The sequence below is a fragment of the Manis javanica genome, chromosome 6, assembly GCF_040802235.1.
Source record: "Manis javanica isolate MJ-LG chromosome 6, MJ_LKY, whole genome shotgun sequence".
Lineage (NCBI taxonomy): Eukaryota > Metazoa > Chordata > Mammalia > Pholidota > Manidae > Manis > Manis javanica.
The window spans coordinates 98,249,704-98,393,882 of NC_133161.1; the positions used below are offsets into that span (position 1 = coordinate 98,249,704).

General features: G+C 41.1%; 1 long non-coding RNA gene across 1 annotated transcript; it reads right to left on the minus strand.

Moving 5' to 3' along the window:
• Positions 1-35,587: 35,587 nt before the first annotated feature.
• Positions 35,588-74,879, minus strand: LOC140850104 (uncharacterized). Its single transcript, XR_012132858.1, has 5 exons — positions 74,783-74,879; positions 72,449-72,509; positions 50,891-51,000; positions 38,767-38,829; positions 35,588-35,982 (listed from the first exon to the last, which is right to left on the minus strand). It is a non-coding gene; the product is annotated as an uncharacterized lncRNA (long non-coding RNA).
• Positions 74,880-144,179: the final 69,300 nt, after the last annotated feature.

The window sequence follows — 144,179 nt, forward strand, 5'->3', positions numbered from 1 at the left end:
TTATTGTGCACCAAATAAGATCATGGCAGGAAATTTCAAGGCAGCAAATTATGTAGTTGAGCTCTTTGCAACAACACTTTTCAGATTTAGAATATCTGCAGTTCTGATAGTGGAAAAACCACTGGCATGCTGGTGCTATTGTGTTCTTCTTTGGTCTACATTTTAGAAGGAATCAAATACTAAAGTTCAGTCAGAAGTTAGATTAATGATGTAATTTCTCCTCATACGATCTCAGAGACCAAAAATCCACCATCCAAAGAAGTTCGATCCATAGGGGCTGGCCCAGCAGCCCCCCCGACACACATTTGGAAGGGCTCAGGCTTAAGGTGAAGAAGGTCACAGATCCTCTCCATTCTCATCTTGGCTGAACCAGTGCTCCTTCCTCAGGTTGGAACGGAGTAAAATATCGGAAGGACACAGGGAAGAGGAGAAGCAGGGGTATTAAAATAGCTTCCCAAGCATGTGTCCTATTTTAAGTTTGAACCAACTGCAGGATGATAAAAGGGAGAGAAATCCATTTAGAAGATTTTTCTCAGAGACGCTTGCAGATGAAAAGGAAAGAACACATAAGGAAAGCTCGCTGGGAGGTTATTGATTAGGAAAGGCACAGAACACACCCAGGTCCTATTCCAGGAACCCCACAGCAGGTGGGGAGGGCAAATCCACCTCCTGGAAGGGGTCAGCTTATCACAGTGGACCAGCCAATTGCTTGGGCACTGACTGGGAATGCCACTCACTGGAAAGGGGTGCCTGCTGCGTCGTGAGCAGAGTCTGGGATGATTTTCTTTCTCAGGGAGTTAGAGAGAAGCAGAGGGAATGTGGTTAACTAACCAGGGAAGGTGGACCCGGGTCACGAGGCAGAGAGCTGTGGGCTGCGGTAGCCGGGCTCCTCTGCCAATTGGGTCCAGATGGAGTCTGATACCAGATGACTGTACGGTGCCTGGTACAGGTGTAGTTCCAAAATATCACAGGCCATGCTGCTCACTGGATTGCCTATCCCACAAGGCACCCACCATTGTGGAGCCAGTATGGAGCCCAGCGTCTGGTCCACAGGAGACAGGCCATGGTTGTTTGGCAAGGCCTGGAGGTCAGAGGGAAACCTGAAGTGCTGCTTCCCATTGCATACCCTCTCCCAACACTGCAGGCCCTCCATCCTCACGCACACCCTGCATTTCCAAGAATTGGGCAGATGTGTTACTGAGTTGAGCTTTCTTCTTATCTATAGTAAGAATAGACAAAGTATTCAGTAATGATGAGACAATAATAGGAATGAGGTGCCATCATACATATCTCACCTTAATATATGTTTTTACACAAATAGCCTATCATTTAATATCTTAGCACCACTATTCTAGTGAAAGCCAAGGGAAATTTCCATGAAATGTCTGCAGCCTGTAAACTCCCCATGTTTGACATCTGTGTCATGAGTCTGCATTATGTTTAGAATTTTTTGTTATTTCAGGATTCACTTCTCTACTTTGACCTGGCTTTCCAGTGGTTGGCTGTCTTGCCAGTGGGTTTCAGCCCCAGGCAAGTTCACTATGGATTCAGTGTGACCAAAGAAAATGACAGCAAAATGTTCTTGGGGGTGAGAGGGTTATACCCAACTTTATTTCCAGGTGGCAGGTCAGTCACTAGAATCCCATTCACTCAGAGCGAGTCTGTATGCAGCAAGCCAGTCTCTGCCTCTGGGCCCCTCTGCCCTCACAGCTGTCCTCTGGGCCTCTGCACAGTTGTCCCGCACAGCCATCCTCTGGGCCTCTGTCCTCAGCACTGCCCCCACTCCAGCCTCTGCTCTGCTCTCCTGCAGCTTTGCAGCTCTGCCATCATATTGTGCCCAGAGCACTGGGTAGAGCTCTTTTTATAGATTCAACAGCCATGTATTGCCCACAGGTGTGCAGTGAGCTAGTCAACCAGGGCCAGGTGAGAATCCTGGCCACGGGAACTCTCATTTTATCCACATAGGCTGTGTTCTCTGTCCCCAAGGCACCATTATTGGCTGCTCATCTCCCCAGGTTTGGGGCATCATGGCCCACCTGCCATTTGGGGTTCTGAACTGCCCAAGGAGGTACAGTAGTGACCATCTTTCCCTAGCACCCCTGCATTTACTCTACCTGGTGGAAGTCCACACTGTCTTCTGGATAAAGTTTTTATTGCTGTGACAATTCCTGGCTTGTGGACAAGAGGGGCCAGAGGAGGTAAGATGGGAGCTGGAGAAAGGGGTCTAGATGTGTGCAGGTCCACGGGCCATCCCTCTCTAGGTTGCACCTGAAAGTCCCTCTTATCCCCTGATTTTCTCCATGATTCCTGGAGATACAGCTGAAAACCATCTCCTGCCCTCCTTACCCCAAACGACTTTCCTCTGAAGAAGGTACCTTTCTCAACGTGAAGGCCGGGAGGCACAGCTAAGGGGCTGAGGGCTTAGCCCTGCTCATTCCCATCCCTCGTGGGCTATCTGTACCTGCTCCAGCCCACATGGTGTGGAGGGTCCCATGCTGCCCGGCGTTCTCAGAGGCATCGCTGGAGGCAGAGGGTCCTTGTCTAGGTTAGCTGCTTCCCGATGAAGCTTGGTACACCTAGGCAGGTGGGGTCCAGCCAGTGCTGCCTCCAAGAGGCCTCACTGGCCAGTGGGTAGTGACTGATTTCAGAGCACCATCCACAAAATGAAGTCTTCGGAGTAAGTTTTATTCAGAGTGCTATGGGAACCACCCCTCCTGTCTGCACCATCAACCTCCAGTCACACCCCAGAATTTGGGGGCTCCTATTAGAGTTTATTTAAAGAAAAACTTTTACAAATTTAAATAAAAAACAATCAACAAAAGATTGGAAACTATTAAAGTACACAATTTTTAAGGGACATTTTATCTCCGTTATCCAATTTTAAGTACTCATGAGTATTCAAATTCTCTTGAAAAATATTATGGTATTCTAATCAAATCAACAGATATCTTTTCCTCCCTTCTTTCCTTCCCTCCTTCCTCTTTCCTGCCTTCCTTTCCTCCTCCTTTCTTTAAATTTGGAGGATTCCAATTTTTTTTTGCACATCAATACTTTTTAATTCCATACATTATTAAATACTTGCTTTCAGAAGTAGTTTCAGAAGTGGGCTCAGGAATAGTGCAAATATATAGAAAAGGGGCAAGAGTGGAATCTCCAGCAGAAACAATATTTGAAATAGAGTTTACCTGGCATTTTGGTATTTTTCATCTGACCATCCATATCAAATGTTCCCATTCAATTATTACCCAGCATTATGGTTTATGATAAAACCTCTGGTCCTTATGTCTAGTGGGACTTTGAATCTTTTATGCCATCTTATTGCAGCAGAATTGGGAGGATTTTATGGGAAACTGGGATAGCTTCCCTGACTACAGATAAATAAAGGACAAGCAACTTGCCTTGTGAGTTTTGAAAAGGTTATTACATCTTAATTTTTTTTCCTGTGCAAGGACTTTGTGGCAATGTTACTGTTGAAAAGCAGCACCCAAATGCTTTAAGTAGATTCACATTAGCAACATAACTTACAGGTTGTTCAGACTTAGCACAAGTTTCTAAGTCAGCCTCCAGTTGTATTTCATCTCCTTCCGCTGCACCTTGCTTGGTGTTTGTCTGAAGAAAGGAAAGAAGATAGCAAATATGAATTGCACTCTTTGTACCAAGTCTTTGGAATTTATCAGTAAATGTATTAAAGGGTAAGATATTGGAAAAACAAAACTTTTGTTCTTAGGCAGGAGGTCCAAGAGATTTATACATTTGACTTATGGATGACGGTTTGTTTACTCTTTGAAATGACCGGCTTTGAAAACAAACGAAGGGCCCTCTCCCCCAGAAAGTGCTCAGATGCGGCGTGTTCAGACCATCCTGCAGGACGGCTGCTGGAGCAGTGGGCCACCCTGCTGTTCCAGAGCTTGGCTGGTCAGTTCTGTGGACACCAAAATGAATGCAAACAAGTATGTGATTCCATAGACATACCTAGTTAATTCCAACTAATGGGACTAGAAAATGTGTAGATGGATGGTTTGATGTTACTGCAAATAAAAAAAGGGTCTGGGGAAAAAAAATTGAGCTTACTGTTTCTTTCTGGAGTAGAGAAGCTCAATTGAGGCAGGATGTCAATGGAAACATGTTGTGAACATGTACACCTTCAGAAATAGCCTGAGCTCGTCCCTAGAGACAGGAGTTTTAGGGAAGAGAGCCACCTATGGGCTGTTAGGAGATGGGTGTCCTGGCATAGAGGTCAAGGTCCAGAGCTAGCCTTGCCAGGGTTCAATCTGCCTCAAAGACTTGTCCTCTGGGTTTTGGCCTTCTCATCTATAAAACAAGAATAGTAATGGTGTCTACAGGATTGTTTCAGAGCCTTGGTTTTCCCATCTCTGAAATGGGCCTTTTAGGATGACAAACATAACATTCATGGAACAGGGCCTGAATATTGATTAATAAGGGCCACTTGTTAGTCTTATTTTTCCTACCAGATGGCTGTTGAGCAAATCACTTCACTGCTCTGAACTTCAGTCTCACCTTTTGTCACATGTGATAATCATATAGCTCCTGCTTCATATGTCAAATAATTAAGTCCAGGGAGATGTTGGTATGTGTGACGCTGGACAATGCAGTGGTCTGGGTCTTAGCACTGAAGTTAACTGATCACAGAATCCTGCAATGTGAAGACACTTCAGCCACATGACAAGTGAATTTTCTATTCTTTGTGTTTTCTCTTCTACAAGGCTCTGCAAGGTCAGCACTAAGACCCACAGGACAACTAATAGGCAAGCACATCCATGAGTTGAGAAGTTAAATGATTGCAAAGTTTGTTATTTTATTAATCTATAAAACTTTATACATTTTATTCTTAATTCATAAAATTAATCTATAAATTATTAATGTATACAAATAAATATAAATATCAAATTCATATTTTTTATTAATGTATAAATTTCTCTCTCACTGTCTAACTATCCGCCTTAGCTCTGCTCTATGGAACTGTGCCCTATTTCTCTGTTGAAGTTTCAAATATTAGGGGCAAGGTTTCATGTGCTCTGACTCGAAACCCTTCCTTTAAGTCTCAAGTGCCTTCACATTCCATCATATGACAAACCAAAATATGACTTCATTGCTTCTCTCCCATCCTGCTGCTGTGTGTGTGTGTGTATGTGTGTGTGTGTGTGTGTGTGTGTGTGTGTGCGTGTGTGAACACAGTGAAGTACCTTTGTGAAACTTCCTTTTAGACTGAGGTTTTAAGATGCTATGTGAGAATGTTATATTGAGGTAAATTTCTTATGAAGTCATAGGCTAAGGTTTTTTTTTTTAATTATTGGAACTAGAGTAAAGCATTTGAACTGAGAAATATATAATAGGATCCTTGTTAAACCAGGAATAAATAAATCATCTGGAGGGAGTAAATTACTTGAACCCAATCTGTACCTTTTTGTAATCTTCTGAAAATGTTTGTGTAACTGTTCTCATTGTGTTCTTAATAATTAACAGTCCTCGGTCTTCTGGGTTCGGGTCAGAATATGAAGCAGATGTGCCAAGATACCAAAAAGAGTGATTTTCATGATTCTCCAGTTCAAATAAAAAGAAGACATGGTGTAATGAAACTGACCTCCCCTCCTCTGTTCCCCATATGCAGTCCAAAACTCCAGAGATAGAAGATTTAATTTTCCCTCTTTAAGGCACATGATCTTATGTTTATTTCTTTAACATAAATAACTTGCAGATATTCAAAAAGATCAGCTGTGGTTTCCACTAAGATATATGTGCAATACGGTTAAAACAACAACCAAAAACAAAAACCTTGGAGAAGGAAGTCAGAAATCCATCAGTTACTTTGAAACCTTGCTATGATAACTAGATATTAAATTGACCACTTCTGGACATCTTTACCACTAAGACAAAGAGGAAAACATTATCACGCAAATACTTCTCATTGTCTTATTAAAAAGAAAAATGAATCCAGTCTTTGATTGATCAACTAGTCCTAGCATTAAATTTTTAAAGGAATGCGTTTTGTTTGTATACTTTGAAGGGTCATTATATGTAACACAGCACATGATAGCTCTCAGAAAGTTTTCTAAGAAGTAAATATATAAGCCATGGGCATGACATGCTTGAAGGAGCAATACTGAAAACGCCCAGCAATCTGTGTTTTTGGTGAGCAGATTTACTAGAAAGAGATGTGCTCTCCCTGATCAACTACCTGATTAAGGCAATTTTATCTGGAAACCCACTGTCATGACCATCATCACTGTGTAAGCCGGCCTGTGATGACACCCTGAGCTGCCTCTCAGTTTTAAATCTAGAAGCTCCCATTGAATGAACTGCTCTTAGATGCACAATAAGCTCTTCTATGTACTATTTATTGATTTGGTGGCTTTAATTTTGCTATTTCTGGATTTTTGACATTACCATTACTATTTTGGCACATAACCTCTCAAACTTGGGGTATTTTTCTTTATATTTATTTTCTTTGGGTTGGTTATGCAGAACTATTGAATAGATGATGTTTTGTACCACAAATTGTGGTTGTGCAACCCTGTGTGAGGCTGCTCAGCTTCCAGTGCCTGGGGCCTGATGGTCACCATCCCTCACCTGTGTGAGGGTGCTCACACCTGCTCAACTTGCTCAGTGCCAGGCTGCAGTCGAGTTGCTCCCCACCAACTACTTCACTTGCTCCCCATATGGTCCAAGGGGTAATTGAAAGCCCCTTGTGAGGGTGGAGTAAACTAAGGCACTGGTTCCTACACAGCAACTGGCAGGCCCACTGAAGCTTCTCCAATCCCCCTTGAATGACAGCTTTCCCAGTCACAAAGTTCCACAAGCCCTTAGCTAGCTCCTGACAGTAATTGTAAACACTGAGTAGCTCTATTCAGGTAAATCTCTAAGGTTTTGTAAACATATTTTCTGGAAAATTTGTCTAGTTTTCATTTCTACAATCAGTACAGCAAAATGCCCATCTTTGCTTCCATGGAAATGGTGAGGGCCACCTAGACACAGACCCAGCGCACTCAGCCTGTGGATGGCAAAGAGTGCCCACTTCATGTATTCACATTGTGACTCTTTTATTACTCGAGACTTGACATCTTTCCTTTTTTCTTTTTTTTTCTGGTTGACCTTTTTCTCTTTCTCCTTGGATGATTTGCCAATTCTTAACCTCTGTTCAGTTACCTCTGAGAATATATATATTTTTAAGTTTTTTTATTAAAGTATTATTGATATACACTCTTATGAAGGTTTCACATGAATAAACCATGTGGTTACTACATTTACCCATATTATCAAGTCCCCACCCATACCCCAATGCAGTCACTGTCCATCAGTGTAGTAAGATGCCACAGATTCACTGTTTGCCTTCTCTGTGCTACACTGTTCTCCCCATGATCCCTCACACCATGTGTGCTAAACATAATACCCCTCAATCCCCATCTCCCTCCCTCCCAACCCGCCCTCCCACACCCCTCCCCTTTGGTAACCACTAGTTCCTTCCTGGAGTCTCCGAGTCTGCTGCTATTTTGTTCCTTCAGTTTTGCTTCATTGTTATACTCCACAAATGAGGGAAATCATTTGGCACTTGTCTTTCTCTGCCTGGCTTATTTCACTGAGCATAATACCCTCCAGCTCCATCCATGTTGTTGCAAATGGTAGGATTTGTTTCTTTCTTATGGCTGAATAGTATTCCATTGTGTATATGTACCACATCTTTATCCATTCATCTACTGATGGACACTTAGGTTGCTTCCGTATCTTGGCTATTGTAAATAGTGCTGCAATAAACATAAGGGTGCATGTGTCTTTTTGAATCTGAAAAATTATATTCTTTGGGTAAATTCCAAGGAGTGGGATTCCCAAGTCAAATGGTATTTCTATTTAAGTTTTTTGAGGAAACTCCATACTGCTTTCCACAATGGTTGAACTAGCTTACATTCCCACCAGCAGTGTAGGAGGGTTCTCATTTCTCTGCATCCTCATCAGCATTTGTTGTTAGTCTTTTTGATGCTGGTCATCCTTACTGGTGTGAGGTGATATCTCATTGTGGTTTTAATTTGCATTTCCCTGAAAATTAGCGACATGGAACATATTTTCATGTGCTTGTTGGCCATCTGAATTTCTTCTTTGGAAAATTGTCTCTTCTTATCCTCTGCTCATTTTTTAATAGGGTTATTTGTTTTTTGGGTGTTGAGGTGTATAAGTTCTTTATATATTTTGGATGTTAACCCCTTGTCGGATATGTCATTTACAAATATATTCTCCCATACTGTAGGATGCCTTTTTGTTCTGTTGATGGTGTCCTTTGCCATACAGAAACTTTTTAGTTTGATGTAGTCCCATGAGTTCACTTTTGCTTTTGTTTCCCTTCCTCAAGCAGATGCGTTCAGGAAGAAGTTGCTCATGCTTATATTCAGGAGATTTTTGCCTATGTTGTCTTCTAAGAGTTTTATGGTTTCATGACTTACATAAAAATGATCCATTTTGAGTTTACTTTTGTATATGGGATTAAACAATAATCCAGTTTCATTCTCTTGCATGTAGCTGTCCAGTTTTGCCAACACCAGCTGTTGAAGAGGCTGTCATTTCCGCATTGTATGTTGATGGCTCTTTTATCGTTTATTAATTGACCATATATGGTTGGGTTTATATCAGAGTTCTCTAGTCTGTTACATTGGTCTATGGGTCTGTTCTTGTGCCAGTACCAAACTGTCTTGATTACTGTGGCTTTGTAGTAGAGCTTGAAGCTGGGGAGCATAATCCCCCCAGCTTCATTCTTCCTACTCAGGATTGCTTTGGCTATTTGGGGTCTTTTGTGGTTCCATATGAATTTTAGAGCAATTTGATCTAGTTCATTGAAGAATGTTCTTGGTATTTTGATAGGAATTGCATTGAATCTGTAGACTGCTTTTGGCAGGATGGCCATTTTGACAATATTAATTCTTCCTATCCATGAGCACGGGATGTGTTTCCGTTTATTGGTATCTTCTTTAATTTCTCTTAAGAGTGTCTTGTAATTTTCAGAGTATAGGTCTTTCACTTCCTTGGTTAGGTTTATTCCTATGTATTTTATTCTTTTTGATACAATTGTGAATGGAATTGTTTTCCTGATTTCTCTCTCTGCTAGTTCATTGTTAGTGTATAGGAATGCCACAGATTTCTGCGTATTGATTTTGTATCTGGCAACTTTGCTGAATTCAGATATTAGATCTAGTAGTTTTGGAGTGGATTCTTTAGGGTTTTTTTAAGTAAAATATCATGTCATCTGCGAACAGGGACAGTTTAACTTCATCCTTGCCAATCAGGATGCCTTTAATTTCTCTGTGTTGTCCTGCTATATTGAATAAAAGCAGGGAGAGTGGGCATCCTTGTCTTGTTCTGATCTTAAAGGAAAAGCTTTCAACTTGATGCTGTTAAGTATAAGGTTGGCTGTGGGTTTGTCATATATGGCCTTTATTATGTTGAGGTACTTGCCCTCTATACCCATTTTGTTGAGAGCTTTGATCATGAATGGATGTTGAATTCTGTCAAATGCTTTTTCAGCATATATGAAGATGATCATGTGGTTTTTGTCCTTCTTTTTGTTGATGTGTAGGATGATATTGATGGATTTTCAAATGTTGTACTATCCTTGCATCCCTGGAATAAATCTTACTTGATCGTGATGGATGATCTTTTTCAAGTATGTTTGAATTCAGTTTGCTAACATTTTGTTGGGTATTTTTGCATCTATGTTCATCAGGGATATATTGGTCTGGAATTTTCTTTTTTTTGTGGGATCTTTGCCTGGTTTTGGTATTAGAGTTACACTGGCCTTATAGAATGAGATTGGAAGTATTCCCTCCTCTTCTACTCTTTGGAAAACTTTAAGGAGGATGGGTATTATGTCTTCACTAAAGGTCTGATAAAATTCAGCAGTGAAGCCATCTGGTCCAGGCGTTTTGTTCTTAGGTAGGTTTTTGATTACCAGTTCAATTTCGTTGCTGGTAATTGGTCTGTTCAGATTTTCTGTTTCTTCCTTGGTCAGTCTTGGAAGGTTATATTTTTCTACAAAGTTGTCCATTTCTCCTAGGTTACCCAGTTTGTTAACATATACATTTTTGTAGTATTCTCTAAAAATTCTTTGTATTTCTGTGGTGTCTGTAGTGATTTTTCCTTTCTCATTTCTGATTCTGTTTATGTGAGTAGACTCTCTTTTTTTCTTGATAAGTCTGGCTAGGGGTTTACCTATTTTGTTTCTTTTCTCAAAGAACCAACTCTTGCTTTCACTGATTCTTTCTATTGTTTCATTCTTCTAGATTTTATTTATTTCTGCTCTAATCTTTATTATGTCCATCCTTCTACTGACTTTGGTTCTTATTTGTTTTTCTTTTTCTGGTTTCATTAATTGTGAGTTCAGACTGCTCATATGGGATTTTTCTTCTTTCCTGAGGTAGGGCTGTATTGTAATACACTTTCCTCTTAGCATGGCATTCGCTGCCTCCCACAGATTTTGCGGTGTTGAATTATTGTTGTCATTTGTCTCTACATATTGCTTGATCTCTGTTTTTATTTGATCATTGATCCATTGGTTATTTAAGAGCATGTTGTGAGGCCTCCATGTGTGTGTGGGATTTTTCATTTTCTTTGCGTAATGTATTTCTAGTTTCATACCTTTGTGATCTGAGAAGCTGGTTGATACAATTTCAATCTTTTTGAAGTTACTGAGGCTATTTTGTGGCCTAGTATATTATGTATTCTTAAAAATGTTCCATGTGCACTTGAGAAGAATTTGTATTTTGCTGCTTTTGGGTATAGAGTTTTGTAGATGTCTGTAGGGTCCATCTGTTCTAGTGTGTTTTTCAGTGCCTAGGTCTCCTGACTTATTTTCTGTCTGGTTGATCTGTCCTTCAGAGTGAGTGGAGTGTTGAAGTCTCCTAAAATGAATGCATTGCATTCTATTTCTTCCTTTAGTTCTGTTAGTATTTGTTTCACATATGTAAATGCTCCTGTGTTGGGTGCATATATATTTATAATGGTCATATATATTCTTGTTGGATTGACCCTTTTATCATTATGTAATGTTCTTCTTTGTCTCTTGTGACTTTCTTTGTTTTGAAGTCTATTTTGTCTGATAAAAGTACTGCAACTCCTGCTTTTTCTCCCTATTAGTTGCATGAAATATCTTTTTCCATCCCTTCACTTTTAATCTGTGTATGACCTTGGGTTTAAAGTGAGTTTCATGTAAGCAGCATATAGATGGGTCTTGTTTGTTTATCCATTCAGTGACTCTGTGTCTTTTGATTGGTGTATTCAGTCCATTTACATTTAGGGTGATTATCAATAGGTATGTACTTATTGACATTGGTGACTTTAGTTTTGTGGTTGCCAAAGATTCAAGGTTAACTTCCTTATTATCTAAGCATCTAACTTAATGCACTTAATATGCTATTACAAACACAACCTAAAGGTTCTTCTTTTTTCTCCTCCTTTTTCTTTCTCCTCCATTCTTTATATATTAGGTGTCATATTCTGTACTCTTTGTCTATCCCATGATTGACTTTGGGGATAGTCAATTTAATTTTGCATTTGCTTAGTAATCAGCTCTTCTACTTTCTTTACTGTGGTTTTATTTCCTCTGGTGACAGCTATTAAATGTTAGTAACACTTCCATATATAGCAGTTCCACCAAAATACACTGTAGATATGGTTTGTGGAAGATAAATTCTTTCAGACTTTGCTTATCTGGAAATTGTTTAATCCCTCCTTCAATTTTAAATGATAAGCTTGCCAGATAAAGTAACCTCTCTTTGGGCCTTTCTGTTTCATTGCATTAAATACATCATGCCACTCCCTTCTGGTCTTTAAGGTTTGTGCTGAGAAGTCAAATGATAGTCTGATGGACTTTCCTTTGTATGTGATCTTATTTCTCTCTCTGGCTGCTTTTAATAGTCTGTCCTTATCCTTGATCTTTGCCATTTAATCACTATATGTCTTGGTGTTGTCTTCCTTGGGTCTCTTGTGTTGGGAGATCTGTTGGTATCCATGGCCTGAGATCTATCTCCTTCTCCAGATTGGGGAAGTTTTCAGCAATTACCTCCTCAAAGTCACTTTCTTTCCCTTTTTTTCCCTCTCTTTTTCTTCTGGTACCCCTATAATGTGAATATTGTTCCATTTGGATTTGTCACACAGTTCTCTCAATATTCTTTCATTCTTAGAGATCATTTTGTATTCCTTTTCTCTAGTGCTATTTCATTTATCATCTCTTCCACCCTATCTAATCTGCTTTTAATACCCTCCATTGTGCTCTTCAACAATTGGATATCTGACCAGAATTCATTCCTGAGTTCTTGAATATCTTTCCATACCTCCATGAGCATATTAATAATTTTTATTTTAAACTCCCTTTCAGGAAGATTCATGGGGTTGATGTCATTTAAATCTTTCTCAGGAGTTGTATTAATAATTTTACTTTCAACCAGGTTCCTTTGGCATATGGCACCCTCTAGTGTCCAGAAACTCTACTCTCTCATGCTGCTCAGCCCCTGAAGCAATGTTGGGGGTCACAGGGGAGTGGTATTGGTGCCTGGGGGGAGGGAAAGGCTGTTTCCTGCTTCCCGGCTGCTATGCCTGTCTCCACTGCCTGAACCAGTGGGCCAAACACACAGGTATAAGCTGCGATGCTTTGTTTTTGTAGTTGCTGTAGACATATCTTCCCTCTGGCTGACCTAATGCAAGGGTAGGGTTTGCCGGTTTGCAAGCCAGGAGGGGCTGGCTTGGAGAAAGGCGTGGTAGGCTGTGTCCTTGGAGCTGTGTAGCCAGCCAGGGAGCTGAAGCCCCTGAAGATCGTGAAAGCTCCCAACATGCTGGGCAGAATGCACCTGGCTAATTTTTTCTACCTGTCCTTTCTCCTGAGCAATAAGCTCCTGCAATCCATGCCCCTTTAGCAGTCCTCTTGCTAAGGGCTTCCTTGTTAGGAAGTCTCTCAGACTGCCTGTTTTTCTTTTGTCCCAGAGCAGCCAGATATAGATCCTTGCTTTCCACAAGTGGCTGGAATCTCAGTCTCTCCAGGAATTCTGCCTTTCTTAGCTTTCCAAGCCCCTAATCATGAGAGTACCATGCAACCACCATGAAATGCAGGTTTGTGCTCCAGGGGAGATCTCCGGAGTTAGGCATTCAGCAGTCCCAGGTCTCCACTCCCTCCCTGCTCCATTTCTCTTCCTCCTGGTGGTGAGCTGGGGTAGGGGAATGGCTTGGGTCCTATTAGGCCACAACTTTGGTACATTACCCTGTTTCATGAGGTCTGCTCTTTTCTCCAGGTGTATGCAGACTGACTCAGTCCTCTTTCCTGTTGCCTTTTCAGGATTAGTTGTATTAATTATATTTTCATATTCTATTCAATTTTAGGAGGAAACCTCTGTCTCACCTCTCATGCTGCCATCTTTAATCTTCTACCTCTGAAAATATGTTTTAATTACCAGTTTGGAATTGCTGTTTCTTTAAGGATATTAATATGTTTAGACCACCTGAACTTTCATAGCCTTTCAATAGTAGCATATCATTTGTTATTTTACTTTATTATAATAGTTGTAGCTTTTCTCAGCCTGGTCTTTTCTGCCTTAAAATATGACTATTTTCTTTAAATAAAAGTATCTGTTTCAGATCTCCAAAATTTTAATTAAAAGTTAAAGAAATTTTTTAGTAAATGGTAAGATAATTAGCTTACCAGTAGTCTAATAGTCTACCTTTCCTTCTATATTTGTAATAATGCCTTAATCTTATATTAATGCATATTTTTAAACAAGCACTAGTTTTTTTCCTCAAAGTCACTTCTTTTTTCATCCATCTTCCTCTTCTGCACTGTGTCTATGCCTGCCTTTTAATTATTATAATGTTATAATTCATTTCATTATCTAAAATGATGAAGTTCATCATTGATTTTAGTTCTAATATTTTCAGGAATAGTTTTATATTTTTTCTCCCAGATGAATTTTATAATAATATTATATACATATAATAATCAGATTATACATGGAATATATATATATATTCTGCATTCCATTGGAATTCCATTGTTAATTATATATGGATAATTTGGGTAACATTAAAATATTTCTAATGAAAAAAGCATGGTTTATCCTCATTTACCCACATGGCCTTTATTTCTTTTTAATTCTTCTACACATTTATCCTGATTGATCCAATTTTTGTCTGTATTATAACTGAGCTCACATCCTCCCCTACATACCAGCATCTTATATATACATTTTACAGCAGCATATAAAAACCTGTGAATCCACTATTTACCTTAAAAACTGAGAGTATCTCTGTACCATCCTTTTTTCCCTCTCAGAAATAATGACCATCTGCATTTTGTAGTCTTCTGTTCTTCTCTTCTCCCAGTTTGAAAACACATAGTGTTGTATAGTATGTTACCTATAATAACTTACTTTTTCATTTTTAATTTAATGTTTTAGTTATGAGCTGCATTAGTGCAGAGTACAGCTATAGCTCATTCATTTCCATGGTACATAATAGCATGAGTACACTACAATTTCATTTAGCACTTTTGCTTTGATGGATGAGTAGATATTTAGTGGTTTCCATTACTTTTGTGACTAACAATGAAGCTCTTAATCACAGGATGTCTGGGATATACTTAAAACAATAGCCAAAAAAAAAGGCAGTAGGAGCAATTCAGTGAAACACACATGGCCAAATGTTGAGAAAAGTTGAAGCTGATGGAAGGTTTCCTATGTTATTCTTTGCATTTTGAGGTTATTTTAAAACTACAAAATTTGCAATTTGGAAGAAATAAGAATTAAATAATACTACCATGAAATTCCTTACAATGCATTTCTCTACCATGTAGATTCAAGAATAGAATTGTTGAGTCACAAGGCATATGTGAATGCTAATCTAGACAAATTGTGCCAGTTGTTTTCCACTCATATGTAAGTGGATACTTGTGTTAGATCCACATGTGCCCAACACTTAGTATTATCTAACTTTATACTTTGTTGAATTTGTATTTCTTTCATATGTTTCTGCGCCATTTATATTTCTTCTGCAAAATTATGTTCGTGTATTTTGCAAATTTAAAATACAAAGTTGTTTGTTTTCTTTCTGATTAGGAGTTTTGTTCAATATACCAAATTTCTTTGTTTTTTATTTTATTCTCCTTTTACTTGCTTTGTGGGGTTTTTTTTTGATGAACAAATGTTCTTAATTTTAATGTAGTTGAATCAATCTTTTATTTTATACTTATAAAATTTTGTGTATTATTTTAGAAATCTTGCCATGATTTGTGTCTATAAAGATATTCTCCAATATATCCATCTAAATGTATTGAAGTTTTACATTTCACATTTACATCATTAGTCCAGCCAGATTTGAATGTCAATATTTTTTTGGTAGGAATTCACTTCAATTTTGTTCCATGTTTGAAAACAAACTTAGAAAACTTAAAAAAAGAAAACAGTTGCCAGCTTTCCTCCTTCCAGTCTGCAAAGTTCACATGGTATTTTGAGTGTCTGTGTTGGACCATCAGGTAGGCTAGGAAGTCCTGTCATGAAGAAAGCATCATAAGAATAGAAGGTGCCTGTATTGTTGAAGAACATAGAGACTCTTTTGGAGCTATCGACTGTTTACTTCCAGACTTACTCTGCTGGAGAGAAAAACTTAAATTTATTCACCAGCCTCTAATGAAATAATACTTAACAATTAAATATGAACTTTAAAATATAATTTCATGTTTATTTATGCCTCCCTCACTTATTCTTGAGTCAATTTTGCACTTTTGTAGGGAGTTAGATTTGATTCACTAATGTGTGGTATTGATACTGGTAGTGGTTTTCATCAAATGCATTTTTACATTCATAGACAAGAGTGATGCAGTAAATGTATAGGACACTTGTTTGGCAATTTCAGAATCTCCTACTCCTCTGGTTGACATTATTACAGAAGTATCTTCATTACACTGAGTTATTGTGACTGATGCTCTCTCCACAACTTCCAGGGAATGAGCTCTGTTTAAGGGCTTAAAAATAATGAAGCAGAAACTGATCGATATACATTACTTTTAATCCTCCAATGCACATTCACCAAGAGAGACCATACCCTGGTCATTAAAAATAACAACAAATTAAAATATTTGAAAACATTCAAAGTGTGTTCTCTCACCATAGTGGAATCAAGCTCTAGAAATCAACAGAAAGGCCAGTACAATATCCATACACTTGGAAATTATGTACATACTTTTAACTAACCTGTGAGTCAAAGAAGAATTATCAAAGAGAAGGAAATACATAGAACTGAATGTAAATTTGAACATACATCAAAACTTGGGGATGGGGGAATCCCAGTTCAGACAAGATAGCAGAGACTCTTTCCCCTGCACCTCCTGTTATGCACTACTAGAAACCCTAGAAATGGCAGAAAGATGACCAAAGGAGAACTCTGGAAGGTGGTAGGATGGAAGCAAGCTTGTTTGGGACTCCAAGACTGAAGGAAGAGTTTACTAGCATGCTGTCTATGTTCTTTCACCCAAAAGAGAAGACCACTTCCACTCAGCATTTTCTGGACCCCAACATAGTAGCAAAAGACAGCCCAGAAAGTCTCATTCTTCATGGATGGAATTCACATCCTTATGCCATGTCAGGCCAGAATAACACCTTGTTAAAGGGACTGATTGGAAGTCCTACCAGAAATAAGGGGCTAGAAGAGGCACTCTCCTTCCCCACCGGGCCTGACATTCCCCTTTTGGTCCAAGAGATACTGAAGTGGGCAAATATAGTGGCAGGTGAGACCCACCTAGAGTGAATACATAGTTCTGGAAATCTTGTTGTCTCCACAGATCTGAGGTCCCTTTTCCAAGGCAGAATACCAGTTGGGCAGGTGGAACCCACAACACGGTGACTGCCACAATAGACAGAAAAGCCTGGAAGGCCTTTTTCCTGTCACTCTCGACTCTTCAGCCCCACCCAAAGACAACTCTCCCAGGCCTCCCCAGCTGAAAGACACCTAGAACTCAGCCAAGGGAAATTCCTTCTGCTTCTGTAAACAAACTAATGGAAATGAGTATGAGCCCCAACATCACTAATTAAGTATATTAGAGCAAAATGACACAGGAACTCTCAAAACTAAACCAATCACAACCCACAAATGCAGACCAAACACCCTATACAAAATCTAAGATGGTGACTTCCTGGTAAAATGTTAACTAGAACCTGGACTCTCCTAACATTGTAGACAAACTAACTATGTTACAGTAGAAAATCATCCATCTTACCAAGAACCAAGAAAATCACACTTTGAATGAAAAAGACACTCAACTGATGCCAACACCAAGATAAATCATATGTTGGAATTACCTGAAAAGGTTTTAAAAACAGAACTCATTAAAAGAAAGATTCAATAATCAATTACAAATGACAGAACAAATGTAAAACAGAAAATCTCAGCAAAGAAACAGAACTCAGAGAGCCAAATGAAACTGTTGAACTGAAAAATACAATAATAAAACAAGTAAGTGTACTAGATAGGCTCAATAGCAGAATGGAGATGACAGAGGACAGCATAGGTAACCTGTGAGGATGGATCAATAGAATTCACACAATCTGAACACAAAGAAACAGGAGACTGAAAAGTAAGTGAACAGAAATTCAAGAATCTGTGGGACAAGAATCAAAGATCTAACATTTGCACTTTGGAGTCCCATACAAACAGTATAAAGAGAGTGAGGCTGAAAGAGTTTTTGAAGAAATAATGCCTGACAACTTCCCAGTTTAAAAAAAAGGCATAAGCCTACATATCCAAGAAGTTGAGCAGACCCTAACAGAATGAATCACAAGAAAATCATGCAAAGGTACATCATTAAAATTCTGAAAATTAAAAGCAAAGAAAAAATCTTAAAAGCTATAGGAATAAAACAGCAAATTACATTTAGGGGAACACCAATCCAAATGACAGTATATACTTCATCTGAAACCATGAAGGTAGAAGGAAGAGGCAAAATAGTTTTCAGATGCTAGAAGGAAAGAGCTCAACCATATATTTGAAAGAAAAGTCAACCATCTATTTGATAACTGGCAAAATTGTCCTTAAGGAATGTAAAATACAGATACAGACTTCAACACATCCTTCTCAGCAGCTGACAGAAATACTAGACAGAAAATTTATAGGTTTAGGGGAGATATGCATTTCTGACCACAATGGTATGAGAATAGAAATCACTTATAAGGAAAAAATGGAAAAAACACAAACACACGGAGGGTAAACAACAAATGGGGTAGCAAAGAAATCAAAGAGAGCATTAAAAAACACGTGGAGAAAATGAAAACAAACACAGCAGTTTAAAATCTTCAGGACACAGCAAAAGAAGGTCCAAGAAGGAAGTTCATAGCAATACAGGCCTACCTCAAGGAAAAGAAAGATCTCAAATAAACTGCCTGACCACACTCCTAAAGGAACTAGAAAAAGCAGAAATTAATAAAACAAATGCATCAAAAAGAATAAAATGCAGAGGAATAAATTTAACCAAACTATAAAACACTGATGAAAGAAATTGAAGGAAATGTGAATAATGGAAAGATTCACCATGTTTATGGATTGGAAGAGTTAATATTCCTAAAATTGCCAGACAACCCAAAGCAATCTATAGATTTAATGCAATCTCCATCAAAATACCAATGGCATTTGTCACAGAACTAGAACCAATAATCCTATAATTTGTATGGAACCACAAAAGACCCCAAAAATAAAAAGAAATCTTGAGAAAGAAGAACAATGTTGGAGTTATTACACTCCCTGTTTTCAAACTATTTGACAAAGCTATAATAATCAAAACAGTATGGTATTGGCACAAAATAGATACATAGAGCAGTGGAACAAAATACAGAGTCCAGAAACAAACCCATGCTTATATGGTTAATTAATTTACAACAAAGGAGGGAAGAATGCACAATGGAAAAAAGGTGATCCCTTCAATAAATGGTGTTGGGGAAACTGGACAGCTATGTGCGAAACAATGAAACTGGACCACTTGCTTATACCATGCACAAAAGTAAATTCAAACTGATTAAAGGCCTAAATGTAAGACCTGAAACCTGAAACTACTAAAAGGAAACATAGGCAGTAAGCTTTTGGATATCAGTCCCAGCAATATTTTTCTAGATATGTCTCCCCAGGCAAGGGAAATGAAAGCAAAAGTATACAAACTATAGCAAACTAAAAAGATTCTACACAGAGAAGGAAACCAAAAACAAAACAAAAAGGCAACTTCCTAAATAGGAGAATATATTGCCAATGATATACCTGATAAGAGATTAATATCCAAAATGTATAAATAATTCATATAACTCAACACCAAAAAAACAAACAAACAAATAACCTGATTAAAAATGGGCAGAAGATGTGACTAGACATTTTTTTGAAGAGGACATACAGATGGACAACACACACATGAAAGGATTCTCAACCTCACTAATCATCAGGGAAATGTAATTCAAAACTACAGTGAGAAATCTCTGACACCAGTCAGAATGGCTAGTCTCCAAGAGACAAGACATAGTAATTGTTGTTGAGGATAAAGAGAAATGGAACCCTCATACATTGTTGGTGGGAATGTAACTTGGTATATCCAGTAAAGCAAACAGCATGGAGGTTTGTCCAATAATTCAAAATAGAAATACCATACCATCCAATAAATCCACTTCTGAGCAAAGAAAACAAAACACTAATTTGAAAAGACATATGCATCCCTGTGTTTATTACAGCACCATTTAAATAGTCAAGATATAGAAGCAATCTAAGTGTCCATCAATAGATGGATGGCTAAAGATGTGGTACATATATATAATGGAATATTCACAGCCATAAAAGAATGAAATTATGCCATTTGTGACAACATAGATGGGCCTAAAGGATATTATGCCAGGTGAAATCAGTCAGACAGAGAAAGACAAATACCATATGTTCCACTTACATGTGGAATCTTAAAAACAAAACTAAAGAACAGACAAATACCCAGAAACAGACTCATACACACAGAGAACAGGCTGGTGATTGTCGGAAAGGAGAGGGACGGAGGGTATAGGTCAAGTAGGTGAAGGCAATCAAGAGGTACAAACTTCAGTTACAGAATAAATAAATCATATGGTTAAAAAGTACAGCAGAAAGAATATAGCCAATAATGTTAAAATAACTTTGTATGATGACAGGTGGTAACTGTACTTATCACGGTGCATTTCCTAATGCGTATAATTTTCAAATCAGTATGTTGTATACCTGAAATGAACATCATATTATGTCAATTATGCTTCAGTTGAAAAAAGAAGAATATAGAAGATATGGACACAGGATCTATTTGACCTATTTAGAGTACTCTACTCAACAATGGTAGGATATGCTTCTTTTTTCCAAATGCCCCATGAAACAATGTCTAAGCAGACCATATCCTTGCTATGTAAGAAACCCCAATAAATTTAAAATAATTGAAAGACAGGTCCATTCTCCAGCCACAATGGATTTAAATTAGAAATCAGTAAAGGAAAGAAGATAGAAAAAATGTCCAATACCCTGTAAACTAAACAACATTCTTCTAAACAACCTATGTATCAAAGAAAATTTTAAAAATACTTAGAACTGAATAAAAATGAAAATATGATATAGAAAACATTTGTGACACAAGCAGTATTGAAAGGCACCTTAATCTTATTAATGCTTACATTAAAAATGAGAAAAGGATCCAAGTCAGTAACTCAAGTTTCTATCTTAAGAAACTAGAAAGAGAAGAGCAAAACATCTAACTGAGCAGAAAGGAGGAAATAATAATAGAAATCAGCAAAATTAGAAAACAATAGAGAAAAATCATTGAAAGAAAAAACTGACTTTTCAAAAAAAATCAGTAATATTGATAAATCTCTACCAAAACTGAAAATAATAAAACAGGAAAAGATGCAAATCACCAATTAGCAGGAATGGAACAGGGGGCATCACTACAGATTCTGGAGCAACTCAAAGGATTATATAGGAATTCTACAAACAGCACTACACTGATTAACTACAACTTCAAAAGAAATGGACCAATTCGTTGCAAAGGACAAACAACCAAACATCTGGAAAACATTTTGGCAGTTGTTTCTAAAACTAGACATGCAGCTACTATACAAGCCAGCAGTTGAAATCTTGGGCATTTGTCCCAGAAAAAATGTGAACTTATGTGCTCACAAAAACCAATATGCAAATATTCTCAGCAGCATCATTCATCAGAACTCAAAGTGGACACAACCTGATGCTTTCAACAAGAGTGGTTAAAGATAGTGTGGTGGCCCACCCACACCCATGCCATGGTATACTGCTCATCAAAGAGACTGCATGCTGCAACTTGGATGGAGGTTGGTGGGGTGCACTTTGATACTGCACTGTAGATGTGCAAGATGATGCCCTTGTTAGAAACTGGATGAGGGGAACACAAGACCTCCTTGTGCACATTTTTCTTGAGAACTGATAATTGATTCAAAATAAAAATTTTAAAATAAGCAATGTGATTATACTCCACATATGAGTGAAATCATTTGGTACTTGTCTTTCTCCACCTGGTTTATTTCACTGAGCATATGTGGAGTATAAGAACAAAGGAAAACTGAAGGAACAAAAGAGCAGCAGAAGCACAGAACCCAAGAATGGACTAATAGTTACCAAAGGGAAAGGGACTGGGGAGGATGGGTGGGAAGGGAGGGATAAGGGCAGGGAAAAAGAAAGAGGGCATTATGATGAGCATGTATAGTGTGTGGGGTGCATGGGGAGGGCTGTGCAACACAGAAGATAAGTAGTGATTTTACAGCATCTTACTACGCTGATGGACAGTGACTGTGAAGGGGTATGTGGGGGGGACTTGGTGGAGGAGGGAGCCTAGTAAACATAATGTTCTTCATGTAATTGTAGATTAATGATACCAAGAAGTAATAATAATAATAAACAATGTGAGTGCAAAGCACCATCACTATGTCCCTGTACTTAAGATATTAATGAAGAGCTCTCACTGCCATGTGTGTGCTGCTCATTAGATCCCCTGGTTTGAGCTTGATGTGAACCAAGATCTACATAAATGTGCCTCTGGGACACTGAACCTCTGTCAAATTCCACAACTGGATGATGTCACAACTCGTCATTTTCTTAGTAAAAATCCCTCTTGCTACTTCTCAGACTCTGTCTCTTTTTTTTATCAATATTAAAAATATCCTGGAATCCTTGCTCAAGAATAAAGAATTAATCTGACCATTCTGAAAGCTAAAGTCATTGAAAGGGAAAGTAACACTGGCCACAGATTTCCCCAGGTATGTTCACTTTGGGAAATGGGGAACAATGCTTAGAAAGTACTCTGGATTTTGACTAATTTTGAATGTGAAAGAATTTAGGGAATATTGAACTCCTGAATCCTTCTTGAAAGAAATGCAAGAGAATAAGTTCAGTCTCCCAAATAATGAAAGTGGAAAAACACAGAAAAGATTGGGAAGAGAGCACTGTGTGTATTTTACTGCAGCACTAGAACTAAAACAAACAGAAGTATGGCTGAAACACAGAAAAGAAGTGCCAGGAGAAGTAAATGCATAGAAATGTTACGTTTAATTAAAATTTGGGACTGTTAAATGCATGAGAAGAAGTAAAATAGTTTGTTCTTTTATAATAGGTAGTTCATATTTGTCACTTAAAACAGGTATCAAATCACAGTATCATACACAGACTTCAAAGTATAAAGTTTAATCAAAATTTGGGTGGTGAAGAGACAGAATGCAGGATACAGAGGAAATGTCCTTTTTCTGTCATTGCTGATACAGACAAGTCCATCCTTGCTGTATAAGGAACTACATAAAGCATATCCAAAACTACCAGCTAGAAAAACATGCAGGCCTTTCAAGTTATCATTAAAGCACATACAGTTAAAACATCAATAATGACACTAAGAGCAAAGCTAGTGCCATGCAGTGAAGGATGATCACACAGGAGGGAATGTATTCACCCAGTGAGAACAAGCCTCTTGATCATATCAATAAAGGACTGAACATATATGTGACATGCTAAGATCGCAAAGCAAAACCCAACATTCCCCTCATAAAATGTGAGAAAACAAACCACTGAAAACAATTGTGACATGAGCACAAAGGATTGGTTGGCTGTGATCATGGGTGAGGGCCAGGGCTCACACCCAAGATAAACTTAAATTCAGCCCAAGAGTAAGTAGATGGAAGAAAGGAAGATGCTGATTTCTATCTGTGTATATTAAAACAGACTTTAAAAAGTTTTCAGAGAAAATGGGGGTTTGTCAACCAAGTGATTCTGGGTCCCTTCCACATCTGTGGTTCCAGGTCCTTTCCTGCCAAGGAATCACCCAGGGCTCACCTCTCACATGAGTTCCAGGCCCAGTGGACATAGTCACACAGGCCCTCAGCTGACGTCAAGAGTCAGACCTGCACAGCACAAACCCCTTAGGCCACCGTGGCTGGCCAGTCCTGGAAATGCCATATGTGTTCAAGAGACTCCAACCTCACCTGAATAAATGTACTCTAACTGCCTCCTAACTTCAAATAGAACTTAAAGGAAAGCTACAAGAAACTCGGCAACCAATCTCATCTTGAAGAGATGGAACCATGAATATCAGTGGAGATTCATAAGATTTTTAAACAAGAATATCTTTCTTTCTGGTTTAATCATTGCAAATAGAAGAGAGACAAGTTTATTTTCTCCTCCTGAGGGAGAAAAAAGGGTCTGTAATTCTTTATATAACTTATGTGACTAAGTTGATATAATCAAACTGAGCTCCCAAGGTTCAGGAGACTGCGGTTGTGGCTTTCATAGAAAAGTCGTGTGAAACTAACAAGTTCCTGATATTTCTACTAATAATATTAAGCAATTTCAATTCAAGGAAAGAGATGCTGCTCAGTTACTGTAAGTTAACTTGCAAAATATGTAGCTGTTCCTCTGTTTGCTAAGACTGCCTTCTGTGATTCGTGAACCTAGGGAACTGGTCTAGGGGCCTGAGAATCCAGGCCTACAGCTCCCATCCACTCTCTGAGTCTTGCCTGCATCATCTGTTAGGAAGCCTGCATAGTGGGATTTTGGGATTGGACCTGATGCATGTAAAAGTCCAGCAAAGTCCCCCATACATGGTGTTTGCTGCCCAGTGAAGTTATTTTTCACAGACTTTTTAGACGAGCCTTGAGCCAAGAGGAGTATCACCCCTGTATGTCTAAACCGAAGACCAATTGTCAGTATTTCCTCTGTTTTAGTCTGTTTTAGCTGAACCCTTGGGCTCACAGATACAAAGGACACACCCCTCCCGAAAGAACGTGCAGTGGACAGCTCTCTCACCAGCACGCGGCCCGTGGATTAAACGCTGTTTATCTTTAACAAAGTTGTTTGCTTCTCCGGAGACCAAGTCTCGAGACTGTTAGACGCTTGCTTCTCTACTATCTTACATGGAAGGAATTTTGGTTACAAAAAAGGAAGGGGACAGAAAGCCAGCATTTTTCTGTTGTTTTTTTGACAGAGTGAAATCAAATGAAGGATTAGGCATGTAATCTACATGACAATACTAGCTTTATAACCACCCTACATTTTGGTAAAATGAATACTAGGATTCAACAGCAAAATATCGATGCCATGCCAGACAGCCTCAGAAAGTATTGACAGCCTGGGTACAGGGGTGGGGAGTGGGGAGTGCCTGCTCGGAAACTAAGTAGGTACCATTTCCACAATTTTACTTGTTGAAAGAAACTTTAGAGAATATTTGGCTCAATTCTTTTGTTGGTAGTATGTTCAGAGTTGTGAGACTACCACCACTATCAATGTTAGAAAATTTTCATCACCCCAAAAAGATACCTCGTGTCCTTAAGCAGTCACCACCTATTTCCCCACCACCCACCCCACACCCAGCCCTAGTCTACTTTCTTTCTGTCTCTATAGATTGGCTCATTCTGGACTTCTTATATAAATGGAACCTTATGTGGTCTTTTGTGACTGGCTTCTTTGCTTTAGCATAATGATTTCAAGCCTCATCCATGATGTAGCATCCATCAGCACTACATTCTTGCTTGTTGTCCAATAATATGCCATTGCATGGATGTAACACTTTTGTTTATCTATTCATGAGGTGATGGGCATTTGGGTTATTTCCACTTTGGCATTGTTATGAATATGCTGCAGTGAACATTCATGCACAAGTTTCTGAGTGGACACAGGTTTTCACTTCTCTTGCTGTACGTATCGAGGAGAGAAATTGCTTGTTTAACCCTTTAAGAAACTGCCAGATGGTTTTCCAAAATGGCTGCACTATCTTACATTCCAGCAGTGTATTAGAGTTTTAATTTCTCCGTATCATTAACATGTTCTGTTATCCTTTTTTGCGTTGTAGCCATTCTAGTGAGAAAGAAGTAGTATCTCATTGCTGTCTTGACTAAATTATGTTAAACAGTCTTTTCTTGTGCTTATTGGCCTTTCGTATGTTTCTTCAGAAAAATCATCTATTCAGATCTTTTGCCTATTTTTAAATTAGATTTTCTTTTCATTATTGAATTGTGTGAGGTTTTATATATTCTAGATACAAGTCCCTTATCAAGTGTGTAATTTGCAAATATTTCCTCCAATTCCCTGGATTGTCTTTTAGCTTTCTTGGCATCCTTTGAAGCACAAAAGTTTTTAATTTTGATGAAATCCAATTTACCTATTTTTTCTTTTGTTGCTTGTGTTTTTGAAGTTATATCTAAGAATCTTTTGCCAAAAATCACAATTTTGAAGATTTACTCCTATGTGTTCTTCTAAGAGTTTTATGGTGTTAGTTCTTACACACAAGTATTTGATCCATTTTGAGCTAATTTTTGTATATGGTTTGAGGTAAAGGTCCTACCTCCCTCTTTTGCATATGGATATCCAGTTTTCCCAACATCATTTGTTGAAAAGATTATCCTTTGGTCTTGTCATTTTTGATGAAAATGACAAGTTGACCATGGATGTATGGGTTCATTTCTGGACTCTCAATTCTGGTACATTAATCTGTAACTCTTTGTGCCAATACCACATAGTCATGATCACTATTGCTTTTTAGTAAGTTTTAATATCTGGAAATCTAAGGTATTTTCCTTCATTCTTTTTCTGGGTTGGTTTGACGATTATGGGTCCCTTAAAATTCCACTTGAATTTTATAATCAGCCTGTTAGTTTCTACGGAGAAATTACTTGGAATTCTGATTGGGATGGCATTAAATGTTTAGATCAGTTTGGAGAACACTGCCATGACCACAATATGAGGTCTTCCAATCCATGGACCAATATTTTTGTATATAGGTAAGTTTTCATTACTAAGTATTAATAAGTGGGATGTTCTTCCACTTATTTAGATCTTCTTTAATTTCTTTCAGTAATATTTTATAGTTTCCAGAGTATAAATTTAGCACATGTCTTATTAAACTTATTCCTGTATTTTTAATTTTTTGATGCTATGGATGGAATTGTTTTCCTAATCTCTTTCTTGAATTTTTCATTACAAGTACACAGGAATACAATTGATTTTGTGTACTGATCTGTATCCTGCAAACTTGATGAACTCATTTATTAATTATATGTCACTTCGTGCATTCCTTAGGATGTTCTATATACAAGATCATGTCATTTCAAAATAATGATTATTTTACTTCTTCCTTTCCAATAAGGATACATTTTATTTTCTTGTCTTGCATAATTGCCCTGGCTGAAAGCTCCAATATAATGTTAAATAGAAGCACTGAGTGAACAGTTGTTTTTTTTTCTTGTTCCAGGTATTATGGGGAAACATTCAGTTTTTCACTATAAGTATGATGTCAGCTATGAGTTTTCCATTATGCCTTTTATCAGAATAAGCAGGTTTCTTTCTGTCTGCAACTCATTAAGTTGTTTTATCATAAAAGGATGTTGAATTTTGTCAAATGCTCTTTGTATTTTTTTAAAATATATTGAGATAATCATGTGGTTTCTGTCCTTTACTCCATAGATATTACATTTAACCTTAATTCATTTTGAGATATTAAACCAACATTGCTCCTGAAATAAATGCCACTTTATCATGCTGTATGATCCTTTTATATATTGCTGGATTTAGTTTGCTGGTATTTTGTTGAGGATTTTTCTGTGTATGTTCATACATATATATTGCCTTGCAATTTGCTCTTTTTGTGCCATCTTTCTTTGGTTTGATTCTAGGGTAATGGGGTTATAGTGAAATAGGAGGTTTTTCCTCATCTATTTTTGAAAAGGCTTTGGAAGAACAGGTATTAATATTCTTTAAATGTTTAGTAAAATTCACCAGTGAATCCATCTGGACCAATGTTTTTGTATATAGGTAAGTTTTTATTACTAATTTAATCAGTTTTTTGTATTCAGATTTTCTATGTCTTCTTGATTCCATTTCAGTGAACTGCATATTTCTAGGAGTTTTCCCATTTCATCTAATTTGTCAAATCTATTGGCATGAAGTTGTTCATGCTATTACGTTGCCACCCTTTTTATTTCAGGAAGGTCAGTAGTAATGTCCTTTCTTTCATTCCTACTTGTAATAATTTGTGTTCCCTAAGGAACCATTGTACATGTTTTCCTAATACTTGCTCCCCAAAATTTTAATACCACTGATACCCTGTATGCCTCTTCTCATACGCTATGTATCTATGTGATTTATATATAAAAACAGAAGATGTTTTAACACTTAAGAACTGATTTTTCTCCATTGGAAGCATTGAAACCCCATTGAGAATGCATGTCCTAGTCCAATTTCCCAGAAATCACGTGAGAAGAAGTCTGACAAAGCATTTGAAAGTGGAAGAAAAAGGGGCAGTGAGACCAGGAGGCCCCCAACCAGGAGTGTGTTTTCTGCATTATTCTAAGTAAGATAAAGAAAATTTAGATGAGAACAGTGGATATGAGAATAGATAGAAGACAAATGTGAGAATATACTTTAGAATGCGAGTCATCACAAACCATTTGATTTCTGAAATACCATTAGTATCAAAAAGAATAGTTAATTTATAAAAGCTTTTTCTGGGATAAAAAAAACACTGCCTCATTAAATATAAATATTGGTTCTAAGAATCAAACCAGTTCAGAAATTTCAAATGTGAAAACCTAAATAATGGAAAATAGGGGTCAAGGAGTTGTAGAGTGTTGGAGTGTTTCTACATTGAGGACTGGATGCATGGTTATGGAATTAGTCACCAGAGCAGAGAAATGGAATGGGATGATGATATAGAGTCAAATCCCACCATCATGCAGTAATGCATTTTTTAATCAAAATTTTCAACTTTATAGGTTACAAGTTCTTATTATAATATTAAATGAAAAGTGGAGTCAGGACTATGTACTTAGCCAGGTGGGAATTTCAGGGGTCCACCTACATGGTACAAATCCAAATGCAAATTGACTGGAGTTGTATTCCTGCCATGATTTAAGTAGTGATAGAAATGACTCTACAGTTCAGGATTGAGCACTGATTCCAGGGGTCTCCCAGATGGTATATCCTTCATCTACTCCATCTGCAAGATTAGCTCTGGGGGGTCCCTGCCCTTGTCTTCTCTAGGACTTGAGGTGAACTGCCTGCCCATTGCCCCATCCAAAACCCTGCAAAGAGATGCGCACAGTCAGACCTAGAGAATGTCAGTCTACATGGCCCCTAGGTCACAGAACATGGCATCTGTATTGTTTATTGCTGTAACTGGCACCATTTCTGCCACAAGTTCAAGTGCAATGGTTATCTAATTACATGTTAGAGGGTGGGCAGTGAAGCCATCACATTCTCATCAACAGAGCTTGAAGAGGTCTGAAACAGTGATTTTGTTCTCAATTTATTGTCAAATGTGGGGTCTTATGGCTTGGTGATTATTTTATAGGAACAGTGTAATGTCCTTCACCCCCAGCTCATAAAAATTGCAGTGACATGTGATAGAGTTGGACCATACTTAAGTGCAGAGTCTAAAGTGATGTGTCTTACCTGGGAGGATATATGAAAAGACAGGTGTTGTCTACCCCATATCCCCATGCCCTTCCTCCTCCAGGCACCAGTGAGAGGGACGTCAGGATCCTCACCTCCTTCTGAGCTCCTTGTCAGTGAATGCAGTGATCACAGCATAGAACAAAATGCAATTAATATGCTTGTGTGTGTGTTCCTATGTGGGTGTATGTGTGTGATGTGTGCAATGATGTGTGTATTGTGCATTTCTATGTTTGTGATGTGTGTGTACGTGTATGTGTACATGTGTGTGGTGTGTGTGTACATGTACATCTTTATGTGCATAATGTATGTTTTAATGTGTATGTGCCTGCTGCATGTTTGTGGTACATATGCATGTGTGCACATGTATATGTGTGCACAAGTGTGCATGTGCAGTGATACATGAGTCTCCTGTGGCTCACTGGAGCAACACATTAAAGGTGACAGAGCTGGTCCCTGGGATTCCCAGAGAAGCCACACAAAAATGGGTCTTGGAGGACTCCCCCTCCAAGTGAAGGGACAGGAGGCTCATGCACCCACCCAAGGAGGCCCCTAGCCCACAGGAGGACTGACTCCAACTTCAGTGGGCTTCTAGGTGCTCTGCCAGGTACAGATTGGGGGCTTGCAGAGGCTCCTTCCTGCACAGGTTTTGCTTGTTTTTTTCCTGGAGGTCACAGTCAAGGTGATTCAGGGCTACCACCTGTGCCTTTCTGGAATCTCAGCGTCCCAAAGCAACTATCATCTTAAAGAAATGGTTCCCAAAAAGTTCTCAACCTCACTGTTAACTCACACACCCAGCAAAAACCGGAAACATTTCCAAGGTTTCCCTTAAGCCAGTAACCCACACTCCTCTTATCTTTTTCTTGTAAATATTGCTTGGTTCTTCCCAAATTTGTCCAGTAGAGTTTATTATGAAGACCACTCATTTGGACTAGAGCATTTGTGTGCAATTTTGTATAGTTCCCATGGAAAAAGTGAATAGAAATGTTTTAGATTACTGTGGTTTTGAGGATTAAATGTCAAATCTACCCTTGTGAATTTGCATGGAAAATTTATGCCTGTATGACATTCTCTTTTATTACAGGAAGCTTTGATTTCTCACAAATAGTATGGGACCTGGAAAGCCAATATCCACCTGGCTGATCCCCAAGAAACTGCTGCATTCACATTTACCCTGCTGATTTTATATGATAAGAGATGGTTGAAAATAAAATGTGCTCAAATCCAGTCAAAAGGACATGCACGGCCTCCCAATTATACTGTCTTCTTCACATAGAAACTTGCAGGCCCCACTTGCACAGGCCCCACTTGCACTATGATCCTATCTGTGGCGGCCTCCTCCCCGGACCTGGCTCTCTGCTGTGGGTGGGCTGCCTCCCTGCACTAGTTCCCTGCCTCAGGGTCCTGCCATTCTCTTCCTCTGAACCTCTTTGGCCCAGAAGGTGTACTTCCTTTTCTCAGATGTCCGTCCAAGTGTCAGCTTAGAAATAAAGACATCTCTGACCATGAACAGCCACCGTAGCCCAGATCCCACACTCCCTAACCCCTTAACCTGCTCTTCTTTTCTCCAGAGCTTTTATTTTAAAAATGTATTTACCACCCCTCTTTGTTTATTGTAGTATCTCTATCCACAAGAGTTCCTGGCACACCGCAGGCATTTAGAATAAACGTCTTTTGAGTGACTAAGGGAGGGAATGCAATGAAGTCTCAAGTACCCTGAGACATAGACTGAGATTTACTTTAATCCCAATTCGAGCAAGAAGTTTAGAAGCAGCATAAGGGCTGCCTTGATAATGTGAATTAATCACAAGGACTTTCTGTCTTTGAGGGTTGCTGCTATCATACTCCTTGATTCTAAATTTATCTGCCTCACTAGGTAGGCACTGTGGGATTCAGCAATCAGTCACTATCTGGGAAAAAGACACTTTAAGGCTGATTCTCCATGACCATCCCAAGTTGAAATTGGAGTTTTTACCACATCAAGTCACTAGATGATAGCTCCCTACACTGCCTGCCTTTGGAGACTAAAGAAGGCAGTCGAGGCAGGAACTATCAGAGGGCCTCCCACCCCAATGTCTGACAGGCCCCCAGTGTTCAGGAAAGGCTTCTTTTCATGTGATTTGCAAGAGGTTTTAGGTGGGGTGATGCATGCTAACAAGCGCTGATTGACAGCTGAGTAGTCAATGTCTCCTTACTGGTTAGAGACACCTGGAGTCATCCCACCCCTCCTCCTGCTAATGTCTAACAGAACCTGCCCAGCAGAACCATTTACTGCCCCCAACTGCTGAGAAAGGGCCCCTTTCTTTAATCAAGTTACAAGGTTTCTTCTGGGTCATATGTCCCTTTCCAAACCAATGGTGCAGTAAATGATCTTCAAAATCTTTGCCATTTCCACAAAGCACAGCAAGTGATCTTCCTAAAATGCAAGCCTGGTGTCGGCTCTTCCTGCATCACTGAGAACTCTTCCTGTGACTTCCTGTGCTCTTCCCACATGGCCCCAGATGATCTTCACCATCCACACGCTCACCTGCACACAACAGGCTGCTGTGGAAACACGCAGACATGGAAGCATGCCAGTGGAAACTGGGGCAGTTTTCATAAAGCAATGCTGACAAACTTACAATTTTCAAAGTTCTTGGCCATTTGATCTTGCAGTCCATTTTATTCTTGATCGCATCCTCTTTATGTTAAATCTTGTTATGGCCCATTAACCTCTTTTTATGGCTCATAACACAAGCAAAGGAAACGCTGATCCACAGGGCAAAGCACAGACCACTTAACATGCAGCCTACACTGTTTCATAGGCTGATCGAGCTGTCTTTCCTCCACACAAGCTCCCCGTCCACTCAGAGCTGTCGCCCCCCAGCACGCCAAGCCCTGGGCCCTCTGCCCTGACAGCCAGCTGACAGTGGTTGGCATGCATCCCCACACTTCCTCCTGCCTCAGGATCCAACCAAGGGCTCACACCTGGGCCACTGAGTCCTTGTTTTCTCACAGGATGAATGCAACTCTCATTTGTGTTCCCTGTGGACTACTTTCATGACCACATAGCACCTGCCAGGGACCAGTGCCCAGGACCATCATTTTGTCTCTAACACCAGCATCTGACACAATAGCCAGCATAGAACTAGGAACTTGCTCAAGGCAGCTAGTGTGACTGTTGGGAAGGCAGTGAGTGTAAGGTGACAGGGCAGGGATCTGGGAGCAACACTGTGGCCACCAGTATTTCATCCAGTGTGTGTTGGCCTTGGCCGAGCTGTTGCCGGTGGTCTGGGGACATGCGGGAGCAAGCACTTCCTTATGCTTAACTAGCCAGGGAAAAATGGTTTCAGGGAACTGTCTCCTCTTTTCAGGGTGTTTCTGTTTCCTTAGAGGACAAGCACTTGGCTGAGGGACCGACTTGGCAAAAGTGAGGTGTGAGGGGGCTCCAGTGCCCCCAGGGTTTGGGTTTATCCTTGTAATGATGGTCATGGTGGCAGGTGGGGGGCACAAATTTATTATTCCAGGAAAATCTTATTCGGGATGATTAATGTTATAAATAACATTGTCCATCCTGTGAGCTGCCTAAATGATCTGTCTCCTGTAAAGGAATTTGATCTCATCAACTCTACCATTTCCTGTCCCCTGGAGTAACAATCAGGGATACTCAAAGAAGGGGTCTGGCAATAACAGCAAAACTGATAGAGCCAAGGTGCACTGGAGGAGCAAAAACAGGCGCCTATGTGGCAAAGTCAAGACGCGCTCATAGGCAGGCAAGAGAGAGGCCTCAGACCACCATACTTCACCATTTTTGCCTTTTCTGATGCAGGTGGTTTGTCCAGAGGGAGGACTACAGGAACTGCGTGAGAGCTGTGTGACCATCATCACGGAGCTGAGCACAAAGCCTTCCGTGGATCTAGGGAGATGTGGCCAAGTAGCCAGGGCCACCGGAAAGAATCCAGGGCCAGAATAGGGAGCCCTTAGTATAAAAAAGCACATCCCTTGTTCCTGCTAAGTGAAAACTCAACAGATAGCTTGCTTTTTCATTTTTTCACTGCAAATGCATTTGAGTAGCTATTTTCTCTCCTGAATGTTGCATTGGTTTCTGGGGACACTTAATTGTCCAAAGCAGGGCCTGTGCCCTTTGGGGCCTCCTGGACTGTCCAGAGATGCAAGGAATGTACGTGAAAAAAATGTGGTTTGACTCTCTTGGTGTCTGCTTTTGGTCCCTATTATATTACACAACCTTAGGTTGTAGGTGTAATGAACACTACTTGCAGATTAGAATTTCAGTCCCAGAAATATAACAGAAGTTACCAATGTCACTCAGCTGTCAGTTGAAGAGGTGACTTCCATATTTTCCTGGGCCGGGTGTGTCTGCCCTTTCCTCAGAGGGAAAGGTCTCCCTTCCTCGAAGAAGTGAAACCACAAGATTGTAGAACCACAGGTCCCCAGGGCAAGGCGGGTCATGTGCCTCAGGCCCTGGCTTCTAGGCTTAGAGGAAGCCATGGAGGCTGAGGGTCACCACCTGCAGTAGACTTGGTAGCAGGAAATGTCACTCAAAACAGGGGACCTGACTGATAATAGGAACCACAGAGAGGGTGAAAATTCACTCCTGTGATGTGAAATGCTAATGAGGTTGGTCATAATTCATGAAATAATTTTGAGAGCATTACCCAGAATCATTGAGATCAGGTTGGAATGGGGGAAGTACATGGAGAAGTAATTGGTCAAAGGCCAAGGCTTGAGGAAGGCCATTTGGATTCCGTGTTAGCAGCTCACTTTGAGGTAGTGCTGGCTGTGTGGCCCCTGGTCCAAGTAATGTCTTAAACTACTCTGTACACAGGCCAACCCACAGAATGCATCTGCAGAACGTCTGAAACACACATCACCAGCATCTCTACGGAAATGTTCAGAGCTGAAAAACTCACTTGATCCAAGGTCGCTCATTCCATATTCTTACAAATAATAATCATGATGATGACATTTTAATTACATGTATTGGAGACCAAGAAAGGTAAACAGAAAGATGTGTATTAAGGTCTAATAAATTCCCAAGTATGTTGTCTCTAGATTCAGGATTGAGTAACTTAGAATTTTATATGCTTTTAAAATGTACTGAAACCTCTTAATAATTTCCAGTTTTTCCAATTAGAGGCATGGTGCCAGGAATAAGTCAGCAATATCTCAATGTTCTAGCTCTGTATCCTACCCAGCACACAGAAATAGACTTTGGAAGTCAAGGAGAGCCAGGTAAAAGGCAGGCACGTTCTGTAGGCCTCTGGGTCACTGCTCCATCTCTGCAGGACCTGAGGGAGGAGTGACACAGTGATTTATAGTCTAAGTGGATGAAGTGTCTGCACAGAAAGAAACACACAAATGAATAGCTATAAAGAGGAAATGCACACTTTCTATACTTCAAATCTTTTTTTCCTCTTCTTTTATCTACTATTTCATCATGCCTAACAATGACTGAACAGGATGAAATCATTGTTTCTTTTTCAGAAAAATTACATGGGTAATGTTTGGATGAAGAAAGATCCGGTATCTCATCTCTTATGGGTGGAAAACTCAAGTTACAACAGTGCTTTCATGTATGTTTTTAACTTCCAGCTCTAGGTAATCCTGCAGAATTTGTATTCTTGTCCCAGCTTTACAAATTAGGAAAATGAGCCTCATGTTGGCTTATACACATATGGCAAGAAAATGATTAATAATGAAAGAGGGCAGCAGATGCTACTGTAGTTTCTAAAAACTTCTCCAGGTTAGATGCTTCAGGGATAAAGACACAAGACCAGTTAAGTGCATTTTCTTGTAGTTAGCACATAAGGTTCTGAAATCAGACAGTCTGGGTGCAAAATCTCATTCTGCTGCATGACCGACTCTCTTTATGGCCCAGTTTCGTCCTCTGAAAAGTGGGGATTATTATAACACTTACTGCACAGTGTGTTTTAAGATTTAAATATGACAAAGCACTAATGCAATGGGAAGGATGGTCTGAGGATACAGCACAGGTAACATAAAAAGTTATTCCAAGAGACTGTATCTGGTGTTTCATACTCATCCATTACAAAGTGTGATATTGCTGAGATTCTTTAATTTCCCTCTTTTTAAGAGTGGTATTAGAGACCCACCAAAGCAACCAAGAAATGTACTGTCCAAGGCAAGATTAGAGAGCCCATGGTGAGGTGCAGCCACAAAGCACACCGACAGAGAAGAGGGCTGACCAGATGTCAGCATCTAGGTGCCCATAGAGAGCCGTGGAAATGCAGGTGCTCACAGGCACAAACACACCTGGACCAGGAATCACTGCCTTCCTCCAGCACCCACCCTTCCAAGTCGGGACAGTCCCATGGTGGGCCACCCACCCGATGTCTATGATGCATGTCTATCTCCCCAGTTCAGATGAGAAAGAAATTCAGGAAGGAGCTTGGAAGATAAGGCAGTGGATCATTAGGGAGCAAGGAGACTAAGGAAACAAAAAAAAAAAGACTAAGGGTTCAAATGGATACTAATCCCCTACGAAACTGATGAAACCTAAATAAATCAAGGGAATGGGTAGATTGGGAGAAACCATTTTTATTGCTCACAGCTTGCTGGAATTTCGCCAGGTAGGCCCGGCCCCATCCGTCTGCTCCAGCTGCCCTCTCTCGCTCTGTAGTGTTGCAGAGGCTCTACTTCCTGCCCACCCTTTCTGGGAGGAATGCCATTGGTGGGTCCTTGGTGACTAGCAGACGCCAGACCAATTATGTAGCAGGAAAGGTGGGGAAGGAGAGAATAGCTGTTTCCCTCCACTCCTTGCCCCAGGTCACAGGGAGGCTCTGCAGTGGTAAATGCCTATTTATATGTAAATTAACTAAGGGTAAGCGGGAGATTGTGGAAATTCTGCAATTTACCCTACACAGGGCATGTGAGGCGGAGCTCCACTGGGTCTCCTCTAGTGGGACTCAAACAGGAAACATGGCATTAGGAGAGAAAGACACAGGAAACGCCCCTCTCTTCCTCCTTCCCTCGTGGACCAGTCAATGGAAATTTCTGTCAAAAGACAAAAAGGAATTACAAAGCTATTCCGCTTCCAATGCTTGGTCTTTCCTGCTTCCTTTGGGAGCACTGCTCTGTGTCTGGATGTCAGTTCATTGCAAGGCCATGGGAGAACTTGGAGCCACTCACATGGCATTGTCGTTCTGGCTCCAATAAATGCTATTTTTGAAACAATGGACCTCAGTTTTATCACCAATTAAAAGGGATTATGATACATTTCTTAGTCTAGGTTACTGGGAGGGATAAATTAAACACTTATGCTGAGTCTGGTTTTCATAGATGACAGATTCTGTTCGTTATTATAGCTTAAGCCATCACCAAGCATTACAATTAATGATAAGCAGAGGCTCAATCAGCCTTCCTTGGGTAAAAGAGGAAACAAAAGAAAAATTAATATGTAAAATACATAAATATACCAATTTGGATTTAGAGACACAACCTAAGGATGAGATTGCTGGGTAAAGACAGCACCCTTGAATAAGACAAAATGCCAGGAGCATCTGTACTGGGAGGATGGAAAGTCCACCACAAGGTCAGATGTGCAGGTCTGCTTGGGCTGCCATGACAACACCACCAATTGTGGCTCCTACAACAGAGTCTACTTCTCGTGGCCCTGGGGGCTGGTTGCTGGTGAGGGCTCTCTGCCGGCTTGCAGACAGCACTGTCTCACTGTCCTCACAGGGTGCAGAGAGAGAGCTCTCTGGTGTCTTTTCTTATGAGGACACCAATTCCATCAGATTTGTCCAAATCTTTGGACCCAAATGACTCATCTAGCCTCTACTACCTCCCAAAGGCCTCATCTCCAGACACAGGTGCACTGGCTAGGGCTTCCACACGTGAATGAGGGTGTAATTCAGCCCAGAGCGCCCAAGCCAGGCAAAGTGTACCAGGTAAAACAGTTCTGTGAACACCATCCCATCCTCAAAAAGCAGGGTTCCCAGGAATGTTTGAGGCCAGGCTGAGCCACAGGAGGAACATAGGTAAAAAGGAAGACATCAGATTTGGGAAGGCTTGTCTAGTTAAAAAGTAATACACTCGATTTTTAAAAAAGGATTCAAAATTCCAACTTGAAAGGAGGCAAGATTTATAATGCTGTTGCTTTTACTCTGTCCAAAGACACCAACTGGGCGGAAGGACTCCCCTACGCAGGGCAAAACCCAGCCCAGACTCACCACAGGGGCCTCCCTGGCTCCTCCTGGGGGGATGTCTGGGGGAGGCCAGAGCCAGCCCACCTTTCTCTGAATCTCTCATTTTCAGAAAATCTATTGTTTGGGATATAATCATCAAACACTAATGGAAAAAAAAAATTAGTTTCTAGTTTAAGGGAAAAGAAAAGGACATCTGAATTAATTTTGACTGTGAGACAGTGACCTCATGGACAACACAGGAAACATGGAACAAAGTCTTGCAGATACTTCACATCAGAGACTGAGGGCTGAGGACAGATATTTTTAACATTTTTTAAACTATTACTTAAACCAGAAGGGCTCTTTGAGGACCAGGCTTTTTTTCTACCCATATTTCTGATTTGTACTGATTTATTTCCTTCTTAGAAGAAAACAGGCTGGAAAGTAAAAAAGATTGGGCTTTCGAATCAGATAAGCCCAAGTCAGGTCTTGATTTCTCATGAAGGCCAGCTGGGGTGGTGTTAGGAAAAGTAACTCAAATTGTGTTATTTTTGAGTCCTGAGTTTTGGTTGCCAGATAAAATACAGGACTCCCAGGTAGACTTAGATTCCAAATAATGGTGTAGTATAAGTGTGTCCCCAGCACAGCATGGGGCATTCTTGTATTAAAATGATCTGTTATTTCTCTGAAATTCAAGTTTAACTTGGCACTGTGTATTTCTATTTGCACATCTGGCCCGAGGCCTTCCTTTCCAACATCTGGACACAAACCTTGAGCAGCATGGTTGTACAGGATTGGTGGCAACAGAGACAATGCACTTAGCGTGGAGTCTAGCACTTAGGAAATACTCCAAACAGTAACTATTATTATTTTTTTGTTTTGATATCATCAAGAATGAGGATCATGTGTTATATATATATATGGATTTTCCCTTTGCTTTGCGGCCTTTATTTGGATGCAATTCTGTTGAAATATGAAGCGAGATCAGTGACAATTCTAATAAGCAAACTTACTGAAAAGCACTTAAGTATTAATAAATAAAAATATATATTACATATACTTACTACATACTGCATGTTTTTGCCCTACTCTATCGACACACCTCAATGGTTCATTAGGATCGTTAAGGCATCCTCCACTCTGGCCTTGTTATGAAAATGTGCACGTGTGCATGTGTGTGCCATTGATCATTCATGTAAGGAAATGCAGGGTTGAAAGTGTAGACAGATGACGCCCGGGTATGTGCTTCCTCCAGCATATGACCAGAGGCTGTGCTCAGAAATGTTTTCCTCAGAGAGCCCTTATTTCATGATGTCATTTCAACAGAATAAAGCTTGAACAGCTCAAAAGCACTTAATTTAGGACAGAAAGCCCCGTTGATGACGTCTCCTGACCTGGGCTCCTGGGATGCAGAGGGGATGGCTTGGGGAGGGGTTTGTTTCTGTTTGTGATCCTCAGGCAAGTCAGACACCTGGGAGCAGACGGTTGTGCTAAGGGCTGCCTTCCAGAAGCCCAGGAATCCCAAAAGAGCATCACAAGCTGAGTTTTCCTCTGTATGTGCTGCTTAAGTTCTCCAAACAGCGAGAGACAAAAAGGATGGGAAAGAAGAGGGGACATCAGGTGGCATCATAAATCATGTACACCAACATACGTCATGGTGCCGGCCCACAACCCAGTGGATCTTGCATCCTCATGGTTGGCAGGTCACTATTTGCTGTAAAAAAGGAAGACAGACAGGTGCACATTAAGATCCAGTTCTTGAAATTCACATCATTTGAACTCTTGGTCTGTGAATGTTATGGACTAACAGCACAGTCATCTACCCATGGGAACTGACCAGGTGGGGTGGTCTGAGCCAGGGCGCTGGCTCTCCCTACTCCCAGACCTGGGCTCTTTCCTCTACCTGGGTTCTCCCCACACATCCCACCTGCCCCGAGACCCCCACAGGAGGGAGCCCTGAGTGCGCATGAATGAAAGCTGCTTGGGTACGTCAGCCAGGGGGCAGGGCTCCCAAGGTGTGATGGCATCGGCTTCTGTGCACCCCTACGGCAACTTTTCTCTTTCTCAAAATTGCAAGAGATGAGGTGTTGTGCTGGCCTCTAACTGTCAGCATATAACTATTGTTCGAAATATTCTTTCTAGAAAATTGATTATACTGATTATTATGAAGTTCACAGACAGTTGGCTCATAATATGAGGGCCGTGTGTAACATCATATGACAATGACCAGTATGTGTGATTTTGACAGGAGGATTTTTCAAGACATTCTATGTGATGGAAGCTGTCAGCGGGTGACATGCTAAAGCTGTTAGGCTTCCTGGATGGTGGGGGCACTTGACCCCAAAGCAGGGGCCCTTGTCCTGCCTGTACCTGGTCACCATGGGAAAGTTCCCCAGCAGGCCACCCAATTGCTCCAAGTGTTTCTAAAAGCAGAAAAAATTAATTCTACCTACTTTTTCAGATTTTGATGAGAATGAAATAATGAGCAGAAAAACATTTCATCTAAAATGCTATTTGTAAGTCATGTGAATATCATATCAATAACATGACTGAGAATTTGGTGGGAGACAGAGTTTGTGAAGGTATCATGTCTTGCATTTATTAAATGGCCCATTTGAAAACAAAGGTTGCAAAATGACAGCCCTGAAGTCCCCTTGGGCTATGGCATGAATGTTTTCCTGGATGCCACCAGCTTTTCATGAGACAATGTAAAGTGTCCCTCCACACGCACAGACACAGATTCAGAGCTCACACTTGTGAGTCTCCTGCATGCTGCCATCTGTCTGCATTCATGCACAGACATCAATATCCAGAGGCACAGATTAACCCCCTTCATGTTTTCCTTCCTGTTCAGAAGTCTACAAATTGGACTCTTCGTGATCTCTTTTTTGGTATGAAACTTCATGTTCAAAATATTTCATTTTCTCTTCTCCAGTAAATGTACCTGATTACAGTTTAAAACCTAACATTAAATTCATTTATCAATGGTTTAATTTCCCTTTATTTTTTACCAATCATGAGTCTGAAGGTGTGTGGGGCATAGGGATGGGACCTCCATGTGCCTTTCTGTGGTCAGTCTTTACAGGCCTGCTGGGCACATTGGGCAGCTTGACCTTTACATGCCAGGCATTTGCAAAAGGCGCAGGAGGGAGATGGGAGGAAAGGAAATCAGATCTTGTAGTCTGTGCCCCAAAGGGTGAGACTGATGGACTGTCAAGACTGCATGGCGCCTCCCTCAGGACACACATGTGACACTCAGTGTGCCTGCAGGTCCTATCAACTATGACGTTCGGTGACCATCTACACCCCCTACCATGACAATTAGCCCCACATTTAACTAGGGTCCTGGCCCTTCTGCTGGGATCCAAATGCACAAATCCAAGTGCCTAATGGAAATATACCCAAGATGCATGAATCTCCATCAAGGGCAGCATTCCAGAACTGAATGCATCCTTTCGCTCTTCTGCATTTCCAACCTGCCTATCACCAGCTCACCAAAACACGAGACCATTAAGTGGGCAGGAATCTGGGAGACAGAACCTTCACCATAAGGAAAACTTTTCCACTCAGGGGCCTCCACACACAGTCCCTGGGAGCCATACCTCCCCTGCATGGCATGGCGCTGGTCCCAGGGAGGCAAGGGTCCCATGATGGACAGCAGTGCAGGGACATGAGGAGCCTACTGCCCTCTTACTATTGGACACCAAACTGTTCTCTGTCATGGGGCAGATGGGTGTGTGGATTTTCCCCAAGGTGTCCCTCTTACAGACAACACCATGTGATATCAGTTCTGCTGTGAGCAAGACTCACCAGAGGGTATGTCCTTCAGCAGAAGTGCCCAGTTGGGGGACCTCCTAGGCCTTCCTAAATGCTGCCTTAAGGTATACCAGTTTATGGGATCTCAGGCAAGCAGAATATCTGCCCACATCTGTGGCATTTGGTATTTCCACATCCCTGTATTTCTCCCAATCTGATTTCTGTGGAGAGGTTTCTCAGTGCTGGTGGAGTTCTATGTCCCTAGTCACTAGTGAAACAGGATCTTTTAGGTGTTTGTGAGTCACTCAGAATTCCTCTCATGTGAACTTCTTGTTCATATTTTGAGAATTTTTCTATGAGATGGCTTGTTTTCCAATTAATTTCCATGAGTTATTTTAATATTCTGGATACTGATCAGCATATTATACATGTTGTAAACATCTTTTCCCAAACTGCTACATGCTACTTATTTTCTAACTTTTCTTACAGCGTGTTTTTTAAAAAGAGGCCTTCACGTTTGATCTTGTCTAATTTTTCTCTTTGTCTATGAGTGTTTTACATTTCTTTTCTTAATTTTTTTATTAAATTATTATTGATATACACTCTTATGAAGGTTTCACATGAAAAAACAATGTGGTTACTACATTTACCCATATTATCAAGTCCCCACCCATATACCCCAGTGCAGTCAATGTCCATCAGTGTAGTAAGGTGCCACAGATTCAATATTTGTCTTCTCTGTGCTACACTGTTTTCCCCATGACCCCTCACACCATGTGTACTAAACATAATACCCCTCAATCCCCATCTCCCTCCCTCCTGACCAGCCCTCCCATGCCCCTCCCCTTTGGTAACTGCTAGTCCCTTCTTGGAGTCTGTAAGTCTGCTGCTGTTTTGTTCCTTTAGTTTTGTTTCAGTTATACCCAATAAATGAGGGAAATCATTTGGCACTTGTCTTTCTCTGCCTGGCTTATTTCACTGAGCATAATATCCTCCAGCTCCAACCATGTTGTTGCAAATGGTAGGATTTGTTTCTTTCTTAGGGCTGAATAGTATTCCATTGTGCATATGTACCACCTGTTCTTTATTCATCTACAGATGGATACTTAGTTGCTTCCATATCTTGGCTATTGTAAAAAGTGCTGCGATAAACACAGGGGTGTATATGTCTTTTTGAATCTGAGAATTTATATTATTTGGGTAAATTCCAAGGAGTGGGATTCCCAGGTCAAGTGGTATTTCTATCACTAGTTTTTTGAGCAACCTCCATATTGAACGAACTTACATTACCACCAGCATTGTAGGAGGGTTTCCCTTTCTCCACATCCTCACCAGCATTTGTTCTTAGTCTTTTCGATGCTGGCCATCCTTACTGGTGTGAGGTGATATCTCATTGTGGTTTTAATTTCCATTTCACTGATGATTAGTGATGTGGAGCATCTTTTCATGTGTCCATTGGTCATCTGAATTTCTTCTTTGGATAATTGTCTCTTCATATTCTCTGCCCATTATTTAATCAGGTTATTTAGGTTATTTGCTTTTTGGACATTGAGGCATATGAGCTCTTTATATATCTGGAATGTTAACACCTTGTCAGATATGTCATTTACAAATATATTCTCCCATACTGTAGGATGCCTTTTTGTTCTGTTGATGGTGTCCTTTGCCATACAGAAAGTTTTTTGTTTGATGTCGTCCCATGTGTTCATTTTTGCTTTTGTTTCCCTTGCTCGAAGAGGTGCTTTCAGGATATTTTTGCCTATGTTGTCTTCTAAGAGTTTTATGGTTTCATGACTTATATTCAGGTCTTTGATCTATTTCAAGTTTACTTTTATGTATGGGGTTAAACAAAAATCCAATTTCATTCTCTTGCACATAGCTGTCCATTTTTGCCAACATCAGTTGTTGAAGAGGCTGTCATTTTCCCATTGTATAACTATGGCTCCTTTTATCGTATATTAATGGACCATATATGTTTGGGTTTATATTTGGGCTCTATAGTCTGTTCCATTGGTCTATGGGTCTGTTCTTGTGCCAGTACCAAATTGTCTTGATTACTGTGGCTTTGTAGAAGAGTTTGAAGTTGGGAAGTGAGATCCCTCCAGCTTTATTCTTCCTTCTCAGGATTGCTTTGGCTATTTGGGGTCTTTTGGTGTTGCATATGAATTTTAAAACTGTTTGCTCTAGTTCATTGAAGAATGCTGTTGGAATTTTGATAGGAATTACACTGAATCTGTAGATTGCTTTTGGCAGGATGGCCATTTTGACAATATTAATTCTTCCTATCCATGAGCATGGGATGTGTTTCCATTTATTGGTACATTCTTCAATTTCTCTAACGAGTTTCTTGCAGTTTTCAGAGTATAGATCTTTTACCTCCTTGGTTAGGTTCATTATTAGGTATTTTATTCTTTTTGATGCAACTGTGAATGGAATTGTTTTCCTGATTTCTCTCTCTGCTAGTTCATTGTTAGTATATAGGAATGCAGCAGATTTCTGTGGTATTAATTTTGTATTCTGCAACTATGCTGAATTCAGATATTAGATCTAGTAGTTCTGGAGTGGATTCTTTAGGGTTTTGTAGGTAAAATATCATGTCATCTACATGTTTAATTTCTTCCTTGCCAATCTGGATGCCTTTTATTTCTTTGTGTTTTCTGATTGCCGTGGCTAGGACCTCCAGAACTATACTGAATAAAAGCAGGGAGAGTGGTCAACATTGCCTTGTTCCTGATCTTAAAGGAAAAGCTTTCAGCTTCTCGCTGTTAAGTATGATGTTGGCTGTGGGTTTGTCATACATGGCCTTTATTATGTTGAGGTACTTGCCTTTATACCCTTTTTTTGAGAGTTTTTATCATGAATGGATCTTGAATTTTGTCAGATGCTTTTTCAGCATCTATGGAGATGATCATGTGGTTTTTGTCCTTCTTTTTGTTGATGTAGTGTATGATGTGAATGGATTTTCGAATGTTGTACATTCCTTGCATCCCTGGAATAAATTCTACTTGACATTGATGGATGATCTTTTTGATGTATTTTTGAATTTGGTTTGCTAATATTTTGTTGAGTATTTTTGCATCTATGTTTATCAGAGTTATTGGTCTGTAATTTTCTTTTTTTGTGGGGTCTTTGCCTGGTTTTGGTATTAGAGTGATGCTGGCCTCATACAATGAGTTTGGAAGTATTCCCTCCTCTTCTACTCTTTGGAAAACTTTGAGGAGGATGGGTATTAGGTCTTCACTAAATGTTTGATAAAATTCAGTGGTGAAACCTTCTGGTCCAGGCGTTTTGTTGTTAGGTAGTTTCTTGATTACCAATTCAATTTCTTTGCTGGTAATTGCTCTGTTCAGATTTTCTGTTTCTTCCTGGGTCAGCCTTGGAAGGTTGTATTTTTCTAGAAAGTTGTCCATTTCTTCTATGTTTTCCAGCTTGTTAGCATATAGGTTTTCACAGTATTCTCTAATAATTCTTTGTATTTCTGTGGTGTCTGTAGTGATTTTTCCTTTCTCATTTCTGTTTCTGTTTATGTGTATAGACTCTCTTTTTTCTTGATAAGTCTGGCTGGGGGCTTATCTATTTTGTTTATTTTTTCAAAGAACCAGCTCTTGCTTTCATTGATTCTTTCTACTGTGTTATTCTTCTTGATTTTATTTATTTCTGCTCCAATCATTACTATGTCCACCCTTCTACTGACTTTGGGACTCATTTGTTCTTCTTTTTCTAGTTTCATTAATTGTGAGTTTAGACTGCTTATATGGGAATGCTTTTCTTTCCTGAGGTAGGCCTGTATTGCAATATACTTTCCTTTCAGAATGGCCTTGGCTGTGCCCTACAGATTTTGCAGTGTCAAATTATTGTTGTCATTTGTCTACATATATTGCTTGATCTCTGTTTTTATTTGCTCATTGATCCATTGGTTATTTAGGAGCATGTTGTGAAGCCTCCATGTGTGTGGGGGATTTTTCATTTTCTTTGCATAATATATTTCTAATTTCATTCCTTTGTGGTCAGAGAAGCTGGTTGATACAATTTCAGTCTTTTTGAATTTACTGAGGCTCTTTTTGTGGCCTAGTAAATGATCTATTCTTGAAAATGTTCCATGTGCACTAGAAAATAATGTGTATTCTGCTTCTTTTGGGTGTAGAGTTCTGTAGATGTCTGTAGGGTCCATCTGTTCTAATGTGTTGTTCAGTGCCTCTGTCTCCTTACTTATTTTCTGTCTGGTTGATCTGTCCTTCAGAGTGAGTGTAGTGTTAAAGTCTGCTAAAATGAGTGCATTGCATTCTATTTCCCCTTTTAATTCTGTTAGTATTTGTTTCTCATATGTAGGTACTCCTGTGTTGGGTGCATAGATATTTATAATGGTTATATCTTCTTGTTGGATTGACTCCTTAATCATTATGTAATGTCTTTCTTTGTCTCTTGTGACTTTCTTTGTTTTGAAGTCTATTTTCTCTGATACAAGTACTGCAACTCCTGCTCTTTTCTCCCTATTAGTTGCATGAAATATCTTTTTCCATCCTTTCACTTTTAATCTGCGTATATCTTTGGGTTTAAAGTGAGTCTCTTGTAGACAGCACATAGATAGGTCTTGGTTTTTTGTCCATTCAGTAACTCTATGTCTTTTGATTGATGCTTTCAGACTATTTACATTTAGGGTGATTATCAATAGGTATGTACTTATTGACATTGCAGGCTTTAGATTCATGGTTACCAAAGGTTCAAGGTTAACTTCCTTACTCTCTAAGAGTCTAAGTTAACTCACTTAGTATGCTATTACAAACACAATCTAAAGGATCTTTTTTTCTCCTCCTTTTCCTTCCTCCTCCATTCTTTGTCTATTAGGTATCATAATTTGTACTCTTTGTCTATCCCTTGATTGACTTTGAGGATAATTGATTTAATTTTGCATTTGCTTAGTAATTAACTGTTCTACTTCCTTTACTGTGGTTTTATTACCTCTGGTGACAGCTATTAAACCTTAGGAACACTTCCATCTATAGCAATCCCTCCAAACTACACTGTAGAGACAGCTTGTGGAAGGTAAATTCTCTCAGCTTTTGCTTATCTGGAAATTGTTTAATCCCTTCTTCAAATTTAAATGATAATCTTGCCAGATAAAGTGTTCTTGACTCCAGGCCCTTCTGCTTCATTGCATTAAATACATCATGCCACTCCCTTCTGGCCTGTAAAGTTTCTTCTGAGAAGTCTGATGATAGCCTGATGGGCTTTCCTTTGTATGTGATCTTATTTCTCTCTAGCTCCTTTTAATAGTCAGTCTTTATCCTTGATCTTTGCCATTTTAATTACTATGTGTCTTGGTGTTGTCTTCCTTGGGTCCCTTGTGTTGGGAGAGCTGTTGATCTCCATGGCCTAAGAGACTATCTCCTTCCCAGATTGGGAAAGTTTTCAGCAATTTCCTCCTCAAAGACATTTTCTATCCCTTTCTCTCTCTTCTTCTACTTCTGGTACCCCTATAATGCAAATATTGTTTCATTTGGATTGGATACACAGTTCTCTCAATGTTCTTTCTTTCTTAGAGATCCTTTTTTCTCTCTGTGCCTCAGCTTCTTTGTATTCCTCTTCTCTAGTTTTTATTTCATTTATCGTTCCTACAGCATATCTAATCTGCTTTTATCCTACACCATATTTAATCTGCCAGAACCAGTGGGACCGGCACACAGGCATAAGCCTCTATGCTTTGCGTTTGTAGCTGCTGTAGGTGGGGCTTCTGTCTGGCTGACCTAATGCCAGGGTAGCTTTCACCAGTTTGTGAGCCAAGTGTGTCTGGCCAGGAGGAAGGTGCTGCAGGCTGCGTATCATGGAAGGGGGTCTTGGAGCTGCGTAGCTAGCCAGTGGGCTGGAGCACCTGAAGATCATGAAAGCTCCCAACCTGCTGGAAGAGTGCACCTGGACAATTTTGTCTACCTGTCCTTTCTCCTGAGCTGTAAGCTATATGCAAACCTTGCCCCTTTAGCAGCCCTCTCATTGTTAGGAAGTCTCTCAGACTGCCTGCCTTTCTTTTGTCCCAGAAGAGCTGGATATGGTTCCCTGCTTTCCACAAGCAGCTAGAATCTCAGTCTGTCCAGGTATTCTGCCTGTATTAGCTTTCTAACCCTGCTAATCAAGAGAGCACCATGAAATGCAGGGTTGTGCTCCCAGAAGAGATTTCCAGAGCTAGGTGTTTAGCAGTCCCAGGCCTCCACTCCCTCCTCACTCCATTTCTCTTCCTCCTGCCAGTAAGCTGGGGTGGGGGAGGGGCTTGGGTCCTGCTGGACCACAGCTTTGGTACGTTACCCTGTTCCATGAAGTTTATTCTTTTCTCCAGGTGTATGTAGTGTGGCACAGCCCTCTTTCCTGTTGCTCTTTCAGGATTAGTTTTATTAATTACATTTCATATTATATGCTGTTTTAGGAGGAAGCCTCTGTCTCACCTCTCATGCCACCATCTTTAATCCAGTCCTACAGTTTTTTACATTTTTTAATGAGTTTTTTATATTTAGTCTAATATATCCTTTCCTTTAAAGGAGATCATGCAGCATATATTTCTATATGGTACTGTGAAAAATTTTAGTGTTTTATATATATATATATATAGAGAGAGAGAGAGAGAGAGAGAGAGAGACATTTATTTACAGATTTATTATATATATTTACCTATATACACAAAATCTTTCATTTCATTCACTGTTTCATCAGTACATCTGCCCCTCTCTAAGTTAATCTTATTATAGCTTCAAAATAATCTTGATCTATCAGGTTAAGTATACCTTCATTCTTCATCTTTTCCATAAACTTCTCATCACTTCTTGGAGTTTTCCTGTGCTAAGTGTGTTCTAGAATATACATTCACCAATTCCTATTGTTTGCTGTAAGTGTTTTGGACCATAGACTGAATTGGCCAACAGTAACTGCTTTGTGACTTCCGCTTTTCCTATTGTTGAATGTGGACTATCTCCCTATTAACTAAGATATTCCTTAATAGCTTCAGTAACATTTTATAAGTATTCCCTGTAGTGCTTTTGTGCTTAGTTACCTCAATTCTGGTTTTTATGAGTTTTTTATATTTAGTCTAATATATCCATTATAAATGGTGCCTTTCTGGCTGATACATTTTCTTACATTGATCCTATATCAAGCAACATGATGAACTTTCTTTCAAATTTTAAGGGTTTCTAAGTTAATATACCTATCTGAGCATTTGTTTAGTTTCTTCTACACCTTAGATTTATACTAAATGCAAACTGCAAAAATATATATAAAGTCATGATGCTTGGCATATAAGTATATGTGATGAGTATTAATTCATTTCTCTTCATTGTTTTTTCCAGGTGATGAAGATAGTAACAAATCAATCGCTTTTTTAATAATAACTCTTATTTACACATTCTCTTCTTGCCTGGAATTCACTTGTTATGAAAGCAGATTGTCTCTTTTATCTCCTGAGGCATCCCAAGGCCTTGAAAAGGGTCTGACACAGAGCAGGCATTCAATTAATAAAGGTGGAATAAAGGAATTAATGGACTAAAACATGTATTAATAGAGAAGGTCTTTTCTCCCCAAGCAGTGACCAACAGAATATGCTGTTTTGACTGATTTATTTTAATCCAGTATCCTTAGGCCCTATTAGGTTTTGCCAAGCTGACTTGAGACATATTTTCTCAGTCATAAATCTAGGCCACCACTGGCCTTTTCTTGTGAAGATCTTTCTATCCACACTACTGTCTCTGTAGGGACCTCCTGTGGCCCCAGTGTGCCTGGCCTGTGACTGTTCCTTGCTGCTATGTGTTTACACACAAGCTTCCCCAACTAGGCCATCAGCCCTCAAGGTGTGTCTTCCACATTTCTCCAGGATCTCTGGGCCCTCCAAGCCTATAATGATTTCTAACTATCACACCTGACGCTGATCTCCTGATATCTGTTGACATGTAACCCCATGAGCAAAGGCTTCCTATGTTCTGCTCTACGCTGATCTTTTCACAGTGTGTCTGTCTACTCAGGATTAAGCTTCTGGTGACTCCCGCCATTCTTGGCCCTGACACCTGCCTTTGAGGTCTCAAGCACACGTGCTGTGTTTATTGTCTTTAATACCTGTTCAGCTACTACAGACCCTGGCAAATTATAGATGATCTAGAAGTATTAAATTCAGTGCCTCTCTAAGATAACAGATTTTAAAAGAACTTCAGAAGCAGTTCTAAGAATGGAGTGCAGAGATTGGTCCTTTCAGGAGGTGTTTTGGAAGATACTGGACAGAGCACATGACAGATGAAGCAAATTGACATGGCCACTCTGCAGAAAACCAGTTGAGGCCTAAGTGCACATCTGGGGGCAATTTGACACATAAGAAAAAGCCAGGAATTCAGCATCTATTTTCTTTTCCATGGGTTTTATATGTATTATGAATGTACACATTTTTGTAGGAGAAAAAAAAGTTAAGACCTCTAAACAATATTAAGCTGGGAAATGACTTTTGATAGGTATAGAGAGTTTACACACCTCCACTCCATGCTGTGCTAAGGGTCATGTTACATACACATGACTTACTTTTAATGGTTGGAACCAGCTAGCACCATAGTACAGTCAAAAAAACACATTTATTTGTCTCTAAACTGTCATTGGTATGCAGATTTGAAATTATTTTCTAACTCATCTCAAGCAAAATATTTTCTTTTATTTTTAGATACTATTAAAGATAAAAACTTTATTTTAATTGTTGACAGTAGTCATGAGCCAGTTTTCCAACTAATAAGTATACAAGTGAATGAGACAAAACCCATTTGCACAATCAAAATATTTTACAGAAAACATCTGAACAGTAACAAAATAAAGTCCATTTATGTTAAAAGTATCTTTTACAATTTTTTAGCACAAATGAGGAAATATTTAACAACCGAATCTTAAATTTACCAAAGCATTTTGCAAGAAATTTGATTATATACAGGTTTGGGTTTTTTTCTACATCTGTAACAACAAAATAAATGTGGATGAACCTCAGGAGCCTTAGGCAACATCCATTGTTTAACGAGAAAATCCATGTGCACCAGAGTCCCGTGGGTCACCCATGTGTAAACCATAACAGCCGGCTATATTTGGAAGCTGAAATGCTTCCATGTGCCCCAATGTTGGGGGACTTCCTCTGGAAATGGAAAATGAGACATGGCACCTTTCCTATTCAAATAGTTCCAGGTGGTTGACAGCAAAATTTTAAAGTTGAGTCATTTAACATGTATAATTTAAAAACTGACAGGAAAGACAGAATGTCAGGGCAGCTTTACTTTTTTCTTCCTACAGAATCTTTATGGTGTTCAGGTTTGTATCTCAACCCCATGTGGCCTTTTTGCTCAGGGAAAGCATAAGCACTTTCTCAGACCACAGCATCTAAGTATAAGCAATCTAAGTATAAGTCACCCATGTCCCCCATCAGAGGGCTTGAAAAACCAATTGCATGCAGATTATTTTCCATGGCTTCCAGAAAAATCCTTCTTGGTTCCCTTCCTTCCTTCCTCCTCCTTCCTCCCCCTGGGTAACATGCTGCCATGCAGAGATGTGAGTGAATGAATATGCAAAAAGACAATCTCCAGACCCTATGTAATAACAAACCTCTGACCCAGGACCTGCAGCAGCAGCCAGGAAGTCAACCTGTTACTGGTAAGTCAGACTTGTCAGAAGTCTCTGCCACTAATGATGATCCAGGAAGCTAAACAGTGGAGACTGTAAATGATTCCAAAGGACCAGGACTTGATGGATAACTGAAAGCTTCCTAATTTTTGTCCTGACTTCCAATTTAGAGCCAACCTGAGAAAAACAAAGCTGCATCTCCACCTAATCACATGGGATGCGCATATCTAGCTGGCTGCCAGACTCCAGGCCCACAGCCCCCTTCGGGTCACCTGAGCCTCCTATGTTTCCTGTTGTAACTCCAAGGGGAAAACATGTTCCCAGCCCAAGGCAAATAAACCTTTGAAGTCAAAATCAGTCAAAGGGAGAAATAAAGTGGGAGAAACCCACTTATTACTTACATGCAGTTGTCTATTCCAGCTTGCCCATGTCTCTCGTGACCCAGTGCGAAGGCTCCACAAAACCTCTCCAGTTCAGGTGCGCATTCACTCTCAACCTCCCCTGTAATCACCTATGGATATGGAGATGCACTAAGGCCAGGTGAGAGATTTTGGAAGTATTGCAGTTTTACCCGCAGTCCATCCCTCCAGAAAACTTGCCTCACCATCTACTTGCTCCCCATCTTCCGCAACGGTCCTTGTGCAAGAAAACTGGAGCACAGTAACCAGACTAATAACATACAATAACAATAGCAATAAAATCATGATAATCCTCAAGCCAGAGGATTCGGCTAGGTTAAAACTCCTATTAAAATTAAGTCCATAGCTTTCTCATTCCACAGGAGGTCAGTACCTGAACCAGTAGGGAGCTAAGTGCACTCATCACATGGCAGCTGCAGCCAGGGGGCAAGTTCAGGACAAAGGGACTGTAGAAAAAAATAACCTTAAGGGTGATAAGATACATGCTTTAATCTTGTCCATCAGGTAGGATGCATGCAAAACAGTGGTCCTGTGATAGGACAGTGGTAGGAATGAGATCTCATCCTGGTGTAGTATACCAGAACTTCACCCACTTCCTTGTGGGAATTACAGATGGGTCAATGTATAGGGCTCTGGAAGATATATGCACTGTCCATAAAGATAAAACTTAGATATTCTTACATCCTGGCTGTTTTGGGTACACTATCGTGATCTTTGGGAGCCATTCTGCTGTTATTACAGGAACACGCAGGAGGCTAGCTTCCAGGCCTTTTCCCCAAGATGTTAGAAGAACTAGCCATCACTGATCCATATGTCGAAATGTTCAGGGCCACATCCACTCATCAGAGTCTCCAGGGTTTAATGCAGTTCAGTAGCTGTGTCCACATTAGTCATGACATACCAATATCCTTCTGATAGGAGCAGACACTCAGTATAGTCTATCTGCCCCTTTACTATTGTCCCATGTTGCTGTGGACTCAGTGTAAGTCCCTCTTAGAGCACGCAAGGCATTCCTTCTAGGCTCTGCTGACTTCTTCAAAAGTCAATGGCAAAACCCACTGATGGGCTACAGCCCACATTGTCCTTTGCCCCACATGCAGCAAAAGCTGACATAACCACTGGACTTCATCAAGGGCAGGATTTCTTCTAGCTAAAGCATCTGAGCCAATATGTCCATTTCATCATTCCCTGGGGATGCCAAAAGCAAATGGCCAGTCCCATGATATATGGTGACTGTCTAAGTCTGACCAGAGGCCCATAGGTCTTGCCACAACTCATGCCCCCAAAGGGGCTAGTGACCAAACATATAATTGGCATGGTATCATGTCAGTAACCACAGGATCAAGCTCTGATAGATGGCCCAGTTGTGAGTGCAGACAGCTATAGGGGAGGGCTCTTGGGTGATCATGAGCCATACTGCTCATAACTCAGCCCATTGGCTGCTCTTCCCCTCTCCATCCTCCATCCATATTGTCTCAGTCTTAGGATGGAAAGCCACAGTCCTCCGTTTCAGGGGCTGCCCACAACTAGAGCCATCTGTGTACCAAGCATCTTCAAATATAGGAGCTTTTCCCTCCTGATAAGGACTCTCAGCTACCAATGGCTCAAAAGCAAGTTCTTTCTGCTTTCCACTGGTATATGTCACTGGTCCCTGTAAGCACTGGAGTTCTCCACTTAAGGGATTAGTGGAGAGGGTGCTACACTGCTGTAAATATGTGCCCCATTTAGCCAGTGTAGGCATCTGTGCCATGCCACTCTGGTGTTTGGGTCCAGTCTTGCACCCACCCCATGATGGGATAGGTGGTTATTACCTTGGTCAGCACTGTTCCCGTGATGGACTCTGTAGCCAGCAAGGTATGGTATATAGCAGCCAGTTGCTTCTCTATCAAGGTGTACTGGACCTCTGCTCCTTTCCATAGTTGTGACCAGAACCCCATAGGATGGTGGGCCCGTTCACACAGCTGCCAAAGGCCCCATCCATGATCATCAGCAGTTACATGAACATCCAGCTCACAGGACTCAAATGAGTCCATTACACCCAATACCTCTACAACCTTGACTGCTCGCTAAGCAGCAGTAAAGGCAGCTGCACATGCCTCATCCCAGTCCCACCTGATGCACTTTCATATTAACGAGTATAAGGGCTTCAGAATTTGTGCCAGTGTGGAATAAACACTCTCCAGTAGTCCAAAAGATCCAAAAACTCTTGTAATACCGCCACAGTGGTAGGAGTAAGGAAAACCTGGACCTTGTCTATCACTGCTTCTGGAATAACTTTAGTTTTACCCAACCAGACAACCCACAGGAACTTTAATGATAAACCAGATCCCTGAACCTTGGTGCTGTTCACAGCCCATTCTTTCTCCTGTAGATGTTGCAGCAGGCTAGGAACTGCCCCTTCTGAATTTGCAAGAGAATCAGACGTGAGCATAATATCATCAACATAGTGATACAGCTGCACCATATGTGGTTTCTTCCATGTGGCCAAGTCCTGGGCTACAAGTCCGTGACAAATGGTGTAATTGTGGAGGTATCCCTGTGGAAGGACAGTGAATGTCCACTGCCGGCCTTCCCAGGTGAAGGCAAACTGGTCCTGACTTCCTGTGCTATGTCAATAGAGAGGAAAGCATTAGCAAGGTCCACAACATAATGATACTCCCCTAGTTCATGGCTGAGGGTGTCCATAAGGGCTGCTATAGAGGGGACAGCAGCATGAGAAGGGGGTATGACTTTATTAAGTTCCCTGTATTCCATGGTCATATGCTTGGACCATCTGGCTTCTTCACTGGCAACACTGGGTATTTAAAAGGACCAAGAGTGGGCTTTTTGATGCCTACCTTCTCCAACTCCTGTAGAGTTACTCCAGATTCCTTGTGTCTACCAGGCAATTTATACTCCTTAGTATCTGTCACCCTGAGATATAGGCAGAACTACAGGCAGGTGCTTAGCATGTCCCCTCAGAACTGCCTTTACCACATGTAACCTCATTCTGAATTCACCTGCAGTGGTTTGTAACCACAGGCTTTGCAGGATATCCACCCCCAAAATATATTCAGGGATGGGAGAAATGTACACAGTATAGTCCTTTGAGGGTAAACGGCCTATCCCCACTGGGATCTGGGCTTTTTTCACTCTAAATGCCTTACTCCCAAAGCCATCTATCACAGCAGGGGTACCAGGAAAATGCTCAGGGTTGCCATAAATCAGAGAACAGACAGCTCCTGTGTCCACCTGAACCAGGATACTTTGTACATTCATGGGGAATCAATGAATTCCTAATTCTACATGTGGCCTCCAGTCCCCACCATGTCCACTGAGGTTGTGGCCTTGTCTCCTCCCCAATAAAACTCCAATGCCTAATCATCCTCCTGTGGGTACAAGGGTCCAGACAGAGCTTGAGTACTGTCCCCCAGGAAGTCTTGCAGGGACACAGGCTGGACATGGGACTTTGCCTCTGCCTTCCATGTCTTAGGCCTCAGTGGCTTGAACTGCTGCTGTGGCTTTAATTGGTGCCACAGTTCTAACAAAATCTTATTGGGCTGCCTGTCATGTTTTTCTTTCACTACTCCCTCCTTTATCAAATCAACCCACATATGGGTTGCCCTGTGTAGGCGGTAAGCATAGTCACTAGGGACCCAAAGAGAGATGGGAGAGCTGTATGGAGCCCCAGATTTCTCATTCTTACAGCGAACAACTCCTCATCATGGCCCTGGGGGTCCGTATTATAGATGATATTTTTCATGCCCAACTCCAATAACACCTGCTGGAGCTCTGCATACATTTTCCAGCTAGTGCGTAAGTATGGTAAATCACCTTGATTAGGCCAAGCTGCCCTGATGGCTGCTGTCAGCCAATCCAGATGGGCCCAATTCCCTGAGGTGGGAGGGAATTGCAACCACTGCCAGAGGAAAGTGTGTCATCAGGGAAGCCAGTCTACCCATTTCTGAATCTGACATAACAATACTTTTCACCCCCATATCCCAGAGATGCAAAAGCCATGTAATCAGAGATTCTGAAGGTTTCTGCTGAAATCAGACGCTCATGTTCACCAGCTCATACTGGGTGTAGGGGCGGGGCATGGAGTGCTACACAACCTGGGGAGGGGGTGGCTCCTTCCTCTGAGGAGCCCACAGTTTTTGTATTTTTATTTTCTTAATTACAACCAGCTGGGCCTTTAACACAGGGAGGGCTGGTGGCTCAGGCAGTGGCCTTGGCAACAGTTCAGCCCTTGGACCCCATCCCCTTTATCTTCCCCTGATATCTCTTCTACCATCTCTAGTGCTGAAAGCACTGCTATTTCCTCCCCTCCCCTATGACCTCCTGCAACATAGATTCTCCTGCTGCCTCCTCCCTAGATGCTAACATATCTTCCAGGATCATGACCTGTCTTTTCAATAATTATCTGTATTTCTTAAAGGCATCCCATAAGTCATTGCCCAGCTCCTCCAAGCCACACCGAACTGTGTCTCTCTTCTTGATAACTCTTTCCAATATCTTGAGAAACAAAAATCCCACAATCACAGCCACCACATGGCCACTCAAGGCCTCTAAGCAGTCTTCTCTCTCATGGAGGGCTAATTCCATAGTTTCCAGTGTCTTCAACCTTCCCCACTTCTGAGGAAGGCCCTGCCCCTCTAGGAGGTGCTTTACCCTAGACTAGTTCTCCATCATGGGCTCCCCAAGTGGAAGCCCCATGGATAGGGGGCTCCTAGTTAGAGCTACACCCTCCACTGCTACAGCTACTGGGGCCTCCCCACCATCCACAGGGGGTGCTCCATAGTATAAGTTTTGGAAGTGCTTCCTCTCTTCATATTTTCCATAAGAGATTACAGAATATGGGTGTCATCTCTTCCATTAAGCACTTGGTAGAATTCATCAGTGAAAACATATAGATTACTGGTTTTTAAAGATTATTATTTATTGATTTAATTTATTTAATAGATATTGCCCTATTCAATGATCGGTTTGCTTTTTTGAATTTTAGTATATGTGCCTTCTAAGGAATTTCTCTGCTTCATCAAAATTATCAAATTTATAGTCACAAAGCTGTTCAAAATGTCCCTTTGTTATACTTTTGGTGTCTACAGAATCATTTGTGATGACCCTCTTTCATTTCTGCTATTGGCAATTTGTGCCTTCCCTGATGTTTTCTTGATTATCTTGGCTACATATTTACCAATTTATTGATGTTTTCAATGAACTGTGATTTTGCTGATATTCTCAATTGATTTCTTGCTTTCAACTCTATTAATTTCTGTTCTATATTTCATTATTTCTCTTCCTCTACTTGCTTGAAGGTTGAAGTTGCTGTTCTTTCTCTAGTTTCTTAAAATGGAAGCTTAGATTATTGATCATAAACATGTACTTTCTAATATATACATTTAAAGCCATCAATTTCCATCTAAGCATTGCTTTTACTGAATTCTATAATTTATATTAACTATTCTCTCTTTTCAAGAAACTAGAGTAAATAATCCTAAAATTTGTATGGAACCACAAAAGACCCCAAGTAGCCAAAACAATCCTGAGAAAGAGGAGCAAAGCTGGGGGTATTATGTTCCCTAACTTTAAGCTATACTACAAATCTATAGTAATCACAACAATATGGCACTGCCACAAAAACAGACCCACAGATCAGTGGAACAGAATAGAGAGCCCAGATATAAACCCATGCATATATGGTCAATTAATATATAATAAAGGAGCCAGGAATATACAATGGGGAAAAGACAACCTCTTTAATAACTGGTATTGGTAAAACTGGACAGTTACATGCAAGAGAATGAAACTGGATTATTGTCTAATTTCATACATAAAAGTAAACTCAAAATGAATCAAAGACATGAAACCATAAAACTCTTAGAAGAAAACATGGGCAAAATTCTCTTGAACATAAGCATGAACAATTTTTTCCTGGACATATCTCCCGGGGCAAGGGAAACAAAATAAAAAATGAATAAATGGGACTGCATCAAAGTAAAAAGGTTTTATACAACAAAAGACACCATCAGCAGAACAAAAAGGCCACCTGCACTATGGGATAACATATCTGTAAATGATTTATCTGATAAAGGTTTAACATCCAAAATATATAAAGAACTCATATGCCTTAACAACAAAAAAACAAATAACCCAATTAAAAATTGGGTGGAGGACCTAAACAGACATTTTTTCCAAAGAAGAAATACAGATGGCCAACAGGCACATGAAAAGATGCTCCACATCACTAATCATCAGGGAAATGCAAATCAAAATCACAAAGAGATATTCTCTCACACCAGTTAGAATGGCCACTATCCAAAATACAGGAAATAACAAGTGCTGGCTAGGATGGGAGAAAGGGAGCAATCTTATACTGTTGATGGGAATGTAAATCAGTGCAACCGCTGTAGAAAGCAGTAGGGAGGTTCCTCAGAAAAATAAAAATAGCAATACCACATGACCTAGTCATTCCACTTCTAGGAATTTACCTGAAGAAAACAAAATCCCTGATTCAGAAAGATATATGCACCCTTATGTATATCACCACATTTTTTACAATAGCCAAGATATGGAAGCACCCAGAGTGTCCATCAACAGATGAATGTATAAAGAAGATGTGGTACATATTCACAATGGGATATAACTCGGCCATTAAAAAAAAAGAAATCCTAAGCCACAGGGCATAAATCCGCAAAGAAGTAAAAAGCTAACCTTTTCAAACAATATTGCTTCTCTCTCACTTACCAACTTTACATTTCCCTGTATGGCCCTGGAAGATGACTGGTTAGCCAGAGACGGGTAAGATTCCTCAAGGGAGGAACAACCTAAGACAGGCACAGTTGCAGGGGGGCCATCAGGAGAGAAATTGGGGACCAACAGAGGGGAGGCTTAGAACCTCACCCCCCCTGTTTTGAGAGAAATCTTCTGCATCCATGTTGCCCTTGTCTAGCTTGGGTTAATACTTAGTCTATAGGCACACACCTGATCATTTACATTTGCCCTCTTACAGCACTAAATTATGTTTTCTACCTTTATCTTGCATCTACCTACCACTTCAGCATTTTATTAAAATAATAATAATAATAATAATAATAATAATAATAATAATAAGGGAGAAATGTGGGATTCACATATAAATCAAGTATAAAAATCAAACAAATAATCATATCTGACTTGATTGTTTACAGTTCATGATGCGTGATCAAAACTGAAAGTTTCTGTGATATGACTGCTCTTGCACTGTTCACCATGTAAGAACTTATTCACTATTTAAGAACTTGTTCACCATGTAAGAACTTGTTCATTATGCTTCAGAAGATTGGAGACTGTTGAGAATTAGACTTGGGGTTGATTAATGATTGTGCCTTGAGTCCCCTATACAGAATTTTATTGTTGTTAACAACCATTTGATTAATAAATGTGAGAGATGCCCTCTCAAAAAAAAAAAAGAAATCCTGCCATTTGCAACATGGATGGACCTAAAAGGTACTATGCCAAGTGAAATGAGCCAGGTGGAGAAACACAAATACCATATGATTTCACTTGTCAGTGGAATATACAAACAGAACAAAATGTAATGAACAAAATAGCAGTAGATTCATAGACAATGAGAAGTGACTGGTGGATACCATGGGGGAGGGGTTGAGGTGAGTAGGTGAGGAAAGTGAGGAGGAGAAAGGGGCACAAAAATTCTCAATATTAATGTTAAGTTGGTCACAGGGATAGTAACACAGTATGGAAAATACAGTCAATGATTCTGTGACATCTTCCTATGTTGACAGTAACTGCACTAGTGGGGGTGAGGATTTAATAATATGGGTAACTGTTAAACCACTGTGTTGTATACTTGAAATCAAATATAAGATTGTATATAAATGATACTTGAATAGAAAAAATTGTATTTTCACTTTGACTCAGGTAAAAAAAGTTTGTTTCTCTTGAGAATTTTTCAATGATCCATATGTTAATTAGAAGTTTGCTGTTTAATTTGCAAATATTGGTATATTTTCCAGTTATCTTTATAGTAATGGATTTTCTAGTTTCATCCCACTGTGGTCTGATAATGTACTTTGTTTCATTTCTAAATTTTAAATGTGTCGAGGTGTGTCTTACAGCTCAGAATGTGGTCTCTCAAGGTGAATGTGCTAACTGAGCTTAAAAAGAATGTGTACTGTACTGTCATGTGATGGAGTAGTCCATGAATGTCAATCAGGTCAATTTGATTAATGGTGCTATTCACATTGACTCTATTCTTATATAAATGCTCAGCCTGCTTATGTATCAAACACTGCAATGCTATGAGTTCTTGTGTCACATGTTCTGACGCTCTGTGCGTAAGGATTGTGTGCTTCTTGGAGAATGTATCCCTTTATCTGTACAATGCCCTCCTTAATTCTGATTTCCCATGGTCTGGAGAGACGGGGACATGTTCTATAATCTTATGATGAATCTCAGTCTTCAGTGTACCCATGTCCCTGGGCTGAGACCATCATTACTGTTTCTCACTCTTATTTCTGTTTTACACAGTAACTCCTTTCGGGTTCCTGGACCTGATTCCAGTGTGTGTGCATGTGTGTGGGAGGAGGTCTTCCCACACACAAAACCAAGCAATTCTTGAACACCAGCATGGTGTCTAAGAACTCAGCTCAGTTCTGATGCTAACTGCCCAAAGACAGCACCAGGTTCCCCAGGGTTAAGGGCTCAGTCCTACAAGACTTCCCTCCACCTCCAACTCCAAATGCCAGTCATAAACCCCAGGTTACCTGTGCTTCTGATGGGCACAGACTGGAGGTTTCCATGACCTCCCCCTGAGGTTCAATTAATTTGCTAGAGCGGCTCACGGAACTCAGGAAAACACTTAGGTTTCCCAGTTTAATAAAGGATACTGTAAAGGACACAAGGTAACAGCCAGATGAAGGGATACACAGGGCAAGGCCCCAAATAAAGGAGCTCAATCGTCCTGGAGCCTGGGGCCTGGCTCGGGGGCTCGTGCCAGAGTTCTGTCTCTCTCTCTCTCTCTCTCTCTCTCTTCTCATGGAGTTTTGTGAGGGCTTCACTGCACAGCCATGATTGACTAAATCATTGGCCATTGGCTGATTCAGCCTCCAGCCCCCGCCCTTGGGTGGGGGTCCACAAGTCTCTCATTAACAGGACAAACACCTGTTTTACCTTTAAGGCTTTGCAGTGTTTTCAGGAACTGTGGATGAAGACCAGATATCCCTGGGAGATATATATTTGGTCATCTGAATGACTAAATATTATTTCTTACAACTCATTATATCACAGCTCCCCTCAGGAGTTTCTCACTCTTACAATAATTAATATTCAGACTCGAACAATTTGTCACAACTACCACTTATGTGTCAGTCTTTGTGTCCAGTAGTGTCCAGGGGAGCAGATTTCAGGTGTGGCTTTCTGTAGTCACCTGTCCCTCCAGATTTCAGGGTGCTGTGCCCCTGTGGTCTGGACTCTGGCTGGTCCTTGACATGTAGCTTGCTCAGCTTTCTCTTGTGTAAGGCTGAAAGTGACAGCCTCTAAGCTCTTTGCATGACAGAGCTGAAACCCCGCTAATAATTCTAACACATGGCTTCCCACGCATCATTTCAGGACTTGGTGCTTATAACAGTGAGTTTCATATAACACTTTGTTTTTACATTTTACCTCCATTTACTGCTTAGTGATTGCTGTCTTCACATTGGAGAGACTGTGAGTTCTACTAGATTAGATGTTAAATAAAATAAATAAACAATAAATAATAAAATCTACTTTCTTAATAGCTTTCTTTGCTATATAAATAATTTCTTTGTAAGATCTAATTCTACCATGAAAATAAAATCTAAAGTTTGCTTGCATTTAAGTGGAATTGTCATTTCATTTGTAGGTATTCTCAGCATTAAAGCCACATTTCAACTGCTCTTCATCCTATAACTACTTTAAAACTACTTTATTATTTTTTCATAGCCAACATAACAACATAACAAAAAAACATGTACAGGGAGGAAATGAATCTGAAAAAACAGGGTTAAAACTGTTTTTCTTTTTTCTTTTTGTTTTTTTTTCACATTGGAGAACTGACAGAGAATAAGTGAAAAAAAATAATGCACCTGAAATATCAGTATAATATATATTATATTATATTATATTATATTATATTATATTATATTATATTATATTATATTATATTATATTATATTATATTATATTATATTATATTATATTATATTATATTATATTATATTATATTATATTATATTATATTATATTATATTATATTATATTATATTATATTATATTATATTATATTATATAACATATAATGCATGTAGTACTATATATATATATATAACATATAATGCATGTAGTATATAATATATATAATAATAATGCATCTGAAAAACCCAATAAATCATATATTAAGCAGCCCAAACTATGTCATATGTATACAATTGTAAGTTAGGAGCATGTTAGGATGGCATCTGAGGGATACATTAAAAAAATGTATGTTTGTCTTACAGTTTCTAAACCAGGGGCCCTCATAAGATCACAGTGAGTAAAGGCCCACAGAGAAAATGTATAATGTGTTTTAATTATTATTTCGGTACACAGATACTAGAGGCTATTAAGAAATGCAAGAATTATAAAATTGAGCTGAGAAGATAAAATCTATTCAATCAAAAGATATAATCCTTGGTTATTCTCTTTCCTCCCTTGAACTTTGGTTTCCATACATACAGGATAAAAGATTACAGCTACTTAGTTTGTAAGCTCTTTTGTAATTTTAGCATATCTGTTTCTATAATTAAAATTACCCAGGTGTAAATTATAAGCAGTAACCAAGCATCAGACAAGGAAAAACTAATTTTCAACAGGTAAACAAAGGAAATTGGGATAGAATATAAATTAATACAGCATCTTGGACAACAGAATGGCATCAACTATTAAATATAAACATACACATTTCCTACAGCCTAGCAATTCCAACCCCTATAGGTACATGTCCAAGAAAAAGGCACACACATTTGCATCAAAAGTCAGGAAACTGCAGGGTTATTTATAAGAGCCCAATCCTGAATCAACCCAAATATCTCTGGACATTTGTAGAGCAGGTAAGTGGTAGCAGAGTGTGGGTAGGTGGTGTACAACAGATGCACACAGCCATGAAAGGGGACAGTCTCCCAAGTGGGGTATTTTAGATGAGTCTCAGAGATATAACATAAAGTGAAGGAAACCAGACATAAAATAACACACCCTGCTTTATTCAACTGAAACAAAGTGTGAAAATAAGCAAAGCTACACTACAGTGGAAGAACTCAGAGTGAGAGGGTCCAGGGCCACAGCAGGGCAGCCTTCTGACTGGTGCCTGAGATGAATGTGTGGGCATTTCTCTGTGCTCATTTACTGATTGGTATTTTTAGGGTTATTTTCTGTCTGTCCGGTTTTTTGCTTTTCAGTATGTGGGTTTCATTTCACAGTAAACAAAAAGATGTGTTGTTGTTTTATGGGAACTGGTTAAATATGTGTTAACCAAGGTAGTTGGTACTAACCACAGACACGGAGCTATCCCTGGGAGAGACCTCAGAGCTAGTTGCACTGACAGAAGGTTCTCAGGATAGGCAAGTTCCAACACCTTATAATCAATCCTGCTCACTCAAAATGGGAAAGGACAGCGATCGGTTTCTATCAAATGTGATCTGGCTTCTCAGGACTCACAAGCTTGCATTTAAAATTACATCCATAACAGAATGAATGTGAGATAAAGATGAAGTATGTGTGTGGTGTCTCTAACAAGTGACAAAATGGTCTGCATCTTTTCTTATTATCGATATCCTGATTTCTTCCCCATATGATTTGGGATGGTCACCAAAACTATGGCTGACGTGGGAGCATGCTGTCTCAGCCCTGGCTAGCAGAATGGCCCAGGCACCCACTTGGGCCGTGTGGGGGCAGAGGACCCCTGCTGCCCAGGGGCTGTGTCCAGGGGAGGCAATTAGTCTGGCCTTGGGCCCTGGATGCCCTCAGAGAACACTGGGCCCTGGAAGGTCCAAGAGGAGGTACGTGAAGGGTCAGGCAGAGGGAGAGCTTACTCCCAGGGAGCCCCTAGGGGAGCATGACAGGACACAGCTGACTCCCCCAGCCATTTCTGCAGCACAGGCATTCTGATTTTGCCTTAAACCAGTAAATTTAAAAATATGCATATAAATACTGTATTTCTAAAACTGTCAGGCAATGTAAACAAGAGGCAGGCTGGATCCCAGGAAGCCCCTCATCTCTCTGTACCACCACCTCCATCACCCACCCTCTGCTGCCTCAGACCACACAAGAGTGGAGGGCAACTGATGCCAAGGGGCCCAGGAGCAGAAGCCCGGGAGGACTGGGGTGCCAGGCGCAGCCAGCCTGCTCAGGTCCACCTGTAGGTCTGGTCTGAAACTGCAAACACTCCTGGGAGACATGAAGGTCATTCTTTGGCCACTTTCCCTCTGTACCAAGACACTTTCTCCAAGGATCTCATTATGAGCAGTTATAATTTTTTATGGCAGTTTTACATGTGACAGTGACTTGTAAACATCTGGCTGGAGTACTGGGCAATCCTCCGAATAATCTCTGAATGGCTTACAGTCCCGCATCCTTGGGCTGTAGGCTAATTTGTGTTGTCATTGTACAATTTCTGTCCCCGACCCTGCTACTAAGCTGCTGGTCTCTGCTTACACACTCTGTCCTACTTTGATCTTTTTTTGCTGTATTCACTGGAATGAGAGAAGTTCCTTGAAGCAAGTGGGACAGCTTGTTCCCTTTGTGCTGACCATTTGTCTGCACTGGCAGCCAGCCCTGCCATGGAGTGCCCTGTATTTTCTGTAAGCAAAAATAGGACATTATTAAAACTGACTTGCTTACACCAGGGCAAGGAGTGGCGTAACTACTATTTTTCCCTAAATGATTGCTGGTAATCTTCCTCCCAACACAGGGTATCATATTGTTCCCTGGAGTCATCCACTTACTCATAAATTTTTTCAGAGGTCATTCTTTTAATGTGCTGAGCCAAGGGAGACTCCAGAAATGAAAGTATTCATGCAATATAAATTTGGTCATGTTTTTTGTCCATCTAAAATGAAGTCATTCCCTATCGAAGTGTTAAAGTTTTATTACATGCCCAATTCTTTTCAAAAGATCAGTAAATTTCCTCAAAGGACTGGAAGTCTATGGCACCCTGAACTTCTATAAACAACCTCATCTAGGAATTCTGCATTCAGTCCAACAACAACAAAAAAATTGGTCATCCAAACTGTAACTCATTTATACAACAAAAAATAAATCATACAATAAAAAGGATTTCTGGTTGCTCAGGCATTGTGCTGATTGGAGGGACGATGAAAATACATATGATATCTCATCTCACTATGGCCACAGCTGAGAGTATATAAGCAAATAGTTGCAGGGAGGCATCACAAAATTAATGATATAATTCAATAAAGCATAAAAATGAAGGCATAAATTTAGTCATCACCAACTCCTCCCTGGATTATCAGAAAGACTTTAGAGTGAGAGTTACCCCAAAACTTAGTTTAAAAGTCGAACGGGAGTTTGACAGGTATAAAAATGGGAGGTGGTCTCAGTAACAGTACAACCAGAGGCTGTAGGATAGAAATAGCACAGTGATCTCTAGGAACTAACATAACTGCACACAGTCAAAACTGAGAATGTGTTCTCCACTGCGAAGAGAGACAAGGACAGGAGGACAGAGAGGGAGTGGTCACAGGAACCTTCTCTGACTGTGCTCTGAGAACATGCAGTGTTCTGCAATAGACCCCAGGCTTCTTAAGCTTCCAGCTCCTGAAACCTTGGGACACCAGGGTTATTCCACCCAGCTGTCATAACCAGACTGCAACAGGTTAGGGTTCCCTTCAAGGGCTCTTGTTCATTTGCTGCAAACAAGCTCCCATGGCTCATTATTCTAGAATCTCACACAGGATGCTGTTCACATGTGAAGCCAATGCCATGAAATACAAGACTCATGTCCCCAGTGCACTGTTTGCTCATGGCTTATCTAGATCCTGGAACCCACAGTAGCCCTGGAGACACACACGGCCAAGCCATGGCTGCTGTTCCATGCCCTCCACAACCATAAGCCACCCCCAGCAACACCTAAACAGGGCTGGCCAAGCTTGCTGTCAAACCCATCCTGAACCCTGCTTTGGTTCATTCTTAATAATAGTAATAATGTCTTCCTTTCAACTCTTCAAAACATATCAAGGTCATCATAAACCTTGCCTCCAATGTGAAGCACTTGACACTGGTTATTGATATCACAGGACTATAAACTCCAGGAGGTGAGAGCCCACCCTCGGGTGCTAAGGAGCGTGTGCTGAATCAAGGGGTTGATTAGCTCTCCAGCCACATTCCAGAATGTCAGGGATCAGACTGGATTTATTCCTGGCATTATGTCTGGTGCTGAATAAGTGGTTAATAAATGTCTACTAAGTGAACTTCCCTCTTTCTCAGGGTACAAAACACATGTAATATATAACACATGTCTTTGGTACATGATTATTACCACATCATTTTTACCATAAGTCATATTTGCTATCTCCTATTGCATTTATTTTTTCATGAATGCATGTCTTCCTTCTCCAGGAGAAGGCAATTTTTCCATTATTTTCTTCTCTCTATTCAACATAACAAACATTAACAAGAGCCTTCACTGAGCCAAGCAATTTTGTTAGATGTTTCAAGGATACAATAATAAATAAGATATAGTGCCTCGGGGAACTTTTGAAACAAACATGTAAACACCTCATCAACATGCAAAGTTCAGCAAAAGTTTATGGGCAGAAATGTTTAATTCTAAATAAAAAGTGGAAGACTTCAAAGAAAATGCCTCTTGGTTTGGACATTTTGAAGAAAGAGCATGTGTGAAGGTGTACAGGCAGCAAACTTTGGGGAGCTGTAAAAAATGAGGGTAACTAGGGTGGTGAATATATGAGAAGGACTTTTGGGAAATGAGAGGTGAAAGGGTGTTAAAATACAGCTCACTGGACATTTTTTGAAGGCTGTTGGGCAATCACCAAATGCACTGATGAAGGGGAGAAAATTGACCTCCTTGAATGTTTAAGGACTCACCAAATCTACACAAAACTTTGGATGTCCTCTCACAACTGACAGCCCTCCATTCCCCCACCCCGTCCCTCTCTTGTCCTGGTTTGGTAGTGTTACCTCGTCTTGACCATTCAAGTTCCACCTGGATGAGGCACCCTGTTGTTATGACACAGAGGCTGACCCTGGCAGACTGGGTAGGAAGTATGTCTATTAGATCATAGCAGAGGGGCACAGACTGGCTGGGAGAAAGGATGCCCCAAACCCAGGTGTGGACCTGGTGCAACAGTGAGATTGTTCTCACTGCCATGGCCCTCAGTGAGGAAGTAGTCAGAGCCAGGGCTCCACCATGCCACTCACACCACTTCTGTGCCAGCCCTCACCTTCACAGCTGCTTGGGAACATGCCTCTGTGGCCACCTCTAAAGGCATGGTGCCCCCAGGAGCATCAAAATAACAGCAGACAGATTGAACAGGCTAGCACTACATTGTTTCTTTTGTAATACACATCAGAAATGGCAGAACTGTGGAGAGAGAAGACAGAGCAGTGCTTGCCAGGGCCTGGGAATGAGGATGGAGATGATGATAAAGATGGCTGGGGTATTTGGACAGTCACTCTTCAATACCTCAATTGCAATAGGAATTATATAAACATGGTTATTTGTCAGACTCACAGAAATGCATACTAAAAGTGGCAAGTTTTGTTGTATGTAAATTGTATTTCATAAACCAAAAATAATCTATGGGTATGGTGAGAGGCAGAAGGAAAAAGGAGAATAACAGGAGGCTGTTAATTGTTGAAGCTGTTGAGAGGTATGTAAGGGTTAATCATGCTATTGTGCTTACCTCTTATAGCTTATAAATTTTCCACTTAAAAAATTCCATAGCTAAATTTTAAAATAAAAATAATAAGTATTGGCAAGGCACCTAAGTTTGAAATGATTTGAATATTTGGAAAAACTCTCAACTAGATGATTTTTGCTTTTTCATTGATGCTTATCTTCATATTCTAACTTTCTACAATGACCCTGTTACACTCACATTACAGAAATAAATTCTTTCTAAATTGTATGGTCAGGAATATGGCACGTATTATATACCACACTGATGACTCCCATTTGTATGCCTCTAGTCCCATCCATTTCCTGATTTTGGTGCTTACCTCACTGTTTTCCATTGGAGTGTTTAATAATCTACTCAAAATAAATTCCTCCAAAACTGAAGTCTTGATTTTGCCCTAAAATTTCTATTCTACTAGTTGCTTTAGCTCAGTGACAAAGTATCACTTATTGTCTAGTTGTTCAGGCCAATAACTCAAAAAAACCCACGATTTCTTTCAATCTCATCGCCCACATCCAGTTACCAGCAAATCCATTTGGCTGTAATCTGTGTGTCCCCAGAATTCGACATTTGTGCATAAGCTCCACCAATAACAAACATCCTAGACAAATTATGTACCCTCACTAATCTTTCTCCTGCTTCTGTTTTCACCACTTTGTATTCTTATTGTTTACAAAGCAGCCAGCATGATATTTTTAAAACAAACTCAAGTCTCATCACTCCTCTTTGTAAATCTTTCAATAACTCCTTATACTTAGGAAAAAATCTAGAATTGCCTCTAGACCCCATACTGTCTGGTCTTTTACCTCAACCTCATCTGCTAGAACCAGTGCTCTCTCCCTGTACTCCATCCACTCCACGCCACCCATAGATCATCCAGCTTGGTTCTTGCCTCAGATCTTTGCACAGCCCAAAACATCAGGGGAATTACTACTTTTCCTCTGCTGAAGTTTCATCTCCTCCAAGAGGTATTTCCTGGCTGTCTGCTCTAAGTAGCCTCCTGTCTCTCACTATTTAACTGAACTTTGCTTTATTTATTAGAAAATCAAAAACAGATATTACATTATATATTATTCTGTTGTATATGTTTTCTGTTACTTTCTCATAAAATGTAAATTCTTTATGGACCAAAACTTTGCTTTTAACACATGCATCACCAGCATGGAGATCATGTCTGATGCACAAGAGATGTTCAAAGACTTCAATACCTGGTGAATAAACAGCACCCATGTGCCTACCACCTTCTCAAATAAGGCCTTAAAAGATGTTTCTCACGATGGGATACTGGGAGAACTCTACTATTACAAGGTTATGAAAGATCTTCAAAATATTTTTTGTCCATACAGGCATACCTCAGAGATAAAGTGAATATTGCAATAAAGCAAATAGCACAATATAGTGAGTCAAATGATGTTTTTGGTTTCCCAGTGCATATAATAGTTATATTTAGACTATAATGCAGCCTAGTAGGTGTGCAATAGCATTATGTATAGAAACATACACACCTTAATGTGTATAAAACTGTACACACCTTAATTAAAAATACTTTATTGCTAAAAATGCTAACCATCTGAGCTTTCAGTGACTCAAAATTGCTGATCACAGATCACAATAACAAATATAATACTAATGAAAAAGTTTGAAGTATTCTGAGAATTACCTAAATGTGACACAGAGACACTAAGTGGGCAAGTGTTACTGGGAAAATGGCTCCAATAGACTTGCTCAATGCAGGGTTTCCACAAACCTTCAGTTTGTAAAAATGCAGTAGCTACAATGCATAATACAGCAAAGTACATTTATAAAATGAAGTCTGCCTGTCATGTAATTCCAGATACACTGTAGACATGTGTAGTAAACCATGGCCCATAAAAACGTATGATACTAGATACTGCTTCAAATTACTAGATACACATTTGTCTGTCTTTCCCAGTTGTTTTCCATGTGAAGATATGTTCAAAACAGCCTAGTCCTCAAACAAAACAGAAATAGACTCATAAACACAGAGAACAGACTGGTCATTTCCATAGTGAAGGGGGAAGAATAGAGGACAGGCAAAATAGGTGAGGGAAAAAGATAATTTCCAATTATTAAATCAATTAATAACAGGGATAAAAGTCAGAATAAGGAATATAGTCAATAATATTGCAATAAATTTGCATGGTGACAATTGGTAACTACACTTCCTGTGAGCATTTCGTAATACATAATTGTCCAATCACTATGTTGCATACCTGAAAACCCTATAATATTGCATACCAACAATATTTCCATAAAAATAAATAACAGCCTTGCATTCCATTATGTGACAATGAAAAAAGCAAAATAAAAATAAACTATGAATGAATGAATGGAAAGGCTTCCAGAAAACTTGTCCTGATCTTTTACATGCCAATTTACATTATTTCTACAATCACTTTCAAAACTGCATCCACAATTAGTCTGAAAATGTGCTGGAAAGCTCCCATGTTGAAAGGCTCAAATAGGCTATTCTGTCAAGGATCTCATTTTGGTCTAAGTATGACACTAGAATTAGCATATAATATTATGGTATGTATGCAAGACATTTACATGCTGAGGCAATTTCACTTCTTCCAAATCACTGATAAGATTTTTAATAGTAGGATGGAATGATAGCAACAGAGTCAGTAGAAAGCATTGGTATTTTCTATCATAACTTTTTAAATTTATAAACGGATGCTTTTGGATGCACAACTGAGAGACTACCACCCCACCCCATGAGATTTCCTAATACTAGCATGAAAAAATAAACAGGGACTCCAAATCATTCATGTGCTCTTTGGAATGTGGACATTAAGTGCTTTTGGCATGAGATCATGAGTTTTTCTAAGACACAAATGTATCAAAATAAAGATCTATAAATATTAAATGCCTAAGAACAATTCACTGCAGCACTTAAGCGGCAAATCTACTCTTTTTTACTGAATCCATGGAAGAACATATTTGTTAATGTTAAATTAAATTACATTTTGGTGGAATTACTTAAAAGGATTTTGCCAAATATTGGCAGAGTTCCTGACTATCCAAAGATGAAAGAAGTAAATTATGATGCAGAAGTCCTGCAAGGTACATCAACTTGAGTCAATGAAAATGAGGTGTGGTAAAAGGACAAAACATTTGTGGGCCCCCCTTTGGCTGGTGAATATTTAATCACTACTCAACTGAAGAACTGCTAAAATTACCTTCAGAAACTGTTTACATTCTTCTCAAGTGTACACAGAACCTTCTCCAGGATAAATCACATGGGAGGTTGCCAAACAAGACAAAAATTTAAGAAGATTAAAGTCATACCAAATATTTTCTCAGACCATAATGGTATGAAATTAGAAATCAATCAATAAGCAGAGAAAAACAGATAAATTTCACAAGTGTGTGAAAATTAAACAACAATTACTGAGCAACCAATGGGTCAGAGAAGAAATAAAACAGGAATTTGTTTTTAAATCTTGCAACAAACAAAAATAGAAACACAACATACCAAAAATGGGATGTAGAAAATGCAGTTCTAAGAAGTTCAGAGTGATAAATGCCAATACTAAGAAACAAGAAAGATCCCAAATAAACAACCCAACTTTACACTCAAGGAATTGTAACAAAAAGAACAAACCAAGTCCAAAGTTAGCATAAGGAAGGAAATAACAAAGATCAGAGAAAAAAATGAACTAGAGACCAGAAAAAAAGAGGAAACTTCAACAGGACTAATATGCTTTTTTTAAAAGAAACGAATTTGAAAACCCTTCAGCTAGACCAAGAAAAAAACACAAAGACTCAAATAAAATCAGAAATGAAAGAGGAGACATTACAAGTGATATCACTGAAATGCAAAAGATCGTAATACACTTCTGTGAACAATCACATGCCCCAATATGGGATAAGATAGAAGAAATGGATACAACCTGCCAGAAACCAAAACATGAAGATGTAGAGAATCCCAACAGACCAAAAACAATTAAGAGAAGTGAATCAGTAATCAAAGGTTTCCCATCACAGGAAATTCCAGGATCAGATGACTTAACTGGTGAATTCTACCAAACATTTAAAGAAAAATTAATGGCATTCCTTCTCAAATTCTTCCCCAAAATTGAGGCTGGAACCTGTCAAATTCATTTTAGAAGCCAAAAATAAAATGGATATTATCATAGGGCACAGGGACAAGACATAACAAGTCTTGCTGAGGGTGTGGAGAAAAGGGAACCCTAGTGCACTATTGGTGGGATTGTAAACTGGTGCAGCCAATGTGAAAAGCAATATTGAGGTTCCCTAAAAAAAAAAAAAGTTGAACTACCATATGATCCAACAATCCCACTTCTGGGATATATCCAAAGGAAATAAAGTCAAGATCTCAAAGAGATAGGTACAGCCCTGTGTTCATAGCAGCATTACTTACAATAACCAAAGTGTGCACTGACAGAGAAGTGGATAAAGAAGATGTGGTATGTATATACAATGGAATACTACTCAGCCATAGAAATCCAAGGAAATCCTGTCATTATGATCACAGGGATGGACCTTGAGGGCATTATGCTAAGTGAAATCAGTCAGACAGAGAAGGACAAATACTGTATGATCTGACTTATATGTGGATCCAAGAAAGCTGATCCACGGAAACAGAGAGTAGAATGGTGATCTCCAACTGGGGAGATGTTGGTTAAAGGGTAGAAACTTACAGTTATAATATGAATACATTTCAGGGATAGAATATACAGCATGGTGGGTATATTAACAATACTGTATTCTATACACTTGAAAGTTGCTAAGAGAGTTGAACTTATATATTCTTAGCAAAACAAAAAATTGACAATTATGTCAGGTGATAGAGCTGCCAACTAAGCCTATCATAGTAACCATTTTGCAATATTTATGTGTATCAAATCATCACATGGTATACTTTAAATTTACACAATTTTCTATGTCAATTACAGCTTAATAAACCTAGAAAGAATGGTTTACAAATGTTTATTTTGCTACCCACATCTCTTTATTAACATTTTAAATTGGTAGTAAGAATTGTTTCTTTGTTTTTAAAATACACTGATGTTTTGGATGCCCAACTGATATGGGGGAAAAGAAAGGTCTCCAAAATTTCTTCTACTGTATCTTTTCTTTTCTTAAAAATTTGCCACAACTTTCACTAAAAAAATGTATAGAAAGTGTAATAATACTTAACATTTATTGAGTGCTTAAGTGCTGGATACCTTTCATAGTTTTTTAGTTATATCAACTCATTTGATCGCCATACAAAAAAACAAAAGGTTGGCATTATTATCCTTACTTTCTGTGTAAGGAAGCAGAAGCAATAAGAAGTTAAGTAGCTTCCTACTGTTACAATTATTTTGTTAGTTTATGAAAAGGAACCTTTAAAATTGACTTTACAACTATTTGCATGCCATATAAATTTGCTGTAATCAAAAGAAAAATGAGTTTGCAATTAGGAGTCCATTCATCATAGGTCTTCAAAATCACCACCAACCTTTATTTATATGAATTTCAAACTTGCTGAAGACCTTAGAAATACAAAACTGTTTTAGAAGACAAAATGTAAAAAATAATAACCCAATAATGTGAGTTAAAATTTTCACCTTTGTGTTAAGAATGCAGAAAAGCAACTTACCCTAACTAAGGCGATCTTCTGTTGGGGAATTTCTATTCACAGAACACCAGGGGTTCATTGCCTAGAAATATCATGGGACGAATATTTGTAACATAATAGATTTGGTTATTTTTTATTAATATTCTTTACTGTTTTAGATTTACAGAAAAATTAAGAAGATAGAACAGCAAGTTCCCAATTGGTACATATGTTATAATTAATGAGCTAATTGATAGATTATTGTTTACCAAAATCCATACTTTATTCTTATTTCTACAGGTTCATCTAATGTTTTTCTCCACTCCAGGATTCCATCCAGGAAACTGCACCACATTCATTTGCCGTGTCCCCATCGCCTCAGCTCTGCCAATGTCTCCAACGCTTCTTGCTTGCTGACTTTGTGGTTTGGGGGAGCACCCCCCATGTATTTTATAGTGCTCCTCTATTGGAATTTGTCTGATATATTTCTCATGATTAGACTGAGGTAAGAGTTTTAGAAGTAAGATCCCACAGGTGAAGTGTCATTTTCATGACATCAGTTGAGGGTACACAAAATCAACACGCTGTATGGCTGCTGATGTTGACCTTGATCACTGGGCTAACGTGGTGTTTGTCATGTCTCTCGGATGTGAAGTCATTCTTTTCTTCCCTATTTGTACTGAATTTTTTGGAAAGAAGACATTACACACAATGAGTAAGAGAAGGGAGTTTTGCTTCCCCTCCTTTATAAGTGGAATGTGTACATAATTAGAATTCTTTTGCCTGAGAGATTAGTCTCTTCTTCCCCATTTATTTAAACACAGTCACCCATCTCCTCATTCCTTATAAGTGGTTTATTTGAAGTATCAAAGAGGGATAGTTGGCATATCTCCATTGTCAGATCATATCACGGGCTTAGCACTCTCTTTCCTACTGGAAATAGATTCCTTAGCATCTTTAAACATAACCAGGTTAGAGAACCAATTCCAAATACCCTAAACCCAATTCAGACAAGTCATTCTTAAAATTCTAATTACTCTAGAATCACTCTTGGCACCAAAATCTGTATTAGTAAAAGTTCTCCAGAGAAACAGAAGCAATAGGATATTTAACCTAGACAAATAGGTGATTGATTGATCGAGCAAGAAAAAGAGAGAGAAATAGACTGATCATAAGGAATTTGTTCACACAATTATGGACACTAAGGATTTCCAAGCTCTCCAGTGAACAATCTGGAGACCCAGGCGAGCCAAGGGTCAGCTTCCGTCTGAGTCTGAGGGCCTGGGAACCAGGAAGCTAAGGTGTGAGCTCCAGTCCCAAAGTCCTCCGGCTCGAGACGCAGGAAGAGCTGATGCTTCCGTCTGAGTCCAAAGGCAGGAAAGACCAGTGTTCCGCTTGGCAGCCAGGGAGGAACTCCCTCTTACATTTTTGTTTTACGGTGGTCTTCAATAGATTGGATGAAGCCCACCCACAGCAGAGACGGCAACGTGCTTTACTCAGTCTGCTGATCCAAATGTTCATCTCATCCAGAAATACCCTCACAGACACCCGGAAACATGTTTGATCAAATGTCTGGGTGCCCAGTGCCAGTCCAGCTGACGCATTAAATTCATCATCACATAATAATGTTTATTAAATTGTTGCAGCACTGGCCACTGGGAGATCTTTCAGGTGCTTTTTGTGTCTCTTTGATAAACCGCCGTCAATAAAGGGCTGTTTATGTGTTTGTGTTGTTTGTTCTGTTTTAACATGTCCCGGCTTCTGGCCCCATCACAGGCTCCAGGTTTATCCTGTATATTTCCTGCCCCAGTTCTAATGTCTTAGATTCAGCCATTTCTTCACAAGGCTCTGGTTCCTTTTGTTGAAGAACAGTTTTAGAAACCAAGATTTGAGCACTGCGTACTCATTGTTTTGAGGGTAGCATTTCCTTTAGGCCCTGACAGCTGACAGAGCAAACAAATTTATGTGTTTACTTATCTATGTACAAATGCACCACACACACAATTTATATTTAACCATCTGCATGTGCATAGTCAAGCATGAGTTCTCACTGATATTCCCACCTCTAATCTCTCACCACATGGATCATTCCAGCTTCCTCTGCTTGCTTGCCCACCTACTCCCTGTGAGAAACCTGGGTCCCACTATCCAGCAGCCTTATTTTTTTAACTGTTCAATTAAAGTATACATGTATACCAGTATTAGAATTGTTAACCCACACCCTTATGGGGAACAACTTTATCAGTGAGAGTACAATGCTCTCATGTAGTTCATTCTTTCTTGGTCTTACGAATGGCACAATTTCCAAAGTCACTTAAATTAGCACCTTCTTCATCTGCTCCAAGTATTCATAATAAAGTTAGGTTCTTTACTCACCATGTCCATTCTCTTCTCCATCCTTCCACATCCAAAATGGATTTTTCATTTACATTCATGTAGTTCATTCTTTGTGTTGTAAAGTTCTCTGGGTTCTGACAAATGCACATGTCATATGTCTACCATTATAGTGTCATAGAATAGTTCCCCTAACCTAAAAATTCTCTGGGCTTCATTGATTTTTGCTCCCAGACTTCCAAAGAAGTCCCGTAAAGCATAAATCTTTTACTTTCTTTGTAGTTTCGCTTTTTCCAGAGCATGATTAATTGAATTTACAGAGTGTGGACCCTCTCAGACTAGCTTATTTCACTTTAAAATATGCACCTGAGATTCATCGTGTCTTTTTGTGACTTGAAGCTCATTTCTTTTTATTGATGAATGATATTCTGTTGTGTGGATGAACCAGTTTCCTCTTGCATTCATATCTTGATGGCTTCATTTTTGGTGGTTATGAACAAACCCACCATAAGTATTCCTGTGCACATTTTTCTGTGAACAGAGTTTTCAATGAAATTGCATAGATTAGTAGGAGACCAATTGCTCTATCATATGACACTTCTGTTTATCTTTGTAAGAAACTACACTGTCTTCTAAAGTGGCTACCCAACTTTGCATTCCCACCGGCAATGAATGAGAGTTTCTGTTGCTCTGCATCCCTGCCAGCATTTGAGATTGGTCAATTTTCTAAAAATGTTTTCCCTTCTAATGAGTATGTAGTGCTCGTTACATCTAAGATGAAAGTTCTGTTTGCCAGGCAGGACGTTTCTTCTGAGGAGAGCCAAGCAGAATGTTCTAACAAAGCCTTTCCCATCAACGAATGCCAGTCACCAGAGGCTCTGGACCTCCAGTGTGAGCAGGTGATGGAGGCACATGGACATTCTCAGACTGGGCCACAGAGCAACCCCTTCTCTGTCAAGCAATGGTTATGTTTTTTCTAATCATGTGTGACATCCAGATCAGCTAAGAAAATATCTGTTCTGAGTCAGGAATGACTAAGCCCCCCACTGAGTTATCAGGGCAGTTCACACTTGATCCCCAGCACCATTCTCTTTGGTATAAAGTCCCCCTGACGAGCCACCCCCCACGGAGATCTCCAAAGCTGCAACCTCCACATCCCTTCCAAATGTTCTCACCACATCTCCATCTCAGGCTCCTGCTACAGACCTCCTTGAGATTTGCCTTTATAGACTGCTGTTTTCTCTTGTTTAACTAAAGTCCATCATAGAAAATGGTAGAAAGAAATGTCTCGCTTCCTGTATGTGTAGAAACAGTGACAAACATATTGTCTTAGTCTATCCAGGCTGTCATAGCCAAACACTGTGGACTGGCTGGCTGGTGAACAACAGAAATTTATTTCTCAGAGCCCTGGAGGGTGGAAGTCCAAGATCAAGCCAATGGCTGCCTTGGTGTCTGGTGAGAGCCTGCTTTCCTGTGCATAGCAGGTGTCTCCTCTGTGTCCTCGCATGGCAGAAGGGATGGGGAGCCCTATGGGATCTCTCTACGGGCACCCATTCCATCATGAGACTCCATCCTCATGACCTCATCACCTCCTGAGAGCCCCACCTCCTAACACCACCCTAGTGGAGATTAGGTTTCCACACATGAATTTTAGGGGGACACAAACATCCAGTCTGTAAAGTATATATACTCTTCCTGAACACAGTGCTTATATTTGGCTTATCATTAACTCCATCCCTGGAATAGCACAATGCAGAGATGAACCACCTGGCATGAACGACGGGGTTTCCTGCCCTCCCTTCCCACCACTTGTTGCCCTCAGACTGATCACCTACCTGCCTCTCTGTCTCAGCCTTCTTGTTAGGAAAATTAGTACAAGCCAGGGCTGCTTCAGGATTCAGTGAGGTACAGGACCTTGAGTGCTGGAATCAGGCCTGACTCATGGGGTAAACATTTGACAACGTTTATTGTGCCCAGGTTTTCCTTGTTGTCTCTACAGATTTTTAATGAAATAAACTTGATTTACTTTGTTTACCCAAATATTTGCCAAAGTTATAATTATTCGGTATTTAAATAACATTGACTCTAAACAATCAGCTTTAGTTCTTCTGAAATACTAGAACAGGTTTATTTGTATAATGTTCAGAGATTTCCAGAAATACTCTTTGGTGTGATGTGGGTTTCTTTGCCTTAATGTCTTTGTCCTGGAATCCCAGTATCCCCAGCAAGGAAGGGCCCCATGTAAGAAAGGGGACTGGTAACCACAGCAAGCAAGGGCCTCACCATCCACTGGTGAATCAGCCTTGAGATGTGTGAGTCAGATGTTGTACATGTTGTTAGTCATGCGCCTATAGCGTGGTCACCTGTAAGTGAACTTGAAATTGCTTTCCTGAAATTCATCGTTTGAAGTCCAGACCCAAGACCCATGATTGCATTCTACCATGGGAGTTCAGGGAACCTGTGTATTTCTGTTTCACCTAGCACCATGGATGAATTCCTTGCTGTGTTCCGGCTATACAGCATAAGTACAGGTGTTTAGAATTTGGACTATATGCAAATTACTGACCTTGGAAAGGAAATATGATATGTATAAGCTTGAGCTTTGGATTCAACTGAAACCAAATTTAAAATGTGACTCCTTCATTTTTGGTGCATAATGTCTCTGAGCCTCGATTTTCTCATATGAAAGGTAAAGATGTCTATATGCATCTCATATGGATACAGCAAGAATTAAATGAAAAGCTACATGGTAAATTATAATCACTGTGTGAAAGTGATTATAATATCTATAATTATAATATAATGGGTCACATTCAGTCGCAGCTAAGTTGAGAGAATTACAGGGCCTAGAAGCAGCTTTGTGACACCTGGAATCTGGATCCTACTCACCCCAGGATGCCTCTAAACAGGCCTGACCTGAATTTGAAAAATTGTTCAAGAGAAGTAAGCTTCCTTTAAGGCAATTTTACCCAGTGTGTATGCATGTGATTGGAAAAATCCCACAGCACCTCAGGGCATGGGGTGCCCCTACAAATATTTGTGTTGTTGGTATGGATTTATGTTGAGTGACCTTAAATTATTCTTATTAGCCATCAGGTTTTAGTCAGTGATGTGTTCACTGAATAAGCAAGTCAAATCTCCGCTCAAATAGTTCCCTTTCCGTTTCCTTCTAAGTTACAGCCCTGAGTTCTCAGAGACTGTCAAATGTGTTTATTATTTCTGACAATGAATATAATAGTGATAACAATCAAATAACAGATTCCCCTTATATGGTTGTTCTCCCAAGTTAGACACTCTGCTGGGAACTTTGTAAATGTCTCCTGGTTTTATTTCCATTACCACCCTTTGTACTGTTACTATTTCCAGATTGCAGAGCTGGGATTAAGAAACAGAGTATCTGAAGGAGGTAGCGAGTCCCTCAGGCAGGTGTGGCCGTTTTTACCTGCCCTAGGGGAAAATCAGTCCTCTGGCCAAGCCTGTTTCATCTTTGAAAACTTATCTCCTCAGCTACCCGGAATCGGGGGTTTACAAGCAGGCAGTACCAGGAAAGAGCACCGTGACTAAGCCCTGTGGTTAACAGTCGACACCGGACAGCCAACGGTTGTGTAATAATGTGATCCTAAATGATCCACAAATGTCTGCGAATGTAACTCAACACCCCACTTTCCAGTCCTCAGGGAAACATTAACCAGTCTAATGCCCGCAGATGCCGCCATGCTTCCTTACCTGCGGGCAGAGATGACGGGGGAAGGCAGCCCCGCCTCGCAGCCCTCCAGGTTCACATGGGTGCAAGTTACAAGGCAGGCCAGTAACCGGCGATAGCTTTATAAAGCCTTGCAGTACAACAGGCAGCCTTCTCTGGGGATTTAAAACTCATCACGGTCTTTGAGGTCTCAAGTGATTACTTGGGAAAACAAGGACAGAAAAAATATATAAGCAAATAGAAAGCTCAGTTCACATCGGATTTTTCTTACGGTCATTCATACTGTCAGAATTAGTCTCACAATACGGACCCCTGTGCCACAGGGATTTCTAGGGCAATGCAGTATGATTATCACCAGAGGGCAAACCCAGTGATGCACTTTCATCCTTGATATTTGGATAAATGTATTTAATATCAATATGGGGACTTCAACTACATTCATTCAAGAAAACCATAGCCCTAAAGATGTGTGAAATGTTTTAATTGCAGAGACACAAGAAAATTAATGGATTTATCTACCTAATGTATCAACAAATACTAAAAGGTGGACACTGAGGTGTGACAGAGCTCACTCAGAAGAATGGGATATACAAGATGCTGGTAAGGATACGACAGGAATGCAAGGAAACTAAAATGATCAGGCAGTAGAGAGAAGAAACCACACTCTGTGAAACATACTAGTTTCTCTGTGACCCACGTGTATACAGGTATATAATCAAGAAGAGTGCAGATTCTAAAGACAAATTGCACGGGCTCGACCCCCCTTCTGTCATTCCCTGGGTAATTCAGCAAAAAATTTACCCATGCTTTGTTTCATCTTCCTTACCTGCAAAGGGAGATAAAGTGCTACTTGTCTATAGGTTCATAGGTTATAAATACAGGTTTCCCCCTCTACAAAAGTAGAGTGTTCTTTTGAAGCCTTTAATAAGCTGCACTGGCATAAAGCAAAGAACTAATTGCCATTAATTTATATGAAAATTTTTTGAGCATTCCCAGATCCCAAAAATCATCTCTCTTAGGCTCTTCTGATACTTTAAGACACCTCTTGCTAACTAACGGATGCACAAAATAAATCAAAATGAAGTGCAGATGCTCACAGACACAGCCCAAAGCTCTAGTTCCTGGGAAGGAGGTTGGCCAGCTGCTCTCCCTGCTGGGGGCTTTATACCTCTAACAGCTCCCTGCAAAAGCAACATTGAATGCTGTTTTTGCTTTTTACGTGTTTTTGTAAAAGCAAAAATCATTTTCAGATTTCCTTCAGTTAGTAAAGAAAACTAGTATTAATGTAGGCCCTTCATAACAGTGTAATGGTGTAACATGAACTTTTCAAAAGCAGGGGTACTTCTTAAATACAGAAATAAATGCTTTAGGAGTGCAGCACGGTGTCTGGCACATCATAAATTCACAAAAATAAAACTCAGCTACCATTATTAAGGCAGAAAAGTCTCTCTTAGGATGCAGAAGTCAAAGGCAGAGGACTTATGAGAATGGTGTGGAAAGTACTTACATGAGCTGACATAACTGGAAACTTTGCATAAGAAATGCAGAAATCAGAGAAAGATTATCACTGATAAATAGCAAAATATTGTCCCATAGTAAAAGTAGATTAGTAAATCAATCAATCAAAGGAATCTTTAAAATCTTCACATTCCAACCACATTAAGAAAATAATTCACATCTAAATATTTCATGCATTTGTTTTCAATTTGAGGTAAGAAGAATAGGATTGTATTATGGGATTGTAAGTACTTTATATATATAAGTCCTTTACCAGATGTATGATTTGGAAATATTTTTTCCCATTCTGTCTTTTTACATTGCCTTCCCTGAGGGTTTCAGTCCTGGGCAAGTTCAGTATGGATTCAGTAGGACTGAGGAATGAAAAAGGAATGTTATTGGGGGTAAAAGGGTTTATAACTGGCTTTATTCTCCCAGCAGTAGGTCGAGTACTATAATCACGTCTGCATCCAGCAGTCTTCAGGTCTGTAATCCTCCTCCTTCTCTCCCTCTACCCAGAGCACTGGGCAAAGAGAGCTCTTTATATAGTGACTCAGTCAATAATAGCTTCTTGTCTATGGGTGTGGAAGCAGTAGCTTAGGAGTAGGCCAGTTATGTCATCAAGTAGTTTAGGGTCAGGTGAGGATCCTGGCCATAGGAACTTCCATTTTTCCCATACACATTTTTAATGATACCCTTTGTAGCACAAAATTTCAAACTGTGATGATAGCCAATTTGCTTATGTTTTAAATTTGTCACATACTTTAAGTATTTTATCTAAGAAATCATTATCTAACTTAAATTCAGGAAGGCTTACTCCTATCTTTTCTCCTAAGAATTGTACACATTTAGCTCTTACATTTTTATCTATGACCCTTGAGAGGAAATTCTGTGTATGGTGTAAGAGAGGGGTCTAACTTCTTTATTTACATGTGAATATCCAGTTCTTGTGGCATTTTGTTGAGAAGAATGTTCTTTCCCCCACTGAATTGCCTCAGCATCCTGGTTGAAAATCATTTGACCATATGAAAGGCTTTATTTCTGGGTTTTCATATCTGTTCACTGACCTAATGCTAGTACCACACTGTTTTGATTGCTGTGACTTTGTAATAAGTTTTGAAATTGGGAAGTGTGAATCATTGTCAATTATAAATAAATCTGCTGCAAATATTTATGTGCAGGTTTTCATGTGGATGTAAGTTTTCAAAACAGTTGAGAGAATACCTAGAGCAGAATAGATTAATTGTATGGTTGGTAATGATTAGCTTTGTAAGAAACTTCCCATCTGTTTTCCAGTGTGGCTGTCCCATTATGCATTCTCACCAGCATGAATGACCATTTTTGTGGATCCATAGCCCCACCAGCAATTGATAATCTCAGCCCTTCCAATGTGTGTAGACAAGCATTTCACTGATGTATTTGAAATTTCCTAATGACAAATAATATTGAGCATCTTTTCATATGCATATTTACCATCTATTTATCTCCTTTGGTGAGATGTCTGTTCAGATACTTTGCACATTTTTCAAATCAGGTTGTCTTACTTCTAATTTTTTACTTTTAAGAGTTCTTAGGTATTTCAGACACCAGTCCTTTATACCAGATACATATTTTTGCAAATATTTTATTCCTATCGTGGCCTTTTTCATTCTCTTAGTTTCTTCAGCAGAGCAGAAGTTTTTTACTTTGAACAAAGTCTAATTTTTATTTTCTTTCCTTTCATGGATCATGTCTGTTTTGTACCTAAAAACTCATCCCCAGATCCAAGGTCTCCAAGGTTTCCCCTATATTTTCTTATAGAAGTTTTTTACTTTGCATTTTATATTAATGTCTAGGATCCACTTTGAGATCATTTTTTTGTAAATTGTAAAGTCTGTGTTAGGATTTATTTTACTTTACCTATTTACTGTTTTGTCAGGTACAGGTCCAATTTTCAGCTCTGTGTAATGAAAGACTACCCACTTTCCACTGAATTGTTTTTACTCCCTTGTCAGGATCAGGTCAATATATTATTTGTTGGTCTATTTCTGAAGTTTGTGTTCTATTATACTGGACCATATGTCTATTCTTTCCCCAGTGCCACACTGTCTTGATCACTGCCACTTTACCCTAAGTGTTGAGGTCAGGTGGTGTCAGTCCTCTCACTGTGTTCTCCTTCAATATTGAGTAGGCTCTTCTGGGTCTATTGTATCCACATAAATTTATTATGAATATGAAAATATCTACAAAATAGCTTGCTGAGACTTTCATAGGAATTGTTCTGACCCTACAAATCAAATGGGAAATAACTGACATTAACAATATTGAAACTTCCAATCCACGAACATAGAATATGACTCAGCTTCTTTAGACCTTTCTGGATTTCTTTTGTCAGTTTTGTGGGTTTTTTTGCATATAGATTCTGTAACTGTTTGGTTAGATTTATACTCAAGTGTTCACTCATTTGTTTGTATCAATGTAAATGCTATTAAGTTTCTAATTTCTAAATCAGATCGTTCATTGTTGCCATACAAAATTGATTTTCTGTGTTAACCTTTGAATGTGCAGCCTTGTGTAATAGTTTATTAGTTCCAGAAGTATTTTTGTTGATTCTTTGGGATTTTCTACATAGACAAATAATATTGAGCATCCTATCTGTATACATTTTCTTTTCTTGTTTTGTCTTATTTCACTACCTAGGCTTACTATATGATGCTGAATAGGAATGGCGTGCAAGGACGTCAGTGTTTTATTCCGGATTTTACGAAGAGGCATCCATTAAGCATGATGTTAGCTATAGTTTTCCTGGAGATGTTCTTTATTAAATTGAGGACATTCTCCTCTATTCCTAGCTTGCTGATATTTTTTATCATGAGTGGGTGTCGAATTTTGTCAAATGCTTTTTCTGTGTAGATAGATAAGATTATATTGTTTTCCTTTTTAGGAAAATAATTTTCAATCACTGCTTTCATTGCATCTCACAATTTTTGATAAATCTGATATGCTTTCAGTTTTATTTTTTCATATACTGGATTAAATTAGTTAATGTTCGAATTCCATAAAGACTTACATACCTAGAACAAACCCCAGCTGCTTGTGAAGTCTATTCTTTTAAACATTGGTGAATTCAATTTGCTAATTCTTTGTTGGGGATTTTTGAATTGGCATGGAGTCATACTCGTTAATCCTTTATTTTCTTTTCAATGCTAATCAGTAGGAAGGACACTTATTTAAGTTCTAATATTGGTAATTTCTGTCTTTCCTCTTTTTGTTGCAGTTAGCTTTGGTAGTGGTTTATCAATTATACAGATCTATCCAAAAAAGTAGCTCTGGGTTTTATTTACTCTGTTTTCATGTTTAAAATTCATTGATTTCTACTCTTTTATTATTTCCTTTCTTCTGCTTGTTTTGGAATTAAATTACTTTTATTTCTCTAGTTTTTTAAGGAACAAGCTTAGATTTTAGATTTTTTCTTAATATATACATTCAATTCTATAAATTTCTTTCTAACCACTGCATTCACTGCATGTCACAATTTTTGATAAATTTGATCTACATGAATTTTCATTAAGTTAATGTTTAAAATCTCTTCAGACATTTTTGGCTCACATGTTACGTGAAAATTTCCTGTTTAATCTCCAAATATTTTGAGAATTTCCAGCTCTTTATGTTACTGATTTCTGTTCTAAGTCCGCTGTGATTTGAGATCTTACAATGCATGATTTCTATTTTTTCAAATTGTTAAGTTGTGTTTTATGGCCCAGGGTGTTCATCTATATTGGTGAATGTTCCATATAAGCTTGAGATGAGTGTATGTTCTGCTATTGTTGGACAGAGCACTCGATCAATGCCAGTTACACCAAGTTGACTGGTAATCACTCTTTAGGGCAAGTCCATGTTTCCTGATATCTTGCCTACGTGGATCTACCATTCACTGTAAAAGCAATGTTGAAGTCTCCAACAATAAATGATGAGTTTCTCATTTCTCTTGGGAGTCCTGATACCATTTCCTCCTGTGTTCTGACTTTTTGTTATTAGGTGCTCACACATTGAGGATTTTATGTCTTCTTGGTGAATTGACCCCTTATCATTATGTAATGACCTTCTTATCCTTGATAAATCCTTGTTTTGAACTCAGCTTTGTATGAAATTAATATTGTTACTCCAGCTTTCTTCTGTTTGGTGTTAGAATGTGTATCTTTCTCCTGCCTTTACTTTTAATGTACTATGTCTTTATATTTGGAGTGGATGTTTTTGTGTGTGCACAATACATAATTGGCACTGGTTTTCCTATTCTTTTTAATCTACTTGTCACTCTTTTTTGACTGGTACACTTAGATCATTCACATTTAAAATCATTATTCTTATGGTTGGAAAAAAATATACCCCATATTTCAAACTATTTTGTCTTCATTGTGTTCATTCTTTGTTTCTTTTATTCTACTCTCTTTGGTTTTAATTGAGCATCTCATGTGATTCCATTTTCTGTCTCCCACACTGCAATATGCTCCTCTGTTGTTTATTAGTTACTGTAGTTAGTGCAATATAAACTTACAAGTAATCTAAATCCATATTCTAATAAAACAATGTCATGTCACAGGGAAATACAGGTTTAAGAGAACATTTATATTTCCTTTCTGTTGCTGATAACATTGCTGTCATTCACATCACTTGCCCATATACTATAATCATATAATATTTTTACCATCATTGAACACACACCTATTAAATCAATTAAGAATAAGATATATAAAATACTTAATTTTTATCATTCATTCACTCCATCTCTGTGTTTTTTCTTTTTTAATGCTTGATTGTCTGATCTGCAGTATTTCCTTCTTTCTATAACTCTTCCTTTAATATGAAAACAGAACACCAAAATATGATATGTTTATCTTATTGGTGTTCACTGAACTTCATGGATCATTATTTGGTATCTGTCATTGAATCTAGAAAGTTCCCCCATTTATTACTATTAATGTGCCTTCTGCTCCCTTCTCACTCTTCTCTTCCTGGCATTCCAATCATCCAAGTTTCATCCTATTTTTTTTGAACATTCTGTTCTTTTTTGTTACTATTCTGTTTTCTCTTTGTATTTGCGGTTTCTAGTGACATTTCCTCAAGCTTACAGATTCTTTCTTCAGCTTATTCAGCCTATTAATGAACCTATCAAAGGTGCTTTTCATGTCTTCTGCGAGGTTTTTACTTCTATCACCTCCTTTTGAAGCTCTTTCAGTTTCTACGCCTTGTTTATATTATCCACCCATTCTTTTAAGTTGTCGGCTTTTTCCATTAGAGCCCTTATCATATGTTTTAGTCATTTTAAATTCTTCGTCTGATAATTCCTGAATCTGCGAAGTACTTGATCTTTCACTTTTTGTGTGCCTTGTAATTATTCGTTGAACCCTGAGCCTGCTACAGCGGGCACCAGGAGCGAGGTAGCCGGTTTTGTGTATCTGGCTAGGACTTGGGCTGTGTCTGATGTTTGCTATGGCTCCAGTGCCAGAGGCTAGAGTTTTCTTCTGAGTCCTTGCTTTCTCTCTGTGTTGTCTTTATGTTTCCCTTCTTAAATATATCTTTTGTGGTCAGTCTTCAAAGATTTTGATTGCTTGCCCTTGCTGATTACAACTAGCCCAGTAGATCTCTCCTTTGGGAAGAGGGTCCTCTGAGCTCCTCCCACTCTTTGGAAACCTGATCTCCACAACTACATTCTGCTCTTGTGGTTCTCTATCCCTCTCCTAGAACCTAAGTTTCATGAAGGTTGGATTTTATCTGGATATTTTTTTCATTATTAGAATGGGATTATTATGTTTAGGACATAACTGGCATTTAATAAACATTCCATTAGAATTCCTCTTGTAGTAATGGGTAACTACTGTAATCCATACAAAGCCTCCCACTGAGAAAAGGTGGGGAAGACATTTTTCTTAAAATCTATTTAAAGACATTGCAAAACCAACACTATTAGGAAGAATTATAAGAACAAGCTACATAGAGAATGAAAGTCTCAAAGAGGTGACCTGGTTTGCTTTTTCCCTGAGGACATATGCCAATTCCTAATAGACTAAACAGGCTTCTGAGAGCATCTCAGGGTAGGAAATGCTGTGCTAGAATCCATGGTTGGTCATGGTAAGGGGTAGCAAGCTTCTGTTTTGGTCAGAACTCTCAATAGTTGCCTCCAACAGTAGGGCTCAAAATCAGATTATACAGAAGGACAATAGCCTTGTAAATCAGTTACAGTATTGTGAGAAAGTTTGCTGAAATTCATCTCTTTCCTCTCTGATTTAGCATATTAAGCATGGTTTTTCTCCAAATCTTCAAATTGTGGACAACATGCCCCAGGAACATATGACACCTCTGTGATAGAGGGCATAGCAGAGCAACAAAATCAGGACCGCCTCTCCTCTCCTGTCCCCACTTTGAGTTTCATGGGAAGAAGTAGAGCAGAGGAAGGGGTTAGGGCAGTAAACAGATCTGTGTTTGCCCCTCCTCCTGGTTTAGCTTGTGGGGACAGAGATGCTGGAGAAAGGAGGGGACCGTCAGCAGGGTCCAGGATGTGGTTTCCCCAATGCTCCCCATCCCCATGACGTCGACACTGAGAGGGCGCCCTCCATAATAACTAAGTGAAGTGACCCCTGAAGGGTCTGGAGATGCACCCCCTGGCCAGTAGGCTGGACAGAGGTGGGTGCTTGGGAGTGCAGCCAGCAGGAGAGACATGAGGCCAAGTCAGACATGGTGGCCAGACAATGACCAGAAGTGGAAAAACTGTTTGTCTATGAACAACTGAGTGCCAACGGGCCCCAGGGGCCCCAGATGTGAAAGGGCATTGTCCAAGGACCAGAACGAGTAGAGAATTTCTCATTCCAGGGTCTTACATCTCCCGGCTGCCTTGAAGACTTGTCTATACTGTGTTCTTTCCCAGAGAGGAGGGTGAATACACTTCCAGGAAATTGAGCAGTTTTTACCCAAATGGCAGGCTGAGTTTCTTTAAATGTTCTGTTTAAACCATAGCTTGGGTTGAGTCAAATTGGATCAGATGTTTAATTTTACTCTCCTGGTAACCAGACAGTAGAGACTCCAAAGAAATGCCAAGAGTTCTAGAGTTAGGAAAGAAGATGCATTTCTCTGTACCTCCGAGTTTTAAGGGAGTTAAATACTTTGGCTTGGCCTCCCGTCCGCCCTTGTTGATTTGCTATCATATCATTACACATAGGGCTGAAATGCCCAAGGATCTCCAGGAAGTGGATGATTTAATTCTCACCAATAGTCTCCAGGAAGGTGGTGCTGTCCCAGTATACAGTGTGGATCGTACAGCAGGGCGAGGCTGGGGACGTGTTCAAGGTCAGAGTAAGGACTGGGCGGTGACCCTGGGAGGTGGACAGTGTCAGACCATCTGGGTTCTTGGGCTTTCCCGGGACCTTCTCATGGATGGTCTCTTCCCTGGGTCTGTGTCTCCAGCAAATCTACGTGTGATGTTGAATCTCCTGCTGGGGACTGAGGCCGATTCCTCAATCAGTGCAGGCCAGGCCTGGTTTTGTTTTTCTCCAGTTGTGAATTTCTGTGCGTGGCCAACTAGTGAACAATTGTCCATGTGTCCCTGATTCCCCAGGAGAGCTGGCGTTACATCACTCTTTCTGCTGGAATGGGTGCTGGGAATGCTTTAAAGTGCTAAACATGTGGTCACTATTGCTGTTGTTTCTCTTCCTTTCCAGTTTTTTTTTAGAATGCATATTTCATTCTCATCTCATACCCCTCAGGCCCCTCCAGCTCAGCCAGGCACACTGATTCTCTCTCCCTGGAGAGCTCCTCGCCCTGCAGAATGCTCTTGGAGTTGGGTTCTTTCTCTCCAAATCCTTTACAGGGCTCCCGATTCATAGCCACTCATTCCTGCCCATTTCCTGACCGTTTTCACCCATGTCAAAACCACCAAAGCCCTGAAATGTCTACCTTGAGCACCTGCCACCACAAATCTCAAAGTCTGGGGTGACTCAGTGTTCATGTTCTTTACTCAGTTAGGCAATAACAATATCATGAATGGGTCATTGATAATGTTATCCATTCTATTATTTATATCAAAAATTACTTTTGTCAGATACAAGCAAAATTATTATAAGACTTCACCCTAGGTGGAAGGGAGTTCTGATATCTATCTGAAGTGTCAGAATAGGTGCCAATCCCACAGACATGAGTACCATTGAACTATGCCTTCAAAGGAGTGTAAATTATCCGGAACATGTTCATGTTGCACAAGACACCCAGATGTTCCCTGGTTGTCTCCTCTTTATACAGTTAAGATTGCAGCAATTTGATTTTAAGGTGTTATCTGTGTATAAATAGCTTTTTAAAAAGAAAACAATTGCATTTAAGGCACACCTCAATCATAAAACATACCTTTAATTCAGAGGTGTTAAAACTCAAGCAAAATGTGCACTGAAGGGTCAGGAAAATACACAGTCGATCTCTTCCCAGACAGAGCACACTGATTATTCCTGCAGATGCCAGGGTAGGGGGGATCCCTCAGTTACTGACATGCCCTGGTCCCAAACATCCTCACAGAATGGAAGAATGAAGAAAGTCAGATATCTCAGTACAATGTGTTAGGTAGCTTGTAAACATTTTTGAGCATCTTTGGTGTGCTGGGACTTGCTATTAAGTGGTTTAAAAGAAGCCATCTGTAACTCTGGGCATCAGGATGCTGGAAAAACCTGATCTGGAGTTTGGGAAAGCACTCTGCGATTGCAGGCATGCAGTCCACATGGAGAAGGGAGGCCAGGCCGAGCATGGCAGGATTATGCCTTTAAGTGCCAGAGCACGAGGACCATTCTTGCACACGAGGAAGGAAGATGGGACTGGTCCTCCTCAATCCACTGTAGCAATGGGACCAGCCAGTGGTGCCCATCCTCCCAAGAGTAAGACTGAAGATAATTCCCCCTTCTTCGCCTTGCTGCCTCCTCCCTCTGCTCTGCTCTTGAAGGTTGCAGACCATCCAGGCCCAATACTCCCGGAGATGCAGGTCACACCAGGAGCAGGCCTGCGAAACGGATGGCAGCTGGAGGAGACATCCATCCACTTGCGGCCTTTCTTTTCTCAGGGCGCTCCTCTGGGTGAAAATGCGGCAGTGGCTCTAGCTGTGTCTGTGCTGGCCTGTTGCTCCTCTGGTCTGAGAAAGCCCAGGGGTGCAGGAGCCTGCGGGAAGCATCCAGTTAGCTATATGCAAACTGATAAAATCTGCCGTGCTTTCCTTCCTAAATATACAAAGAAATGCCACACACATATTGCAAAGAAGAGAAAAACGATTCACATAATGAGAGATTTCCTACACATAGTAAATATAATCAAAATCATACTAGGTGGGTACTTCTGCTTCTGGAAGGATGGGGAAGACATGCTTTTCCCGATTCCTCCTGGGGAGCACCAGCCAGAATCCCAGTACCTTGTGCACAAGCATGAGGAGGGGCAAAGGCCCACCTCTCTGCCTCCAAGTATGCACCCCAAAGCTGACAACTGGGGAGTTCCAGGAAGGGACACATATGAGTCCCAGGGATAACCTGCTTGCTGTGCCCAGAGGACAAAGTGAGTGGCAGCCTAGCAAGACAATGAACTTGCAGATGATAAGACTTTATTCCAGCAAGCCTCCCCACACCAACTGTGGTCCCAGAGGGGTCTCTAAGGCAGAGAGGCATCCCACCCATGCCGATGGTGTCAGGACTGTCATATCTGCCCAGCATAGAAACAGCCCCCCAATCAGTGAGGACCCCGCCAGGGGACTGGACTTCTGCCCCCACCGGCCACTCCCCCTCCCACTGGGGTGATGTTAGAGGATGCTTGGTGGAGATCAGGATGGCTTCCACACCACGTAGGGGCAGAAGAGCCCCCATAGCAGCAGCAAGGATACTACCCTGCCCCTCCTAGGCAGGGCAGCATCAGCACAGGGCTGGTGGGGAGCTGGGCTCCCCTCCTCCACCAGCCAGGAGCATGCAGAGCCCTTCCCCCTCCACAGTCCACAGGGGCCAGGAACCCTGGCTTCCTCCCCAGGGAACATCCAGGGTGGATTCCTCTTCATTGTCAGGGAGACTCCAGGATCACAGTGCGATCACGAGCATCAGAACACAGCGGCCCTGTGTTCAGGGTTCAGCTGAAACCACTAATCTCAGCATCCCCAAGAAAACCACAACTTAAACAGGAACAGACGTCCACAGATCTGAAAACACCACATGACAGGTATTAGAACTACAGGATTTTAAAGTGCCCATGTTCAAATGTCTCACTGAGTGACTACAAATACAGAAGGAGTAAAGGAAAAAATAAATCTCATCAAAGAGAAGGAAGTAATAGAATAGCTAGTAAATAGAAGGTATAAAAAAGAAACAAATTGAAATTTTAGGGCTGAAAAATATAATGATCCAAGTAAACAACTCGACAGATGGGTTGGAGGAATGGAGAGGATAGAGGAAAGAAACAGTGAATTTGAAAATATAACCAGAGAAGTTACTCATTCTGAAAATAGATTTCTGAAAAATGAACAGTCTCCAGTACCTGTGAGACTGTCACAAAATGTTGGACATTTGTATCATCAAAGTCTCGAAAGGAGAGGAGAAGAGAGTGGTACAAAAATATTTTTGAAGCAATTATGGCTGGAAACTCCATATATTTGGCAAAAGACAAAAATCTACATACCCAAAAAAGATGAGTAAACCCCAGAAATCTGCAGCAAAATACTTAACAATATTAGGCAAACTAACAGCAAAGAAACAATATTTAAAGAAGGAAGCAATGCCTTAATATTGGCTATTAGGACAACCAATTTCTCATCAGAAACCAGGAAGCAGCACAGTTTGCAATTAAGTTAAAGCCTTGGGAAGACCATTCACCAGTTTCTTACAGATCCAGACCATCTTACCACATACCCAGCAATCGGGAAGTTCTCGGACAACTTTTTAAAAACTTCAGTGTAGCCAAAACCTGAATCCTGTATTTATAGCAGTTTTGTTCAAATCCGCAAAACCTGGAAGCAACCTAGATACCTTTCAATAGGGGAATAGGTGAAAAAAGCTGCCCTGTCTGTACAGTGGACTACTATCAGATGGTAACAAGAAACATGCCATCGAGCCATGAAAAAACACACAGATGCACTTTATATACTGCTACATGAAAAAAGCCAGTTTGAAAGGGTGGAATACTGTCTGATTCCTACTATAGGACAGACTTTAAAAGGTAAAAGTACAGCATGGGCAAATGGTCAGTGGTTTCTTGCAGTGGTAAATGGTGAGTGGAGGACTGAGTAAGTGAACCACATGGCATTCTAAGATTTTTAGATCCTACTGTTCTTCAAGATACCATGACTGTGGGCAAATGTCATGATTCACTTGTCAAAACAAACATAACTTCACAACACAGAGTGAACATTACTGTATGCAAATTAAGAATCATTTAGGATGTCCATGACTTTCTGCATGGAATGCAGACTTCCACAAAGCAACCTAACTCCATGACAGGTACATGGAACACCCCATCTGGGCGTAGGGCAGGTGATTACCTGAAGGACTTTGGGAATAAGTAGGCCTCTTAAATTAAAGGCCCAAGAAAGAGCACCTGATCACTGTATGCTAGTTATCATCTTTATCCTATGGGGTAATGGTTAACAATTTTGAAAACACATTTCTCTACCCACACACTGGAAATGAACAACTAAGAAATGGAAAGCAGATGATAAGCATGACCAGGTTTCTCACTCGTAGAGTGAGAGGTCATGCAGAGCTAAGAGGAGACAGCCAGAAAGGTCTATGGTCTATGGATCACAGTTGGAGACATCAGCATGAGCTCATGTTTAGCTCAGCATAGATACAGATGATCACAGACAGAAATATGTAGAGATATGTATATGTACAAGGGTTAGCATACACACCTATATTTCCTTGCTCCATCAGTTGAGTGGGCCTAGAGGCAAGGATACTTTAGTAAAAGTGAGCCCACCTGGAACCCTGATCTGGGTATCTATTCCCATTCTTCAGTAAAAGGCATCAGGGCTCCTTGGAAAAATGGCTGATTCTAGGGCAGGGGCAGGAAACATACAAGATGATCCTGAAGCAGCTCATATTTCTAGAAAAGGAAATATTCTCTCTCACACACATGGCCCCACAATGATAAGGGAATGTCAAATGGACACAGTCAACTGAAAGAGTTCCCAGTGGCTAAAGCTGAAACAATTTGACCACAAACTAAATAAAGTGGCACTAGATTATAACCCAAAGTATAAAATAAATATTCATGAGTTCATATCAGTATAAATAACTGATTGAATAAATAAATGACTGACTAAATAAATAAATTGAGAAAAGATGACCCTCTCATGCAAAAGAATTACAGATACATGGTGTGGATACTCCATGAAAAATGGGCTGTACATGGTGACCTCCTCCAAAGACTACAGGTTAGAAAAGAGGACCAGGAAGGAACATTAGAGTGGGGAGACCTGACAGACACACCTCCATCAGGTGACCGTGGCCAGCATGGGCAGTGACAAATCCTGCTAGTAGGCATCCGTTGTATGCTAGGGAATGAAGCTTATGCTTGTGCGCATTTCCTGGGTCCTCCAAACAAGGGGCATTTCCTGAGTGACAGGGTCACCTTGCTGCTTGTGGTGGGCTCCTGGGGCCACACCTCATGTGTATGCTAATAGGGTGATACATGATGGGCCCCCAGGGAACTCTGGGAGGGCAGAGCCTGGTCATGTTAGAAACTCTAGCATGTGATCGGAGGGCAGAGGCTACAAGCTGAGCCATGTCAGCCCCACCTGTGGGGATGGGGAGGAAGCCAGAGACTGAGTTCAGTCTTGCAGTCATTCAATAAATTGTGCCTTTGCAATGAAACCCCAAGAGAAACCCCAGGATCCTGGCATCACTGGGCCTCCTGGTTGGGGAACACACAACACACGTGCAGGAGGACAGGTCCTAAGGACGTGGAAGCCTCACACTTGGGACACTGCAAGAGGTCATCATGTGAGTCTCTTCATTTCACTCATCCTGACTTGACACCTTTATAGTAGCAGAGATGACATTACTTACAGGGAGAAGTGCGTTTGGGTGCATAGAACTCTCGGTACTACCTTTGTAATTCTGTAAATCTGAAGCTGTTCTGACAATTGAAGTTTATTTTTCAAAAAAGACAAGCTATAGACAAGGAGGAAATACTTGCAACTGTTACCAGTAAGCCTGCACACTACTGCACTGTTTCTCCCATTACATAGACACAGGAACTGATAGAGAGAAAACGACTCACTTCCCAAAAGCAACTGGCTAATGAAATGATGAGAAGTCTGGGCCAAACCAACTGGCTCCCTGGCTGGCCCTCCATACTCTGGCAGCAGAGAGGGCCAGAGCACAGTTGCATGGTTACTGTTTGCCATCAGGGTCAGAGGTCAGAGATCCAGAGAAAGGACTCCAGGAATCCAGCTCACCTGTGTGGACCTTCCCAGACATGACTTTCATTCCCAAATGGAAGATGGTCATGGCTGAGGGACCCAGGTTGCTGTAGATTAATGCAAATCCATGCCCAGGCTAGAAGAACAACAAACTAACAGGTACTTGTCTACAGAGAGCTAATGAAAAGCTTCTTCAGAAACAGAAGGCAGGACATTAGCTGTCCCCCATGACCACACAGAGATGGGAAAAGGGAGGCCAAAGAGGTAGCCACCTGCAGATGCCTGTCAGTGAAATCAGCACAGGACCTGGCCTTGCCTGCCCGGGCCCAGACATCCATGCAGCCAGCAATTCCTGCACAGATGACAGCAGGCATGCGAGCAACCTCAGGGTTCCTGGGGTGATGTGGTTTCTCTTGGGGTATCATTACAGCATTTTGAAGGCCACATCAGCAAACCGGAGCTGCAGTGACAGGTCCCTGGATTGTCACGGCCTGCTGAGCCCACAGTCTAGAGACAGGGGGGAAGCAGCACCCCACCCAGATTTCTTCCCAAGGCCCCCCAAGGGCTGCAGAGTGGGCTCAGAGTCAAGCTGCCCGCTAGGCCAGACGCCCCCAACAGGAGCACTTGAGAGGAAGACCACACTCTCTAAAACATTACATGGAGGCTTTGTTCAAAATAAAGGTGCAGTAACTCAGTGCTTAGCACCTGTGTAGCTCTGCTGTCAGGGAGTCAGATCTTCTTGGAGAAGCTGCCCGCTGAGGTGGAAGTGCCCCCACATGCCCCTAGGCAGGCCATACCCACTCCTGCCCCTGCATTCCAACCCCACCCTCTACACAGCTCAGTTCTAGACCACCAGGAGTCCCAACATCCTCAGTCAAGGACCCCTGAGGACTCCTAGTCACCAGGCAGTGGCAGAGCGCCAGCCTTTGTCACAGCCTCTTGAAAGAGGAAAGACATGGGCATCCTGGGTCACTGATGCACATGTTGTGTTTCATTCCAAAACTGCAATGAAGGACAGGAAGGGCCTTCTGCCCCTTGCCAGCAGAGTGTGACCCACATGCCATGTGGGAACAAATCAGTCATGAACCATGGCTCTGATGTCCCACAGACAGGGTTCCTTTCAGTGACATGACATGAAAGGCACAGGAAAAGCACATGTGTAACTCAAGGAAAACCGGGGCAAAATACCTTTGAAACCAAAATCAGTCAAAGGGAGAAATAAAGTGGGAGAAACCCATTTATTGCTTATAAGCAGTCATGCACTTCTGCTCTCCCATGTCTCTCCCAACCCGGCTGCAGAGAAAGGGACGCCACTCACCCTCTCTGGTCCAGATATGCCCTCCTTCTCCCTTGTAATTACCTACTGATATGGAGATGGACAATTCTCTCCACCCTTTGCAAACACCTATTGATATGGAAATGCACTAAGACCAGGTGAGAGATTCTGGAAATATTGCAATTTTACCCACAGTTCATTCTACTTACATTCTACTGTTCCCCAAATTCCCCAATGGCCCCTATGCAAGAAAATTGGAGCACTGTAACCAGACTAATAACATGCAGCAATAAAATATGATAATACTCAAACTTGAGGATTCAGCTATGTTCAAAGTCCTATGCAGATTAAGTCCATAGCTCACCCACTCCACAGGCAGCCAGTACTGAACAGGTAGGGAGTTCAAAGCAATCATCATGTGGCAGCTGCAGCCAGAGAGCAGGTCCAGGCCACAGGGACTGTAGAAGACAATAACCTTAAGGGCAATGAGATACATTTGAATGACACCAGCATAGGCAAATCTTGTCCATCAGATAGGATGCATGCAAGAGTGGTCCCATGAAAGAACAGTAGCAGGAATGGGATCTCATCCTGGTCTGGTATACCAGATGTTCACCCCCACTCCCTGTGGGAGTTACAGATGGGTCAATATATAGGGCTATGGGAGGTACATGCACTGGCCATAAAGATAAAACAAAATTTCCCCATTAGATGCTTTACTTACTGGACATTTTGGGTATAGTACCATGGTCTTTGGGGGCCACTCTGCTATTACTCTAGGAATACACAGGAGACCAGCTTAAAGGCCTTTTCCCCAAAGTGCCAGAAGGACCAACTATTGCTGGTCCATGTGTGAAGTATCTAGGGACATATCCACTCAACAGATTCTCTCCAGGGTTTGTGCAGTTGGGGCTGACAGCAGGATGTTGCTCTACAGGCCATATACTGGCCTCAATAACTCCTCTTTGGTTTGTACAGGAGAGGCAGCAATGTGTGTTAGCATGTCCACAGGGCTCAAGACTCTTTTTTGGGGTTTCTCACTCAAATGCTGTAGCACTGTCCATAAGTAAAATGACAAGCCCCATAGACTATTGGTGTCAGACTTCAGGCCAGATTTCAACAAACCACCTTATCTCTCTATCATGCCTGCCCTGATAGGGTTATGTGGTACATAAAACTTCCACTTTATTCCTAACTGCTGCACCCATTCTTGTAATGCATGTCCAGTAAAGTGAGTGCCTTGGTCACTCTTGATCACCTGTGGCCAGTCATAGGCTACAAAGAGATGCTCTAGACCCCTTTTGGTGATTTTCTGATCTGCATGACATGCAGGAAAATCAACTAACAGGCCAGTAGCTGTGTCCAGACAAGTCAAAGCATACCGATATCCTTCTGATATTGGCAGAGGCCCAATATAGTCTATCTACCACCTGACAAGGGGTACTGGCCCCTTTAGTATTGTCCCATGTTGCTGCAGAACTTGGTGTAAGCCACTCTTAGAGCACACAAGGCCTCCTTCTAGGCTCTGCTGACTTCTTCAAAGCAGTGGAAAACCTCACTGATGGGATACAGCCCACATTGTCTTTTGCCCTGCATGCAACAAAGGTTGATGTAACCACTGGGCTGCATCAGAGCAGACATTCCTTCTAGCCAGTGCACCTGGACCAATGTGTCTGCTTCATCATCCCCTGGGGATTCCAAAGGCAAATGGCCAATCACATGATATGCAGTAACTGTCTTAGTCTGACCAGAGGCCCATAGGTCTTGCCACAACTCTTGCCCCCAAACAACCTGGTGACCAGCCATCCAGTTGGCATGGTACCATGTCAACTTGACCACAGGGTCAAGCCCCAATAGACAGCCCAGCTGTCAGTGCAGACAACTTTAGGGGAGGGCTCCTGGGTGATCACAAGGAGCCCACAACTCAGCCCATTGGCTGCTCTTCCCCTCTCCATCCTCCATCCATACTGTCTCAGTCTTAGGAGGGAAAGCCACAGCCCTCCACTTTGGGGGCTGCCCATGACTAGAGCTGTCTGTGTACCAAGCATCTTCAGGTATAGGGGCTTTTCCCTCCTGATAAGGACTCTTGGTTACTGATGGCTCAGAAGCAAGTTCTTCCTGCTTTCCACTGTCATAGGTCACTGGCCCCAATAAGCGTTGGAGTTTTCCACTTAAGGGGCTGGTAGAGAGGGTGCTACACTGCTGAAAATATGTGCCCCATTTGGCCAGTGTAGGCTTCTCTGTCATGCCACTCTGTGGCCTTTTGGTCCAATCTTGCACCCACCCCATGATGGAATAGGTGGTTATTACCTTGGTCAGAGCTGTTTCGGTGATGTGCTCCATAGTCAACATGGTGTGGTACACAGCAGCCAGTTGCTTCTCTGTCAATGTGTACCGGACCTCTGCTCCTTTCCATAGTTGTGAGCAGATTCTAACATGTAGGTATGTCCATTCAAGCTGCTGCCAAAGATCTCACCCATAACCATCTTTCATTACATGAACATATAGTTCACAGGGACTTGATAAGTCCATTACACTCCAGGCCTGGACAGCCTTGACTGCTCGCTTAGCAGCAGTAAAAGCAGCTGCACATGTTTCATCCCAGTCCCACCTTATGCCCTTTCATACAAAGTTGTATAGAGGCTTCACAATTTGTGCCAAGTGCAGGATAAGAACTCTCCAGTAGCTCAAAAGACCCCAAAACTCTTGTAATACTGCCACAGTGGTAGGGGTAGGGAAAGCCTGGGCCTTGTCTGTGACTGCTTCTGGAATAACTTTAATTTTACCCGACCAGACAACCACCAAGAACTTTACAAACAAACCTTGTCCCTGAACCTTGGTGCTGTTCACAGCCCATCCTTTCTCCTGTAGATGTTGCAGCAGGCTAGGAACTGCCCCTTCTATATCTGCAAGAGAATCAGATGTCAACATGATATCATCAATGTAGTGATACAGCTGCACCATTTGCAGTTTCTTTCATGTGGCAAAGTCCTGCTTTACAAGTCTGTGACAAATTGTGGAACTGTGGAGGTACCCCTGTGGAAGGAGAGTGAATGTCCACTGCCAGCATTCCCAAGTGAAGGCAAACTGTTACTGACTTTCCTGTGCTATGTCAATAGAGAGGAAAGCATTAGCAAGGTCCACAACATGATACACCCCTAGTTTATGAATTAGGGTATCCATAAGGGGCTTTCATAGAGGACAGCAGCATGCAAAGGGTGTGTGACTTTATTCAAAACCCCATAATCCATGGTCATTCACCAAGAGCCTTCTGGCTTTTTCACTGACCACACACTGGGGAATTAAAAGGACTATGAGTGGGCTTTATGATCCCCACCTTCTCTAACTCCTGTAGAATTTCTCCAATTTCCCTGTACTCCCCAGGCAATTTTACTGCTTAGTACTTGTCACTTGCTGAAGTACAAGAAGAGCTACAGGTGGGTGCTTAGTATGTCCCCTCAGAATTGCCTTTACCATGCATACTGTCAGTATGAACTCACCTGTACTGGTCTGTAACCAAAGGACCTGCAGGATATTGACCTACAAATTATATTAGGGATGGGAGAAATGTACACAGTGTATTTCTTTGGAGGTAAATGCCCTATCCTCAGTGGGATTTGGGCTTTCTTCACTCTAATCGCCTTACCCCCATAGCCATCTATCACAGCAGGGGTCCCAGGGAAACACTCAGGGTTGCCACAAATCAGAGAACATTCAGCTCCTGTGTCCAGAAGTGCCAGAACATGTTGTACATTCATGGGAGACCTCTGGTTCCCACCATATCCCCCAATGTGGGTAACTTGAACCCCCCTCAGTCAAAGCATGATGCCTAGTCATTCTCCTGTAGGGCTGAGGGCCCAGGTGGAGCCTGAGTACTGTCCCCTGGGAAGTCTTGCAGGGACACAGACCAGATGTGGGGCTTTGCCTTCAGCTTCTATGTCCTAGACATCAGTGGCTGTAATTGCTCTGACAAGATCCTATTGCACTGCCAATTAAGTTTTTCTTTCACTACCCAGCCTTTATCAAATCAACCCACATTTGGTCCTTGCAACCTATACAGGACCCTTTGCGCCTCTCCATTCAGTCATAGCCCATACTTCCTTCTCTAATCTTATTGTTTCAACCTCCCTCAGATCTGCTAAAGTATGAGCAGCCTCACTTATGGGTCGCCCTATGTGTGGGGAAACAATAGTCACTAGGGACCCAAAGAGAGAATGGGGACCTGTATGCAGCACCAGATTTCTCATTCCTACAGTGAACAGCTCCTCACTGGGGCCCTGGGGGTCCATATTATAGATTACATTTTTCATTCCCAACTCCTCTATCACCTCCTGGAGCTCTGCATACATTTTCCAGCTAGTGGGTAACTATAGTAAATCACCCTGGTAAGGCCAAACTGCCCTAATTGAGTCAATCCAAAAGTGCCCGATTCCCTGAGGTGTGACACGCACTTGGCAACCGCTGCTGGAGGTAAGGGTGCCTCATCAGGGAAGCCAGTCTACCCATTTCAGAACCCTACAGAACAATGTTTTCCACCCCCATATCCTAGAGACACAAAAGCCATGTAGGCAGAGGTTCCAGCGGATTCTGCTGAAACTGGATGCTCACGTCCACCAGCTCATCCTGGGTATGGGGCAGAGCATGGAGTGCCCCACAACCTGGGGAGGGGGTGGCTCCTTCCCCTGAGAAGCTCACGGTTGTTGCATTTTTATTTTCTTAATTACAACTGAATAGGCCTTTAATACAGGAGAGGCTGGTGCCTCAGATGGTGGCCTCAGCAACAGATTGGCCCTTGGCCACACCCACTCATGCTCTCCCAACATCTCCTCTACCATCTCTGTAGCTGAAGGCACTGCTCCTTCCTCTCCCTACCCCACAGCCTCCTGCAACGTGGATTATCTGGCTGCCTCCTCCCTCCCTGCTAATGTATCTTCCAGGAGCAGGACCTGTCTTCTCAATGTCTCTCTCTTTCTTAAAGGCATCCCATAGGTCATTGCCCAACTCCTCCATACAATGCTGACTATGTCTCTCTCCTGCTGAAGTCTCTCTCTATCCTTAATAGTCCTCTCTCTCTCCTTGATAACGCTTCTCACTATCTTGAGAAAAAGACTTCCCACAATCCTGGTTGCTACATGGCCACTCAGGGCCTCTAAACAGTCTTCTATCTCACGGGGGGATAATCCCACAGCTTCCAATGTCTCCACCCTTCCCCAGTTCTGGGGAAGCCCTGCCCCTCTAGGAGGTGCTTTACCCTAGACCAATTCCCCACTAAGGCCTCTCCATTTGGAAGGCCCACAGATAAGGGGCTCCCAAGTGAAGCTGCACCCTCTACCACTGCATCCATTGGGGCCTCCTCACCATCCACAGGGGGAGTTCCGGTCATCTCCACACCATCTCTAGGGGCAGCCCACCCAACAATCACACTCACATAGACAGATTTCAGGTCATAGGTCCTGCCAACTACTGCCAGATATAACTGTGGGGGTGCATGCCAGGGCAAATTACCTTTGAAACAGAAATCAGTCAAAGGGTGAAATAAAGTGGGAAAAACTTGCTTATTGCCACAAGTAGTCATCACCTTCTGCTCTCCTCTGTCTCTCTCAATCTGGCTTCAGAAGAAGAGACCCCACCCAACCTCTCTAGTCCAGATATGCCCTCTCTTGCCCTTGCAATTGCCTATTGATGTGGAGATGGACCACATCGCTCCACGCCTTGGAAACACCTACTAATATGGAGATGCACTAAGGTCAGGTGAGAGATTCTGGAAATATTGCAATTTTATGCACAGCATGAAAACAGATTTGTGGTTCTGCTGTCCATTAGAGTCAAACACATCATAAGGCCTGGGTTAATTCTTAAATCCCTCTAACACATCACCATTAATGATGCAGGAGGATGATACCTGAGGCTCTGTTGAGGAAGCCCGTCTCCAGGCTTTTCAGTAAGAACTCTGCAGTGGTGACAGAGAGTAGAGCCAGAAGACAAGCATCATGATTAATTTTCCAAAAAAGCTGAGATATAAACAGTATAGTAAGAATAGGAAGGACTCCATCTTAAAGCTAAAATTCCATTTTAAAAACCAAGAAGTTAGGAAGTAAAATTCTCAACATATCCTTTAGCAAACAGACAGTAACTCAGTCCCCTTTGGAGGCAGGGCAGATGGTCTTGATTGACATGTTCCCAGAGTGACACAGTAATCCTGGGGAGGAACCAGATCAGTAAATTTCTTGCCTTAAGTTAATTTTGCAGAATTACCTGGAGGATTGATAATAGAAGAGAAGAGGCTTAATGTCTCTCACTGGAGATAAGCATTTTGAGACCACTTTACAAGTCTATACCCCCTGGACCTTTGAAAAATGCTTAAAAGACAGAAACCCCTGTCTTTCAGCATGCTTCCTCTCTGAGGACACCCACATTTTTTCTTCCAAGTGTGTATCTATAAATAAAGTTTCCTAACTGCTCAGTTTACTGTGTTTTGTCTTTTTGCTATTTCATTCTATTTCCAAGTCTCCACTTTACTCCTGATAATTAGGGAGGGGCTGTTGTGAGCTCAGATTTGGGCCTGCAAGTTCCCATCACCTGGGTGACCTGAATGGAACTGCAGCTGCGGGAGCTTGTCTGAAAACCTCCCTTCTTTCCAAAGTTCTCAGAATACAATCTCCTCCATCCTGGGCTCCGTGGCTCCTCAACTCCTGGCATGGTAAGGGTTAGTCCCCACACCATGCAGATCCAAGCAGATATGGGAAGCCAAGTGACTCTGGCTTTAAGAGATGGCAAGGGAATCTGCCTTATACCAAGAAAATATTTAGCATCAGTTGCCTGTAAAGTTACAGCCATTCATTTCTCCTCTCGCTCTAATGAATTCCTTCCTTACCTACACTCTCTGACCTGCCTGAGAATTCTTTCCCATTCAGAGTCAAGAACCCTCCCCCATCTAAGTTGAGGTTTCACCAGGAGGTACCTCCCCAGACACAGTTGCCTGGCAACAATTGCAGGGGGAAACCCTTGGTGGCCATGGCTTGTGCTGACTCCTGGACTGAAGGGAGCTTTGGCTGCAGTTTCCAAAGCTCAGGGTTGAGGGAAGCTGGAGGTACCCAAACTGTCCCCATCTGGTGGAAGGAAAGGCAGATGTGTCATTTTTTGGTATTTAATTATATGGGAACCTTTCCAAACACATTAGCTTTATGTCAAATGTAAGAACAGTTTTCAGATGTGCACAGGCTCATCCTTGTTAACAGTCTGGGCCTCACTCCCGAGTAAAACCAAGGGAAGGTGATCCTGAGGCTGCTAAGGCTCTGAGGCCTCATCCCCAGCACCCCAGCCCTGAGCTCTCTGGGAATGCTGACAGATGCTGGGCTTGGGACAGCATGGGACAGGCCCCCTGTCTGTCCTCCAAGCGTCCTACCTGCCAGTTGGGCTGTGGTAGGCCATACTGAACAGACCCCAGGGAGGCACTCTTTTGAGACTTCAAACCCTGAAAATCCTGGGGTGCTCTGAGTGCCCTGCAGGAGGCTTCCCATCTGTGGATGGGTCTCCAGAGGCTGACTTCTGATGACCCAGCGGGCCCGGGACTCTACATTTGGCCCAAGGTGGGCCTGAGCATTTCTCCAAATGATTCTAATTTCATCCTGGGGTGTAGATCAGTTGGCATGTGCGGAGAAATACCCCAGCAAATCTGAGCTAACAAGGAGGGAGAAACAGCCTTCTGCTGCATGTAGTTTTCTTATCTTTGAAATGGAAGGAAGGATTAAGGCCCTAATTCTCCCACAAGAGCATGGGGTCCAGGGCACGTCTCATGTGTTTGTGTATTCTAAAAGACAGCAAAGTCTTCAATCCTGTCTTGGCACGTCCACAGAAGACGTGTCTGGGAGCAATACTGGGATTCCCCCTGCTGCATGGCTTCCTGTGCCCCCAACCCAGTCAGGAATGCTAAGAACTCCCCCTTCCCGCCCACCGTCTCCTCCAGGGCTTCAGAGGCCACTGGCACACACTGCAGTTTTACACAAAGTGTTTTAAATTGATGATTTGTATAATGGGTAGGAATTGGTCTAAAAATAACCTAGCTTAGTAAGTTTAATTGTTTTTAAGAGTTTATTTTTGTATACCACAATAAACTCTGGACTAATGTTTGTCTAGTTAATACTTAAGGCATATGATCTGTATTGGCTGTGAATACATGGCCGTGACATGGGTAACAGTGGCTGGTCCCTCCCGCCACTCCCCAAGGACAAACATGCAGGGTGAAGCTCAGGCCTGGGCTACTCCTTAAACCTCTCTGTGGTAGGCAGTGTGCTGTTCCCTAAGCAGAAGATGGACAGGCGTGAAGGGCTCAGGAGGAGTTCCTGTCTGCTGATGTGTTCCCTGCGCTCTGCCCTTCTCGCCCCATGGAGGGTTTTGTGATCCTGCCCTCCCAGCCACATCCTGCCCCAGTGACCTCTTGGGGATTGGTCACCTGGGATCTCCAGTGGTGGTAAAAGTTAACTAAGTAGGTTGTATATTGAATCACCCCGAGGCATGAGCTGTTTGGAGAGTAAGAGGCCTGGAGGGTGAAGAGGAGCCCACCCAACCCCTAGGCAGGATCAGCCCAGGGAACGCCTCAACCCTGCACTCGTGTTGGCCAGTGACAGGGTCTGCATTCCAGGGCATGGGGCCGGGATGGGCCCTGGACCCTGTGACCGGCGCTCTGTCGGAAGTCATGGTTGGGGAATTACTAGAGGCCTGCCAGGGGATTAAATCCGAGTCATTGCCCAGACCATCCCAGAGGAGCAACTGTACCGCAAGTGCTCCTGGGTCCGTTACAACGGCAGCACCTGTGGGGAGCCTCCACGGAGCACGGATCAAGTGTGAGGGAGTCACTCACATGAATTATGTTCTGTCCCCAAGCCAAAGTGTTTCCTAGATGTGTGCTTCTCACTCCTGTTGGATATTAGAAGTATATGCTTTCAAGTCATGCTGTGGCTGGGGCCGTGTCTGTGACTATTCAGGCAAAAACAATGGAATGCTCTCGAAGCACTCCGATAGCCCCTGGCCTATAAGAGTGGCAGGGGATACAGAACACAACGTCAGAGGGGAACCAGGGCAGCCACCGTCCTGCCCCTGGGACAGCAAGCTCATCAAAAAGCTCTTCTGTGTATTGGGACTCATCTGTCAACTGTGAGCTCAAGTACTGATCCTCACCACAGCCCATAAACGACAGAGAAATCAGTGTGTCCAGCATGAATGGTGCAGAGCGGGGATACAGCCTCATGCACCGATGGCACAGTGAAAGCACCAAATGCTTAGATCTATGACCTAAGCACATGAGACCACAGCAAAGACCACAGCATGAGATTCATGACACAAGGTCATGGGTCTCAGCTGCTCTGGACTCGGGTGACCACCAAGTCTCCAGTGAGACAGGGGCTATGGCTGGAGAGGGAGTATTGCCTGGCTAAGTGGCCACCAGCTCCCTGTGAGGGAGAAATGGAAACTTGTCATAGTCCCATATATTATCCATAATTTTGTGTAACCACGGATATTTATGTCAAGGGCACATGGCAAACAGCATGTGTCCATGTAAGCCCAGAAAGTGGATTCAGTCTCTGTCAGCTCAGACTCATCCTTGTCACTGTCTCCCAGCCCAGAACTGCTCTGGACCCTGTTGTGTGGCTACTAGGAGAGCCAGGTGGTTCCGACCCAGGCTGCCCCAGCCCATGGGAAACCGCTTCTTTAAGGGAGCTTAGCAGCCTGGTGGCCCTTTCTTTCCTGGATTTGCTGTACTTCATACCCCAGGCATGAAAGTTTATACACACAGGCACACACACACACCACACAGACATACCCCACACACCCCCACACAGCACACACACACACATCACCCCCCACATATACACACATACTGATGGGCATGCAACACATGCACACAGACACACATGCACACACACCACACCACATCTGTATGCAAAGCAGTTTCCAAGTGGGATGTGAACTGTCTCGCTCTCAAGTGAGAATCCCGCAGATCATGCCATCCCCACCTGTGTTCTCCAGGATATTCATGCAGAGCCTTGGCACGTGGCTTAAATCTCTGTCCTGGACCTGGGCTGGCCTTTGTTCCATCTCACCCATAAAAAAACATATCTGCATTGTCAGATAACATGCAGGACACCCAGTTAAATTTGAACTTCAGACAAGAATGACAGCAAAATCAGTGTGTGTCCCAGATTTTGCACAGGACATTCTTAGGCTAAAAATGATTGTTTCTTGGTCTGAAATTCAAATTTAACTGGGATTTCTGTGTTTCTGTTTGCACACTCTGACAACCCTGCCTTGAAGGGCAGTGATCCTTGTGGCTGAACAGCTCTCTGGGCTGTAACTCTAGCGCACCAAGGGAGAGGTAGGTGTCCAAGGGAAGAAAGGTTTGAAGTTCTGCGGGACTATTCGGCGCCCTCCAAATTAGGGGCCAAGTCAAAGGTAATTAAAAACAGATGTGCCCCCAAGTGCGACAGTACTAGTTTGCAATTACTATGATCCTTAAAGACCCTTTATTGAGTCTCAAATTGAAGTTTAGTGAACAATTGCCAAAAAAATGTAGAACTTCCCACAGTACATGTCACAAGGAAGACAAGTCTTCGAGCCCTGCTCCTCTGCCTACAATATCCTGCAATTAAATGACACGGCTGGTTGCTGTATTTATCTTAAGGAGTTTACAACCTCTTGGAACGAAATTATAAACTTCCTTTGTATTTGGAGTCTCACTTAGTACAAGCAAAAACATAAAGGTCTTGGTTTTTATATTGAAGAGAAAACTGCATTCTCAGAAGCATGTCCTTCCTACTCATACATTTAGAATACTGGTGCTTGCTAAATTATTATACCCCACATTCCATATAAAAACTTAAGATTGTGTTAATTCTGATTCCACAGCATCCTTCCTGTCTGTGCCTCACTTTCCTTCTTTTTTACTTCATATTCTTTATTCTATTTTTTATTTGATGGGAGATATTGATTTAAGTGAGCTATCTAATATCATGGTTCAATAGGTAGATGTTACTAATACTGTCTTTCCTATATGTGATTTTTATATTCCGACAATGAATGCTCATGTATCAGAGACCATTATGAACCAGACATTGTGTCAAGTGCTTAGACAGAGTTTTTGTTCAATTCTCCCAAGAGTTCTATAGCTCTATAAATTAGGTCCACTTGGGGAAACTAAGTCACAGTGCATTATAATAACTAACTAAAGTGCAAACCATCGTCCTTCAGTAAAAGTAAAAATAGTAAAAATATAAGCATCAAAATGAAAGTCAAATGATTCTTCAAGAATGATTCTTAACTAAACTTAGATCAACAGCTTCCACTGAGTTGTTTCAAATAACTACAGCATGTGGCTGGTTTGTATCACATAGACAAACATACATGTAAAACTTAGATTCTTACTTGGCACTTTCAAATCACTTCTTTTGTGTAGGATAAGGTAAAAGTTCTAAAATATGTTGAAGAAATAGTTTTCTGGGATATTAATATGTGCCACATGATGGATTCATGGTCAAAGGATACCTCAGTAAAACAAAAGTAATCAACTTTCGTTGCTCTAAGACTTCAGGCTTGTTCTTCAGTGTGTATATGTGTTCTAGTTACCCTAGCTTAATGCCTAGCAGTCCAAACTCAGTCCATAAAGCAACCATCATTTGATCATAATAATGGGCTTCTGGGTCAGGAGTGGAGGCACAGCAGGGCAGGGATAGCTGTCACTGCTCCATGAAGGGTAGGGGCTGGTGGGAAGACTTGTGACTAAGGGAGACTCAATGGCTTCAGGCTGGAGTCACCTGACGTTTCCTGTATTCTTCAAATGAGGTGCCTGGGCTTGAAGGAGTCAGGTCTAGGATTGTCAGCAGGAGTACCTATGCCTTGCCAATGCTGTATTTATTAAAGAATTTATAACCTCTTGTATTCTTTGTGGCTTCATTGTAGTTTGAATTTTCATTTTCATTTCCCTAATGATTAGTGATACTGAACATCTTTTCATGTGCTTATTGCACATTTGTATGTCTTCTTTGGAGAAATTTTTTCTTCCAGGAGTTCTATACTTTTTGGTTTTATATTTAGGTCTCTGATCCACTTTGAGTTAACCTTTGTATGTGGTGTAACGTAAGGGTTAAACTGCCTTCTTTTACATGTGGATACCAGTTTCCCCAACATCATTTGTGAAAGAGCCAGTGAGCTCCTAACCACACCCTTTAACCATGGCCAGCAGCTGTTATTTTACTCCATGTTTTTAATCTCCCCTCCCTTTAAAAAAATATCGAAATTTTTCAATGAGATTGGTACTCAGAACAGGTCTCTCTTTCAGGTAGACAATGCCATGTAACTAAAAACAGGCCAGCAAGATACGAGCAAAACAGTTGTACATACTTCTAGGAAGGCTACTTACAAAGAGTACCTTTCTATGAGGAAACCCTTTTAGCATTCTGCCTCCTTCTGCCACCAGCTTGGAACATGGGTGTGGTGACTAAAGTCATGACAAGCAGCTTGAACAAAGAAATGATCAGGGGTAGAAGCATCATGACAGAAAGACAGAGGCCCAGATCCCTGAAGAAGTCATGGAGCTGCCATATCAGCTTTGGATCACCTTGTAAAAGACTTTTAGGAGAAAGAAATTAACTTCCATTATGTGCTAGCCACTCTTAAATTATCTTCTCCTGTTATTCCAATGATCCTAATCTTATATATAATTCATTTATTATCTTATAATATATTAATTTAACTCACACAATTGGACAAGTTTTGGCAGATGAGTTTCCCCATAACACTACTGTCACAATCAAGCTACCTAACCTTTCCACTGTGTCCAGAAGATTCTCTGTTCCCTTGGCCATCCATCCCTCCCTCTGACCTGGCCCCAGGCAACAGCTGGTCTTCTGGTTTTTATTGCTATTAATTAGTTTATCTCATACAGGATTTTTCATAGGTGGAATCATACTGTACTTTTTAGTGTCTGTTTTCTTTCACCTAATGATTTTGGTGTTTTTATTGCTCAGGGCTGCCTGTTATACATACACACCTCCTCTGTTTATCCTTTCACTCTTAATGGGCATTTGGGTTGTTGTCAGTTTCTGGCCATTATGAGCAGACCTTTGTGAATGTTTGTGTAAAAATATTTGTGTGGACATGTTTTCATTATTCTTGGGTAAAGCTAGGAGTGAAGTTGTTGGGTCATATACTAGATATATGCTTAAACTTTTGAGAAAATATCAAACTGTTTTTACAGAGTGGCACCATTTTACATTCCCAGCATCAGTGTGTGAGAATTCCAGGGGCATCACACCCTGTCAATAACTGACTTTGTCAGTCTTTTTAATTTAGCCATTCTCATACATACACTGATAACTCTGATGGTTTTGATTTGCATTTCACTGATAGCTGATGGTGTTGAGCATCTTCCATGTGCTTTTTGGATAGTCTTACATCCTCTTTGATGAAGTGTATTTTAAATGTGTTGTCTCTTTATTATTGGGTTGGCTTTCTTCTTGTTTCTGAGATGTAATATTTACACATATATTTTGCATGTCAGTCCTTTGTCAGGCATGTATGTTGAAAATACTTTTACTTTGTGGTTTAGACTTTATTTTTGTAGCTGTCTTCTGAAAAGCAAAACATTTTTTCAAAATTTGGTGAAGTCCAATTGAAGAATCATTTTCTGTTTTATGGTTTATGCTTTTGTCATCCAAATATTTCATCCTATGTTTTCTTCTACAAGTGTTATAGTTTAAGCTTTTACATAAGTCTGTGATCCATATTGGGGTAGCAGTTTCTTTCTGAAGTTATTAGTTCTAGTTTTAGGAATAATACTATTTCCGCACTTCCTCTTTACTTGTTCAGTCCTCTGATAACTGTTTATCCAGCTCCCTGCATTAAATTCCTTCTGTTAAAAAGAACTAATGTGGGTGTATCTTCATATCTGGACTTCGACTGATGCACCATCTGGACAGTGAGATGAGATCTGTTTGCCATCAGCACTAATGTCTGAACAAGCCCTTTTTCCAAAGGACTATTTGGTCATTCTCTTTCCTATTACTCAGGGGACAAAGACATCAGCAACGAAGCTGGAATCTCCATGTTTCTGTAACATACTATCAATAGAAGAGGAAACAGTCCATACTATGTAAATAAACTAATTACTTTACATAACACCAATATCTAACATCTAACATCTGCTGGGAGCCCACACATTGTGCTCATACACATTCTAAAGTAGTTATTTCTACCACACCCTACATGCTGGGGAATCAGAGACTTGGCATGCCAGTTAATATGTAAATTCCCTAAATTTAAGATTTTGTGGCTCGATTATATGAAACCAAGCAAATCATAATTGTTTTATTCAAGGTTCTAACCAATTAGTATAAACGATGAGGTGTATGTAAGTGGGAGGATAATATAGATCAAGATTGTATAAAAAAATGAGTACAGGTTTGAAATCAGACAATCTCCCAACTGGGAAGTGTGTAAAGAGTTGATTATGTGTCAAGTAATATAGAAAATTAGCTGAGAAGAGAGAGAAGCCATTAAGAGTCATTCGGGGATGACCATCAGCACTCCAGGATAGAAATATTCAGGAGCTGAACAGGAAGAGGGGTGAGGAAGGGTTTCTGGAGGGGAGGAAGCAGTGGGTGGTAGATGGATGGCTAGTGCATTTGGGGAAGCAGGGAAGATAAATTGGGTGGTAGCAGGTCTGTTAACTCAGGTATCCATGAAATTCACTTGAGTGAATGTGACACCAACAGAGTGAGCACTGGTATTTTTAATAGGATTTCAGCTTGGTCCTCATCTATCCCCTGCCCCCCATAAGCCAGGGATGAAGAAGATTCTCTAGTTGTGCAGCAGACCATCAGGTGACACCCCTGTGAGAACACTGTTCCATAGCACAGAGGGCCTCCTCTGTGTCTGGAGGCTGGTGGCTCAGTCACTAGAGAACCTCCCTCATGGGGAGGGGAAGACATGTGGACCCCTGACTGGCTCAGGCATCCAGCCAGACAACTGCAACATGGGGCAATAGCTAATGCAGGTAGCAAGAATCAGCACGGGATTTAAATTCAGTAAAAGCTAGAACATGGGAACAAATTATCTCTCATATTTTAGAAGAAGAAGAGATTGTATTTCATTTCAAACTTTTCACTGTCCAGTAAGAGATTTTGCCTGAAACTGAAGCTAAATGTATGCACCTACCTAACAGAGGGGCAGCCCGGAAGCAGCCAGAGGGGACGCTGGCTCCCAGCAGGTGCTGGTATTGTCCAGCCAAGTCCTCTTGGGGCAACATTTACTAATCTGAATCCCCAGTTTTCATGTATCAAAAGAGGAGGTTTGAGGACTACTAATGTTTCCTTTACCTTGAGGATGGGTATGTGTTTACCACTGCTGCAGCTTTTTTTATATCTTTAAAAGAAGGATCAAAACTGTCTATTTCTAATGAAACCTCTTATATCTACAAGTCCCTTAAATCTTTTTCAAAATGGGGGCTTCCTTCAGATTTTGAAGCCCTCAATTCATTTAAATTTTCTTTCTTCCACGTAGATACAGGAAAAATAAGGAAAATGTGAAAAGAAAATACTTTTCTCCAAAAAACTTACCAGTCCATTTTCACTTCAAAAAATAACTACAAATATCAAAATTCCAAGAGAAAACTGGTTTCCATGCTGCTCCCAAAAGTGGGGCAGGAAATATCTCACCTTGCAAGCTATCCACACAGACCTGGACACCTGGTGGCCTTACCAATTTGGGTTTCCTTAAGGGGACCTGTCTGGCTGTTCTTCCTCATCCGATGCCCGGGAAGCCCTGCACTCCCAACTTTGTCCTGGACCACAGGGAAAACGAGTCAGGAACTGGAGGGAAAATCTCTCCAAAGAGTAATTTTAATATCCTTTCTTCAACAGAAGCCAATTTCTATATCTAGGACAGACATGCTCTCTAAAAATAAGGCCTGCACTTGGCAGGGTTACAACACTCACCATCACCGTGTCTTTGACCCAATGCCTCTGCTCCGAGGTGGCTCATCATTGTCTCCAGCAAACACCCACAGACACCTCCAGAGCCCCAGGTCCTCTGCAAGGTGCTATGGATTCAAAGTCTACTAATTTCATAGCTCCTTCCCTTGGAGCAGTTCTTGGTTCACTCAATAAATCAGACATTTAAATAGAGCACAGAGCAATGGAACCAAGAAGAGTAATGCATGTTCCTCCACTTCGATGACAGTTTTGGGGTCCAGGGGGTGGTGGTTGGAGTAAGGAGGGTGTTGTTACTGACCTTGGCCTTTTGTGGTTCTAGCATCCCTGGAGAGGCATCCCCTGAGGTCTACCCTCTATAGACAGTGATGATGGGTGGGTTTTCTAGGTGACCTGTTTACAGTCCCTGCTGCACTGGGTTGGGCTTGGGCACACATTGGGCACCCCAGTTCTGACAACCACAAAAGTCTCCAGACACTGCCACATGTCCCAGAGCTTACAAACCTCTGTTGAAAAGTGACATGAGTTAAAAGTGGCTCTGTTCTGCAGCAGAGATTAGACAACAGGTCTCTGACTGTTTCCTTGAGAGCAATTCTAGGAGGAAGGAAGTCAACAGGGAACATCATGAGAAAGACCTGGCCTGGCCTGGCTGCCTAACGGTGGGGTGCCCCATGACACCTGCTGAGAGCCCCTGCTCCTCCTTTATAACACGCTAGGCTTGTCTCTCCACTTGTTCACTTTCATCTGGGAAGGAGCAGCTGAAGAGGCATGTGTTAGAAGAGTGATGTCGCCAGATTAAGGGAAGGGAAATTATGTGGGGGATGCTTTCAAAGGCCTGGAGGGAGGTAAGTTCCACCGACGAGGATGTGCCACCAGACAGGGGACCAGAGGCTAGCCTGTGGGGTGGGGTGGGGATGTGGCCCAGAGTCAGGGAGGAGGTCAGGAGGCAGAGGTGAGCAGGTCTACTTCATGGGGAAGAGGAGCCTGGAGCCCAGCTCAGTGCTCAGGTCTGCTCGTCTATAAAGGGGGGACCTTCATTTTCTGGGATTGAAAAGAAATGAACAAGAAAGGGTGCGAGGAAGTGTGCATGTGTGAGGGGAGAATGGGTTTGTTGCCTCTTTTCCCTATAAACCTAGAATTCCAGCCACTTCCAGGTGTTAAGGAGTAAAGGTGGGGTGGGACCTTGATAGGTAGCAGGTAGTGTGGACCCATCCCTGTGGGAAATGAGAGTAGGGTTTTGATCCAAGGAGTGGGACAGTCTCCCGGTGGTTCAGGTCCAGGTCCTCAGAAGCTATGTGCTTCTGCCCCAGGGCCTGAATTAGGGGCTGTCCAATGGACCTGTCTCGTTTGGCCCATCTGGTTTGTGTCTCAAATGTAGTTCTTACTATGGAAAAAAAATGGTAAAAAATAACCAAGCCACACTATGTGCTCTTTCCAGCACCACAGAAACAAAAGGGAGAACAGCTCTGGACCAGAGGCAGAGCTGTGATCTTTGGTAAGTGCTCCTTCACCAACTCTCCACTGACATTGGACATGTTCCAGTTGAAGGGTTCAGAATGCCAAGATTAGATCGTCCTGCATATATAGAATTCCACTTTTACAGTGTAATACAATATAGAGAGGTACAGTGAAGAAAATAAGAGATAGTTAAGCCACATAGAAACTGAGACCTCAGTGTTTTTGCCCAACATATGCCCTTGCAAAGTAGGTGGGTCTCCCAGACCCCAGTTTCCCTGTATGCACAATTATCAGAATGAAAAATAGAGTGGGATTCCTCTGAATTCCTGTGAGTTACATGTGCTCTCTTACATTACAGCATCTGTTTGTAAGCACACCCTAGTTATATTGTCCCAACACATTGTTACCCCCACTTGCTTCCATCAACCCCCACACATGCAGGATCTTTCCCCCAACACCCACAGACCCAAATGGTTACCTCACACACATAAACACTAACTGTACACTCACATATAGTCAACACCTCACCCCACATGCCTCTTCATTCGCATAGATGTACATACCCCACCCTCCTTAGACATCTACAAGCACATACTTAACTCCACTATTACTCACACACAAGCCCTAAATATCCCCCCACCCCTGCTTCCTCATGTTGCCTCTCTCTCACAGCACACCCCTGACATGTACACCTGCCCTCACATGGACTCCCATACACAGCTTCAACACATACCTGTCATATGTGCATTATCCAAAGCACCCAACCCCTTGTATTACATGCTCCTGCCCTCTGTATGCATACTCCCTCACATGTGCACACACATGCATGCCCATGTTCCTTCATTCACTCACACTCACATCTATATATAACATAGTACCACAGGCTCCAGACAGTACATTAGACAAAACATAGAAAAAAAGTGTAAGCACTGGACCTCTGCTTCTGGAAAGATGGAGTAGTCTCATTTTTCCCTATTCTGACCATTTTACACTTACAACCATTCTAAGAAAACTGAAAGATAGAGAAATAAGGCACACTGGCCAGAGACTTGGCTCTATGAAAGACATGGTGGTGAGGTCCCTGGGTTTTATTTTCACCTCATCTGTCTGACTTGGAGCTGGAGAACTCAAGAACATGGAGATAGGTACAAATAATGAAGTCCCCACAAATCTGCTCTCTTTGGCCTAAGGACCAAGAGAGGAGCAGCCTGGCAGCTCAGAAAACTCACACACAATAGCCACTGTACTGCAGCAAACATCATAGAAAAGCTGGCTTCACTCCCACCCAGGCCAGCAAACATCCAGTGGAGAGCCTAGACCTCCACTTTCAGGTTGCTGTATGGAGGCACCCCATACCCCAAACAAGGGATGTTAGAGGAAGCCAAGTAGGGAGCTGGAATTTCATCCATGCAATCTGGCAGTGAGACCCTTACCCTCATGGAGACCATACAGGCAGCCTGGACATCCACTGCTTCCAGGGGCTGTCTCTTTCCTCTGGAGTGGCCCCAGAGGAGAACTAGTGGAGGCACAGGACCTTTCCCCATGCCCAGGGGTTACAAGGGCATTTTCCCAGCTCCTGCATCAGTGGAGATCAGGTGGGAAACAACAATGAGGTTCCCCCAGTCAGGGAAGTATCAGCAGCACTAATGAGCAGTAAGAAGCCCATTCCACTGATCAGCATCATCAGGGACCCAGAGGGATCCCACACCTAACAGTAGTAAGGGGCTTCCCCCACTTCCCAAGATCGGAAGAGTCCTGATAAATCATACAATTTAAGCAACATTTAGAATCTCACACCACAATAACCAGATTGTCCATGTTTCAACTGAAAGTAATTCATCATATCAAGAACCAAGAAAATAACCACTTGAGTGAGAAAAGACAATCTTAAAAGCAGCTGTCATAAAAATGCTTCAGCAAGTAATTGCAAACATGCCTGAAGCAAATAAAAAGAAATCGAAGCTCTCAGCAAATAACTGGAAGATATAAATAATAACTAATGGAAGCTTCAAAAATGGAAAATATAATAAGGAAACAAAACACTTAATGGAAGAAGTCAACAGAAAAATGGAGAGGGTAGAGGAAAATATTAGTGAACATGACAGAACAATAAAAGTTATCCAATGTAAGCAACAGTGAGAATATAGCTGAAAAAAATTAACATAAACAGCACCTCAGGGACATGTGAGAGTATACAAAAGGTCTAATATTCATATTATTGAAGTCTCAAAAAGAGAAAGAAAATGACCGACAAAGTATTTGATGAAATACTGGCTGAAAATTTCCAAAATTTGGCAAAAGAATAAACTATAGATCTAAGAAGATGAGTGACTTCTGAATGGGAGAAAGCCAAGAAATCCATGCTAAGATTCATTACAAACAAATTTATCAAAAATAAAGCCAATTAAAAATTTTGAAAATATTAGAAGGCAGAAGGAAAACTCACTTAAGGAGGAAAACTAGTCGGTGGCAATGGCTTTCTCACTAAAAACCACAGAGGTCAAAAAGAAGTGGCACACCTTCTTCAAATGCTGAAACAACTATCAACCAAAATCCTCTAACCATGCAAATTCCTCAGGAATGAAAAAGAGCGATCAAGAATGAAGGTAATTCTCAATGAAGGAAAGCTAAGAGACTTCGTTAGCAGCAAACCAATCCTAACACAATGGCTAATGGGAGTCCTCTTAACAGAAAGGAAATGATAAAAAAAGAGAAGAAGAAGAAGAAAAGAAAAGAATAATGGAAAGATCAGGGAATGGATAAATAAAACTTCCTTTTTTTGAATTTTTAAATTATGTTTTATGGTTGAAATAAAAATTATAATACTGGCTAATGCTCTCAATATTTGTAGAGGACATATTTTAAGACAATTCTATTGTAAAAATGGGAGGTAGGATTTCTTTCCTAGAACTGTGCAAATGATGAGCCAACACACTCTGATAAGTTATAGATATAGATTGTAATTCCTCTAGCAACTGGTAAAAAGGCTATTCAAAGAGATACCCTTAAAAACTCTATAAATACAACCAAATGGAATTCTAACTAATGTTAAGTAACACAGAAAGCAGGCAAAAGAAAATGGAAAAACAGAGAAAACAAGTAGAACAAAGAAAATAAAAGCATTGGAAAGGAGAAAAACTCTTACAGAGCAAAGTAAAATTAATAAATGGATTAAGAAAGGACACTGGGTATAACAAAAGTATAAAGAAAACATCTAGTTTATCTTATACCATCAAGCGATTAAAAATGAGATTTAAATAAATAGATTATTTATCATAGCATCAAAAATATGCAATCTCTAGGAATAAATGTAATGAGAAATACAAGATGTACAACAATAGAAGAGAAAAATAATTTATGGCTAAAAATTAAAGAAGACTTCCATAGATGGAGGTATGTATCAGACACATGGGCTAAAAGATTCAATATTGAGGAGATGTCAGTTGGCCCAGAATGGCTCTACAGATCTAATACAGTCAGTTAGAATCCCAAATGAACACTCTATATGCTGTGTCAAGTAGCGAGCCACTCCGTTAACTACTGCAGAAAAAACACACAAAAACAACAGACAGAGAAAGAAAAGCAGCTACACACCAAGGAGGCATTCTGTATGGTCCCATTTACATATAGGTCAAAACATGCAGTCCTAATAAAGCCAGAAGAGTGGGTGCATTTTGTAATAAGCTACTGGACTGAGCAACTATTTTCATGTTTTCTATGAGTGTCTTTCTTACACATCACGTTGGGAAAGGTGAATCAAACCAGACAAAAATGAAGTTTTCACCCAGCTGTGAGGCAGCTCATATATTTCCTGTATAGCCTTCAAGAAATCATTATTTCATGACCTAGATAGAATAGTTTGAATTATAAAGTACTTGCCTTTGATAATTTTAAAAAAATCCAATAAGGAGTTATGACTATCTATTTTCTTCCAAGCCTGAAATTTAGTAATAATAATAAAAATAATAAAATCCACTGGTGTTTTATGGTTGCCCAGGGTGGTTGACACATACTTTGCTTATCTGCAAATCTGAGCTGATGCCCATGTTAAGGATGAGAATGTAAGATCATGAGTGGGGAAAGGATTTGTCAATGGCCACCCTGTTTGTGAGCAGAAGACGGCCCGCAGCCACCAAGCGCCTCATAGCAATGAGACCCGGCCCACCATTTCTGGAGCTCTTTGGGCTGATTAACAGCATGCTATGCTTTTTATTCCCTTTGATGCTTGGGACAAACCTATTGGTTTCATAGTCTTTTGAACAGACTTTATTTTTTAGTACAGTTTTAGGTTCACAGCTAAATTCAGGGTTAGCTACAGAGATTTCTCATTATCAGCTACTAGAGTAGGACATTTGTTACAACTAATGAGCCCACATTACACATTGTTATCCCCCAAAGCCCACAGTGTATATTGGAGGTCAGTCTTGATGATCCATATTCTATGGGCTTGGACAAACATACAACACGTTTCTACAAGGACGGTATCTTACAGAGTATTTTCATTGCTCTAGAACTCCTCTGTGCTCTGTCTACTCATCCTCCCTTCTCCTTACCTCTGACCACCACTAACCTTTTCCCTGTCTCCATAGTTTGCCTTTTTGAATGTCATTTAATTGGAATCATCCAGTGCAGTGCATAACCTTCCCCGATTGACTTCTTTCACTTCGTAATATGCATTTAAGGTCCCTTTTCATTGCTTTTTGCACTGAAAAATATTCTATAATTTATTATCCACTCACCCAAAAGGATGTCTTTGTTGTTTCCATGTTTGGGCAATTTTAATAAAGCTGCTATAAACATCCATGTTTAGATTTTTGTGTCAACAGAAGATTTTAATTCATTTGGATCAATACCAAGGAAAAAACAGTGCTGGATTTTTCATTCAAAATATATGCACTTTTACAAGAAACTGACAAATGGTCTTCCAAAGTGGCTTTGCACTCCCACCAGCAATGAATGAGAGTCCCTGCCGCTCTACATCCTTATCAGCACTCGGTGGTGTCAGAGATCTGGATTTTGGCCATTCTCACCGGTGTGTAGTGGTATCTCATTGTTTTTTTAATTTGCATTTCCCTGATGACATATAATGTGGAGCATTTTCTCATATGATTATTTGCCATCTGTATATCCTCTTTGGCAAAGTGTCTGTTAAGATCTTTCATCCACTTTTTAATTCAGTGGTTTGTTTACTTATTGTTGAATTCTAAGAGTTCTCTGTATATTTAGAATTACAGTCGTTATCTGATATGTCTTTTGTAAATATATTTTTTCCCAGTCTGTGGCTTGTCTTTTCATTTTCCTGACACATTTTTGTGCAGAGGATACATATTTTAATTGTAATGAAGTCTAGCTTATCAATTTTTTCTCATGGATCCGGTCTTTGATGTTTTATCCAAAAAGTCTTTGCCAAACCCAAATCATCTAAATTGTCTCCTGTGTTATCTTCTAGGCATTTTAAAGGTTTTCATTTTACATTTATTTCTATGCTCTATTTTGAGTTCATTTTTGTGATGGCTGTGAAGTCTGTGCCTAGGTTCATTTTTTGCGGTGGACAACCAGCTGTTCAGCACCATTTGTTGAGGAGACTATCTTGGTTCCACTGTGTTGTTTTGCTCTTTTGTCAAAGATCGGTTAGCCGTATATATGTGGCTCTGTGTCTAGGCCCTCTGCTCTGCTGCATTGATCTATTTGTCTGTTCTTCCCTGAGTACCACACTGTCTTAACTCCTATAGCTTTATGGTACGTCTTGTCCTGTCAGTCCTCCAACTTTGCTCTGCTTCAGTATTGCATTGGTTCTTCTGGGTCTAGTTTCATAATTTTATGATTTTCATGTTATATATGGAAACAGAATCTGAGACTCAGAGATATGACCTACAATCTACTTTGTTTCCTGCCATCCAGCTGCTAAGCGACACATCTGCCTTTAACTCTCTCTTCAGACTTGGGTAGGACTCATTGTGAATCAAAATGAGCCTCGTGTATATGTCAGTACTAAACACATCTCATCTAGTAAATGCACATCTTTCTACTTATCAAGTTCTTCCTTTTTCCTTCTCAGTAATGTACAGTAGTAGAGGCAAAGGCCTTCCTGACCTTAATTTTAGGAATACAGAATGTTCTAAAACTTCAAATATTCTGAAGATCTCTACATTTCACAACTCTTAACCAAAATGTGCTGTTGTTTTACATAGTTGTGCTCTATACTGTCCCAGAGGACTATCTGGATGCAAGAGAACAGACCACCCCAAGTATTAATCTTCTACCAAAATAATAAAAAATCTAAAAACTGAAAAACAGCATGTACCAAAACTCTGCCAAAATAAAGGAGGCACACATTACAGAAGTGAACAATGAACTTTATGGGGTTGGTGAATGACTCATAATTCTGCACATTTTGATCACAAAATCTTAGCCACTTCAGACAAACCAATAAGCCAGGACCTGTTCCATCTCAAGACACAGACAGAGACATACAAACATACCCAGAACTTAAGAATAAAAAGAATTTTAAATGTGTGACAATGATCCTTGCTTCTTTGCTGCCAACTACAAAGCAGAGTGATATCTGAGTCAAAAAATGTCCTCATTTCAATCATCAGCCTTTATTGAGCTTGTGTTACTTGTCTTTGTGCTTGACCTTGAGAAACAAGATGGATCAGGCGTGGCCATTGCCCTGAGGACATCACCTCCATTTGGGACTCGGTTGCACAAATAAATCATGGTAAACGTGATACTAGCTACTCCAGAAGCATGATGCAAAGGCCAATGAAGCACAGCACAAGAATGTGTGTCCTGGAAGATTTGTTGAGCGGTCCTGACGCCACGCCTGCTTTCTCTGTTCCCTCTCGGCTCCGATGTGGATACATAAACCCACTGGCTTACTCCACCATGTGCCGACATACCCGGGCCAGGCAAGGACACTTACCAGGATGCTGCCTGCCAGAGGCTGGGATCTGGAATCCATCTGGGCCTCAGCCATGACCCCAAACCCAGTTCCTACACCAGCACCTCTGCCTTTATTTCCCATCTGCCTGGAGCTCCAAGCCCAAGCCTCATCTGGAGCACCAGGACAGACCTGTCGGCCTCTCTCTCCCTCTCAGTACTTCCCTGACTATCCCCAAACACCCCAGACTTTGGCTCTGACTTGCCTCAAAACATCCACAGCTGAGAGCTTGACCCTCCCTAGGGGCTTCCCTCAGAACTCTGGGGGCTGGATGCTCATTCCCAGGCTGTCAGTTCACTCCAGACACAGCCAGGGTGCTCCCTTTTCACGCACTACCATGTTTTCTCAAGCTGCCTCAATTCCAGGCACCTCCATACTCCCCGGCATTACCACCCTTCCCAGCCAGCACTTCTGGCCTCAGTGGCTGACAGTGAGACCACTGGCCTCCAGACCAGCATCACAGATCACACACTGTTTCTCAGCTTTGCTAATCTGAACCTTGTGCAGCCGAGGGAAAACTGCCCTCCCTTTGTAAGAAATCTGGGTTAACAGAATTCCCATAGTGCCTCCCTCCTGACCACAGGCTTCATTACTTTATTCCTCTAACCTACCCAACAATTGTGAAGGAAGCTTGTCTGCTGGACCCTGGGTCAAGTACTGACTGCACAGGACTGGACCTCACACACCCCAGCACCCAGTAGAGCCCCCTGGCTTCCACTGCCCTGCCCCATGCACGGACCAGATGCATAAGCACCCTCAGCTTGGACCCATCTGCTCTGTGGGTGCAACTCTGTGGGTGCTCTATGCAACTATCCCAAATCAGCTGGGGATGAGCTGATGGCAATCCAGTTTGGGGGTTGCTCAGCTCTGACCATTGCTAGCTTTCCCCAGGGCTCCCCAAGAAGTCAGCATGTCCAGGACTGGTTGGTTTGCTCCACATCTGAAGGCTGAGGAGGAGACCCCAGAAGTAAGGGGAAAACGAATTGCAGGCAGAGGAAACCTGGAGGGCTCTCTGCTCCCACTGCTTATAATGGGGCCTTCCAGATGTCTTCAGCATGGCCACGCACACACATGACTGCCTGCCTTGTGCCAAGTGGCCCATGTTGATGCGTCACGCTCCTCTCCATTGTGGGTGCTTAGCACATCACCACAGCTGGTAGCTCAAAATGACACAGATCTGTCCCTCCACTCCAGTGCTCCATTCACAGCTCATTATTTAGTGCTGGGGGTACATCTAACAGGAGTGTCACAGGGCCAAAGCAAGGTGTTGGCAGTGCTCATTCCTTCAGAGGCTCTGGGGACACTGTCTCCTGGCCATGTCCAGCTTCTGGGGATCACTGCACCTCTGTTTCTCCTGCCTTCTTCTGTCTTTAAGGCTGCCAGCCCCGCATCTCTCTGCCTCTTTCTTCATAGTTACACATCCCCAGACCTCACCTGGTGACATGGTCTCAGCTCTCTGCTCTTTGGGATGTACATGCACCCACACGCACACACATGCACACACACACACATTCCTCTGGGTAACTGAATCTGTAAATCTGTCTGGCAGAGTCACGTTCTGTTTTCACTGTGAATGTGACTACACCTCTATTTACTTAGGCCTTCTTTGTTCATCTTTATTTTCACTTCTTTCTAGAAATTTAATTTACTTTATGCAGTATTGCATGTTGCAAAATTTTTTAAATGTCATTTTCTAATTTTTTGTCATAAGTATATGGAATACAACTGATTATATTTTATTATTTCTCATATTCGGTGGCATTAGATCAACTAACTTAACAATCTAAAAGTTTATTTCTTGACTCTTTTGTGCTTTTTACATACAACCATGCATCTTTAGAATGTGAGTTTTATTTCCTCCTTTAAGTCTTTATATGTCTATGTATTCCTATTTTTACATGTTGCACTGAAGGGACCTTTAGCACAGTGATGAAAAGAAGTTGGGATTGCAAAATACCTTTGTCTTGTTCCCAATTTCAAGGTAAACATTCAATAATTCATCACTTAATTATGGTATTTGCTGAAGTGCCTTTGCAGTCACATTTAATTAGATTAAGTAATATTGTTTTTTATCTCTAGGTTAGAAATATTTTTATATGAATAGGCAGTTCATTGTTTTTAATTGTATTAAGATCTTTTACCCTTTGCATCTATTGAGATAATCATATGGTTTCCACTTTTTTATTCTGCTATGCAGTGAATTACATTGATTATATTTTTGTGTTGTTGTTTTATATATCAACTTTATTGACATTTAATGCACATGCTATAAAATTTACCATTGCAAAAGAACATATGACTCAACAGTTTTTATGGTTATGCAACTATCCCAAATCAGCTTTAGAATGCTTTTCATCCTCGAGGTGAGAAGCACTGGACCCTTTAGTAGTCACTGCATGTTCCCCCACCTAGATGGAACATACAGTAGCTAGTCTTTTATAACTGGGTTCTTTCACTTGGCTTGTGTTCAAGGACCATGCATGTTATACCATGGATCAGAACTTCATAACTGCATGTTGTTGAGTAATATGTTGAGTTATATTCCCTGGTGTGTATGTCCTGCATTTGATGTTTCTGTTCATCTATTGACAGACATTTCGACAAAAGCCAACTGACCTAGTGGTTCATTTGTCACTTCTGCTTTTAGCAGTGTTGGCATACTTAAAAAGGTGTCATCTAACCCAAGTTCATGAAGATTTGCTCCTATATTTTCCCATGAGAGTTTTATAGTTTCAGTTCTTACACTTGGTCTACAATTCACGCTGAGTTAATTTTGTGTATGGTGTGAGGAAGGGGTTAGTTAAAGTTTCTTCAAAATGAGTTGACTGTAAATGTAAGGGCTTCTTTCTAGACTCTTAGTTCTTTTCTATCAATCACATGTCTGTCCTTAATACCAGCAATTATTGGTTTTTGAATGTAAAACAACCTCACATCCCTGGGATGCACCTGGATGGCTGATGTGCAATATTTTTCTATCTCACTGTACTTGGTTTGCTAATATTTTGTTTAGGATTTTTCACCTGTAATTAGAAAAAAGATACACAGGTACTTTATTTTCTTATGTTATTTTCATATTTTTTGTATAAAGTTTGCATGATGTTTTAAAGCAAATATTGAGATGAGGTTTCCTGTTTCTCTATACTCTAGAAGAATTTGTGTAAGATTTGTAATATGCTTTTCTTAGGCACTTGGGAGAGTTTGCTCATAAAAACACCCAGAAATTCTACCCTTTTTATTCTCAGAACAGGCAGTTTAGGTTTTGCATCAGTCATGGTTCTCCAGAGAAAGAAAACTAATAGAAAATAGCTATCTCAATAGTGAGAGAAAGACTTCAAGGAAGTGGCTCACACAATTATGGTGACTGGTAATCTAAAATATGTTGAGCAGGCTGGAAGACTAGAGAGCCAAGGAAGAGTTGATGCTGCAGTCTTAAGTCTGATGGTCGTCTGAAGGTAGAATTCCCTCCTCCTTGAGGAACCTCAGTCTTTTCACTTAATACCTTCAACTGATTGACCGAGACCCACCCACACTATGGAGAACAATCTGCTTTACTAAAAGTCTACTGATGTAAATGTTAATCTCATCTAAAGAAATACTTTACAGTGACATCTAGAATCATGGTTGACCAGATATCTGGGTACCATGCCCTAGCCAAGATGACACATAAAAAATTAACTGTAATAAGTTAACCCTTTTTTATTTTCTTACATTTGTTTCTTATTTTGCTCATTTCTATCTCCTTCTGACCATTTCTTTTCTTCTACTTTCTTGAACTTAACTTGCTACTATGATTATAATTTTTGGTATATATACCAGAACATAAATTTTTGGTCTTTCTTCTTTCCAATATGTGCATTTGAGGCTATATGTTTCCCTCTAAGCATAGCTTTTGGTGCCTATTATAAGGCTGAGATATGCCACTTTAATTTGTATTTAGTTCGAACCATTTTCTAATTGTCTCTATGTGTTTCCCAAAGGGCCCTGGACTGAGCACATTGCTCTCACAAGCGCATACAAAAATCTACTAATGTCTCAAATAGCGCCATTTTGAAACAAAAGCCACAAGAAAGTCACTAGCCTTTGTCTCGGGCCAAGAACCTCCAATCATACTTAAACTAGGCTTTGTGCTACTCTGACAAACGGTGATCCTGTTCATCTCTGAAATATCATGTTAACGATGGCTCACTTAGGGAGAGCCCGGCCTCAGTATTTAATTCAGCCACTAGGATTCTGCATCTCTCTTATAATACATCTGTGACTTGTCAAGAAACCTATTAGCTTATTTAGCATGGAAACTTATTTTTTTTAATTGGACAGAGACTAACATAATGTAACCCAGCAGTGTGTCTTCTACTTAAATGGAGCCAATGAATGACATTTCTTAGAGAGACAGCTTACAGACAGCTTGGCTGGGAGAAAGACCCACTGGTTTCCCACGGTAAATGTTAGGTGGCTCAGTGGACATTCAGTTGCACTAGAAAGCTTTCACTGCCTTGGGAGGGAGCGTAAACCTCTGAGGCACAACCTTGGACATTGCCATAAATGTCCCCTAATAATGTATGACTTAGACAGGGTGAGCCTTAAAGTCCTTTTCAGTTCTAAGCCTCTGTTAGATGAAGGTATCACAACATAGCTTGTCACACTTGGGTATATGTGTGAAGTTGGAACAGCAAGAAATCATCAATTTACCACACATAGGCATTGATTCAATGTGCTCAAATTCTGATGGAAAAAGGCGTTTGAGATCCTAGTAGAGCAGGTATAACAGACACATACAAGTAACTATGACACACACAGCCACAACAGCCAAATTTTCACACATGACTTCCACAGGAAATGCTAATAAAAAGAATCAGCTGGAAGCTGTAGTTTTGGGGGCTCTTGGTGAGTCAGAAAAAAATTCTGAGATTGCCTAGCACAAGATAACATGGAGAAAATAAATTCTTAGCTCCTTGCGTACGCAAACACAAGTGGCGATTTCATTAGCAGAAAGGAGCCTCCCATCCCGTGATCTTGTTTGTGTTAGTAGGAATTAAGCCAAGGCTACATATAGAGAACTAATGATGCATTTAGTTGAAATTATGAATGCTACTAAATGCTGACAGAGGAATTTACAGCTGTTATATCATGACTTTGATTGAAGAAAGTAATGATTTGACATGACTCAACAGGGATTATTGTGGGATGTAGGGAAACACTCTGACCCAAAACCAGGTGTCAAAGAAAGGATGAGAATGACAGGATGTGTGAGGAGCTCCTCAGTTCCTGATGAGAAGGACATTCTGTCTCCTCAAGAATTAACTATGGTTTTGTATGCATGATAATGTTAATATTTTGCAAACAGCTGTGCTCATATATTCACACTTAAGATGTGTGTATATCCATGTTTCTCTCCAGATCTCTCTGTAATCTATCTCTCTATTTTGGCTCTATAGATGAGTTGATACCTTGAGAAACTATGTTTGTCTAGGCCATCAAGAGCCATCATTACCAAATAATTCTTTTGATATGTCTTTTCAAGTTGGTCATTAAATGGCCATTCTGGACACTGTTAATGAGAGGGGCCTTATCTGAAGAGGCTAGAGCTGGTGCCTGCTGTCGGGTGTTATACCCCAGGGGCCTGAGCAAGGGGTTCCTTTCAGGGAAAAGTCCTATAGAGGGAAGTTTCCATCTGGAGACCCATGTGTTGTTACTGCACACGTACACCATGCCTACGTGACCCTGAATAGCTGGGAGGAAAGATAAATTATCAACATAGATATTAAGGTAACATCAAGGCCAGGCATCAAGTACACTGTCAAAGGTTGACAAAGGAAGGCAAGTAACTCCAAGAGCTATGTCAGGTTCCCCCAGAAACAAAACCACAAGGGTTCTGTGAGGAGGGAGACTTCCGGGTAAGGGTAAAGAACTGTCACAGAGTTGGGATCTAAGGAACTAGAGATGCAACACTTGGAGGTGGCAACCAGAGGGAGCAGATGCTGCCTGGGAGCAGGACACCCTAGAAGCATGGGAAGCCCCAGGCAGGACCCCAGAGGTCTGCAAAGGGGCAGTGATAGCTGGGCTGAGACTCTGATCACTGAATTCCACCTGCTTCTGGGCACGCTCGCAGGAGCAGGGGGCACCCACGCACCCAAGCCTGCAACCCCAGCATGTGGCCAGGGCAGACTCCCAGCCCTGGGCAGGTAGCAAAGCAGGCTGAGTGTGCAGGGATTGCCTCTGCACCACCCAGCAGAGGACAGAGCCATGGAGCCCAGAGCAGGGCCTTCAGTGGAGGAGGGCAGAGGTGGTCCACTACATTGGGTTAGGATACACATGAGGATCAGAAACCATTTAGTCTCATCTTTACATCCAAGACAGCAGATAAAATAGTAGCAGTTACGATACTTAAAAGTGCATATGAATGTGTAAAAACATGAAGACATCATTAGACAAATTGGCAGAAAAGAATTCACCAAACAACTTTAAACTGTTTAGAAATGTTTATGCTCACTAATAATATAATAATTTCAAATTAGTAAATTTTACTTTTTTAATTTGTAAACATTGTAAGTAGTAAGTACAAAAGAAAGGATTACTCATGATATCAAGACATGGTGACATTAATGTATACTTACTTTTCTGATGGCAGTTTACTTTGGTCACTGGATTTTGGAAGATGTAACAATAAATTAAAATCCACTATATTTTCTAGATATCCAGATCATTCACCTCTTTATCCTGTGTCTGGACATTTTTCTTAACAGCCTAGGGCAAAGAAGCAAACTTTTATTTTAGCAGAGTCTAAACAGTATAAAAGAAATGGAAAATCTTATCTATTTTATAATTAAGCCTAGAAACCTAATGAAATATGATATATGATAGTCATCCAGACATTACATGCTAATGAGACAAAATTGTTCTTCTGTCTAATGAACAGCATTGAAACTTTATTTGCATCTACATAAAAGTAGAAAGAGAATTTAAAAATAAGTATGTTTAAGATAGTGACAGTATGTTTTATTTTGTCCACAAACATCTATAATTATCACAAGATAGAAGGTTTTTGTTGAAATCTCAGTGTGGAAAATGTACCAGACGCATTTGCTTTGTTGACGTGTGTGATATCCAAGTACCTGCCACCTGTCCCTATACCAAAGATACTACCTTGTCTGACTGAGCAGTCACCACAAAGCAGGTGACTTGTTGTGGACAAAGGGCTCTTCCCTTTGAACCTACAGAAATTCTTGGGTCAAGTGATTTAGTGAGTGCTTGCTTTTCCCAAAGTGCTTGTGCAGAAATCCACAAACTTTATAATGCAAGCCAGGAAATTGATTCAAACACAGATTGTTCTAGTAGGCGCCAATAAAAGTTCCTGTCCCAGTCACAAGATTGAAACTCTGGAGAGGCACGGTGCCACAGTGTCTGAGAAAAGTCAGCCCTGTTTTATTAGCATGATCAAGGATACCACCCTACCTTTATTTAAAATGCTACCGTATGTTGCAGATAACATGATAAAACCAGGACTAATAGCCCAGCTTTATTCTCAGAGCCGATAATAGGAGTAGAAAGCCCGTGGATCCTTTTCCCAGAACAAACTTGAAAATTAGTTCTATAACTTGAAAGCATGCATGCACCTTTATTTTTTGATGGCCTGCCATGCCAAAATGACTGCTTTGTGCTCTCTCTCTGCTTCTAAAGCCTTAATTTTATTTTCAAGACTGGTTTGGGATGGATTTTTCTGTTTGGGTCTTGTATTTATTGGTTGCTGTGGGTTACTCAAAGACAAGTTTAAAGGTCAAGGGGCAGAGTTTTTGCTCCTTCCTGGGCCCTCTGGCTGATCAGCGATCCTGGCTTAGGCACATTAGCAGGTAGGGGATCAGAGGAAAGGATCTGGAAGAACAGAGGCAGCCCAGGACTCAGCAGCCGCCTCATGATCACACTGCTCCCAGAAGACCAGGCTTGTGCTCCAATGACCTACACCTTCACAGCTGAAGGTTCCCCAGCATCCTGATGCAAAAGCATTTTCTTCCTGTTCAATTTGCACAGAATCACTTTCTCCTTTGAGAAATTATTTTAATTAGTTTTTATTACAATGTAGTTCACACAACTTAAAACTCACCTTTTAAAAATATACAGCTGGATACCTTTTGGTACACTCATAATTAAGTAGCCATTGCCCCTATTGAATTCCACAATATTTCATCATCCCCAAAGAATTCCTTGTCCAGGAGCACTCATTCCCATCTGTTTTCATTTTATTCTCTTATTTTATTCTTCTGTTCTTCACTCTGCATTATTTCACTTGAACTGTCTTCTTTTTCACAGACTTTTTTCTTTGCCACCTCAAATCTGTCTTTGAATTCCTCAAACGATTCATTTATTGTACTTTTCAAATCCACAATTTATATTTAATTTTTAAAAATAATCTCTTTATTGATAATCTCTATTTGACAAGACATTCTCTTACACTTCCCATGAGTTATTTGGACATGGTTTCCTTTATATTTTAACATGTCTATAACAGGCAATTTAAAGTATTTGTCTAGTAAGTCCAACATCTGGCTTCCTCAGACGTTGCAATTATGTGTCTGTCATTTGTAAGTGCTCTTACAAAGCCTACAGGGAGACACAAAATGCACTGTTATTGCTGACATTCATATAATTTTCTTGGATAGAGATTCCCTGGACTACTGCAAGCTTTGGTTAATTTCCAGTTCTAAAAAATTTGAATTTGATGATTTTTGCCAGCGATCTTGTTGCCTTGATGGAAGAGCACATTTTTAGAGGCCCTGACTCTGCTACTCTGGAAGTGCTTACAAAGTCATTTTCTAATGCTTACAAATAAGAATCCTGCCCAAGACATAGTACATTGGTACAAACATGTAACTAATTGATTTGGCCCCAAAGAGCAATTTAAGGAAGACATAATCCTACCACCTCCCCACCACAAAGCAAGACCTTTAGAACTTCAACCTGTGTGTATAGTGAGGAATTATTTTAGGGAATTTGGTGTGTTTTTAAATAAGAATTCTATATCATTTATTATGCCTTCTTACTTATAGAAACATGTAGAAGACAGATATTGTTGTCTGATATCAGACTTACCCCTCTTTGACAAGGAACTGGTAATAAACCTGAAACATTATGTTAAATTTCATAGCTTTCATCACAAAAAGTAATTATATTAGATCAACCATATAAGTTGTTTGCATTTAAAATTCAAAAGTGCTCTAATTGAAAACCTATACACGCTTATGTTACACTACAAGAAGATATGTCAAAGAAATAATCAATCTTCCCATGTTTTCTTATGTCTGCTACTTCTATAGCTTCTCTTCTTCCTTCATAATTACAACCCCTAAGTAGAATTTGTGCTTCATATCGAAATTACCGAGTATCATAATATCATAATTCTTCCAAGTGGTAAAGATACCTCAAGACAAATGCTGGGCATAGAAGCCACAGGGCATAAATCTGCAAAGACGTAAAAAGCTAACCTTCTCAAACAATATTGCTTCTCTCTCACTTACCAACTTTACATTTCCCTGTATGGCCCCGGAAGATGACTGGTTAGCCAGAGACGGGTAAGATTCCTCAAGGGAGGAACAACCTAAGACAGGCACAGTCGCAGGGGGACCATCAGGTGAGAAATTGGGGATTGACAGAGGTGAGGCTTAGAACTTCACCACCGCTGTTTTGAGAGAAATCTTCTGCATCCGTGGATGTTTTGTTGCCCTTGTCTAGCTTGGATTAATACTTAGTCTATAGGCACAGACCTAATCATCTACATTTGCCCTCTTACAGCACTAAACTATGTTTTGTACCTTTATCTTACATATACCTACCACTTCAGCATTTTATTAAAAATAATAATAATAATAATAATAATAATAACAATGGAGAAATGTGGGATTCACATATACATCACTTATAAAAATCAAATGAATAATCATAATTGACCTGATAGTTTATAGTTCATGATGCGTGATCAAAACTGAAAGTTTCTGTGATGACTGCCCTTGCACTGTTCACCATGTAAGAACTTATTCACTATGTAAGAACTTGTTCACCATGTAAAAACTTGTTTGTTATGCTTCAGAAGATTGGAGACTGTTGAGAATTAGGCTTGGGGTTGATTAATGATTGTGCATTGAGTCCCCTATACAGAATTTTATTCTTGTTAACAACCATATGATCAATAAATATGAGAGATGCCCTCTCAAAAAAAAAAGTGCTCTAATATTGGCATTTTCACATAACAGCACTTGTGCGTGTCAGTTGCAAAATCAATTTTGTGCAGCCTTTCATTATTTCCCTCACCACTGTGTTCAATGAGCAGAGCAATTACAATCACTGACAAACTATAGTTAATAAAAGTGAATGAATCTATAATGTGTGAGGTTCCAGCAGAAGGAAAGCCAGAGAAGAGAAAATGGGACTAAAATGAGAAGCATCTAATTGTCATTGCAAATATCTATAGTTATCCTTACATGATAGTGAGTTTTTTCTCACTGTATTTTGGGAGTTAAATGCTTGTAAACATGATAATGACAAAAAAAATTAATATTTTATGATAATAAAAGGTGAAGGGGGAAAGGATCAGTCATTTAAAAACCCTCTTCAAACTAAGTGGAAGCAAATGGACAGAGGTCCTAGGCACAGAGACAGAGAATCAGAATAGCTGGACGAGAGAATGTAAGGTGAGGCATTACCAACAGTCAAATGACATGGGGGATAGATATGATTACCACTGAAAGGCATCTTGGAGATTGAACAGTTATTAACACTGGGGTTAAAAATGGGTTTGGTGCAGTGGTGGGGCCAGGTCCTGAAAGCAGCATGTAAGCAGGTGACTCAGGTAAGTGGGCAAGCCAGGAGCCTTCTGCATCCTTCTGTGACCTTCTACATCTTTCTGCATCCTTCTGTGACATTCTGTGTCCTTTTGTATCCTTCTGTGTCTTTCTGCAAACTTCTGCATCCTTCTGTGTCCTTCTGTATCCTTCTGTGACCTTCTACACCCTTCTGTGTCCTTCTGCATCCTTCTGTGACTTTCTGCACCCTTCTGTGTCCTTCTGCATCCTTTTTTGACCTTCTGCATCCTTCTGTGTTCTTTCTGCAAGCCTTCTGCATCCTCTGTGAGCCATCTGTGAGTCTTCTGCAGCTTTCTGCAAGCCTTCTGCATCCTGCCAGCAGGAAATAACAGAGAAGAGTGAACAGAGGAAGTCTGTAGACACTTCTTTTTCTAGGATATCATGATCATAATATTCCATGATAAACAACGAGGTTAAATTTTTCCCTTAGCTGTGAAATTACATCAGTTTTATTCCTCTCTCTCTGCTCCTTCTTCCTCTGGATAGATTTCAAAGTATTTCATAAAAACTATGGAACCTCATTTCTCCCAGATGCATGTATTATTAGAATTCCATAGACCTCAGGATAAAAACTGATGGAATAAAATAATTAACAGACATGGTGGTTACTTGATGGTCATTGTTGTTATGGGAAGTCTGTCCTGAGACTCATCTTTATTGTTAGTGGGTTAGAGTGTTACAAGAGAATACTTTCTTTTAAGGCTCACTCAAAAAACAGGCATATCTTAGAATTTATATTGTTAGTATTTCCAAACCATTCTCTTCACATTCTTTAAACTGTCTCTATGTTGTCTCTTTACTGCTCCATGTAACTTTAACCTTTGAACTATTTGCTTCAATGTTTATGTATTTGATTACATCACTTCTGATTCCCTTGTCAAATTTTCTCAGCTCACATTGTAATTTCAGTAACTTAAATAAATCCCTACCTATAGCAACTTGTTACATTTTTTGAAATTTCTTCTTGACAACCCAGTTGAAAGTGCATTAAGTAGGTTATTAAAAGAGTATCTCTTTAAGAATTCTTGTTTCTTAGGAGATTTCCATGTTAGTTATCATTTACAACATAGATGAAATTGCCTAACGGCTTATTCTAATATAATGACTCATTTTCTTTCTAATGGATATATCCAAGATTAGAAGGTGCCCTACATAGTCAGTCTGATGGAGGATGAGTCTGAATGTGCTCCTATAAATACACTGTCAATAGTTCATATATAAAGAAATCCTTATAATAAGCAGCACTTCAAAAAGGTTGATTCTTAATAGTAATGAATTAAATGCTAATTGGATAAGGATCAAGACAATTTTCTAGCCACTAATTGAAACATATGACATTACTGGAATTAGGAAAACTGGTAAACTTATGAATTGCTAGAAGGATTATAATTGCATAAACATTCTGTAAAGTATTAAGAGCTTATGTTTCTGGTAACAGCACATACCAGCCACTGTGTAGCACATTGATTAATACCTTTTAATAAAGTTCATCTCCTGATTAACTCATCCCAGGGTAATTCCATGACAGCAAACAGCCACATGCCTAAAGATATTTACTATAGTGTTATTTATTTTAGCAAAAAACACAGGTTAGTTACATCAGGTTTTCATAATGTAACAAACATTGCAGTAATTATTGAGACTGACTAAAATATTTATCATATAAAATGAATTAAAAATAAGTGCTTCTATTAAGCTAAGTTCTAAATATTTAAAAACTCAGTAGAACAAAGGCACTCTAGTTTTACCTGAGTTGGTATTATATAGTGCATTCCATAGATTTACAACAGCAAAACCCACATAATGGTTTCTTCCTTAACTACTGTGATCCCTGCTGTAGGGCTTGTGGGTATGGGTATTGCTCCACCACTGAGAGAAGCAGATTTCTCTTCTGCAGCTGCTCAGACTGTGGCTTTGAATCATTCTGATGAGTTATTGGAAGTGGATATTAAAAGAAGGTTGCAGGACAAAGGAAGAGGATGTCACCTGATAAGCTGGTCCTTTCTTTAAAACACAGGTATTCACTTTGTGACCTGCACTTTTCTCCTTTGTTTCCTGTGTTGGGAACCCTGCCCCTTGATCCCACTGGGTCCTCAGTGAGAGCCAGGCTGCAGTAGCCCGGAGTCTCCAGCAAGACAGACTCAACCATGACAAGTTTCTGCATTGCCATATGCCAGGCAAAGGATGTTCATATTGTAGTCTGTGTCATATTTCTTCCTCAGGCTAAAATAGTGTAGGGAAAATTGAAGTTCCTTTGGCCAGGATCCTCACCTGACCATAATCTACTTGATGAGGCAATTGGCCTCCTGCCAGGCTACTGCTTACACACCCATTGGCAATAAGCCATCATTGCCTGTGTTGCTGTATAAAGAGCTCTGCCCAGTGCTTGGGGCAGAGCAGAGACTGGAGACAAAGGCAGATTCTGAAGCAGAGGCAGAACCTGGAGTGGAGACAGAGACAGAGATGGATTTGCTGGATGCAGACATGACCTAGCACTCGACCTGCCACGGTGAAAATAAAGTTTGGTATAAAACCTTTTACTCCTGCAACATTCTGTTGTTCTATTTCGGTCACACCAAGTCCAGAGTGAACTTGCCCAGAGCTGGGAATGTCCTCCAGCCCAGAGCTACTGCCTTGCCAATGGGTTTCAGCCCTGGGCAAGTTCTCTATGGATTCAGTGTGACCAAAGAAATTAACAGCAAAATGTTCTTTGGAGCGAAAGGGTTTATTACTCAGCTTGTTCTCTGAACTAGTGCTACTTCAAGCACTAGCGTCTCTGCCTTCACCCAGAGCACTGGGCCGATCTCTCTACATAGCACAATAGTAGCTTATTGCCTACAGATGTGGAAGAGGCAGCCCAGCAGCAGGCCAGTTACATCATCAGGTGGTTTAAGTTCAGTGAGGATCCTGGCCATAGGAACCCCAACTTCCCCACAGCTACATATAGGCTTTCCATTGCTCTTCATATTCTGATAAAGTCTTTTAATTCTTTGTCTTTCTATAATCACCTTCCCTCTCCTCATGCCTTTGTAGCATTTCTTACTAAATCCATTTTGCTACTTTGCAATAGAAAAACAATCACATTAGATTTCTGACCCCATTGTCCTAATAGCCAAATGATGGTCAGAACCTAGCCCAGCACAGCTTGAACACAGGGCCCCACCTAAGGGACTCAGACACTCAGCCATTCCCTCGAGCCCATGTGGTCTGCACGTGGTGAGCCTTGGGTGTGGGAAGCACTGAGGTTTCTAAGAAGAGTGGTGTCATCGGATGGCCTGGGAGGTTGTTAGGCAAGAGGATCCAGGTGTAGAATGAAAACATCTTCGTTGTCTTGGTACCAGGGGATGGGGCAGAGCACCAGGATCAAGGCAGGGGCTGGTTGGAGAGGGAGGGTGGTTGCACTGGGCAGGGCATGGGGAGGCAGAAGCAGCCACACATGACATGGGTGGTGAGGAAAGGGTGATGGAATTACCCAGGTTTCCATTTAGCTCATCCAGGTAGAGGCTGATTCCATTAACCAGACTGTGGACACAGGGGAGGCCAGCGCAGCTAGATTAGAGAAGCTGGGACGTAGTACATGCTGTGCATGATTGAGTGCCAACACTGCACCTTCTCTACCATTCTATGTGAGGAATCAGAGAGGCTGAAGGCAGGAAGGAAACACCAAGGAGCCCCAGTTGGGAAGCAGCTGTGGGCTGCCTGGCCCTGAAGCTCGCTGGCCCTAGCTCCCAGAATGAAGCTACATCTGTCAGGGGGTTGCTGACAGCTGAGGAGCTGGGCCCTCATACAAGTGTGCAGAAGGGGCCTACTGAGATGCTCGGGGCCCTGGCCCTCTCCTACCTTCCCAGAGCCTTCTCATGAGGGCCACTACCCAGGGTGACATGCCTGCCAGAGGGCAGCCTGCATACCCGCCAGCATCCTCACAGGTCCCTGGGGCCTAGGCCCCTGCTCTCCATGCTCCTCTCACCCCGATGCCTGCTGTGGCTGGCTGCACCTAGGAGCTCAGTCAGCACTGGCTCTGGCCCAGGCCCTTCACAGACCAGAGCCAGCATCTCCTGCCCTCCCTCTCCATGGCCTACTCTGGCATTTTCTCTCAGACAGAGGTGTGCATTTTCAGAGAGTCTCACCACTGAGGGACAGGCTGCCAGGCCAGCTTCTGTGAAGCCCCCTTGGCTCTGTGAACATGGGGACATCAGTTCCTCCTCTGCGGCATGGACATGATTAAAGGAGCTGACATCGCGAGTGCAGTTAGACGCCAGCACACAGCAAGTGCCAAAGAGTGATTGTGGAAGAGAGGAAGGAAGGAAGGAGGAGGGGAAGGAGGGAAGGGGGGAAGAAGGGAAGAGGGGTGGAGGGGAAGAGGTAAAGGAAGGAGGGAGGGAGGAGAATTTAAAATTTTTAGCAGCCTACTAAATTATAAAAGAGTCCAACTTTCACTTGGGATTGAAAAATCTTGTGTGCTAAATATCTAACTAGACAGACTTAGCTTAAGAAAAAGGTTTGATTTGTTTTTTTTAATGTTTTTAAAAGACTCACCTTTAAAAAAGTGGCATAGAATGGTTAGAAAAGTAAGCTGGCTGATTATATTAGCCCACCAGAGCAAGCAGCAGGGACTGGGGGCTCAAACAGCAGAGACTGATTATCTTCCAGCTCCGGCTGAACTGGTCTCTGCTGAGGCCTCTCCCCTTGGCACACACAAGGATGCTTCTCGCTGTTTTCTCTGCGGGTGCATCTCTGGTGTCTCCTCCTCTTATAAGGACACATCCAGGTTGGATCAGGGACCCAGCCTAATGGCCTCATTGACCTTAGTCGCCTCCTAAAGGCCCCATTACTAAATGCAGTCCTGTCGGAGGGGTAAGACTTCAACATCAGGTTGTGGCGCACACAAGTTCCGTAATGAAGTCATAATAGTTCATTGCTGGGGTGCAGGATAGCAGAGCCCTGAAATATGTAAAGCAAAAGAGGGTCAGATCAATAGAAATAATTAACAACGAAGCCTTAAAACGTCTCTACCTTTGAAATACAAAATGCAGGGAGAGTAAACAGAGGATATACAAAAGGCGTCACTGATCAAGCTGAGGTAATGATTAACCATGACAACATACAAAGTGTGTGGACTGAGAGAGGCCGCCCATCAATAAACAACGGCTAACATCCCACAGGTGAGAAACCTCAGGTTTAAACACCTTGCTTAGCAGTACACATCTGGTAACAGGAAGGGGTGAGATTCAAACCCACAAGTGAGCTACACAAGGTCCACCATGACCATGCAGTAACTGGACTGGGCCACTCTGCAAGAAGACACATGAACATGGAGCTAAGGTCTTCCTCTACCACCTTCCCACCTCCTCTCTGCTTCCTCTCCCAAGACTCCCTCCCCTCTCCTTCTCTCCCACCCACCTCTTCTTCCACTTGCCCTCTCCTATAACCTAATGAATCCACTTGATCACTTTGAACTCTTGAGCATGGAATCCCAATGTCATTCGTGCTTGCATCACCCAGTGGCTATTGGGTGTCCACAGAGACTTGTTTAACTGGATAAGAATATGAAAAACTTGAAATTACTAAGTGAACACTATTTATTAAGTGAATGCAAATTACTAAGTGAAAACTAAAAATGCTAAAATCTGGGCAAGGTGTCCCTAAGTCTGAATACTTTTCAAATTTCAATGAAAGTTGCAATAACTCCTCGCGTCTTATCTCCCTTTATGTGGAAGGGGTCTGCCAAATCTCAACAGCCTTCTGAAGTAATTTTGTCAAACTTGCAAACTTAGGATAGAAAGAGAACAGAACCAGAAGCAAAGTCGATCCTCAGCTCTGTCCCTTGAGGTTCTGGCAACTTCCTTTTCATCTGCAGAGCCATGCAAAGTGAAGGCTCCCCTCCCAGGTCTTTAGATCACAACAAGTATTTCTAACATTTATCGCCTTTGTTATCACAAAGAAAACAGCTCTCCTAGGGAAGATGAATGATGCAGGCCTGCAGGGGACACACAGACTCCTACCCGGAATCTAATTTGAAATTTAAGCATGCCTCCCATTTCATACATTCCTCCTCTTGACCTGATCTTCAGCTTCAATGGGAAAATCAACAAGAGCCTCCAGAGAGCCAAGAATAATACACTATTCTCTTAACCTGTGTTCATGTCTTACTTAATGATTTTTTTATCTTGCTTGGTTTAAAAGGAAAATAACAAACAGAATTCACACTGGCTCTGGGCCATGTGTGGGCCTTTGTGCCTGGGTGTTGAGAGGAGGCCAATGGCTCTGGCTCCTGCCCATGGGAACTGGGCCTCTGGGTGCGTTGGCGGTACGGGCATGGCCCTGCTCTGAGCGCCCTGCTCCCTGAGTGCCTGGCACTGGCCAAATGCTGCCAATGCTCATATGCTTATGGCTGTGGTCCATCCACAGGCTGGATGAGTTCACACTGTGCCCACTGGGCCAGGGGTTGGAGACACTGCCTGCCAGTGGGGTGGGGTAGGGGCTGCCTAGCCTGCTCAGGCCGTGATGTCATCCAGGGCCTGAGTAGGTGTAGAGAAGGGACCCAGGCCCCAGAGGAGGAAGCTGACTTCCTGGAAGCCCAATTTGTCTCCCTTCTTTCTTCCCAAGCCACCCCCAGCAGGCCTGCAATTCAGCGCAAGGGGAAGGATACTGGCTCACCTAAAGGTTCCTTCCAACTTCATTTTCAGGGATGGGATTTGGACCAAACCAGGAGAAAACTTGGAAGATATGAGAAACTTAAGACATTTACCAATACTCTATAGTCACCACTTGTAGGGAACTTAAAATAATCATCTAGATTAAACCCTCTTTTTGTAGCTGAAAAGACAGATTCTCAAGCAGGCAGCAGAACTTGCCCACAGTGCCATATCCACAAGCTATAGGGGGTCCATCCAAGTAGGTCTCTGTGGCCCTGACCTCTTTGAATGCCCTTTGCTCTGACAATAAGCTCCACTAGGTTGGATATGGGTGGCATATTGGAAAATGTCAACATGAAATAAGGTCACCCCCAGTCTTCCTACTGACGATTAGCCTTTCTGCACAGGCCTCTCAGATTGGAGACAAATGGGCATAACTGAGAACCTCCAGAAGATCCGTGACTCAGAATGTCTCCACTTGGTGCCTCAGTGAAAACACAGAGTAGGGTCATCTCTTTGATATGTAGGAGGAGTGAACACCTTATGTGCATCTCACAACTCCCATGCAAGTGTTCACTGAAGGTGGGTGGCATTAAATGGTGTTGGCATTCCAAAGCATGTGGTGGACCACGTGGGCCCCTTGTCTTAAAGTCGAATCTAGTGAAATGGGTATTCCTGCTCAACCCCATGGCCACTCCTGTCTCTGTTGCCTTTGGTATGTCATTCTCACTACCTGGAATGGCCTTCCAGTCTCTAACTCTCTTCCTAATGTCTTGTCTTTCTCTCCAAGACCCTGTTTCCTTCATCTTCCTCTCTCATCCTCTTCATGGTAGACAGAATACTGGCCCCCAATGACACACCCTAATCCCTGTCACCTATGGTTGTGCTTCAGGACATGGGAAAGGGTTTTGCACATGCAGTTAAGGTTATGCATCTTAAAATTGGGAGGCGATCCTGAATTTTCTTGGTGAGCCTAACCTAATCCTATAAGCCCTTTCAGGTGGACAACTTTCTCCAGCTCCCTGCAGAAGAGGCAGGAAAAAAGAGGCAGATGGGAGGCCAGATGGATTCGGAATAGGAGAAGGACACGACCACCACCATGGGCTCTGAACCTGGAGGGAGGGGTCCAACCAAGGAATATAGGTGGTTTCAGGAGGCTGACAGCCAGCAAGGATACAGGGACTTGGTCCCACAACCACAGGCAACTGAATTCTGCCAACATGGTTGAGCCTTGAAGTGGGTCCATGACTACAGCCTCGAAAGGAGGGCCACCCAGCTGACAACTTGATTTCAGCCTGTGAGGCTGGAACAGAAGAACAGCTGAACCACACGTCCCAGACCTCTGACTCACAGGAATGTGACCCAATGAATGGTTCTAAGCTGCCATGTCTGCAGTCATTTGTTACAGCAGCTACAGAAAACTAACACCCTCTTTGATATTCACTCTGAGCCTCCATTGCAACTGTGAGTGTTACTTGTCTTTTTTGCATGTGTCTGCAGTTCTCGACACTTACTATGCCTGTCTCATCTCTGTAGTCTGCACATCCCCAGTCCAGCGAGCAGCGGAGAATGTGGGTTGGAGTGCAGTGACCACCAGCACTGGCTCAGGGGGCTGCACTCCCATGCCCATCTCCAGGATCCATTCCCAAAAGCACCGGGAGATGCACCTGGAGCTCGTCCCCACCAAGTCGGTGTCTTTGCGCAGATACTGCAGCTTCCAGCTGCTCTCCAGTCCTTTATTCATGACTCAGGATGGTGCCCATGGCAAGGAATTGCCTGTGCAATTTCATTCCCTCACTTCCCTGGGACAGATGAGGAATGCAGGTGCCTGGGCAAGCATGGCACAGGTATTCAGCAAGATCTTCAACTCATCAAGCAGTGAAGCAAAATCAGTCACAGAAGCAGCCCTACACTGTGGTTGGGAGATAAACATCTTTACAAGAAGATTAAGCAACAAATTACATCTGCCAGAACTAAGGCAGGAGTCTCAGAAAGTGGTTCTTGCATAAGCAGTGGGGCTCCATGCCCTGGCCCATCAGATGCTGGGGTAATGCTGGACCTGGGCAAGCCATGGGCCAGCTACAGGGCTGCATGCCCAAAGCATGCCAAAGCACCCACAGCCACCCTAAGGATCAGGTGCTGCTGCTGGCAGGACTCGTGCCAGCATCCAAGGTTTGGGCAGCAGGCATTCTGAGTCCCCACGCCGTCTCACCATCCTGTGGTGTATACCACGACCAGGCCGCTCACCTGCTCTCTCAGGTCTTTGGGCAGCCAGCGGTCTGGTGGTTCGCAGAGGCAGCATCTCTGGATCAGCCATAATGCTCCTGCTGGCCCTACAGACCCTAGGCCACTCCAGCCAGTAACTGAAGCAGTGGGGCACCCTGGGCCATTTCTGCCCCATGCAGGATTCCTTTGCCAGGCCACATGCACTGGACTCCATATCACCAGCCAAGGCTTTCTCAGAAAGTGCATTTCAGTGGGAAGCTCCTTCTGACCAACTCTTCCCGCCATCTCTGCTCCCAGGTGTCAGAGAGCATCACAGTCTGTCCTCACCTACTCCTGCTCCCTCCTTTGTCCTCCTGGTATTTTCTCCCCAAATCCCACTCATGCCTCCCCCAGCCTGGTGTCTGCTTCTTGAAGCACTCAGAGTGACATGCCACCACTCCAGGATGTCCTCTCAGATAACAGTCCGTGTGAGAGCCACAATTTTATGTCGTCATCCATTCAAAAAAATTCTTAAAAATTAACTCTGTGAGTAAGTGGGAGGAATGTTTAGAGATTAGCAAGACACAATCTGTGCCCCCTCTGAGATGACAGACATGGAGATGAAAATTACACCCCTGTAATTTTCACAGCCCTGACTGGGAGAAAAGGGAAGAGACATGGGAAAGAATCGTAAAGGAGGGACGTGCATTCTAAAGAAAAGGAAGAGCACAAGAAGAATTTTTTTTTTGGAAATGCTTAATATGCAGAAACTGCAGAAATATTAGGAAAGCTTGAGGAAATGAAATTGATAATGTAATCTGCAATTTTTCCTAAAGAATTAGCTTATGTCAAAATGCAAGCAAGATGGACTTCCACTTTCGGCCAAGATTAAGTAACAATGATTGAATTTACCTTCCTTCCAGAAATAACCAAAAATAAAGAAAATGTAAAGGATCTGAAACAACAGCTGTCAAGACATAGGTTATCAGACAGTGATGGCTGAGAACAGGAAATAAGCGGGGAGTCCTGAAGCTGGTCTCAACCTACGGTGTTTCAAGGCCACGTGTCAGGAGTGCACTCAGGCAGAGCTCACAGCTTTCCTGAGCCCAGGAACGCAGGCTGAGGGGAAAAGTCTGTTGGGAGGACACCAGGGGCAAGGTCTGAGGGTGAGACCTGCAGGCCTCCGGAAGCTTCTGCTGGTGTCCACGCTGCCTGATTGTGGCTCCTGGGGACTCTCACTGATGGATCCTGGAGAACCAAGAAGCTCCCCCATGTGAGGAAAGCCCCAGGGCCAGAGAAAAGGTCATGAGAGGCAGGGGAAGGGCACAGCATCCATCCTGATGCAGGGCCGGGAGTGGCGCCCATGTTGCGGAGCAGAGAGGATGCTTCAAAATTCACATAGCATAACATCCTCCAGGTCCATTCAGTTGCTGCAAATAGCAGGATTTCCTCTTTTTAATGGCTGAATAATATTCCATTGCATATATATGTAGCACATCTTTATTCATTCATCTTTTGGTGGACTCTTAGGATGCTTTCATAACGTGGCTATTACAAATAATGTGCAATAAACACGGGGTGCACATATTTTTTTGAATCAGGAATTTTATTTTCTTCCAGTAAATACCTAGAAGTGGAATTACCAGGTCATATGGTATTTCTATTTTTAGTTTTTTGAGGAACCTCCATACTTATCTGTGGAATATAAACAAAATAAAACAAAATGAAAAAAAAAATCAGTAGAATCATAGACACTGAGAAACTGAGAAGTGACTGGTGTTACCATACGGGAGGGGCTAGGGTGGGTGGGTGGAAAGGGCAAGAAGGATAAAGGAGCACAAAAATTCTCAATCATAAAATAAGCTGGTCATGGGGACTGTGGAACAGCATGGAGAATATAAATACTGATTCTGTAACATCTTACTGTGTTGCCAGATAGTAACTGTACTAGTTGGGGTGAGGATTTGATAATGGGTGTAATTGTTGAACCACTGTGTTATATACTTAAACCAAAATAAGATTGTATATCAATAATACTTCATTTTTTAAAAAAAATTCAGAGGGCAGAGGGTGTGGCCTACAGCAGGCCCTGGCCTCAGTGGTGGGTGTGAGTGAGCACTTCAAATATCAAAGGCCCATCACAAAAGGCTCAGACTGTTTACAAACAACCTAATGAATTTCAGAGCCAAGTTCAAGAATATTTAAAGACAAAAGTAGCCAGCACCATAAAGGCAAAATTCACAATGTCTGGTATTCAATCAAACATTTCCAGAAACAAATAGGAAAATTTGACCCATTTTGGGAAGAGAAGTCTATCCATTTAAACCAACTCAGAATTGTTACAGTTGTCAGAATTATCAGACAAGGACATAAAAAGGGTTATCATAATTGTAGTCTATATGTGCAAAGACTATAGGAATTATGGAACAAGTAAAAGAATGGAAGGTATTTTAAAAATCAGACTTCTAAAGATGAAAATTCAACATCTAGGTTGAAAAATACAGTGGCAGAATTAATGGCATATTAAATATTACAGAAGGAAAAAATAATTCTAAACCTAAAGACATAGCTATAGAAAATATCCAAAATTAAACATAGGAAAAAAATGACCAGAATATCAGAACAACTTCATATGGCCTAATAGATATGTTACTGAAATGTTCAAGGAAGACAGGACAGAAATATTTTTGAATAAGTAACAGTTAAGTATTTTCAAATTTCATAAAAATTACAAACCCACTGACCCAAGAAACTCAATGTTCTTCAAGCAAAAGATATATAAAGACAACCCCATCAAGGACATTCTAAACAAACTGCTCAAAACTAACAATAAAGAGAAAACTCTTAAAGTTTAGACAAGTATATATTTTATACAGAAAAGTAAACATAACAATGACAGCAGATTTATCATCAGAAAAAAATACAAGTGAGAAGAAAGTGGACCAGCATCTTGGGGTGCTGAAAAAAAAACACTCAGCCTAATATTGTATAGCCAGAAAACATGCCTTTCAAAATGAAACGCAAAAATCAAGTCATTTTCAGATACACAAAAACTGAAAAAATTATCCCTAATGTTAAAAGAAGGCCTGTAGGCAGAAGAAAAATGGTATCAGGTGGAAATCTCTATATGTACAAAGAAATGAAAAATAAATATGTAAGATTTTCCTCTATTTAATCTCTTTAAAAATAATTGACTCAGCAAAACTTGAAATAACAGCCCTTAATAAAATACTTCCAAATCATATCCAGGAGCATATTAAAAGGATTATACACCATGACCAAGTGAGATTTATTTCAGGAGTGCAAGGTTGGTTCAACACACAGAAATCAATGTATCCATCATATTAATAGAAGAAAGAAGAAATAAAATACATGATAGTCTCCAAAGGTACAGAAAGAACGTCTGATAATATCCAACCACTTTTCATAATAAACACACCCAATAAACTAGGATTAAAAGGATCCTTCTTCATCCTAATAAAGGACATCTAAAAAAATCCACAGGGAACATTATACTTAATGGTGAAAGGCTTAAGCTTTCCCCCTAAGACCAAGATATGAATATCTGTTCTTTTAGTTTCTGTTCAACACCATGCTGGAGGGCCTCGCAAGGACAGGTAGGCAAGAAGAAGAAATTAAAGGAATCTAGATTGAAAAAGATAAGTGAAATCATCACTATTTGCTGATAGCATAAGCTTTTCTATAGAAAACCCTAAAGAATTCATGCACATCCATACATACAAAAACCATGATAGCAAATAGCAAATAGCCTTAGCAAAGTGGCAGGATTAAGAATGTGGAAATATCAGTCATATTTCTATATCATGGCAAATGACAATCTAAAAGTAAAATTAAGAAAATAATCCACTGAAAATAACAAAAAGGAATAAAATACAATAAATTTAACCAATGAAGTGTAAAATTTATGTACTGAAAACTGGAAAGCATTTTTGAGACAAACAAAAGACCTGAATTAATGGAGATACATGGTGTCCGTGGATTGGAAGACTTCATACTATTAAGATGGCAATACTCCCCAAATTGCTCTACAGATTCAATGTAACCTTTAACAAATGTGATTTTTGCAAAAATTTTTTCAAAAATTGGGACAAGCTTCTACTAAAATTCACATTGAAATACAAAGTATCTTAAATATCTACAACAATTCTTTAAAAAAAGAACAAAATTAGAGTAATTGGACTTCCTGATTTCAAAACATACTACAAAGCTAAAATAATCAAGCAAGTGGTGTGGCTGGTATAAAGATAGATCATTGGAATACAACTGAAAGTTCAGAAATAAACCCATGCATCAAAAATAAACTGATTTTAAATAAGGATGACAAGAGTATGCTTATCAACAAATGGTGATGGACACTGGATGTCCATATGCAAAATAATAAATTTGGGCCCTAACTCACACTATACACAAAAATTAAAGTGAATCAAAGACTTGAATGTAAGAGCTAAATTCATACAAGAAAGATAGTGGCAAATCTGCATGACCTTATATTAGGCAAAGGTTATGTGATATTAGTTATCACATGAAGATACAAGCAAACAGTAAATAGATTGAACTTCTTCAAATTAATAACATTTCCACTTCAAAGGATACCATTAATAAAGGGTAAAATCACCATAGAATTGGTGAAAATAATTGCAAATCTATATCTGATAAGTCTAGTATTCAGAATATAGAAAGAACTCCTATAACTCAATATTTAAAATAAAAGAATTAAAAAATGGGAAATGGATTTGAATAGACATTTCTCTAGGAATACCTACAAAGAATATATACAAATTGACATTTATAACTCCAGGGGGAAAATCTGTCTCCCAGCCCAGGGCAAATTACCTTTGAGACTGAAATCAGTCAAAGGAAGAAATAAAGTTGGAGAAACCCATTTATTGCTTACAAGCAGTCATCTACTTCTACTCCCCTGTGTCTCTCATGACCCGGCCTCAAAAAAGAACCCCACCCAAAATCTTCAGTCCAGATACACCCTCTCTGCCCTATGTAAGCACCTATTGATATGGTGGATATGGACTACTTCTCTCCACCCCTTGGAAACACTTACTGATATGGAGATGCACTAAGGCCAGGGGAGAGATTCTAGAAATATGCAATTTCACCCACAGCCCACCCATCCAGAAATATCTCACCTCACAATGTACTCACTCCCCATCTTCCACAAAGGTCCCTGCAAGAGAAAAATGGAGCACTGTAACCAAACTAATTACATAAAATAACAATAGCAATAAAATAATGATAATCCTCAAGCCAGAGGATTCAGCTAGGTCCAAATTTCTATGCATGTTAAATCCATAGCTCGCCTATTTCACAGGCAATCAGTAGCTGAACAGGTAGGAAGTTCAGAGCAATCACCACATGGAAGCTGCACCCAAGGGGCAGGTAAAGGCCACAGGGACTGTAGAAGAAAAAATCTTAAGGGTGATAAGATAAATGTTTTAATGACACCAGCATAGGCAAATC